The sequence below is a fragment of the Podarcis erhardii genome, assembly GCF_964252035.2.
Source record: "Podarcis erhardii genome assembly, chromosome: 14".
NCBI lineage: Eukaryota > Metazoa > Chordata > Lepidosauria > Squamata > Lacertidae > Podarcis > Podarcis erhardii.
The window spans coordinates 55,239,499-55,383,677 of NC_138503.1; the positions used below are offsets into that span (position 1 = coordinate 55,239,499).

Below are 144,179 nucleotides of genomic sequence, written 5' to 3' on the forward strand. Positions count from 1 at the left end.
GCCAACTCCAGGCACTGGCAAAGCAGCCGTAGAAAAAACAAGCCTCAGGCACTAAACTTTGCGCCTCCACCTGCCTTCCAAGGCTGACAAAGTAATGTAGTGAAAAATAAAGAACCAGATCACACATACACTCCTGTCCTCTCAGGAACCCACCAACCACAATCTGGGACAAACTCACACGACCATCAAGGGAACACACTCACCACCTCCAGGCAAACAGTGTGTGGACATCCAATGAGGAATCCAGTAGACGATGGCGGTTAAGAGAAGGATGGCGCACGCTAGACCCACAGCTCACCAGAAGATGCTCCACTGCCCAGCTGTAAAAAGCCGTCTCACACTGAACACCTTTTATTACAAAAAAGCGTTGTTGGGCTGTTGAGACAGCTGCAGGAGCCAGCAGCTCTTTCAGGGAATGGAGGCAGAAACAGTGCTGCCCAGCTGAGAAAAGCCACCCTAGAGCTGATTTTTCTTTTTTAAAGAAATATTGTAGAACTTTGCACCTGCTGAGCTCTGAAACGGAGGCTTTGCACAGGAGGAAGGTGAAGCGAAAGCCAAATCACTGTTTAAAGAGTAGAGCAACAAAAAAAGCAAGCTAGAAACCAAAAGAAAGGCCCTTCATAAGGTGGAGGGAACCCCCCGGCCATGCCATGGTTTAAAATACCCGGGGCCATGCCCCCAGCGGGCAGAGATTGAGCCGGGTGGAGGCAACATAGTCCCGTTAGGTGCAGAGGGGGCATCAATCTTCCACCCCCGAACTGGGTCACTTCAGGGGGCCGGATGCCTGCCTAAAACGCCACCCAACATGAACGGTGAGCAGTCTTTCTGAACACTTCAGGAAACCCTTCTTGCATGAACCAACAGCTTAATCTGACTAGTTATATGTAAAGATGTAGAGAAATGCATATGGAGAAATGAATTTTGACATCTAAAGTAGGAGAGCAACGTGAGGGACCCAGCAGGTGACAATGGTGGCCTAGATGCAGGGGTGCAACTTGAAACATGAAAAACATGTGGTTGTGGCAGGTGAGAATGGAAAAGCCAGTGAGATCCTGCAATTTAGAAGGTGAGTGTAATGGTTATAAGGGGTTACTTGTGCGTAAGTTGCCGTCACTTTTGGCTAGATTGCCTGGCTAACCATGCCTTGGCTGACAGCCCTCACTCTGTGGCTGTTCAGTCGCTTGCAGAATCCGTCAGTGGGCGTTTCTTGAACCGCTTCCAGCATAGAAGTTGTTTGACGCCAAGTCTCCGCCTACTCTCCCTGCACGGGACTCTTCTGCACAAGGAAGGAGTAGGCAGAGGCGTGCCCGTGCTCTCTCCACTAGTCTCGGGTGAAAAGTCTTGGAGACCTCTCTCCGAATCCTCCATCTCCCTCCCTTCTCTACTGGTGTTACGCTGAATTCCTTCCCCCCTGCTGGTCCCCTCTCCTGCATCGCATTGGAGCCTTGTCTCCACCTCTCGCTCGGATGTCAGTTCCCTGACATCCACCTCCCTCCCAGGACCCTCTCCACCCCCGGCCCGACCCTGTGACGTAACTTCGTCTCTCTCTTCGGCCGACGGTGCAGGGAATCCCCAGAAGGAGCTGCCGTCATCCTCCAAGGACTCAAACCCCGCTTCCCACCCGCTCCGATTTCTTTGCGCGGGACGGGCTTCCCAGTCCGATTCCTCCTCCTCTGACATTTCTCCTCCTTCCTCTTCGGAAGCAGGAAAACCCACAAAATCCTCTTCCTCGTCTGTGGTCCCAAATTGCTCCTCCCAGAATCTCTCTATTGGTTTGGGCTTACCCGGATACCTGTCGTGGAACTCCTCCACCAGATACCCATCATCTATCTCCCCCGCGGGAACCCACGTGTTTTCTGACTCTGGCTCCCCTTCCCAAGCTACCAGGTACTCCACCTGCCGCCCCCGCCACTGCCAATCTAGGATCTCCATCGCCTGGTTGCGGTGTTCCCTCTCCTCTACTTGCGGGTGTATGAAGCCTTCTCCCCCTTCCCCCCGGAACTCCCGTTCCCCCCGTACGGTGAGAGTAGGGACCTATGAAACACCGGGTGGATTTTCATGCTGTCTGGCAACTTGAGCCTGAATGCCACAGGGTTCACTTGCTGCGTTACCTCAAAGGGTCCTAGCCGTTTTGGCCGTAGCTTCTTGCACCCTCCCTTAAAGGGTAGCCCCTGGGTGGACAACCACACCTGGTCCCCCACCCTTATAATTTCCCCTTCCCAGCGACGCCTGTCTGCTTGCCTCTTGTAAACTTCCTTGGCCCTTTCCAAATTCATCTTAAGTTGCTGGTGCAGGGCCTCCATTTCTTCCACAAACTGTTCTGCTGCAGGCACGCTCAACCCTTCCTCCCCCCTCCCGGGAAAGGCCCTGGGGTGACACCCATAATTAGCTATGAATGGGCTCATCCCCGTGGACACATGCTCAGCATTATTGTACGCAAATCCGGCCAGCTCTAGTCTCTCTACCCAATCGTTCTGTCTCTCGTTGACGTAGCAGCGCAGGTATTGCTGTAAAATACTGTTCGCTCTCTCTGCTTGCCCGTTGGTCTCCGGGTGTCTCGCCGTCGAACCTCGAGGTAAATTGTTCTGACACCCGCGATCTGAGATGACCCTCGAAGGAGCTCCATGCAGCCTGAAGATGTGGTCAACAAGCAACTTGGCCGTTTCCTCTGCCATTACTGCATGTGAGCAAGCTATGAAGTGGCACATTTTGGTTAGCAGATCCACTACTAACATGACTGCTGTCTTCCCTCTAGACTTGGGCAAATCTGTCATAAAATTGATAGATACCACCTCCCAGGGTCTTCCCGGTGTGGGTAAGGGTTCCAGCAACCCTGCCGGGGCAGCCCTCTCCCCTTTAGCCTGTTGAAAGCAGTCACACCCATGTACATACTCTCGTACATCTTCCCTCACCCTTGGCCACCAGAACTCCCTGGTAACCGCAACATAGTTTTGTGTTGACCAAAGTGCCCCGCTGTTGGGTTGTCGTGAAGCTGTTTGAGCACCCTTTCCCTCAATGTCTCCCCTGGTACGTACATTGCCCCCTTGTAGTACAGCAGTCCTTCCCTTTCCTCAAAGCCTCCCTGGTCTCCCCTCGCTTCCCTGAGTTCCCTGATTCTGGTTTGAGTGAATTCGTCATGGCGAATCAGCTCAGTTAGTTCTCGTTTCCCAACCAACGCTCCCCCACACACCCATCGTGTCTCACTTCCGGCGGTCCCTCTCCTTCCGTGTACTCTGGCTTCCTGGACAGCGCGTCTGCCCTCACGTTCTCTTCTCCCGGCACGTACCGGATCTCGAAGAAGAACTTGGAGAACTCCTGTGCCCATCGAATCTGTCTCTGGTTGAGAACTCGAGCCGTTCTCCAGTATTCCAAGTTCTTGTGGTCCGTGCACACCTGGATCTTGTGCTGGGCTCCTACTAGCAGATGTCTCCACTGCCGAAAGGCTGCGTAAATTGCAAGCAGTTTGCAATCATACACCATGTAGTTTTGTTCCGACTTGCTCAGCTTCCGCGAGAAAAAGGCGCACGGTCTCCAGGCGTGCTGCCCCCCCCTGGCTGCAACAACACCGCTCCGATGGCCTGATCCGATGCGTCTGTCTCCAGCCTCATTGGCTTCTGCAGATCCACGTGCAGGAGTTGTTCCTCCGAAGCGAACGCCTTCTTTAGTCTTTCGAAGGATTGTTGGGCACTTTCGGTCCAGACGAACTTCCTCTTGCTGCTGAGACAATCCATGATGGGCGCGGTCAAGTGGGTGAAGTTTTTGATGAACTTCCGGTAGAAGTTGCTGAACCCGAGGAACCTCTGCACATCCTTTTGTGTTTTGGGGGTCTTCCAATCCAGCACCGCCTGCACCTTGCTGGGGTCCATAGCTAGGCCCCTGTCCGACAACTTGTACCCCAGAAATTCCACTTCCCTGGCATGAAATTGGCACTTCTCCAGCTTGACCCACAACTGGTGCTTCTGCAGTCTCTTTAGCACTTCCCTGACGTCCTGGACATGCTGTTTCTCATTGTCCAAATAGATTAGGATGTCGTCCAGAAATGCTACGCAGTTCTTGTACAGCAGGGAGCCCAACACGTGGTGCATGAAGGCTTGAAAACAGGCTGAGCCTGACTGTAATCCAAATGGCATAACTAGGTACTCAAAGGCCCCTAGGGGGGTGAACATGGTGGTTTTCCATTCGTCCCCCTCCCTCATCCTAATCAAATTGCATGCTCCCCTGAGGTCCAGCTTGGTGAAGATCTTTCTCTTCCTCACCCGTGTTAGAATGTCATCAATTCTGGGCATTGGGAAGGTCACAGGTTCTGATACAAGGTTTAACTTTCTATAGTCTATGACCAATCTGGGCTGATTCATGTTTTTTTTGTCCACAAAGAACACAGGGCTGCCCCCCACTGCCTTAGATTCTCTTATGAAACCCCTTTTCAGGTTCTTGTCAATAAACTTCCGCAACTCCTGCATCTCCCGGTCCGACATGGCATACAGCTTACCCACTGGCAGCTGCGCCCCTGGGAGTAAGTTGATTTGGCAGTCAAAGGGCCTATGTGGTGGCAGCCTGTCCGCCTCCCTCTTGCTGAAGACCTCCTGCAGGTCAGCGTACTGTGGCGGCACCTCTCCTCTCGGCTTCAGTGCCGTTCCCGCCACTCTGGCCACCCTCAACCTTGGCTCCCCCCCCCAATAGACAGTGTTCCAAACAGTGAGCTGACCCAAAGGTGACTGTCCGTTGATGCCAAGCCACCACTGGATCATGTAGCACTAGCCAGCTCATGCCTAATATTATTGGGGGTCCCGCCAGTGTGGCCACGTGAAAGGCAATGGTTTCCGTGTGCCTGGAAACCCTCATTCTCATTGGTGGGGTTTGATGCGTCACCTCCCCTCCCAGCAGCTCCCTGCCATCTATCGTGGTGACTTGGAGGGGGAAATTCAGGGGCAGTAGGTGGAGTTGGTGCCCTAGTGCGAAGTCCTTGCTGAAGAAATTGCAGGAGCTGCCTGAATCCAGCAATCCCTTCACCTTGACTGGGTGTCCATTTGGGAGTTCTAGCACCACCTCTATGGCTATTGACGCCTTGGGGGGGTCTGGTTGGGGCACTTCCATTAGTTGCTCGCCTGGCTGCTGTGCCCCCCGATGGGCAGCCAAGCGCTGGCGTTTCCCTGCACCTTCTCCTCTGCCCCCTCCTCCTCACCACCAGTGGCTCCCACCATCCCTTGCCAAGCCTTTCTTTGTGGACAAGCCCTGGCAAAGTGTCCTGGCCGTTGGCAGAGGAAACACTTCTTGGTGCCTTTGCCATCCTTTCCCTCCCTCTTGCGTCCTTCGCTGGCGTTTGAAACCTCTCTCATGCGCGCTCCATCGATTTCCATTGGCTCAACGGACCAGGACGGTTGCCTTGGCATCTCAGGAATGCGGTAGTCAGGGCAACGCTCTCCTCTCCCTTCCCGCCTCTCCAAAGCGCGCGCTTTCTGTCTTGCTCCTATCGCAAGCACAGCTTTGGTCAATTCGCCCATAGATTGCGTGGGGGGCGTGTGGGAGAGCTCATCCTTCATGGCTGGGGACAACCCCTCCTCAAACAGCATTTGTATAGGTGGGGAATCTAGGTTCCACTCCAGCCAGTGTAGTAACATCACAAAACGGGACCAATAGTCTCTAACTGATAGGTCCCTCTGCTTGCACCTCATCAGTTCCCGCTGGGTCACACTCTGTTCTACTTGGCTTGAATACATCGCGTCCAAAGCCTGAAGGAACTTCCAAACGTCCCTCATGGTCGCATTCTGCGTGGCCATTAGGGGCCTGACCCATTCACGCGCCCCATCCTGCAGATGCCCCATGATATATGCCACCCTCTCTGCATCATCAGCAAAGTCATTGTGCTGCAGTTCCAAAGCATACTCTATTTCCGTTTGGAACGCCTTATAGTCCTGGGGCTTCCCCCCAAACTTGTGTACCAGTCCAGGCACCTTCCTTGCCACGGGGGTGGGTCTGACCTGTGCCTCCTGAGCTCGCCTTTCATCCAGCCACGCCGTCAGCAGAGCTACACGCTGTTCCAAATCCCGGTTCCTTTCCACCAGATCCTGCACGCTCGCAGCTTGCTCCGCGGTGCCGGCACCTCCAGTCTGACTCATGGTCTCCTGCCTGTGCACAAGTAACTTCAGGGACTGACGGATTGCTGTAATGGTTATAAGGGCTTACTTGTGCGTAAGTTGCCGTCACTTTTGGCTAGATTGCCTGGCTAACCATGCCTTGGCTGACAGCCCTCACTCCGTGGCCGTTCAGTCGCTTGCAGAATCCGTCAGTGGGCGTTTCTTGAACCGCTTCCAGCATAGAAGCTGTTTGACGCCAAGTCTCCGCCTACTCTCCCTGCGCGGGACTCTTCTGCACAAGGAAGGAGTAGGCAGAGGCGTGCCCATGCTCTCTCCACTGGTCTCGGGTGAAGAGTCTTGGAGACCTCTCTTCGAATCCTCCATCTCCCTCCCTTCTCTACTGGTGTTACGCTGAATTCCTTCCCCCCTGCTGGTCCCCTCTCCTGCATCGCTTTGGAGCCTTGCCTCCACCTCTCGCTCTGATGTCAGTTCCCTGACAGTGAGCGACAACCTGAAGGTTTAAGTTCTGATTATGACCTGTTCATGGGGCAAGGGGAAATAATATACCAGATCTTTCTTGGGCTTTCACTGTTACCCAGCAGTGTGAGGTTCAGATTCCATATGAGCATTCTTGGAGCAGTTCCATTCTTGCGTGGTCAAACACTAAACTCTAATAATAATTTATTATTTATACCCTGCCCATATGGCTGGGTTGCACCACCCACTCTGGGCGGCTTCCAGCAGAATATTAAAATACAATGATTCAGCAAATATTAAAAACTTCCTGTTATGTTTCCAAGGGGTTGCTCAGGAGCAAGCAGGCAAATATCTCCCTACTTGGCTGTGAAGTCTTGGCTTCGGTCCAAAAATAAACTTTATGTGTCCGGAGTGCCACTCTCCCGTGGCTGACTCAATCGCTGGCAGAATCTGTGAGTGGGCGGTTCCTAAACTTTCCCCAGCAAAGCAGCTTCTTGATGCCCAATCTGCGCCTCCCCTCTCTGCGCAAATGCTTTCGGCGCAAAGAGGGCGTGGGCAGCAGAGGACCCCTTCCCTCACTGCCTCTCCCAGGCAAGGAGTCCTGGGACTGCCTCGCCACTTCCAACTCCTGCACCTCCTCTCCACTGGAGCCGCGTTTACTCTCCTCCATTGAAGTGGAGCTACTTCCCACAATCCCTGGAGGCTCTCTATAATCCATTTGGCTTTGGCTCTCTCCCTCCTGCACTGATGGCAGTTCCCTGACATCCACCCCCTCCTCAAGACCCCCCACCCCACTGGTGAGGTCTTTTAATGTATCCTCCTCTCGCTCGTCAACTGGCAATGTGGGGAAACCCCTGAAAGAACCGTCATCATCTTCTGTGGATTCAAAACCAGCCTCCTATCCTCTCAGATCCCCTCCAGCTGGTTGAAGCTCCCAGTCTGATTCTTCTCCCGTGGTCACCTCCCCTCCCTCCTCTTCCGAGGCAGGGAAACCTACAAAGTCCCCTTCATCATCCGTGGGTCCAAACTTCTCCTCCCAGAACCTAGCTATTGGTTTGGGCTTATGCGGGAACAAACCATGAAATTCTTCCACCAGATACCCCTCTGTGATGGATTCAGCAGGGACCCACGTGTTTTCAGATCTGGGTTCTCCCTCCCAGGCCACCAAGTACTCTACCTGGTGACCCCGCCACCTCGAATCAAGTATTTCCGTTGCTTCATTACAGTGTTCCCTCTCCTCTACCCGCGGATGGGTGGTAACCCCTCGCTCCTTCCTGGGAGTTCCCGCCCCTCCCTGTGATGTGAAAGTAGGGACCTATGGAACACTGGATGTATCTTCATGCTGTCCAGCAACTTGAGTTTAAACACCACGGGGTTAACCTGCTGTATTACCTCAAAGGGCCCCAGTCGCCTAGGCTGCAACTTTTTGCACCCTCCCTTTAGGGGCAAACCCTGGGACGACAACCACACCCTGTCTCCCACCCGTATGACCTCCCCTTGTCGGCGGTGCCTGTCAGCCTGCCTTTTGTAAACTTCCTTGGCCCTTTCCAAGTTTAGCCTGAGTTGTTGGTGTAAAGCCTCCATTATTTCAGACTCCTGGGAGATCCAGACTCCTGGGAGATCTCGAAGAAAAACTTGGCAGACTCCTGGGAGATCCTGGTGTAAAGCCTCCTGGGCAGACTCCTGGGAGATCCACGTGCAGGAGCTGCTCTTCCGAAGCAAACGCCTTCTTCAGCCTTTCAAAGGATTGCTGCGCTTCCTCTGTCCACGCAAACTTCTTTTTGCTGCTAAGACAATCCATTATGGGTGCTGTCAAGTGAGCGAAGTTCTTTATGAACTTCCTGTAGAAGTTGCTGAAACTTAGGAACCTCTGCACATCCTTCCTTGTTTTGGGGCTTTTCCATTCCAGCACTTCTTTCACCTTGTCTGGGTCCATGGCCAGTACCTTGTCTGACAGCCGGTACCCCAGGAACATGACTTCCTGGGCGTGGAATTGGCATTTTTCCAGCTTGACCCACAACTGATGCCTCTTCAAACTCTGTAGCACCTCCCTGACGTCTCTGACGTGCTGTGCTTCATTCTCAGAGTAGATTAAAATGTCATCCAAAAAGGCCACGCAATTCTTGTACAGCAGGGGGCCCAACACATGATGCATAAAGGCTTGAAAGCAGGCGGATCCCGATTGCAATCCAAGTAGCATGACGAGATACTCAAAAGCCCCCCGGGGGGTGAACATGGTCGTTTTCCATTCGTCCCCCTCTCTTATTCTAATCAGATTGTATGCCCCCCTGAGGTCCAGCTTGGTAAAAAATTTCCCCTGCCTCACATGTGTCAAAATATCGTCAATTCTGGGCATTGGGAAGGCCACGGGTTCTGACACCAAGTTGACCCCCCTGTAATCCATGACTAGGCGGGGCTGATTGGTTGATTTTTTGTCCACAAAGAACACTGGACTTCCCCCCACCACCTTCGATTCCCTTATGAAACCTCTCTTCAAGTTCTTGTTGATAAACTGCCTCAACTCCTGCATCTCCCGATCAGACATGGCATACAGCTTACCCACCGGTAACTGGGCCCCCGGAAGCAGGTTGATTTGGCAGTCATATGGTCTGGGGGGCAGTCTGTCAGCCTCTCTCTTGCTGAAGACCTCCTTTAAATCTGCATATTGCGGTGGCACCCGCCCTTTCTCCTCCAGGGCCACCCCAGCCACCCTGGCCACAGTCATTCTTGGTTCCATTCCTCCCAGGCAGTGTTCTAAGCAGTAAGCTGACCCAAAGGTGAGCGACCGCTGATGCCATGACACCACCATATTCTGTAAATTTATTCCAGTCCTCAGTGAATCTTTAGTCCCGTCGGTTGCGAATCCTCCCTGTTAATCTGTCCAGTTCTGCATAATCCAGTAATTTCGTTCTCCATTCTTCAATCGTGGGCATTTCTTCTTGTTTCCATTTCTGGGCCACCAGAGTTCTAGCTATTGTTACTGCATACAAAAATACTTTCTGATCCTTCCTTTTTATCTCACCACCTAAAATTCCTAATAGGAATGCTTCTGGTTTTTTAAGAAATGTATATTTCAATATTTTCTTTATCTCATTATATATCATTTCCCAGAAGCACTTCATTTTTTTACATTCCCACCACATATGATAAAATGTCCCTTCTTTCTCCTTACATTTCCAACATTTATTACTCACCTTATACATCTTACTTAATTTGACTGGTGTTATATACCATCGATATATCATTTTCATAACATTTTCTTTAATTGTGGTGCATGCTGTAAATCTCATCCCTTCCTTCCATAATTTTATAATTTTATCCAATCATCAAATTGAATGTTCTGTCCAAAATCTTTGGCCCATTGAATCATAACTGATTTAACCTCTTCATCCTTCAAATGCCATTCTAATAATAATTTATACAGTTACAGATAGGTAGCCGTGTTGGTCTGCCATAGTCAAAACAAAAAAATTCCTTCCAGTAGCACCTTAAAGACCAACTAAGTTAGTTCTAGGTATGAGCTTTCGTGTGCATGCACACTTCTTCAGATACACTGAAACAGAAGTCACCAGACCCTTTTATATAGTGAGAAGGTGGGGAGGGGTATTACTCAGAAGGGTGGTGGGAATGGGTGATTGGCAGATAGCTGTGATGAGCCTGTTGACGACTCTTAACGACTGCAATAGGTCTTACAGGAAAAAGCAAGGGGTGAGAAGGTGAAAAATGGCTTTGTCATGTATATTCAGCAGCTTCTCTTTCCAGTCTATTTCTGAAATTCCTTTGTAATAGAACAGCTACTCCTACTGGTTTCTCTGTCTTGTGATTCCTGATGTCACCTTACGCCAAAGGATAAACGGACATAAATCTGACATCAGGAATCACAAGACAGAGAAACCAGTAGGAGAACACTTCAGTCTCCCAAGACATTCTATACAAGATCTCAAAGTAGCTGTTCTATTACAAAGGAATTTCAGAAATAGACTGGAAAGAGAAGCTGCTGAATTGCAACTTATTTTCAAACTTAAAACCATGGAGAGACCTGGTCTGAACAAAGACATTGGATTCTTATCTCATTATACATGACAAAGCCATTTTTCACCTTCTCACCCCTTGCTTTTTCCTGTAAGACCTATTGCAGTCGTTAAGAGTCGTCAACAGGCTCATCACAGCTATCTGCCAACCACCCATTCCCACCACCCTTCTGAGTAATACCCCTCCCCACCTTCTCACTATATAGAAGGGTCTGGAAACTTCTGTTTCAGTGTATCTGAAGAAGTGTGCATGCACACGAAAGCTCATACCAAGAACTAACTTAGTTGGTCTTTAAGGTGCTACTGGAAGGAATTTTTTGTTTTGAATAATTTATACATCATAGATAAATTTTTAACTTCATTATTCAATACTTCTCGTTGAAACCTAGATTCTTTTCCAAAATAGCCTCTTTCTGCAACCTCTTTTCTAAACATTTCATTAATCTGAAAGTAATGCAGCCAGTCATTTACATGTTCTTTCACTTCTTCATATGGTTTCATTTTCCACTTACTTCCTTCTTTCTCGATTAAACTCCCATATGTTATCCACCTCCTAGTCATATTGATCTTTTTAACACTCATCACCTCTAATGGTGATAGCCAATGTGGGATTTTTGGTTCCAGTAGGTTTTTATACCTACCCCATACCTCAATCAGAGATCCTCTAATAATATGATTTTCAAAACCTTTATGCACTCGTTTCTTTCTGTACCATAAATACGTGTGCCAACGGAATCTATTATCATATCCTTCCAAATCTAACAAATCTGTATTTTCTAATTTCATCCATTCTTTCAACCAACATATACATGATGCTTCATAATATAACCAAATCTGGCAGGGCAAAGCCTCCCCTCTCTTTTAAATCTGTTAACAGCTTAAATTTTATTCTCGGCTTTTTGCTCTGCCAGATACATCTTGAAATTACTTTTTGCCATTCTGTAAATATTGCTACTCCTTTAATTATTGGAATTGCTTGGAATAAAAACAACATTTTCTGTAACACACTCATCTTTATCGTTGCAATTCTTCCCCAAAATGATAATTTCATTCTACCCCACACCTCTAAATCTCGTTTAACTTTATTCCATACTGGTACATAGTTATTTTGAAACAAATCAATATTCCTGGAAGTCAATACAATCCCTAAATATTTCACTTTCTTTACTACCTCAATCTCTGTCTGTTGCTGTATTCTTTCACTAATTTCTTGGTCTATGTTTCTCACCATTATTTTGGTTTTTAAACCCTGCCACCTGTCCAAATTCTTCCATTTCTTTTAGTACTTCTTTAATACTCTTTAAAGGATCTTCTATCATTATAACCAAGTCATCAGCATACGCCTTTACTTTATATTGATTATGGCCAACTGATACCCCTTTTATCTGTTCATTGTTTCTTATTGAACTTAATAAGACTTCCAGGACCGATATGAATATCAGCGGTGATAGAGGACACCCTTGTCTTGTACCCTTGGTTACTGCAATATTTTCCGTTATTATGTTATTAACAATTAGTTTTGCTCTTTGTTCAATTAGCTTTGCTCTTTGTTACCATTTAGAAAAGATTGGCCCATATCCATCACTTCCAGGTTTTTAAACATAAATTCCCAAGAAATATTATCAAAGGCTTTCTCCGCATCCACAAAAATTAACATAGCTTGTTTATCCTTCCTGTTAGTCAGATATTCCATTATATCAATTATATTTCTTATATCAATTATATTTCTTATGTTCTTATGTTCTTATGTTGTCTTTATGTTGTCTTTAAAATTCTTTTCATCCTATTTGCCAAATTGTTTGCGTACATTTTGTAATCATTATTTAATAATGAGATCGGTCTGTAGTTCTTCACTTGGGTCAGATCTGAGTCCTGTTTGGTAATAAAAGTTATATAGGCTTCTTTCCAGGTTTCTGGTATTTCCTCCTTCTTTAAAATGTTATTCATCACTTCTTTTAATGGTACAGACAGGGTGTGTTTCATTTCTTTATAGTATCTTGCACTAAATCCATCCGGTCCCGGTGTCTTCCCACTTTTAAGTTCTCTTATTGCATTTATAATTTCATCCATTTCGATTGGCTCATTCAATTTATTTTTATTGCAACTCGATATTTTCTGCACCTCTTTCTTCTTTAAATAGTCCTCTATTTCTTTTGTATTACCTCTCTCCTTTCTTTTATACAATTCTCTATAAAAATCTACAAATCCTTTCCTAATTCCCTTCGGATTTTCAATATCTTGATCTTCCACTTTTATTTTGTTTATTGTATTTGCTCTTTCCTTTTTTTAATTTGCCAAGCCAGCCATTTTCCAGACTTATTTGCAAATTCAAAATTCCTCTGCTTCATTTTTTAAATATTCCATTCCACTTCCTTATTAATTATCATCGCAAATTGAGTTCAAAGCACTTTTATATTTTGTTTCACTTTTTCATCCTTGGGCCTAGTAGTTAATTTTTTCTCATTTTCCATAATTTGTTTTAGGATTTCCTTTTTCCCTTTTTCTCTCATTTTGTTTTTAATTGCATTTTCTGGGTAAAGAAACCCCTCATCACCACTTTACTAGCGTCCCACACCGTACACATTCTTGTGCCTTTATTCACATTATTTACAAAGTAGTCCGTTAGGCATTTCTGTGCCCTTTCCACTATCTTCTGATCGTCCAGCAGGTTTTCATTTATTCTCCATCTGAAAGATTTTTCTTCATATCCTTTTAGAATACATTTAATTGCATTATGATCTGAGAAGACTTTTGGTTGTATTTCAATCTTTAAGGTTCTCAGAGTTCATTGGATATCCATATCTGATCAATTCTTGACATTGATTGATTTGCTTCTGAAATAAATGTGAATTGTTTTTCTAATGGGTGTCTTTGTCTCCAAATATCCATCAGATTACAGGTCTCTGCCATTTCAAAAAATGATTTTGGAAGTTTCCCTTCTTTTGTTTTCCCAGATGCCCGTAGTCTATCCATTTCCATCAAAACTACACCATTCATATCACCCATTATTATGATCTTTTGATCCAAATATTCAAATAATCTTTCCTCCAAGTGCTTAAAGAATTCCATTTTATTTCCATTCGGTGCATAAACTTCAATGATTATCAGTTTTTCGCCTTGCCAATTGACTTGGACTGCTATAATTCTCCCTTCTTCATCCTTAAATATTTGTTGTGCCTCCAGTTTATTTTTTATGTACAATACCACTCCTCTCTTTTTACTTTTATCAGATGAAACAAACTCATTTCCTAAGCACTTTGAGTTTTGATTGGTTAAAGAGCCAATTCTAGTAGGTTCTCTAGTGGCTCTCCTGTGGTTGGTTAACTTGTCACATGAGAAGCACCAAGTCACAGACTCCCTCTGATGTGAGTGACTTCACTGTGATGAAACAAAACAAATTCCTTCCAGTAGCACCTTAAAGACCAACTAAGTCAGTTCTTGGTATGAGCTTTCGTGTGCATGCACACTTCTTCAGATACACTGAAACAGAAGTTTCCAGACCCTTCTATATAGTGAGAAGGTGGGGAGGGGTATTACTCAGAAGGGTGGTGGGAATGGGTGATTGGCAGATAGCTGTGATGAGCCTGTTGACTATGGCAGACCAACATGGCTACCTATCTGTAACTTCACTGTGATGACACAGCGCAGGAAGATGGCTGTGCAATGAACACAGCTGGGAGAGAAGTCTTGGGATCTTCTCTGGACACCATTGAGAAGAAACACTCTTGATGCTCCTTCTCCCAGTGAATAGAGAGAGAGCAGAGCAGCGGTGAGTGAGGTCTCTGAAGTGAAACAGAGAGAAGGACAGAAATTGAAAGTGGATTTCTTCAACTACCTGCATAGCCTCTATCCTAAAGTACAGGCTGAGAGCATATCTGGAAGAGGGAGAGACACACGGTTGGGTTTAAAGCAAGAAGCTGTGTTTTTCTAAGTGAAGCTGAGCCTATGCTTGGATAAACTTACATTTTGAGAATGTGTTTCAATATATTATTCCTTCATCATCCCTTCTGCAAGTAAAGATTCTGAATATTAAAGGAACGTATGAATAATTTTTAAAAGGGTGCCAGTTTTACATGGGATTCAGCTTCCAAGTGAAGTAAATTACCAAATACTCTGACCAATCACACGGTGTTCCCTTTGTCTAAGCTGTTGACCAATCACACGATGCCCTCTTTATTTAAGTTGATAATTAGTACGCCTGCTCTCCAGTGTAGTAACTTTAGAATTAAGTGCCTTATAAGGAAATGGGGTGAGCGGAACTAAGTTTCGATTGGATATGAAATTTAAACTTAATGGAATGTATAGAATGTATACTATCTATGTATAAAATGGTATGGAATTCTTTATCCTGCGTCCAGTTACTTTGGGAGTTATCCCTGCTGGACCTTTCTGCACAGAAATAAAATACAGAAGGACTCCTTTTCCACTCACTGTCTCATGTGGTTTTTAGTTTATCCATGAGAAAGGGAAGGGAATTTGTCTGCAACACAAGCAGCTCAATATCGCTACTCTACAGCAGTTAAGGCCTCCTTGCGCAAGGGGACGGCCTCTGCCTGCTTAGATGAGGCAGTGATAAGACCACTTCTCAAGAAACCCTCCCTTGAAAAACCTAAGGAATGACTGGCCAGTCACTAATCTCCTCTTCTTGGGCAGAGCCAGGAATGAATGAAAACCATTTCTTGCATGAAAACAATTTTCTAGAGCCCTTTAAGTCTAGGTTTAGGCCCAGTTTGGGCATGAAAACTGCTTTTGCAGCCTTCTATGATAACTTCTGTTAGGACAGAGATGGAGTGAATGTGTCCCTGTGTATTCTCTTTGATCTTTTCAGTGCTATCAGCTATGGGGTCCTTGTATAGCAGACTGAGTTAGGGGTGAGCAGCACTGCTTCCTACTAGTTCCAAGTCCTCTTTGCATGGTCATTTTCAGAGGGTGATGCTTGGGGAGTGTCACTTGGCCCCAGGGAGCCTTCCATGTGGGGCTCTGCAGAGTTCAATTTTATCCCCAATGTTGTTTAGCATCTACATGCGACTTCTGAGGAGGGTTATCTAGGGTTTTGGAGCATCTTGTCAGTAATATGCTGATCACACACAGCTCTACTTCTCCTTTTCACCTGAAAGAGTGGCAGTTTGTGTGCTGGATTGTTGTCTTGGTAATGGACAGGATGAGAGTCAATAAATCTGAAACTCAATCCAGACAAGAGTGAGGCACAGTTTGTGGGTGGTTCCTTAGACCTGATGGATGGGAGGTTGTCTGCTCTTGATGAGGCTTTAGCCCCTCTGAATGAGCAGGTTCACAGCTTCAGCTTGAGGCTCAGATGGCCTCCATGGTGCAGAACGTCTTCCATCAGCTTCAGCTCATGACCAGGCAAAGCCTAACTAATGTTGTCTTTGCTCTGGTAACCTCTAGGTTAGACTAGAAGGCAAAAACTTTCCTCTTCAAGCAGGCCTTTGGCTGGTTGACCTCCAGTGCCCTTTTAAATGGGAAGATTATTGGTTTGTTGTTGTTCTTAATGTTATTGTGTAGGTTGTGGTTTTAACATTGGAAGTCCATGTGGTGAAGAACCCTGAGATCTATGGGCGTATACTTGAAGGGGCCTCCATCGTTCAGCCTGGACACTGAGGTCTAGCTCTGAGAGCCTCCTGGCGGTTCCCTCACTGCATGTCAGGCAGCTGTCGGCAACTCTGGGCTGGTTGCCCAAGAATGTACAAAGGCAAGGGAATGTTTCCCACCACCCTCTTTTTACCACCCTCTGTGGCCTCCCTCAAACCCCTCTTGTAACTCTAAATGGTCATCCTCTTCCCCCTTCCTGGAAGGGTCAGGCTCCTCTGGCCAGTCCCTAACACTGCAAGAAGTGAGGTTACAGGGAAGCAGGCAGAGGGCCTTCTCGATAGTGGCTCCTTCGCTGTGGAATGCCCTCCTTTCAGATGTCAAGGAGATGAATAACTATATAACCTTTGGAAGACATCTGAAGGCAGCCCAGTATTGGGAAGCCTTCTAGTATGTGATGTTTTATTATGTTTTTATATATACTGGAAGCTACCAAGAGTAGCTGGGGCAACCCAATCAGATGGGCGGGGAATACTACTACTACTACTACAACTGCTACTAAATGAAGGGTGGTATACAAATTGTTAAATAATAATAATATTAAAGATAATCTGGTTGGTCCCTGTGAGAACAGGATGCTGGACTAAATGCTCCATGGGTTGGATCCAGCGAGTTCTCCCTATGTTCTTAAGTATTACTGTGTTTAGGCTTAGATTTTTGTGTGAACCACTTTGAGAACAGATTGTGCACAATGCCGTAAAGAAATGCACAGTGACAAGAGAGGAGTGAAAACACCGAGTATGAAAAAGATAAGAATACACAAGGGATTTCCTTGGCCTGTTTACTTTCAATAAATATAATGATAATATATAATAATATTTTATTTATATCCTGCCCATTTGGCTGGGTTGCGGCTTCCAACACATAACATCAAACATTAATAGTAACAATCTGATACAATATAAAAAAATCACAACTTTTTTAAAAAAAATTATATTGAACAAAGCAACATTCAACAATCCACCAGAATCTAATAGTAAACAATAAGATTAAACATCAGCAAATAATAATTAAGCAGTTCACATGTTCCACATTAAAGAATTACCAATCTATAATCAATAAAAATAACAGCAAATCACAATCCATAGAATACCACAAAACATACAAAACCATGTAAAAGGATCAAATTGGGAAACAAAGACACACAACATCTAAAACTATTCTTGAAACATATCCCTGAATTCCCCTCTTCCCAGCTGCTGCTGCTGCTGCTGCTGCTGCTGCTGCTGCTGTTCTCAAAGTCACAGTCTGGGAAAGGCTGGGTGGTGCAGATGGAAACACCATTGCCTGATGAGGAACAGAAAGTCTCTCTCTCCTCACATTTGTCAGGGATTGTTAGTGACTCCTGCACTGCAGGGGGTTTGAGTAGATGACGTTGGGTGTCAGGAACGTGGCCCCCCAGGGAGCAGCAGAAGGGTCAGCCTTGGAAACTGAACAAGAGGCAGACTCTGCAGATGAGAGAGAACAGTTAGAGTCCAGGCAAGGCAGCCCACGGGGAGAAGCTGTTAGCTCCCAAAGAGAGGAAGAGTTGGAAGCCGGCCAAAGCATGGCCAGGGAACCATCAGATAAGCCGGAGTCTGAGACAGTGTATTCTGGGGAAGAGACCGGTCAATCTTTCAGTCCCCATAGCAGGAGATGGGAGAAGATCTGAGGACTGTGGAAGGGGAGGAGAAGAAAGGCAGGGTTCCAGTGTCATTCCTGTTGGAATGATTCAGATTAAGCAAATAACGTTAAATAAACCTACATAAAACTGATAGAGTCTCATTATGTTCGGTATAGGGGGTTATTAGGTTCGGTATAGGGGAATAATGTTCGGTATAGGGGTTTCATATGCTAAGATAGGAATTTTCAAATATCTATTGCTGTGTGGTTACAGAAAGCACTTTGAGTTTTGATTGGTTAAACAGCTAATTCTAGTACATTCTCTAGTGGCTCTCGTGTGGTTGGTTAATAGGCCACATGAGATCTTTCTTGGGCTTTCACGGTTACCCAGCAGTGTGAGGTTCGGGTTCCATGTCAGCATTCTTGGAGCAGTTCCATTCTTGCGTGGTCCAACATCCTTGGGCTTGCAGACAGTAAGATGTCCCTGGTGATGGGAGCAGCCAAGGGAAAGGCTCTACTGGGGGACAAAAGGTTGGCAAGGTGTTAGAAGTTCTCTCCAGCTCTTCTCAGTGTGTTTCCTAAGCAAGAGTTCCTAACCTGGGTTCTTATGAACCTTCCCAGCTCTATGAAGAACAGAAAGCGGCTCCCAGAGGAATGGTGGGTTTTGTGCTCCATTTGTATTTGACCCTTGCCCCTACTGGGTGATAAAAAGAGCAAGAAGAGGACTGCCAGTACAGGTTGAGTGCAAATCTGGAAGAGTGTTAGAAGTGGTTCTGAAACCCTCAAAATAAAAATAAAAACTGAACAAAATTGGTAAAGCAGCAAAGAGTTTATTGATCACAAAATGCTCTTGCAAAGTAGGAACACTGAAAATTAACAAAGCATAAACTTATATTCCCTGTTACTCAAAGCACAGGTTCCCTCCCTTGTCTCCCCTTTGGCTGAGGTACCACAAGGTTTACAGCATATTGTTGTTGTTGTTTAGTCGTTTAGTCGTGTCGGCCTCTTCGTGACCCCCTGGACCAGAGCACGCCACGCCAGGCACTTCTGTCTTCCACTGCCTCCCGCAGTTTGGTCAAACTCATGCTGGTGGCTTTGAGAACACTGTCCCACCATCTCATCCTCTGTCATCCCCTTCTCCTTGTGCCCTCCATCTTTCCCAACATCAGGGTCTTTTCCAGGGAGTCTTCTCTTCTCATGAGGTGGCCAAAGTATTGAAGCCTCAGCTTCACGATCTGTCCTTCCAGTGAGCACTCAGGGCTGACCTCCCTAAGAATGGACAGGTTTGATCTTCTTGCAGTCCATGGGACTCTCAAGAGTCTCCTCCAGCACCATAATTCAAAAGCATCAATTCTTCGGCATATTACGGCCTTCTAATTACCTGTCAACTACATTCCTTTGCTGACAGGGAATGAGAACCCTGGCATGGAGAAAAAGCAGATTAGAATAGAATGCAGAGGGGAGGGAGAAGTGGCAGGGAGCAGCCGTAATTTGATCTCTGGGCACAGGGATAATGGAAGGGATAGTCAGAGTGAAAGAATGCAGCTTGTCAAACCAGGCAGTGATTCAGACCCAGCAATACCGGCAGTGCCCTCTCCAAAATCTCGTAGGGTCACAAGACCTTACTAGAGGCACAAAAATGAAAGCAGGAGAAGGTGGGGGTTTTCCCGGGGGGGGGGGGCTGAGCTTAGTTTCGACAACTGTGCTATCTGAGGATGACGAAGATTAGCTGAGCTCCGACCTGGGGCTTGTTATTTGGCTAATAAATCTGAAATAATTAACTGCCGGCATCATCTTGTGTGTGTGGGAGAGACCCAAGCCATTACATTAACCTACCTTAATTTAGTCTATATCCCTATGCTATTAACTGCTAAGCCAAGCATAAATACCTGGAGATAAGGGTGACTTAATCTCTATACTTACTGACGCCTAATAATCTGAATTGTCTAAAGTTATCTAGCGCTTTGACCTTGTGAAAATCAACATTTATGTCTGAGGCTGCCTAGTGCAACTGCAGCCTTGTGTCTTTATGTGAATGAAAGCACATTTTGTCTGAGGTTGTTATTAGTAGCTGTAGCCTTGAATGAAAAAGCAACGTTATCAGTTCTCACAAAAAGGGAGAGACACAGAGTTGAGTTTAAAGCAAAAAGCTATGTTTTTCTAAGTGAAACTGAGCTTATGCTTGGATAAGCTTACATTTTGGGAATGTGGTGAAGAACCCTGAGATCTATGGACGTATACCTGAAGGAGCCCCCATTGTTCAGCCTGGACACTGAGGTCCAGCGCTGATGTTCTTCTGGTGGTTTTCTCAGTGCGAGAAGTGAGGTTACAGAGAACAAGGCAGAGGGCCCTCTCAGTAGCGCAGCCCGCCCTGTGGAACGCCCTCCCGTCAGATGTCAAGGAGATTTATAACGATATAACCTTTAGAAGACATCTGAAGGCAGCCCTGTATTGGAAAGCTTTCTAGTGTGTAATGTTTTTATATATGTTGGAAGCCACCAAGAGTGGCTGGAGCAACCCAGTCAAATGGGTGGGGAATAATGATGATGATGATGATGATGATGATGATGATGATAATAATAATAATAATGGGGTGGTATTCAAAATGAATAAATAATAATATTAATGATAATCTGGTTGCCCCTTGTGAGAACAGGATGCTGGACTAAATGAATTAAGGACAAGATCCTCCAAGTTCTCCCTATGTTCTTATGTATTACTGTCTTTAGACGTGGATTACTGTCTTTAGACGTGGATTTTGTGAAACCACTTTGAGCAATAATTGTGAAAAATGTTGTAAATAAATAGATAAAGACAAGAGAGGGGTGAAAACACTGAGTATGAAAAAGATAAGATTTGGTACACACAAGGGATTTCCTTCACCAGTTTTATTCCAACAAATGTCTGCATTTACTAATAATGCAACAATTAAAGGCATCAACACAAGTTGACTCTTATTTGCTCCTCAGAATCAAGTGGTCTTTGCTGTTCAAGTCTGGCCTCAGAATGATTATGTACAATTTGGGGAAGAAGATGCAAGCAAGCAGGCCTGCACTGGAGGCCAAGATGCAGAAGATCTCCACAGCCACCATCTGCTTTCCTTTGGTGCTCAGATAAGAGGGAACAAAGGACAGCCAAACGCTGCAGAACACCAACATGCTGAAAGTGATGAACTTGGCTTCGTTGAAACTGTCTGGCAACTTCCTGGCCAGGAAAGCCACCGTGAAGCTGACACTGGCCAGGAATCCCAGGTATCCCAGGACACAATAAAACATGGGGGCAGAGCCTTCGTTGCATTCCAGGATGATTTCCTCCGCCAGAGAGTTCATGTCCACATCTGGGAAGGGAGGAGCCGTACAGAGCCAAACAGCAGAAATACTGGCTTGAAGTGAGCTGCAAGCCAGAAGAACAGAGTTGGCCAGAGATTTCCCCACCCATTTCCTCACCCTGGATCCTGGTTTGGTGGCCATGAAGGCCAGAACCACCGTGATGGTTTTGGCCAAGACACAAGACACCGCAGTGGAGAAGATGATGCCAAAGGCCGTTTGTCGTAAAGAGCAGCTCACTGGGTGAGGCTGGCCAATGAAGAGCAAGGAGCAGAGGAAGCAGAGCAAGAGGGCAAGGAGCAGAGTGTAGGTGAGGTCCCGGTTGTTGGCTTTGACAATGGGAGTGTCCCTGTTCTTACAGAAGACGCCAAGGACCAAGGCTGTGACCAGAGTGAAGAGCAGAGCTAAGGCAGCTAATGTGAATCCTAAAGGCTCTGCGAAGGAAAGAAAATTGTGGTTCTTGGGAATACAATGATCTCTGTTCTGGTTTGGAAATTGACCTTCTTGGCATTTGAAACAATAATCTGTATCTAAAAAAGAAATCAAATGAATGATATATGAGTTCACACAAACAAGGCAACCTTTTTCTTCAGGCATGTTTCATTCTTTGTAATGAAATGGATTCCTCCATCTCCAATGGCAGTTCAAATTTCCTTTGAAAGAAAAAACAAAAAATTCCTTCCAGTAGCACCTTAAATACCAACTAAGTTAGTTCTAGGTATGAGCTTTCGTGTGCATGCACACTTCTTCAGAAACCGAGAACTAACTTAGTTGGTCTTTAAGGTGCTACTGGAAGGAATCTTTTGTTTTGACTATGGCAGACCAACACGGCTACCTATCTGTAACTGAACCTTTGAAAGAAATATTGCTTCTGCTCTAAAACACAATTTTGACCCACGAATTAGTTGGAAACTAGTATCAGAGACAAGTAGAAATCAATAAAATGCATCGGGTATTATTTCTTCATAAACCATATCAATCAAGTCACCAGGAATTTAGGAAGCAAAGTATTCACAACTGTTAATATGGGGCCATTGAAAAAGCCAAAATATGGGGATGGAGGGTTAGGCAAGTCTTCACTGACTCTGTAAGCTGTGGCAGGTGGGGAGCAGGCAGAGAACACTGGACATGATCCATACCTATTTTCACAGATCTACTTTGGAAAGGTTAAGATGTGGCTTTAGTTTGCCCAACTCTCTGTGTCTGTCTTCTTTCTTCCAGATCTGAGTGCAACTGCTGTCCTGTTCAGGAGCACTGAACTGTTAATAAGGGGAAAGTGTTGAAATAGACTAGGAAGCATTTTATAAAAGAGCAGCTGATGTCTTCTACCTGTTTGATTTGAAATCATCCCATCTGGACATGAAGCACAGTCATAGCAACAAAATGGCCGCCCCTCCTTCTTTTTCCGGCTGTAGCCTGGCTGGCACCGATCATTACACAAACCAAGGGGCAGCACCTAGCCAGAAAAAGAGGAGAAGAGGAAGCCCCCTTTTGCGTGGTAAAGAACACAATTTGAACCAAAGAGATGAGATCACAAAAAGATGAGTCATGTTACTCCAGAAAGGTGGTTTATGTGTGAATAAATTGTAATATAAATATTGGGAGTGAAGCAGAAGGGAAATTGAATATTTTCACCTGTATTGAATATTTTCATCTGTATAAAATGGTGGCTGGAAAGAGGACAGGGAAAGACAACCAACTCTGAAGTTGGCAGAGAAGGCAAAATAGGAAGCATATACATTAGGCTCCAATTGGCTCCAATACCATCAATTGTATGAGACATTTAAAGTAGATAAAAGAAATAGATTTGCAATAGAAGCATCTAGATTAGAGGATGATCAGATCATTTCAAAATGTACGGAGTCCTCCTTGACTGGGAAATCAAGGAGGAGGAGGTAAAATCTGCTATGATAAAATGGGCACAGGAGTTTGGCAATAGTATCTTAATGAAGGCTGGGGAAACCTCTGGAAAACCAATATGAAATTCCCTGCTTGCTACACACTGAGAGACAACTTTTTGAAAATGTAGTATCGTTGGTACATCACTCCTTTAAAACTATCAAAAATGTATCAAAATGTATCAAATAAATGTTGGAGATGTGGAGCAGCAGTGAGATCGATGCTGCATATGTGGTGGACATGCAGGAAAATTTAGGAATTCTGGGACGAAATATATATGGAACTCAAAAAAATGCTGAAGATTGTGTTACTCACCAAATAAGTTTAAGAAAGCACAATATCTTGGATAAGTAATTATTTTTTAAAAAAGATAAACTGCCCGAGGTCCCAGCTCACAAAGGACCAACGCCTGTTCTTGTTATATACAAAAGTCTTTATTGAAGTTCAGTTTCTATTTCAAAACCATGGCGTGCAGCTCTACGTCTTAAACTCTAGACCGCCGAAGCTCCGTCTGAGTCTCCTCCCCCCAGACACCAGTTTAAGTCTCTAGCCTTGCTCCACCTCTTCCTCTGCTCTTTCCTCCTCTGGGTCCTCCTGTCCCCTGGGGTCTTGCCCTTTCTGGACTCTTCTGACGCTGAGTCCCCTGACTCTTCCCCCTGCCTCCGGCGGGCTTTAGGACCCGGTTCCCAATCCGGGTTCTCTGCTGTCCCGCGCGCCTGTACATTTGAACTTGGTGCTTGCGCCCAGCCAGTGACCTTCCTCCTGACCGTTACACTGCTCCTGTCACTGCTTCCCTCTTCGGGAAGGCTAGCTGGACCTGACTTCCCCTCCGTTCCCTCACTCTCTGATGGAGGCGTGATCAGTCCTGCCTCATCTGCTCTCCCTGCTGGGGGAGACGCTGGCCCTGATACATGAGACTCTTCCCCCTCACTCCGCTCTGGTGGGGAAGCTGGCCCTGATCTCCAACTGCTGCTTTGGGAGTCCCCGCTGGCCCCTTGTTTCTGGTGTGTCCCCCCTGGGACCCCCCTCGCCCTGGCCATCGGTGCCCCCCTTTGGGAATCCTCTGAATCACTGGAGAAGCTCATGGAATCTCTCGGGCCACTGTCATACTCCCCCACGCTGCCCTCAGATTCCTCCCCTTCGCTCTCCGTTCCCTCTCTCCCCTGTGTCTCTGCTCCTGAGCCTCTGACAAGTGTGCTAGATAAATATATTTTTAAAATTAGATGAACTAAAAGAAGACTGTGATAAAATGTAATGGATACTGAATTTTTGTTGTTTATTTATTATGGAGAACTTGTATTATTATTATTATTTTAAGTACAATAAAGCATTTTTTTAAAAAAAAGAGAAGGCAAAATAGGAAACATATACATTAAGTTCAGAGAAATACTATAAGACAAGTACTCTTCTTTCAACACAAGTGGATAACTTATCCTCCCCTTGTCTTCTGAGAAATAAGTCTTGCTTGGTTCCATAGGATTTACTCCTACAGTAGGAACTCAGGCGGTGCTGTGGGCTAAACCCCTGAGTCTCTTGGGCTTGTGGATCAGAAGGTTGATGGTTTGGATCCCTGTGAAGGGGTGAGCTCCCTTTGCTCTGTCCCAGACCCTGCCAACCTAGCAGTTGGAAAGCAAAGGATTGCAAGTCGATAAATAGGTAGTGCTGTAGAGGGCAGGGAAATGGCATTTCCATGCGCTCTGATATTTGTCATGGCATTTGACTGGACCCTTTCCCTTTACTCCGCCATCAATAAGACCTAGCTAAGCCAGGCAGGAGACACTCTATGGTAGAAACCCCTTCATGCAATAACTGGACTTAAGAATGTTATTAACACCAGACCTTATTCTTGCATTTGTATTCTTAATATTAATAAAAATGCACACTTTTTAGAAAAGACCAAGAGTCCACTCCCACCTGATTGAATGCTTTGTGCCATGTGATGGCTTCTTCATCCACGCTGAAGTCGATATAATGCGATTCCTGTGGTTCTGTCTTTCCTACTTTCACTCGCAGGAAGGTTTGGTTGGGGAAAGTAACCCAGTTCAGAACATCAAATCCAGCTGCCAATTCCCCATTCTCATCAAAAGACACAAAGTCCCCAGCACTGTTGTTGAAGGAGATGCTCCTCAGGAAAGACAGAAGCTAGACAGAATAAAACAAGGCAAAGGAAATAGTATCAATCAATACATGTCACACAATGGAAAGGAGCCAACAATGGTGTGGTCCACCTTTGGAGCACATATGGATTTCGAGGAAGTACAGTTGGCCTGACATTTAAACATTTGAGGTTTCAGCTCTGGGGGTCCATGAGCAAAGGCAAAATTGTGCAAAGTCAGGAGCCCCTGGAACTGCCCTCCACAAGGCAGAGGGGGGCTTTCTAGGCTCTGGGAATATTGCAGGAGGACCCTGGAATGCTCCCAGAGCCCTTCAGGACATCCCAACAGCCTTGGAAGCATGGGGGCACCTTCTTTGCTGGTCACTGAGATGCACCCAGTGGCCTTGTGTCTCCTTCCCCGAGGCTGGTATGGAATGCACTGCCTTGCTCACCTGGCTTTCGGAAGGAAGCGCCTTCATGCCTCCTTCCCAGAGCCCAGCAAACAACGTGGATGGCTGCACTCCCAGGGCCCTCCCTGGACCTTCTGAGAGCATGGTAAGAAAGGAAGACCTTCTGGGAGGGCAAGGGGAAGGGGATGAGATGCTGCTGAAGGAATGTTCTGGAGAGGTTCTTCCTGGATAAAAACATACCATCTTTCTGATATTAACACATCATGAGTGCCAGTTTAAGATGCCTCCTTCTTCACTACTCCTGACATACCAGCATCACAAACACATAGGACAGAAGAACATGCAGCTCCTTCCACAACATTGTTGAGTTCTACAAAGAGGAGGCATTTCTGTGTGAGGAAGTGCAGGAGGAGATACTTCCACCTCTGCAACTTGAAGGGGAAGTACAGGGAAAATATTGATTCTGGCTCCAACTTGAAGGCAATGGAAAACAGGGAAGCACTGAAAAGAACATTTGTTATGTCTGGGAGAGGTAAAAGCTGTAAGAGGCGTTTTTCTTCCATGTGTATGCATTCTGTGGACTCTGTGTCTTCACCCATTATATTAGCCCCAAGCAAAGATTTATTCCGAATATGAAATCTTACCTGCCAAGGTTGCAGTTTGGGAGGATCGAGTCCACCTCTGCCTGCTATCCTTCTGTGTTTTGGTCTGGATGAGAGAACCTTGTGCAAAGTATATGCAATGGCATAAACCGCATTATAGGTACTGTAACTTTGACCAGTCATGGTCATTTCAAAAATATGCCCAGGAAGGCTCTCCAGACTCTCTTTGCCAGTGCAGGTGTCTCTGCTTTCATTGGGCTCATTGGAAACAGAAAATAAGCAGTTGAATGCTTGTTCCCAAAAAATCTGGAGGAACCAATCTCCACTTGGAGAGTTGGGATTTAGTGTCTGAAGGAATTCTTTAAATCCCTGGACTTTTTCTGTGTGAATTGCAAAAGACAGGGCACCATCAAAGACTTGAATATTGTAATACCTTTGAATTATATCTGATGTGAAGGCCCATTGGGCTGTCAAAATCCACACTCTGCCTTTAGAATTCTCTGCAATATCTTCAGATAATGAAAAAAAAAAATCATCAATTTCACAACTGCAGTGGTCTGAGATTCTGCACATAGAACTAATATATTGACTTCTGAGTCCATCAGGAAAGAGGACTTAGCCCGAATGGGATCCAGTGACACGAAATTATTCATCCCTTGAGATATGGCTGGTATTTTTTCTTTGAAGGCTATGCAGACTCCATGCTGGGAAAGCATTGGCACTACGGTTTCCATAAACTTCTCTCCATTTTCATCATCTGAAGCAACAAGTCCCACCCATGTCCATTGGAAATGAAGAAGTAGCTTGACAATCCCTGCATATTGATATTTCTCATTGGGCACCGTCCGGAAGAAGGTTTGGAACTGCAACTTGGTCCTCCTCACTGGGGCTAATACACAGTAAGCAATCTAAGGAAGAAATCAATCTCACAATAATGGGAGAGTTATAGCAACTGGTGAGGATCTATCCCACATAACTGCCTGAAGTGGAACCCATGAGGTAAAAATAGATTCTTTAGTTTTGTATATTTGAGGAATTAGAATGAATGTAAGCACAAGTTCCTTGTTTTTGAGGTGTTATAACATAAAACACTGAATCCATTATTCATCAATGACAACATCTTGGCCAGGTTTATCATTTACAATGAGGTATGTAGAATGTGAAATATTTCTTAAGTGATATTAGATCTATGAGGATGAAATGCTCAAATCTTTTGTTCCCTAATGCCAACAACAATGTCATTTTCCTCCCAGAATCACCCTTTTGATTAACTACTTCAGTTTTGCAATGTTAATCCTTTTTATTAACTTCATCAGTTTTATAGATAATGTCAACAATTTCATGGAAAGCATCAGACATTTGAGGAATATGAGTTTTGTTGTTTTTCTTTTTCAGTGGCTGATTACTTTGCAACCCTCCCAATAGATCAATCAATCAATCAATATTTATTGTGGTCAAAGACTAGACAGCAAAGTTAAGAACATCTACATATGCCACATCCACATGAAGAAGCTGATGTAATAAAAAATTCCCAATAAACTTATTACATTAGGTAACATTCCTTTAGATTAAATCTGTATTCTGGAGATTAAAATCCATACTTGTTCGCCAGCCAGCACCGCAGCCTGTCTTATCCTTGTTGCCATAAAACAGAGTTTTGCAACAGGGCTGATGATATCCAGATTATTTTGCATCCTCCCCTCTCCATGGGGTATTTTGCTTATCTTGACTGCAACTACTTGAGAAGGTGAAGAACACCACTAAAGGAGCACAAGATCTTGACATCTTCCTACAGGTTCTGCAACCTTGGAAGGACACCTCAAGGGAACTATGCATGGATTGTCTGTCAATAAACTATTTTGCACTTGGACATCATGTTTTATTTCATGAGTGAGGAACCTATGGTCCCCCAGAAATTCCTGAACTCCAAGTCCAAGTGCTCATCTTTGACCATTGAGCTATAGTGACTGAGGCTAGTGGGCAACATATGGACAAGCAACAGCCAGTTCTGATGAGAAAATTCCAGGAACAGGAGAGAAATTTACTTCAAATTGTTGTACAAATTTTCCTGTTTTATTTTGTTGGGAATAATAATATTATTATTCCTAGTTCACAATTTCTGACAGTATTTCTGCAGCTTACTGGGAGGAGGAGATCTCCTACTGGTGCATTGGCACTGTACTAATATCCCTCCCGCTGCCTAATTCCCCTCTACTTCCAGACAAGCTGCAGGGACACAAGTGACAGGAGGTCAGGCAGTCATCCAAGCCCTTCCCCTACAGCCACGACTGCAGAGCTCCCTGCCCAACATGGACACCATGAATATCAGAGAGAACTTTCCAGGTATGTCATTCTACCAAAAAAAGGACCTAAGTCAGATGCTTTTCTATAAGTGATAGATTTTTCCTCTCTTACTTCTTTTTCAGAAAAGGGAACCAAAATAAAAGAAAGTCTGGAGAACCCAGTAGAGAATTATTGTACCAGAGGCAGAAAAGCTCCACTGCCCACACACTCACTTACCTGTGGGATCTTGTAGATTCCTAAGATCGTCTTCATGTGAAGGGAGACGTCAGAGTCAATTGCCCCAATGACAGCTATCATATTTCTTTTCTTGTCACATTTGAAGTTAGGGACAATCTTTTCTGTGATGGACAGAAGTTTCAAGGTGTTCTGATAAGACATCCTTGCATTTATGAAGCTATCATAGAGGTGTAACCCAAAGCTCATATTTGGAACGATGTTTGGGTTCTCATTGATTTCTTTCACAGCAAACACCAGGGAGAGGGTATTCTGGTAGTACTTTGGTGCTCCACTAATAAAAGAGGTATACTATGTGTCAGAGATATTCTCCTACTACTTTTTAAGCATGTAGGTTACTTTCTGGTTTTTTCAGGCAATTTCCAAAAACAAAAAAATAAAACAAATAAGCAAACAACAGATATGCATTGTGTCTCCTAACAGTTGATTATTGAAACCCATGGATAGTATTCAGTCAGATTTAGGAATAGAGCATCTACCAGGTGTTTAATTTTGAGCAGAACATTCACATCCTGCAAGATACACATGTACATAAGTTATTCTCTTATCTGGAGGTGGACCACTGGAGCTTCAATTCATGGCCCCTCACAGGTTGCTAAAGCAAACAGCACTTGCTTCTTGTGTGCTGCTGGGCAGGAGGATGGTTGTATCAATTTCAGTGGGCCTACTCTGCATATAACCCTTTATTTTGCAAAGAAGAAGAAGAAGAAGATTGCAACACTGCTGTTTTAATTGCACAATATTGTTTACATTGTATAGCAAGGAATATAATCCAAAATCTATGATCTCACAGCATTTGTGACTGTCAGATTAAATGATGCTGATTGTGAATGTGGTGACCATGCATTGCTGCAAAATAAAACCGTCCCTGCATGGTGTGAAAGGAAACACAGAGGGAGGATGAGGATCAAGCATGAGATCAGGTGAGGAGAAAGCAGAAGAGGCAGAAGACAGAAACCTCCAGATGAGGAATAAAGCAACATAGGAAAAGATGCTATTATCACAATATAAAGAGAAGAAAATGTATTTTTAACCTTCATTCATGGAAAAAAGTCAAATGTTTTATGAGCACGCAATGGTTTGTGTAGCTGTAGTTGTAGCATAGAGAAATGTACACTATGAAGGCGAGAGTGATTTCCTTACTAAAGTTCATCTGTGAACTTTGTGTTTGGGTGGTCCTGGAAATCTATTTCTTCAGATAAATAGCCAAAAGTATTAACAATTCCTCCAATGATCAGATCCCCTCTCTGATAATACTGGTATGGAAGCTGGAAAGGATACGTCATGGCGCATCTCTCAGAGTCTTCCTTGCACTCAGTTGGAGGCATCTGGAGCCACAGGAAGAGAAGAATCAGCAGCAGAAATGTTCCTCTCATCTTGACCAACAGTTATGCAGAAAGGCAGATTTCTCTCTCATCCACCATGAATTGCATTAGGTTTAATGGCACTGGATTATTTTGATAAAGGGGATGTGCCAAAGATATGATCCATGAAAACCTGTGTGTTCAGAATTTCTCACTGGGAGTCTGATTGACATAGGGTTTATTTTATATACACCTTGTGTTTATGGCCTGATAGAATGGATGTGGGATTTGGCAAGATGATGAAACCTGCATTTCGAAATAATTACTTGTTCCAAAGTGCTTTCCTTAGAGTATTGTGCTCTGTAAGGGAAAACAGTAAGAGCAAAATAATCATATGTGTCAGGGCTGCCCAAGGTCCCAGCTCACAAAGGACCAACGCCAGGTGGTTGTTATATGCAAAAGTCTTTATTGAAGTTCAGTTTCTATTTCAAAGCCGTGGCGCGCAGCTCTACGTCTTAAACTCTAGACCACCGAAGCTCCATCTGAGTCTCCTCCCCCTCGACACCAGTTTAAGACTCTAGCCCTGCTCCACCTCTTCCTTTGCTCCTTCCTCCTCTGGGTCCTCCTGTCCACTGGGGTTTCACCTTTTCTGGACTCCTCTGACGCTGAATCCCCTGATTCATCCCCCACCCTCCGGCGGGCTTTAGGACCTGGTTCCCTATCCGGGCTACCTGCTGTGCCGCTCGCCTGTACATTTGAACTTGGCGCGCGCGCCCAGCCGGCAATCTTCCTCCTGACCGTTCCCTCGCTCTCCGATGGAGGCGTGGTCAGCCCTAACTCCTCTTCTCCCCCTCCTGGAGGAGACGCTGGCCCTGACGCCTGTGATTCTTCCCCCCCACTACGCTCTGGTGGGGAAGCTGGCCCTGATCTCCAACTGCTGCTTTGGGAGTCCCCGCTGGCCCCTTGTTCCTGGTGTGTCCCCCCTGGGACCCCCCTTGCTCTGGCTATCGGCGCCCCCCTTTGGGAATCCTCTGAATCACTGGAGAAACTCACGGAATCTCTCGGGCCACTGTCATACTCTCCCACGCTGCCCTCAGATTCCTCCCCCTCGCTCTCCGTTTCCTCTCTCCCCTGTGTCTCTGCTCCTGAGCCCCTGACAATATGTATTTGTTATTGAATGGTGACCTGGTAATTGTGAGCTACCAGCATGAGTTTGACCAAACTGCGGGAGGCAGTGGAAGACAGAAGTGCCTGGCGTGGCGTGCTCTGGTCCATGGGGTCACGAAGAGTCGAACACGACTAAACAACAACAATTGTGAGTGTGAGAGGAAGTCAATGAAACAAGGGAATGAAAGATAAGGCATTGAAATGGTATGATGTATGTTTTTAAATTGTTTTTGTTCTGTTTTGTTTAGTTTAATGCGTTAATGTTGTGTGGTGTATTGTTTATATATTGTATTGTATTGTTTTTGTTTCTCTTGTTTTTTCTTCTTTTTTTCCCTCCTTTTCTTTTTCTTCTTGTTTGTAAGGTTTAAAGGTAATAAATATTATTTTAAAAAACAACAACAACAACAACAACAATTGTGAGTGTCACAGGCAAGCATGCTGTCCCCAGCTGAGTGCTCTTTGGCTGGATCTAGAAGCGTCAAAGAAGCAATTCAGTTAAATGTGCTGGAAACTCATACAGTGGTATCTCGGGTTAAGAACTTAATTCGTTCTGGAGGTCCGTCCTTAACCTGAAACTGTTCTTAATCTGAGGTACCACTTTAGCTAATGGGGTCTCCCGCTGCTGCCGTGCGATTTCTGTTCTCATCCTGAAGCAAAGTTCTTTACCCGAGGTAATATTTCTGGGTTAGCAGAGTCTGCAACCTGAAGTGTCTGCAACCCGAGGTACCACAGTACAGGGAAATCTGATAGGGACAGGTGGTTCTCCACATGCTTTTTGTTTGGCTTTCAGCCTTTTAATTATCATTTTTTCTTAAATCAGAAGTTGGGTTGCAACTGGCCGATATATAACCTAGGGTTGCCACATTTCAAGAAGTAAAAATCTGGACATTTGTTGAGCCCCAAAATTGTTGAGCTTCTTTTCAGTGGTCACCCACTCACCCCCGCCCCCACCAAACCCGAAGCACCCACAGCTGTGCCAGACCCCCGAGCCCAAACCTGAACCCAAGTCACGCCTTCCCCACTGCCCAAAAGAGAGCATGTTTGGGAGGAGAGGTGCACAGCCAGGCAGCACAAATACTGGTTTGAACTGAGCAGCAACCAGGAAGAACAGAGCTTGCGAGATATTTCCGCACTGTCTGGATGCTGTCAGCAGCTCCTGGCTGGTTATGCAGGAAAGTATAAAGACAAGGGAAAGTTTCTTACAGTCTTTTTATTATTATTATTTCAAACTTTACAGAGAGAGACTATAGAACCCAGCCTCTTGGATAATGGCATTGTCCCGAGTGAATCTCCACCCCCCCCCGTCTCTCCCACTGCCTCATTGGTCACCTCCTCTAGGGCTGCTGCTACGTGCCCTCTGTCTTTGAGCTCCTTGATTTCCTACTTTCAAGGTTTGCCAGGTTCTGGGAGGGGTGAGGTTTGGTGGGGTCAGCTGTTTCCCCCCTGTTGCTTTCTCCCCCTCCTCTCCCATTATTTCCAAACTCATTATTTCCCAACTTTCCCCCTCATCTGCCTCTGAGCTGTGACCTATCTCAAACCCCTGTTGTAAATCTAAATGGTCTTCGTCTTCTTCCTCCCTGGAGGGGTCAGGCTGGGGAGGCAGTCTTCACCATTCCTCCTCTGCCCGGTCCCTGTGGCACCTTCCCTGGGGAAGGCCCTCTCTATGTTCTTATGTTTTACTGTGTTTAGACTTAGATCTTTGTGCCCTGAGGCCCCTAAGCCCTTCCCCAGAAAATAACTACACACTAACACATAATTTTGGTTTAAGTTAATGGGTAAAATATAGGCTACAACTTTATTGATTACAGCAAAATGAATGTTATTGGCTTAGGCATTGGCAACAGACTATAACTGACTCCTGCCTCTCTGGCTGGTAGTCTGAAAGGGTAAACACCAAACGGGGGAGCAACATCGATGAAGATCAACTGAAGCTCACCCCAGGGTTCCTGTGGTCCTGGCATGGCCCTAGCCCCACAAGCAGACTTTGGACAAGATCTAGGACCCCCAGATTCCTTTACCGGAATACCCTATTCCTGGAGGGGCAGGTGATGGCTGCACCTCCCCTCCCCCACACTTCAATAAGCCAATGCCTAACCTCCACATGAGCCTAGTGCTCGCCCCCAATACCCTCACTCCGCAGTCAGTCCTTCAAGCCATCATGGACTTTAGCCAACCACACATCATTACCTTCGTCAGAAAAATGCACTCCATCTGCCCTAAACAGGGCTGCAATACAGAAGGTAATACCTAGGTGGGGGATCACCCTGCCACCCAAGGACAACACTTTCCACACCACCTTGCAGTCAACCCGCTTCCGGGTATTATCAGTTGCAGCTGGGTTAACGCTGTTGCGACATGTGCGCCTCACCAGGAAATGTGACCAGAAAATCATTGTGTTGGGGCAAGATGCGGCTAGCTCCTGCAAATCCCTTTTAATACAGGACCTTTAATGCAGGACCGTAAGTCCATGCCTCTCAAAGATGGCAAGTCATTTTCACCCAGCTGCATGATCATAGTGGACAGCGCCCCCAAACTGGCTACTTGAGCCATCACCAATGGCAACAGTTCTCTCCACAGCATCCCACGCCTGGCAAACCATGAGACTTTAACTTGAGCAGGTAAAGCAAGGTCACTCCCCATGCTGGTCTCTACTGCTCACACGCCGGCCCAGTGCACGATACTATGGCCAAGGATCCAAATGTGCAACGCCAGCAGCACTAAAAGAAAAGAAATGACAAGCAGGTAAGTAAACTGATAAATTGCCAAGGGATATTTCCTAACTTAGCCCTTGTATGCACCCGACTTCCAGCGACCTAGATTCTTAATCTTTTTGGCCGACAGACCCCAATGAGCTACAGTCGTGGCAGCACCAGTTCGAAAAGAATGTGCTGCTGTCAGGGGCTCAAGAGCAGAAGCACAGGGAAGGGAGGAGATGGAGAGCGAAGGGGAAGAATCCGAGGGGAGCGTAGAAGAAGATGACAGTGGCCCGAGAGATTCCATGAGCCTCTTAGGTCCGTCTTAGACCTGCAAATGAAAACCAACAATTCCGTCTCCCCGAAGGCAACATCTTCCAAATGGAGACCCTGAGGAGGCTCACCTGGGCCCATTTCAAACACCACTTCACCTACTCTAAGCGCACCTGTCAGGGGTTCAGGAGCAGAGGCACAGGGGAGAGAGGAAGTGGAGAGCGAAGGGGAACAATCCGAGGGCAGCGTAGGGGAGTATGACAGTGGGCCGAGAGATTCCATGAGCTTCTCCAGTGATTCGGAAGATTCCCAGAAGGGGGCACCGATGGCCAGGGCAAGGGGGGTCCCGGGAAGGACGCACCAGAAGCAAGGGGCCAGCGGCGACTCCCAAAGCAGCAGCTGGAGATCAGGACCAGCTTCCCCAGCAGGGCGTAGCAGGGGGGAAGAGTCCCATGTGTCAGGGCCGGTTTCCCCTCCAGTGGGGAGAGAAGATGAGTCAGGACTGACCACGCCCCTATCGCTGAGTGAGGGAACGGAGGGGAAGTCAGACCCAGCCAACCCCCCCGAAGGGGGAAGCAGCGACAGGAGTAGTGTAACGGTCCGGAGGAAGGTTGCCAGCTGGGCGCGCGCGCCAAGTTCAAATGTACAGGAGCGCGGGACAGCAGGGAGGTCGGATTGGGAGCCAGGTCCTAAAGCACGCCGGAAGCAGGGGGAAGAATCCGGGGAGTCAGCATCAGAAGAGTCCAGAAAGGGCGACACCCCAGCGGGCAGAAGGACCCAGAGGAGAAAGGAGCAGAGGAGGAGGTGGAGCAAGGCTAGGGTCTTGAACTGGTGTCGAGGGGGAGGAGATTCAGATGGAGCTTCAGCGGTCTAGGGTTGAGACGTAGAGCTGCACGCCGCGGCTTTGAAATGGAAACTGAACCTTAATAAAGACTTTTGTATACAGCAAGAACTGGCGTTGGTCCTTTGTGAGCTGGGATCTTGGGCAGCTCTGACAGCACCAAAAAATGATATTGAGTATGCGGCTGAAAATAATTGCACCTCATAACGAGACCAGCACACCAATCTTAACTTCTTATGGATTCTGCACAGAAGATCAAAAATCATTGGCCTCCTGGCAATGCCCTTTGAAGACTGCAGGTGACATCAACCTTCCAACGCCTTACGCAGTAGAAAATCTGCACACGGGACATAAGCAAAAAGGGACTTGCTAAAAAATGAAATCGCTGCCGATTGAGTGTCTTAGGCACGCGACCCCGCTAAAAGAGGCGCGCCAGGTACTGTGGCACCTGAGAGGTAGAGGGGGGCTGATCTGGAGCACTGGCCAGAGAACGCGCCCTAAAAACCAGGAAGTCCTGCCAAACTTTCTAATAGGATTTAAGTGTAGAGGGGGCAAAGGCAGCTACTACTTTCCGCATCACTATATGCTTCAATGTCTCCAAAGTGCATCCGGAAAAAGTTCTGGCAACGTCTGTGCCCCCGGTGCCAGGGATCTGAAGTGGTCCATCTGAAAGCGAGACAATGCATCAGCATTGTCATTCGACATGCCAGGGATAAATTTAGCAGAAAAAAGATGTTATACCTCAAACACTGTAAAACAAACACATGCAAAAGGGATGACACCTGTGGAGAGCGTGCTGATTGTTTAGCTAACACACTAACAACCAACTGGTTGTCAGTCCAGAAACAAACCCTGTGGTCCCTAAACTCAGCTGAGCAAATATGGACGGCCATTACAATAGGAAAAAACTCAAGGAAGGTTAGATCACACGTGATGGACTTGCCCCACCAAGCCTTGGACCAATGCTGAGCACACCAACAACCTCTGAAATAAAGTCCAACGCCCAAAGATCCTGCAGCATCAGTGTTATGTAGTGAAGTTTCACCCTGGGCCAGCAGGGGGATACTGTATATAGTTTTCACTCAGGTCTGTCGATAGTTTTCCCTCAGGTCCGCGTCAGTTATTTTAGGCGGGAACTCTGGGCTGTTGTTGTTACAATGTTGACAGCCGGCTGCCTATAAAAGCAGGCCGGCTGAGCTGTTTGCAGTCAGTTCTATTCCAGCTTATGAAATAAAGAGCTACTTGGAGAAATCGCTGTGTCGTCTGCTATGTCAACCCACAACTTAACAATCAGAATGGACCTGAAAATCGGCTTGGAAGTTTAAAGTGTCCTGCCAAAGAGAAACACCATTATATTCATCCATAAATTGGAGCCAAACGCAGTGGCGGAGCTTCAAGTACAGGCAGGGTGGCAGAGAGCAAACGGGGGGATGGCTGGTGCACGTCCCGGGTGTGTGGCGCGCATCCTGGGGGCGTGGTGCGCCGCCTGCAGGGGTGTGGTGCACAACATGGGGGGCAGCTGTGATGGCACCCCACTGGGATTGTGCCACTGGGGGCGGTGCACTCCCCCTGCACCCCTGTTCCTCTGCCAGTGGCCAAACACCCAGGTCAGACTTGACTTCCTTAGACAGGCAGACATGGTGATGTGGGAGTTTTAAACCGGCGGATAACCTAGCTAAATGTGAGCAAAAGGGACGACCTGGTGCACCTACTCGACAAGCAAAATTCAAATGCCCTAATAAAGATTGAATTTGCTTAAGTGTCAGCTTCCTAAGGGGTAGCAGCTGAGTAATAAGGGTCTTAAGGGCCAGCAATTTGGCGTCTGGCAACCTAGATGGCTGTAGGATCGTGTCAAGCTCTATTCCTAGATAAATAAATTTGGTAGAAGGTCCTTCAGTCTTTTTGTCTGCTAGCGGGAGTCCCAACTCCAGTGCCAATGCAGTGAACACCACAAGTAAAGTTGCATAGTCAGTAGTACTAGCGGATCTGGCCAATTAAAAAAATCATCTAAGTAATGGGTCACCCCGTTAGACCAGATCTAAAATGAAGGGTCGAATGTACTAAATGCCTCCAAGGCAGCACAGGCAACTGAGCATCCACATTGATTTATCGATATAGTAAGGTAAAGGTAAAGGGACCCCTGACCATTAGGTCCAGTCGTGACCGACTCTGGGGTTGCGGCGCTCATCTCGCTTTATTGGCCGAGGGAGCCAGTGTATAGCTTCCGGGTCATGTGGCCAGCATGACTAAGCCGCTTCTGGCGAACCAGAGCAACGCACGGAAATGCCGTTTACCTTCCCGCCGGAGCGGTACCTATTTATCTACTTGCACTTTGCCATGCTTTCGAACTGCTAAGTTGGCAGGAGCTGGGACCGAACAATGGGAGCTCACCCTGTCGCAGGGATCTGAACCGCCGACCTTCTGATCGGCAAGTCCTAGGCTCTGTGGTTTAACCCACAGCGCCACCCGTGTCCCATTATCGACATAGTAGGCCCCTTCAAATTTGAATCCCAGCCAGTGAAAATCTGAAGGATGAACTGGGAGCAAGCGAAAGGCAGGTTCCACATCACACTTTGCCAACAATGCTCCCTTGCCGGAACACATAATAAGTTTAACTGCCTGATCAAATGTTGCATACTTAATGGAACAGAGCTCCCCTGGAGTGGCATCATTCAATGACGTTCCTCTAGGATAAGACAAATTGTGAATGAGGCCATATCGCCTGAGACGTTTTTAGGAATAATCCCTAAAGGGGATAAATACAAATTGGGAATAGGAGGAGCATCAAAGGGGTTGGCCATCCACCCCAAAGAAAACTCCTTTGCCACTTTCCTCCTGGCCACCTCAGGCATTTCCTTAACTAACTTCTGATTGACCAGATTATTAGAGAAAGGAAACCGGAATTCTAAAAACTGCACGATCACACCACTTGCTACGATTGGGTCAAAGGCCTGGTGTGATTGAGGGGGCCAAAGTACAAGGGCTGCAACACCCCCAGGAACCCTAACCTGGTGGGGGTGTCTCAGGTGCTCATACACAACCAGGACCCTCCCTAAAGAGGATCCCATTTGTGTAAACTACTTTGAGCACAGTTTTTGAAAAATGCTGTAAATAAATAGACAATCACAAGAGAGGGGAGAAAACACTGAGTATTAAAAAGATAAGATTTTTAAAATAATTTTATTTATACTTTTCAGATATATACATTTCACTGATTTTACAGTCATTTTGACATTTTAAAACTTGACTTCCCCCTCTTTCTGCTGTTTCTTAATTTATTTTTAATATCTTCTGCATATACAAATTAACTTAACTTATTTATTTATCTTCTTTATATACATATACTCTTATGTAACTGCAGGTTATTACAATAATCCTGCCAGTGTTTTTAACCATTTACAATTTATCTGTAAATATTCATTAAACAATTTCCATTATTTTATAAAAAGTTTGTTATCTTGATTTCTTCTGGTAAGTTTTGCCATTTCTACACAGTACATAACTTCTTTGCATCCATTCTTCTTTTGTTGGGACTTTTTCTTTCCATTTTTGGGCAAGTAATATTCTTGCCACTGCAGTCACATACATGAATAAATTTCTATACAATTTAGGTAGATCTATCCCTATAAGACAAAGGCTTTTGTTTTTTTCTTACAAATGTTATTTTTCCCAACCAGATGGGTGGAGTATAAATAAATTATTATTATTATTATTATTATTATTATTATTATTATTATTATTATTATTGTATTTTAATTTATTTACTGGTTTTCACATATTACATTACAATACATGAATAAATTTCTATACAATGTAGGTAGTTCTGTCCCTATAATTACCAAGAGAAAGGCTTCTGGTTTTTTTCTTACACATCTTATTTTAAACATAGTTTTCAATTCATTATATATCATTTCCCAGTAAGCCTTAACCTTATGCAATAAGATCACCACATATGACAAAAAGAAACTATCTCTTTACATTTCCAACACTTATTTGATATAGTTTTAACCATTTTTGAAATTTTACTTGGTGTTAGATATATGATTTTCATATACTTTACTCTTAAAGCATAGCATGGAAAAAGATAAGAATTGGGACACACAAGGGATTTTCTTGGCTGGTTTTATTCCAACAAATGTCTGCATTTGTAATAATGCAACAATTAAAGGGATCAACGCAAGTTGACTCCTATTTGCTCCTCAGAATCAAGTGGTCTTTGCTGTTCAAGTCAGGCCTCAGAAGGATTATGTACAATTTGGGGAAGAAGATGCAAGCGAGCAAGCCTGCACTGGAGGCCAAAATGCAGAAGATCTCCACAGCCACCATCTGCTTTCCTTTGGTGCTCAGATAAGAGGGAACAAAGGACAGCCAAACGCTGCAGAACACCAACATGCTGAAAGTGATGAACTTGGCTTCGTTGAAACTGTCTGGCAACTTCCTGGCCAGGAAAGCCACTGTGAAGCTGACCATGGCCAGGAATCCCAGGTAGCCCAGGACACAATAAAACATGGCGGCAGAGCCTTCATTGCATTCCACAATGATTTCCTCTGCCAGAGAGTTCATGTCCACATCTGGGAAGGGAGGAGCCGTACAGAGCCAAACAGCACAAATACTGGCCTGAAGTGAGCAGCAAGCCAGAAGAACAGAGTTGGCCAGAGATTTCCCCACCCATTTCCTCCCCCTGGATCCTGGTTTGGTGGCCATGAAGGCCAGAACCACCGTGATGGTTTTGGCCAAGACACAAGACACCGCAATGGAGAAGATGATGCCAAAGGCCGTTTGTCGTAAAGAGCAGCTCACTGGGTGAGGCTGGCCAATGAAGAGCAAGGAGCAGAGGAAGCAGAGCAAGAGGGCAAGAAGCAGAGTGTAGGTGAGGTCCCGGTTGTTGGCTTTGACAATGGGAGTGTCCCCGTTCTTAGAGAAGACGCCAAGGACCAAGGCTGTGACCAGAGCGAGGAGCAGAGCCAAGGCAGCTAATGTGAATCCCAAAGGCTCTGCGTAGGAAAGAAAATGTTGGCTCTTGGGAATGCATTGATCTCTGTTCTGGTTTGGAAATTGTCCTTCTTGGCATTTGAAACAATAATCTGTATCTTAAAAATCAAATGAATGATATATGAGTTTGAATAAACAAGGCAACCTTTTTTTGGTAATGAAATGGAGTCCTCCATTTCCAATAGCATTTCAATTTTCCTTTGAAAGAACTATTGCTTCTGCTCCCAAAACATAATACTGAGCCATTAATTAGTTGGAAACAAGTATCAGATATAAGTGGAAACCAGTAAATTGCAACAGGTATTTTTTCTTCATAAACCATATAGGTGGTATCATTCAAATCACCAGGAATTTAGGAAGCAAAGTATTGACAACTGTTAATATGGGGCCATTGGAAGAGCCAAACTATGGGGATGGAAGATTAGGCAAGTCTTCACTGACTCCGCAAGCTGTGGCAGGTGGGGAGCAGGCAGAGAACACTGGACATGATCCACACCTATTTCCACAGATCTACTTTGAAAAGATTAAAGATGTGGCTTTAATTTGGCCTACTCTCTGTATCTGTCTTCTTTCTTCCAGATCTGAGTGCAACTGCTGTTCTGTTTAGGAGTGAGTACTGAACTGTTATTAAGGGGTGTCAGGGGTTCAGGGAGAGAGACGCAGATGAGGGAGGAGACAGAGAGTGAGGGGGAAGGATTCCAGAGTGACGAGGAAGAGGATGACAATGACCCAAGATTGTCCATGAGTCCGTCCAGTGAATCGGAGGACTCCCAAAAGGGAGCCCCTCTGGTCAAGCCAAGGGGAGCTAGAGGGGGAAGCAGTCAGGAGCAGGGAAACGAAGGGGGAACCCCCAGTGGGAGTTGGAGAGCGAGACCGGCTGCTCCGCTGGAACGGAGTGAGGGGGGAGGAGTGACCAGTGTGTCAGAAGGAGCAGAACAGGAAGCAGAGAGGGGAAGGAGATCAGGGCAAAACGTCCTGCCGGAAGGGGAGGAAAGTAGTATCGAGGGCAGTGTAACTGTCGAAGGGAAGGTCAGGAGCAACGTACGCGCGCCAAGTTCAAAATGGGAGGCGCGCGGAAGTGAAGAGAGTCCTGGGGAGGAGCCTGGTCCCAAAGCCCGAAGGAGGGGGGAGGAGGCGGCAGAGGATTCAGCCTCTGGAGAGTCCCGAAGGGAGAGAACACAGGGGGGCAGAAAGACCCTGCGGAAAAGGAAAGAGAGAAAGAGGTGGACCAGTACAAGCCTCTTAAACTGGTGTAGAGGCGGTACTGACTCAGAGGGGACTTCAGCGGTCTAAGCGTAACAGACGTAGAGTCACGGAGCTCGGATGTAAAGCTAATAATGTTCTTCAAAAAAAGCTTTTGTACATAAGCTGGAGTGGACTTTGGTCTCTTGTGAGCTGGGACCACGGGTGACTCTGACAAGGGGAAACTGTTGAAATAGACTAGGAAGCATTTTATAAAAGAGCAGCTGATGTCTCCTACCTGTTTGATTTGAAATCATCCCATCTGGACATGAAGCACAGTCATAGCAACAAAATGGCAGCCCCTCCTTCTTTTTCCGGCTGTAGCCTGGCTGGCACCGATCATTGCACAAACCAAGGGGCAGAACCTAGCCAGAAAAAGAGGAGAAGGGGAAGCTCCCTTTTGCATGGTAAAGAACACAGTTTGAACCAAAGAGATGAGATCATTCGGCAGATTCATGTTATTCCAGAAAGGTGGTTTGTGTGTGAATAAATTGTAATATAATTATTGGGAGTGAAGCAGAAGGGAAATTGAATATTTCATCTGTATAAGATGGTGGATGTAAAGAGGACAGGGAAAGACCACTGACAGAGAAGGCAAAGCAGGAAGCATATACATTAGGCTCCAATTGACTCCAATACCATCAATTGTATGAGACATTTAAAGTAGATAAAAGAAAAGAATTTGCAATAGAACCATCTAGATTAGAGAATGATCTCATTAATTCAAAAGCTAAAATACTTTCCAAAATGTACATCTCCTCATTGACTGGGAAGTCTAGGAGGAGGAGGTAAATGACAAAATGGGCTCAGGAGTTTGGCTATAATATCTTAATGAAGGATTGTGAAAAGCTCTGGAAAACCAATATGAAATTCACTGCTTGCTGTACACTAAGGGAAAAACTTTTGAAATGCAATATTGTTAGATAAATAGGTAGCACTGCATCGGGGAGGTAAATGGTATTCCATTGCGCCAGAAACAATTTAGTCATGCTGCCTGCATGACCTGCAAAGCTGTTGACTGCACGTGACCATCCAGAGCTCTTTCCCTTTACTTTCCCTCTTACATTAATGTGACCTAGCTAAGCCTGGCAGAAGACCTTACTCTCTTGTAATAATCCCTTCATGCAGTAACTGAACTTAAGAATGTTATTAATATGAGACCTTATTCTTGAATTTGTATTCTTAATATTAATAAAAATGCTCTCTTTTTACAAAACCAAGAGTCCACTCCCACCTGACTGAATGCTTTGTGCCATGTGATGGCTTCTTCATCCATGCTGAAGTAGGCATAGTGCAATTCCTGTGGTTCTATCTTTCCTACTTTCACTCGTGAGAAGGTTTGGTTGGGGAAAGTAACCCAGTTAATAACGTCAAATCCAGCTGCCAATTCCCCATTCTCATCAAAAGACACAAAGTCCCCAGCACTGTTGTTGAAGGAGATGCTCCTCAGGAAAGAGGGAAGCTAGGCAGAATAAAACAAGGCATATGAAAAGTATCAATCAATATGTAACACAATGGAAAGCAGTAAAAAATGGGGTGGTCCACCTTTGGAGCACATACAGATTTCTGGGAAGTACAGTTGACCTGGAACTTGAGTATTTAAACATTCAGCTCAGAGGATCCATGTGCAGAGGCAAAATTGTGCAAGGTCAGCAACCCCTGCAGTTGCTGTCCACAAGGTGGAGAGGGGCCTCCTGGGCTCTGGGAAGGTTGCAGGAGGACCCTGGGATGCTCCCAGAGCCCTGTCAGGACCTCCCCACAGCCTGGGAAGCAAGGGGGCACCTTCTTCCCTGGCCCCTTGGAGGCACCCTTTGGCCTTGTGTCTCCTTCCCTGAGGCTGGTATGGAATGCACTGCCTTGCTCACCTGGCCTTGGGAGGGAAGCGCCCTCATGCCTCCTTTCCAGAGCCCAGCAAGCAAGGGGGAGGGCTGGACACCCAGGGCACTCCATGGACCTACTGAGAGCCTGGTAACAAAGGAAGACCTTCGGAGGGGGGGAGGGGATGAGATGTTGCAGAAGGAATGTTCTGGAGAGGTTCTTCCTGGATAAAAACATACCATCTTTCTGATATTAACACATCATGAGTGCCAGTTTAAGATGCCTCCTTCTTCACTACTCATGACATATCAGCATCACAAACACACAGGACAGCAGAACATGCAGCTCCTTCCACAACACTGTTGAGTTCTACAAAGAGGTGGCATTTCTGTGTGAGGAAGTGCAGGAGGAGATACTTCCACCTCTGCAACTTGAAGGGGAAATACAGAGAATATATTGATTCTGGCTCCAACTTGAAGGCAATGGAAAAAAGGGAAGCACCAAAAAGAACATTTGTTTTGTGTGGGAGAGGAAAATGCTGTAACAGATGTTTTTCTTCCATGTGTATTCAGTCTATGGACTGTGTGTTGACACTCATTAGTTTAGCCCGAAGTAAAGATTTATTCTGAATATGAAATCTTACCTGCCAAGGTTGCAGATTTGAAGGATTGAGTCCACCTCTGCCTGACGTCATTCTGTGTTTTGGTCTGGATGAGAGAACCTTGTGCAAAGTATATGCAATGGCATAAACCGCATTATAGATACTGTAACTTTGACCAGTCATGGTCATTTCAAAAATATTCCCAGGAAGGCTCTCCAGACTCTCTTTGCCAGTGCATGTGTCTCTGCTTTCATTGGGCTCATTGGAAACAGAAAAGAAGCAGTTGAATGCCTGTTCCCAAAAAGCCTGGAGGAACCCATCTCCATTTGGAGAGTTGGGGTTTAGTGTCTGAAGGAATTCTTTAAATCCCTGGACTTTTTCTGTGTGAATTGCAAAAGACAGGGCACCATCAAAGATTTGAATATCATAATACCTTTGCAATGTATCTGATGAGAAGGCCCATTGGGCTGTCAAAATCCACACTGTGCCTGCTGAATTCTCTGCAATATCTTCAGCTAATGAAAAGAAATATTTCAACCACTTCACAGCTATGATGGTCTGAGATTCTGCACATACAACCAATATATTGACTTCTGAGACCACCAGGGAAGAGGACTTAGCCCGAATGGGATCCAGTGAAATGAAATGATCCATCCCTTGTGATATGGCTGGTATTTTTTCCTTGAAGGCTGTGCAGACTCCGTGCTGGGAAAGCATTGGCCCTAAGTTTTGCATAAACTTCTCTCCATTTTCATCATCTGAAGCAACAAGTCCAACCCACGTCCATTGGAAATGAAGAAGTAGCTTGACAATCCCTGCATATTGATATTTCTCATTGGGCACCGTCCGGAAGAAGGTTTGGAGCTGCAACTCGGTCCTCCTCACTGGAGCTAATGCACAATAAGCAATCTAAGGAAGAAATCAACCTCACAATAATGGGAGAGTTATAGCAAAGGGTTAGGATTCATCCCACATAACTGCCTGAAGTGGAACCGAAGTGAATTCATTGAAGGTAAAAACATATTCTTTAGTTTCTGCATATCGGAGAAATTTGAATGAATGTCAGAAGAGTTTGGATTTGATATCCCAAATCACTACCCGAAGGAGTCTCAAAGCGGCTAACATTCTCCTTTCCCTTCCTTCCCCACAACAAACGCTCTGTGAGGTGAGTGGGGCTGAGAGAGTTCAAAGAAGAGTGACTAGCCCAAGGTACCCAGCAGCTGCATGTGGAGGAGCGGAGACGCGAACCCGGATCACCAGCTTACAAGTCTACCGCTCTTAACAGCGGCGTAGCGTGGGTTGTCAGCACCCGGGGCAAGGCAAGTAATTTGTGCCCCCTAACCCGGGGCAAGGCAGGTAATTTGCGCCCCCTAACCCGGGGCAAGGCAAGTAATTTGCGCCCCTAACCCCTAACCTGCCCCCGCTGCCAGCTTCTTCTTGCTGCTGCCTGGGCTGCTGCCATGGGGCTCTGCTACAGCCTGCGCCCGAGGCTCTTTGGCAACTCCGGAGGCGGCGAGCGTGCCCCCCCCAGATGTTGCACCCGGTGCGGACGGCCCCCCTGCACCCCCACGCTACGCCACTGGCTCTTAACCACTACACCACACTGGCTGTAAAAACAAGTTCCTTGTTTTGGAGGTGTTATAACATAAAACACTGAATCCATTATGCATCAATGACATCTTGGTCAGTTTTATCATTTACAATGAATTATGTAGAAAGTGAAATATTTCTTAAGTGATATTAGATCTATGAGGATGAAATGCTCAAATCTTTTGTTCCCTAATGCCAACAATAATCAAAACAAAACAAATTCCTTCCAGTAGCACCTTAAAGACCAACTAAGTCAGTTCTTGGTATGAGCTTTCGTGTGCATGCACACTTCTTCAGATACGTGCATGCACACGAAAGCTCATACCAAGAACTGACTTAGTTGGTCTTTAAGGTGCTACTGGAAGGAATTTGTTTTGTTTTGACTATGGCAGACCAACACGGCTACCTATCTGTAATGCCAACAATAATGACAATTTTCTCCCAAAATCATCCTTTCGATTAACTATTTCGGTTTCATAGATAATGTCAACTAATTTCAGGGAAAGCAGCAGACATTTGAGGAATATTCATTTTCTTCTTCAGTGGTTGTTTATTTTGCAACCCCCCCCCCCATAGATCGATCGATCAATCAATCAATCTTTATTGTGGTTGAAGACTAGACAGCAAAGTTAACAACAGCAACATATAACACATCCACATGAAGAAGCTGATGTAATAAAAAAAATCCCTATAAATTTATTTAAATTAGGTAACATTCCTTTGGATTTAATCTGTATTCTGGAGGTTAAAATCCGTACTCATTCACCAGCCAGCATTGCAACCTTGCCTGGTTCTGCAACCTTGGAAGGAAGGACACCTCAAGGGAACTGCGGATGGATTGTCTGTCTAGAAACCCTTTTGCACTTGGACATCATGTTTTATTTCATGAGTGAGGAACCTATGGCCCCCCAGAACTTCCTGAACTTCAAGTCCAAGTGCTCATCTTTGACTATTGAGCTATAGTGGCTGAGGCTAGTGGGCAACATATGGACAAGCAACAGCCAGTTCTGATGAGACAATTCCGGGAACAGGAGAGAAATTCGCTTCAAATTGTTGTACAAATTTACCTGTTTTATTTTGTTGGGAGCTGACCAGAGTGGCTGGGGAAACTCAGTCAGATGGGCAGGATTTGTGAAACAAAATGCAGCTTGCTGGGAAAAGGGGAACTCCTACTGGTGCACTGGCACTGTACTAACCTCCCTCCCGCTTCCCAATCCCCCTCTACTTCCAGACAAGCTTCAGGGACACATGTGCCAGAAGGTCAGGCAGTCATCCAAGCCCTTCTCCTACAGTCACGACTGCATATGGACACCATGAGTAACAGTGAGAACCCTTTAGCTTTCCAGGTAGGATGTTTTACCGGGAAAGAATGAGCAAATCAGATGCTGTTCTATCAGTAATACAGCTCCACTGTCCACACACTCACTTACCTGTGGGATCTTGTAGATGCCTAAGATCGTAGTCATGTGAAGGGAGATGTCAGAGTCAAGTGCTCCAATAACAGCTATCATATTTCTTTTCTTGTCACATTTGAAGTTGGGGACAATCCTTTCTGTGGTGGACAGAAGTTTCAGGGTGTTCTGATAAGTCATCCTTGCATTTAAATAGCTATCATAGAGGTGGAACCCAAAGCTCATATTTGGTACGATGTTTGGGTTCTCATTGATTTCTTTCACAGCAAACACCAGGGAGAGGGTATTCTGGTGGTACTTTGGTGCTCCACTAATAAAAGAGGTATACTATGTGTCAGAGATATTTTCCTCCTCTACTTTTTAAGCATGTAGCTTACTTTCTGGCTTTTTCAGGCAAATTCCAAAAGATTAAATAAAACAAATAAGCAAACAACACATATGCACTGTGTCTCCTAACACTTGATAATTGAAACCCATGGACAGTGAGGCAGGGTTTCTTACAAGTAGACAAATGAAGAACAATATCAGAAATATTATAAATGTTATAGAATACCTGGAAGTAAGAAATAAAAACCGGGCAGCATTGATGTTTTTAGATGCTGAGAAAGTGTTTGATAATGTCTCATGAAAATTCATGAAAAAAGTTCTAGAGAAAATGAACTTTGATGAAAATTTTAGGAAAGGGATTCAAGCAATATATTCGGATCAAAAAGCCAATTTAATTGTATATCATATGCATTGTGCCTCCTAACAGTTGATAACTGAAACCCATGGATAGTATTCAGTCAGCTTTAGAAATAGAGCATCTAACAGGTGTTTAATTTTGAGCAGAACATTCACATCCTGCAAGATACACATTCACATAAGTTATTCTTTTATCTGGAGGTGGACCACTGGAATTCTAAATCATGGCTCCTCACAGGTTACTAAAGCAAACAGCAATTGTATTAATTTCAGTGGGCCTACTCTGCATACAACCCTTTATTTTGCAAAGAAAAAGAAGAAGATTGCAACACTGCTGTTTTAATTGCACAGTATCGTTTACATTGTATAGCAAGGAATATAATCCAAAATCTATGATATCAGAGCATCTATGACTGTCAGATTAAATGATGGTGGGAAAGGAAACACAGAGGGAGGATGAGGATCAAGCATGAGATCAGCTGAGAAACATGAGATCAAGTGATGAGAAAGCAGAAGAGGCAGAAGACAGAAACTTCTAGGTGAGGAATAAAGCAACATAGAAGAAGATGCCATGATCACAATAGGAGAAAATGTATTTTTAACCTTTATACTTGGAAAAAGTCATATGCAAATATTTTCTGAGCATGCCATGGTTTGTGTAGCTGTAGTTGTAGCATAGAGAAATGTACACTATGAAGGCGAGAGTGATTTCCTTACTAAAGTTCATCTGTAAACTTTGTGTTTGGGTGGTCCTGGAAATCTATATCTTCAGAAAAATAGCCAAAAGTATTAACAATTCCTCCAACGATTAGGTCCCCTCTCTGATAATACTGGAATGGAAGCTGGAATGGATCCGCCATGGCGCATCTCTCAGAGTCTTCCTTGCACTCAGTTGGAGGCACCTGCAGCCACAGGAAGAGAAGGAGCAGCAGCAGAAATGTTCCTCTCATCTTGACCAACAGTTATGCAGAAAGGCAGATTTCTCTCTCATCCACCATGAATTGCATTAGGTTTAATGGCACTAGATTATTTTGATAAAGGGGATGTGCCAAAGATTTGATCCATGAAAACCTATGTGTTCAGAATTTCTCACTGGGGCTCTGAATAACACAGTGTTTATTTTATATACACCTTGTGTTTATGGCCTGATAGAATGTATGTGGGATTTTGCAATATGATGAAACCCGCATTTTGAAATAATTACTTGTTCCAAAGTGATCTCCTTAGAGCATTGTGCTCTGTATGGGAAAACAATAACAGCAAAATAGTCATATGTATTTGTTATTGAATGGTGACCTGGTAATTGTGAGTGTCACATGCAAGCATGCTGCCGCCAACTGAGTGATCTCAGGCTGGATCTAGAAGTGTCAAAGAATCAATTCAGTTAAATGCGCTGTAAACTCATACAGGGAAATCCAATAGGGGAAGATGTGGGCCTCCACATGCTTTTTGTTTGGCTTTCAGCCTTTTAATTATCATTTTTTCTTAAATTAGAAGTTGGGTTGCAACTGGCATATATATAACCTAGGGTTGCCGCATTTCAAGAAGTAAAAATCTAGACATTTGTTGAGCCCCCAAATTGTTGAGCTTCTTTTCAGTGGTCACCCACTCACCCCCGCCCCCACCAAACCCGAAGCACCCACAGCTGTGCCAGACCCCCGAGCCCAAACCTGAACCCAAGTCACGCCTTCCCCACTGCCCAAAAGAGAGCATGTTTGGGAGGAGAGGTGCACAGCCAGGCAGCACAAATACTGGTTTGAACTGAGCAGCAACCAGGAAGAACAGAGCTTGCGAGATATTTCCGCACTGTCTGGATGCTGTCAGCAGCTCCTGGCTGGTTGCCCAGGAAAGTATAAAGACAAGGAAAAGTTTCTTACAGTCTTTTTTATTTCAAACTTAACAGAGAGAGGCTATGGAACCCATCCTCTTGGATAATGGTATTGTCCTGTGTGAATCTCCACCACCCCCATCTCTCCCACTTCCTCATTGGTCATCATCATCACCTCCTCTACGGGTGCTGCTACGTGCCCTCTGTCTTTGAGCTCTGTGCTCCCCTACTTTTAAAGATCATCGGGTTCTGGGAGATGGAGGGTCTGGGATGCTTTCTAGTGACAACATGTCAGCCAGCTGCTGCTCTGGCTCTCCCATTTTTCCCAACTTTTTCCCTCATCTGCCTGTGAGCTGTGACCTCCCACAAACCCCTGTTGTAAATCTATACTGTTTCCTCTTCCTTTCACCCTGGAATGGTCAGGATGGGCAGGCTGTCTCCACCGCCCCTCCTGTTTTGCCCAGTCCCCGACACCCACCCATTTCCTCATCCTGGATCCTGCTGTTTTGGCCATGAAGGCCAGAACCACCGAGATGGTTTTGGCCAAGACACAAGACACCGCAATGGAGAAGATGATGCCAAAGGCGGTTTGTCGTAAAGAGCAGCTCACTGGGTGAGGCTGGCCAATGAAGAGCAAGGAGCAGAGGAAGCAGAGCAAGAGGGCAAGGAGCAGAGTGTAGGTGAGGTCCCGGTTTTTGGCTTTGACAATGGGAGTGTCCCCATTCTTAGAGAAGACGCCAAGGACCAAGGCTGTGACCAGAGTGAAGAGCAGAGCTTCATTAAAACTGCCTGACAACTCCTTATTATTATCATTAGTTTTTAATGTTTAATGTTTTACTGTGGTTTTATAATATGTTGGGGCTAAATATTCCTGGTAAGGAAAGCCTCAATAGATCTGGCAATGGTCAGAAGTCCCAAGCCCCCTAGACCCAATAAATCATTATAAGACACCATTCATTGCATTCCACTATTATTTCTTCTGCTCAAGTGCGCATGGCAAAGCTTGGAAGTGGAGGAGCAATAAAGAGCCATATAGCACAAAGAATGACTGAGCAACCAAGAAAAATAGAGTTAGTCAGTCTTTCCCCCACCCATTTCCTCATCCTGGATCCTGGTTTGGTGGCCATGAAAGCCACAACCACCATTATCGTTATTGCTCGTATCCATGAAACCACCACCAAGAGGGTTATTCCAAATGCAGTTTGTCCTGTTTAGTAGGTTACTATGTAAGGCCAGCCAAGGAACAGCAAGGAGCAGAGAAAGCAGAGCATCAGGGAGGAAGAGCAGAATGTAGGTGAGGTCCCAATTCTGGCTTTGACAATGGGAGCATTCCAGTGCTTAGGGAGGACTCCAGCACCAAAGCCAAACTCGGAAAAAAGGCAGAGCCAAAAAATATCAAGTGATCCCCATAGGTTCTGAGAATGAGAGAAAATTGGGTTCTTGGGAATGCATTGAACTCAATCCTTGTTTGAAAATTGATCTGGGCATTTGAAGCAATGGTCCATGTCTGAAAAAATGAAATAATACATTAACTTCCAGATTTCTTTGAATATTTATTATCCTGGGCATAATGAGGTGAATGTATTAATATTATGTCATTGAAATATTCATTTTGTTCAGATGCATAAATCTGATCCATTAGATGAGGAGAAACTAATAGAAATATATAGTGAAATACCACAGATGAGACCCATGAGAGCAGCAAAATAACCATACTGTACAACTGTGATGGGATAGAATCAGGCCAAATCTTGATTGACAGTAGCAGGCAGGTTAAGGGTTGGCATGGCATTGAGTCCTAGGATCAGTCCCTCATTCCACAAACGTCATGTTGATGGAATGGATCCGCCGGGTTTGGACCACCCCAAACCTGTTCCATGGGAGTCAGCCAGTGTTGAACCTTCCCACGGTTCAAGCCAAGCAAACAAGGTCTCACTGGGCAACCAGGGTGCAGATTCCAACCAGGCGGATACCCCAACCCAAGTTTGGGAGTGCTGTGGTCAACCCCCCAAGCACCTTATAGATCACCCTATACTATATTGATCCCCCATACTATGTTGATCCATTGCCAATTCTGCCACAAGGGAGGACCTACTGTGGTCCGACTCTCGCCAACCTGCCCCCACAACCAATCCAAAAGGCCTGAACAAAAATCTTCCAACAAACGTCACTTTCTAACAGGTGAACTCCAGCCAGGTGAAACAAGTCTGCAAGCCCAACTTGATCAGGGGGTGACAGATTACCAGGCTCCCTGTGCCATTACAACGCATGCCACTGCCTTGGTGAGTCCCCATTGTCCCATATCCACCTTCTGCGAGGTCCAAGGTCCCCTCCAAAGGCATTGTTGCAACCACTATGACCATGTGACGCTCACTTTCATGTGGCTGTCAGACAATCGAACAACGTCTTTATAAATGGCCAACTCTAAGTCAGTAGTCTTCCATGTACACAGATAGAACTTGCTAAGCTGAGTGACCAGCAGCTTAGCCCAAAGAGCTGGATGCAGAGCTGGTGAGACCACAGCTTCAACCCTGTGTGTCGTTCTGCCCAGTACACTACACTGTGCCTAATGATCCACACCTGTTTATAGCCTGAAAAAGAAGTGGAATTACTGGCAGCATGGTGCCCCAGGGAGGGTAGGACCTAGCTTTGGAATGCACCCAATTGCCAATGGACCATGGCCACTATCTGCTCATCAATAAGCCCCCAGGAAGCAGCAGAAGTAGCAGCGCCAGTTCAAAAAGAGTGAGTCCCATACTCCTTAGGGGGCTGCCCCAAGGCCCCAGGGCTACTCCAAGTACCCCAGCCACCTGAAACCTGGTTAACCCTGATCCATTCTGGTGATTGAACAGCTGGCTGCCAGCAGTGGGCTGCAAGTTCAAAAACCCACGCATGTCCCAGAGAGGACATGGGCCACAACAGGACAGAGTCAGAGCAAGATGCTACTGGCCCTGCCCCACTGATCAGTCTTTGAACATTTAGGAACCCTGATAACTCTGCGTCATATTCCGGCATTGCAGGGGGTTGGACCAGATGGCCAATGAGGCCCCTTCCAACTCTTAATTATATGATTCGGTGAATCTGTACAGCTGGCATCACGGAGGCATAAGGCTGCATCGGAAGCATCAGTTTTGAAGTGGCAGCGTAGTCACTCTCCCTCAGGGTGCCAAACAAAGGCCAGTATGAATGCCAGGGCCGAGGTAAGCTCCAAACTCCTATGCCAAGCATTCCCTGATAATCTTGGGATAGTGGCCTTTGTGTGCCAAAAGCTCAAATTCTTCTTCATGGCCTCCTCCTCTTAGGAACTTGAACTTCCATCAGTGCCAGAGTCTGATGGCACAGCAGCAGCATCTGGTGGCAGGGGCATAGGAAGGAGGGTGTAGTGGGGGCAGGCCACCCTGGGTGTCATCCCCCTGGCGGATCATTGCCACACCACAATTGGCCCCATGGATGGTGCATGGTATGTGCACTGCTCCGCTGCTGCCGGGTGGAGGATGAAGACATGATCCCACTTTCCCCACCCCTTTCCAAGGGCTCATGGGACAGCTTTTATCCCATCAGCCCATCACATGGACAAGATATTGGGCAAAGCCTTGCCCAGCATTTTACTGCAATCTATGGTCACAGCACTGCCAGGCAAAGGCGTCCCACACTTACTGGGTGTGGAATAAGGTTTATGGGCAGTTTTGTTTTTGCAGTTCCAGTTTAGTAACAAAGTTTGGGATGCTTCCAGGCAGATTCCTACAGAGGTGCTTCCATTTTGATGATATATTTGACATGACCACCACCAGCAGTAGTTGTTGTTTATTAAAAAAGAAGTTTTTCACTAACTTTGAGTGGCACAGTTTCATTATATATAAATATTTTCCTGACCGTATTATTAATTGTGTTTATGACCTGGAAAAAAAATCCACTTGGGATTTGGCAATATTGATTATGAAACCTAGGAATTTGTGGTGATTACAGGGCTCCGAGTGAACTCAGAGGGTTATGCTATGCAAGTAATCACTTGCAGCAGTTCAGCAAAACAACAGTCCACGTTGTGAGCCATATCTCAGAATTAGTCGCTGTCCTGATCTAAGTCCCAATCCAGCACTTGAGAGTGGCCCCTACCCTACCCAACCCAAGACCAACCTGCATCTGGGCCCCAAACTAAGTCAGGGGACTTGCTTAGTCTTTAATTAGTTAAACCTGCAGTCGGGAGGGGGAAAGAAACCAGGGTCAGGCTGCCCGCCTGTGTCTTCACTCCCTCCTTGCCACCCACCTGCCAACCTCAGGGCAGCCCTAGATCTCTCTGGGTGGGCACAATACAGGGCTGCCTCAACACACTCAGGCCAAATCCCGGCTCAACACATTGGCCCCATTTTGTCTGGAATATGAGATTTGACCAGAATCCATGCACAGACCTAGATTATACATCCCACAATTAACCCAGGAGAGTACTAACATGCTCCTGTGACATTCAGAGTTGTGTGCTCTGTATAAATCAGCAGGTGATGTTTTTCACAAACATTGTCACCTGCAATATTTGAAGATTCTTGAAAAGCAGAGAACATGGCACACAGGTAAAAAGATGGCAATCCTACTTGGTGATGCTGTGTAAATCTGTACTTTATGCTGAAGAGCTGTCTTGCAAGGAACACAGATGTTCAGTGATGATGTCATAGCTAAAAGAGTGAGATTTTATGTGTACTCAAGATCACCTAATACGGAAGATTAACCTTTTAAAACCACCTTGTAATCATGGTAGTAAAAGGGGGATGGGTGATTGTGCAACTAGGTTGATTTAGGAGGAGATGGTCTTTCCAAAATCCTGGTCCTATGCTGCTTAGAACATTAAGTATCATTATGGGTACTTTGAATTGTGTCTGCAAATGTACTGGCAGCCAATGAGATAGTTTGAGCAGTGGAGTCCCCTTCTCCAGGAAACTGGCCCTGGTCCACAGCCCAACCACAGCATCCCAGGCTGGATGCGGTTTCCAAATACTTGCCAGAGACAGTCCCACATTAATGGACAAGTCCAAATTTAGTGTTCAAATTTTAAGCATTTCAGTGTGGTGGAATACACATAGGATATTTGCCTGGCTGAGTGAGAAACTTTTTGTGTTGTTGATCAGCTCTGCCTGGGTGCTTCTGGCCCCAGTGAGATGTTGATATGACATGTCAGAGACAGCAGATGCATCCCAGAGAGAGAAGAACAGGTTTCTTTCTCTGCAGGAACTTGATTATCAGCTGCTTGCTGAAGTTTATTTCATAATTAGAAAGCTGGCTGCCAGCTTTAATTGTGCTTTCTGCTGGCTCCCTGACAATCACAGCCTTGCCTTGCCTTGTGCTTTGGGGAGTTGCCCTTTGGGATTTGGCACAAGGTGGAAAGTACCGTGTCCAGATAAACACAGGTTGCCATTAATACCATGTAAAATCTAAACGCTGTTTACAATGCAGGACAGAAAATTGCACAGCAAAGTTTAAAATAAACTAACTAGTTGCAATACTGAATGTCAAGTACAATTATGATTGCTGGATCTGTGACAATCGCTCCTAATTGCAACTGCACACGGCATATGTGATGACAATGAGGGCTCTCCATCAATTATCTCTAATTACAGGGTCTTGACGTGGCTTTTGCTCTGGGGAGATGCCCCTAGGAGAGAGTGCTCCAGGTGGCAAGAGCAGCATTCAGTTAGACAGTTTGACACTAGGGCACTTGCCAAGGCAGAAAGGAACTTTGATTTAATGTAGATCAGAAAATCCTTTTATGAAGGATTGCCAACCTAGATCATGGTCTCTTCTAATCCAGCTAGGCCATTCCTACAATGACAAAAGTGCTTTATGTATGTGCAAAAAAATCATCTTCCATAAAATGTGGGGTTCTGTTGCTTTAATGCATTAGGCCAAGGCTGGGGAAGTAGCCCCAGGGACTGAACTGGACTCTCTCTGGTCCTTGAAACTCTCCCCAGGCCACAACCTCATTCACATGCTGTATCCAGTGCTAGTTATACTCAGAGTAGACCCAGTCCCAAAAATGAGCATTCTTTTCAGTGGGTCTAAGCAGACCTACTAACATACAATCCTGAGTGTTTCTGGCTGGACAGTTTCAGAACTGTCAGGGTTCATCTTGGACTGGCAGGCTCAGTTGGAGCAGACAGGGGGTGAATTGTCATAAACTGGATTAGAGGTGGAGGGGGGACCACTCCTTAACACCCCAACATTGACTGACTTGCAGGGAGCTCAATTGTACTTGGTTATGTCATGCCCGCTATTCCTGCTAAGAACTGGCTGGCATGGCCAAATCCTGCAGAAAGCAAGATGAAATTTTCAATCCTGCTTGGTTTGGGTGTGCCAGCGAGTCCCACCTGGGAACTGGCTGGCTCTTCCAAATCCTGCAGAAAGTGGGACACACACACACACACACACACACACACACACACACACCGTGCCACAGCTGATGTGAAGGAGTTCAATCCCTCCTTATTCTGAGTACGTGGAGGGCTGAGTTTTCCCTTTGGGTTGCAGACTCTTGCATTGGATAGAGTGGCTGGGAATGGAAAGGGGCGGGGTTGAAAAGCTGCAGTGAGGATGCAGAACACACCCTGTCGCCCTTTTATCCCTGTTCCAAATAATGATGAAGTTGATGGTGCTTCTCATTTGGGTGGTGAAGTGACGGCCAAGTTGCTCATGTGCCCTAAGTTCAGAGTATGAGAAAGTGCTGTTCTTGGGGAAATTTCAGCACTTAACCCTGGACAGCTCCCTTAGCCTTGAGGTGCCAGTGAGTCCCCGTGGAAAATTGGCTGATGTACCCCAACCCCACAGAATGGAGGATGGAAGTGCACATTGGCCAATGTGTGGGGGGGGGGGAGTTTAATCCTGCTTTGGCAATATGTTCCCCCACCATCCTGGGCCAGCATTAATCGGTGGGCTGGAGAGCCCATTTGGCAACCATGTGGCATCTTTAAGATGTCAGATGATTGGCAGGTGGGTGGGACCTCCCCTGGACTGCTGTTGAATGCGGGGGGGGATGAACAGCTGCCAACCAGATGTGGCAAAGAGGCTGAATTTGAGAAAAGAGTTTGTTTTAACTGTGTGCTGAGGAAGAACTCCAGAGCAGAATTTTAATGGCGTTTGCATATGCATTCTGTGAGTTATTTATGGCTGCAGCTCGTACGCTGGTTGGTAAACATTATACCACCCATATAAACACTGCAAATATTTGAATAGTGGAAGATAGTCATTAACTCTCCCCGCACACAAGGTCTGGAACCACAATGTATATGAAGGACTAGACATACGTGAAAGGGATTGCTTTTTTATAAGATGTAATGGAGGTGCTGTTTGCAAGGTGAAAAAAAGCGGCCAGCTGGAAGAATGGTTTAACAGCAAGTGAAGGGTGTCAACTGGACCTAAGTAAGAAATGATGTGGCAATGTGAGGAAATGATGATGATCATACGTTTGGAACAGGAGTGGGAAACCTGATTTTAAGAAATTGTATTAAATTAATTTGATTTTATTTGATTTGTAATAATTAATAAAAATAATTCGGAGGGAAACAAATTATAACAGACCATGACATGGTTAGCAGGCCAAAGTGGTAAAATGAAGTTTTGGTTTATAACATTTCAAACTCCATATAGACTGTTTTATGCTCATCACCCACTGGATGGGGGATAAAGCCACTTCCGAGCTGGGGAGGAGGTGGGGTTGGGGGCCCACCCCTCCCACGCACGTGGGGCTACGCAGGGGAATCCTCAGGCGCGCCTCCAACCCGGCCAGCCAATCGGCGGGTCGGGGAGGTGTGGCCTTAGCACATTTAAGGCCAGCGCGCCCGGGGACCGCCCTCTTTTCCCCGTCCAGCTGCTACGGTTTTCCCAACCCACCCACCCTTAGGTTTAGCTAGCCTTGACCTTACTATGGACTTCGGTTGGTCGCTGCAAGGGGCCTGGTAGGAATTTTTCCATTTTGGCAAATTTCCAGCCATTTGGTTTTTTCGCCTACCTCGTAGCAAATGTCACAACTTTCGCGGTATTGGTGGTTAGGCATTGGCAGGGGTAATTGTTATGCAAATGAAGGGGGAGGAAGCGCCATCACCTCCGCCCAAGAAAAAGCGTAGTCCGGAAAGGACTCCGGGGGGCGTTGCCCTTTCCAAAACCTAGGGAGGTGAGGACCTAAGGCACGCCCCCAAGCGGTGACACCGGGGGGATCCTAGTTGGCGTACTTCAGCAGGACTCCCCCGGCTGTGGTTAACCCTTCTCGGCCACCATGCCAGGTAGTCGATAGGAGCCAATGCCTTTCAATTCCTGTAATCAATAAAGTTGTGGCCTTTTATGCCCATTAACCTTAAATAAAGTGTTCAGTGTCTTCATTTCACTAGGGGGGAGGGGAGTTGCCATGCAATCCATAGATAAATTCACAAATCAAGGGCACAATTCTAGACTAACTTTCCACTGGCATGGATTTTATTTTGTATGGCCACCTGGAAATTGGAGTATGCTCTATGTAATGCAATCTAACCTCCCAAGGGATAGTAGTGAATGTGGAGTACAAGGAGATCATCCGTTTTAATGCTGGTTTCACCATACTAGATGGAAGAAGCTCACATTGATGTATCAGTCTGCTTGAAGACTGACCACACTCAATATTAAGTAGTTTTAGTGATTCTAAACCACTTCCCAAGTTAGGGAAACTGTTGCAAAGACTGAGTCACCTAACCTCAATTTCTGGTTCTATTCAACATTCTAGCCTCTGTAATATCATCATACCAGTTGACTTTCCAAACATAATTAACTGGCAGCCCACACAGCCTGTATTGCAACAGATCAGTTCTGATGTAACCAAGTCATGTCTCACCAGGACCATATTTGTATATGAAATATACAGTGGTAACTCGGGTTAAGAACTTAATTCATTCTGGAGGTCCATTCTTAAGCAGAAACTGTTCTAAACCTGAGGTAACACAGGGGGGCACCAGGTGGCGCATTGGAAGATGGCCGACCCACACGAGGTAATTAAGAGGCTGCTATGGGAAGTATGCAGTCTTCCCGACCCCCCCCCCCAAGGAGATGGGGGGGACTGCCTTGCCAGCGGTGTCCATAATGAACCCCCGGATTCGAAAGAAGGGGGTGCCGGTCACTTGGCACTAGCCCTCGGTGAAGTCGGCTCTTCCTGACGCTGTCTCCAATTAGCGCGTGCTGGTTCGCTTTAGCTCGAAAATATAATTGGAAATATATAATTGGAAAGAAGCTAAAGCACATACAACAAGCAAGGTTCGGAAAATAAGACTGCTGATTAATGGATCTCTGTGACCGGAGCGACGGACGGGACAAATAAATCAAGTGATGAATCACCATTAAGAGACTGGTACATTTGAAGTGAAACAAAGGGGGGTGGAGGAAAACCTTTTATTATTTTTGCCTTATGTGAGTATAAATAACCCTCCACCCCAAAGAAAGAAGAATCGTTGCATTTTATTAATCACAAGCAGGAATTTAAGAGCTGTGTGGAGTGAATTGTTGATCAAAGAGAGGATTGATAAACACCGGAGAACGGAGGAGAGTTTTATGACGCAGTTTTAAAATGGCGTCTCGCTAAGACAGGCTTGTCTAAGAAAGATGGGGGGGGGAGGACCAGGATCATCGGAATTTGAATGACGAATGGAATGTGATCTAAATCTGGTAGAGCCCTCGGATATACTTGGCAAGCCTGGGAAAATAAATGGACAGACCGAGGATAAATTTTTTACGGAGGTGTGGAATGGTGTCTGTCCCTATGTGATATGATTCTTGGAGAGTGTAAAAACCCACACAGAGGATGTTTGTTTCCAACCCGCTTGTGAAGATTATCAGAGATCACAAAGAAAGGAATATATGATAACAACAAGAAGATGAAGAAAGTAATAAAGAGACTATCTGGACAGAACTGGATAGAACTGTCTAATTAAAGCAGCAATATAAGTGATGTTTGTTTGTTTTTTTATTTTTGTTTTTTAAATAATTTTTATTAATTTTCATAAACAAAAACACACAAAAAGACATACACAAACAACACATGACTTCCCCATACCTCCCCTTCACTACACCCTTGTTTCCAATTTTTTAGCAATCCTTCATTCCATTTTTATATTTAACTTCCCTCAGGTTTTCTTAACTTAAACATTTACAGCTGTAATTCTCTGTTTCTTACCCCTTGACATTTTATCAATCTGAAATTTTACAGCAGTTCTTAAGATATATTTTGAATTTTTTCCAGTCCTCTTCCACTGTCTCTCTCCTCTGATCACGGATTCTGCCGGTCATCTCTGCCAGTCCCATAAATTCAGTCACCTTCGTCTGCCATTCTTCCAGAGTAGGTAATTCTTGCATCTTCCAATACTTTGCCAAAAGAATTCTTGCTGCTGTAGTTGCATACATAAAAAATGTCCTATCTTTCTTTGGTACCAATTGGCCGACCATGCCCAAGAGAAAAGCCTCCGGTTTCTTTGCAAATGTCCACTTAAGGATTTTCTTGATTTCATTATAGATCATTTCCCAGTAGGCCTTAATCTTTGGGCAGGTCCACCAAAGGTGGTAGAAAGTTCCTTCACATTCGTTGCATTTCCAGCATTTATTATTGGGCAAATGGTATATCTTTGCAAGCTTGACTGGGGTCATGTACCACCTATAGATCATTTTCATTATGTTTTCTTTCAAGGCACTACATGCCGTAAATTTAAGGCCTGTGGTCCATAACTGTTCCCAGTCAGCAAACATAATATCATGACCTAAGTCTTGTGCCCATTTGATCATAGCTGATTTAACCGTTTCATCCTGTGTATTCCATTTCAGCAACAAGTTATACATTTTAGACAGATTCTTAGTATTGGTCTCTAACAATTCTGTTTCCAATTTTTACCTCTCCTTCTGAAATCCTAGTTTCCTATATAAGTGATGTTTGGACCCCCGTTCGGAGCTTGGAGTATGGGCACTCCCAACAAAATTTAAAAATCTGGCTGTATAATTTGGAACTAATGTGATTTGGAAATAATGTGATTTGATTGGCCTGTTAATAAAAATTATATTAAAAAAATAAATAAACCTGAGGTACCACTTTAGCTAATGGGGCCTCCTGCTGCCACCGCACAATTTCTGTTCTCATCCTCACACAAAGTTCTTAACCCCAGGTACTATTTCTGGGTTAGCGGAGTCTGTAACCTCAAGCATCTGTAACCCGAGGTACCACTGTACATGATTTTGTCTGTGACTGATTCCTCTCTTTTCTTGGCCAGAGGTAGCCTGCATCTACCAGGGCATGTCTCTTCCTCTTCAAAGGAGAAAATAACACTTGTAGGGTTGTTGTTTTTGTTAATGGGCATATAAACTGTTTTGTTGCATTATTTGTTGTTGTTTAGTTGTGTCGGCCTCTTTGTGACCCCATGGAGCAGAGCACACCAGGCCCTCCTGTCTTCCACTGCCTCCCGCAGTTTGGTCAAACTCATGTTGGTAGCTTCGAGAACACTGTCCAACCATCTCGTCCTCTGTCGTCCCCTTCTCCTTGCACCCTCCATCTTTCCCAACATCAGGGTCTTTTCCAGGGAGTCTTCTCTTCTCATGAGGTGGCCAAAGTATTGGAGCCTCAGCTTCACGAACTGTCCTTCCAGTGAGTACTCAGGGCTGATTTCCCTCAGAATGGAAAAGTTTGATCTTCTTGCAGTCCATGGGACTCTCAAGAATCTCCTCCAGCACCAGAATTCAAAAGCATCAATTCTTCAGCGATCAGCCTTCTTTATGGTCCAGTTCTCACTTCCATACATCACTACTGGGAAAACCAGAGCTTTAACTATATAGACCTTTGTCGGCCAGGTGATGTCTCTCCTTTTTAAGATGTTGTCTAGGTTTGTCATTGCTTTTCTCCCAAGAAACAGGCATCTTTTAATTTTGAGACTACTGTCACCATCTGCAGTGATCATGTAGCCCAAGAAAGTAAAATCTCTCACTGCCTCCATTTCTTCCCCTTCTATTTTCCAGGAGGTGATGGGACCAGTGGCCATGATCTTCGGGGGTTTTTTATGTTGAGCTTCAGACCATATTTTGCCCTCTCCTCTTTCACTCTCATTAAAAGGTTCTTTAATTCCTCATCACTTTCTGCCATCAAGGTTGAGTCTTTTGCATATCTGAGGTTGTTGATATTTCTTCCAGCAATCTTAATTCCGGTTTGGGATTCATCCAGCTCAGCTTTTTGCATGCTGAATTCTGCCTATAAGTTAAATAAACAGGGAGACAATATACAGCCTTGTTGTAGGCCTATCCCAATTTTGAACCAATCAGTTGTTCCATATCCAGTTCTAACTGTAGCTTCTTGTCCCACATAGAGATTTCTCAGGAGACAGATGAGGTGATCAGGCACTCCCATTTCTTTAAGAACTTGCCATAGTTTGCTGTGGTTGACACAGTCAAAGGCTTTTGCATAGTCAATGAAGCAGAAGTAGATGTCTTTCTGGAACTCTTTAGCTTTCTCCATAATCCAGCGCATGTTTGCAATTTGGTCTCTGGTCCCTCTGTCGCCTTATTGTGACATCTCAAAAGTTACCAGTCCACTGAGGATGTGATTATCCCACAAATCATTGTCAAAATTACTGCTTTCCTTCCTGAATCTCAGTAGATTTCCAGAGTCCAGTAACAAGATCAACAATAACAGCATGTGGATATATTATAAACTCCGCATGTTGTTCATAAATGGTGCTGGGGTTACAAAGTGTTCTGTCTTTTGCCTCCTTGTATGTTAGGGTGTGCTTTGGCCAGCTGATTCTGCTATGACCTAAAACAAAAAGACTGCACAGTGAGTATTATGTGTCCCATTCCTTCTTTTTCTGCAGTTAACCATCCAGTTCGGAGTTTCTTAGTCTTAAATAACGCATCTCCAATCCAGGCACGTACACCTTAGTGCCCCCCATGTAATTTTGGACTAGTGCTTTGTAATACTTTTCATACTGGTCATTCTTCTGCAACTTCCATATTTTGCAAGTCGGGGATTGGAACATTTTTGCCCATTTGAAAGGGTCCTAGGTGTGGAGACCAGACTTTCAATCTGTACATGCTGAGTCCTCCGCCATTCATGAAAGCCTGCAACGAAACTCATGCTTCCAGAGAATGCATCAAGGGGAGAATGCAAAGTGTGGTCGTCTCCGTCCTGAGGACTCATTTGCTCTCCAGGATCACAGCAGCAATAGTGCTGCTTCTTGTGATGCTTCCTTATAACGTGGGCAAGGTGCATTCTATTAATTGCAGCATATATGACGATCCTCTGCCTATACCTCACAAATATTATCAGCCGGGTGACTTTATCATCAGAGAGATTGTTTCTCAGGTCTTCCTCTTTCAAGACAGTCCCTCATTCACAGAAGTGCCCACACAGATGTCCATTGGTGAACCTGTGTAAGGAACCCTTTATTTCCCCCATGTCTTCTGTTACCTTAGACTATGATGTGGTTTGATGCTTCATTAGTAAGATTCACTTTTCAGTGTGAGGAAAGTTCTATTCCAGCAGTTACGAGTGCTGAACAATTATTCTGCCTACCTCTTATTTACGTTATGAGAATATTTCGTGCCCAAGGCCGATGGACGTGGATGGAACTTATGGGACATCTCTAGAACAAGACAACAGTGAATCGTGACCTTAGTGAGTCTTTGAGGCACCAGTCAACCATTAGTTGACTCTTGCCTTTAGCTTCAGCTATCTCTTCCATTCAAATCAGCCCATATGGGTGTTTTTTAAAAAAGAAATGATTCATTTCATAAGATTATATTGTACAATACTGTAATGTATGAGAATCATAGAATCTTACAGCTGGAAGGGGCCCAATGGTCATCTAGCCCAACCTCCCTGCAAGGCAGGAATCTCAGCTACTCTCAGCTATTATTTTATAGTTTTCACCCCAGAAATGTTCCCTGACTGAGTGCAGGTCCAGTCACACAGAATGGAGGCAGAAACCCTGGCCTGATATGGAAAACAAATTCTATGTTGCAGAGCATATTCTCTACCATGGAGCTACAACCATTTTGAGACACTTATTTCCATATTTCGTTAACCCTTCCCCTATTTAACCCTTATCTTCATGTCTTCATAATGTTTTAAACTTCAGCTCAATCATGAAAGTAGTTGGTGGTGTGATACTGAAATCAAGATATGCCTTTGCAATTTCAGACAACATTCCACAGTATGCTGGGCTAGATCCTGGCACCATGATGCAGGTTAGCCACCCCTGGTCTAGATATACTGTACTAGTTCCCCGTAATGTAGCAGGCAATGGCTCTTTACTCAGAATCTTTTCATACAGAGGAAAAAGTGATTTAAGAAATCTTCCTTATATATTTCATCTAAAAGGACCTGCTAATAGATTATATCCTGCAATAACTGTATTCTATATCCCAGCATTTTCAGACTTTTTAAAATTCCAGCTCACCAATGAGAGTAGCCAGAGGTGTAACGATGAAAGCAAGAAATGCCCTTTCCTTCGCCTCATGAAACAGACAGTAACTCTCATTCCAGGTCTGTTCCTAAGAACTACCAGCACATCCTGGCTTTGCTGCTTGCTGTCAAAGAGATCAATGAGAATCCCCAAATCCTACCCAACATCTCTTTGGGCTTCCACATCCTCAACAGCTACTATGTGGCAAGGAAGACATACAAAGCCAGCCTGAGCCTCCTTTCCACACAACACAGGTTTGTTCCCAACTACAAGTGTGATACTCAGAGTAAACTGATAGCTGTCATTGGTGGACTTGCTACTGAAACCTCTGCCAACATGGCTAGCATTTTTGCCACCTACAAGATCCCACAGGTGAGACATATTCATTGATGCATGAGCATTTTCCAAGAATGGCTCATATCTTTACATTCTTTTAATCCATACAACACACCCTCCTTCCTTTCAGCTCACATATGGATCATTTATCCCAGTGCAGGATGACAAAACATTGTTTTCTTCCTTGTATCAGATGGTCCCAAAGGAAGCCCACCAGTACATTGGGGTAGTCAGGCTCCTTCACCATTTCAGATGGACATGGATTGGGCTCTTTGCTGTAGATGATGACAATGGGGACAGGTTTTTGCACACAGTGGTTCCATTGCTTGATCAGAATGGCATCTGCTATGCCTTCATACTAAGAGCAGCAAAGAGGACATTTATGGAAGAGCTGATGAACATTATATTTGCACAACTGGAAAAATACCCACTTCTTCAAGATAGAAAAGTCAGTGCATGTTTTGTATATGGAGAAGATCCAGCCATGCCAGTTTTGAGAATGTTGTTGTTTTTTGCAGTAATAAAATCATTGCCACCTGTGGGTAAAGTCTGGATTGTTACATCCCAATGGGATTTCTGTGCCTTCTCCCTTCAAAAGCTTTGGGAAATGGAAACCTTCCATGGTGCCCTATCCATCACGGTTCGCTCAAGGGAGCCACTTGGATTGCAAATTCTTCTTGAGATCATTGAACCTTCTTGGGCAAAAGGAGATGGTTTCATTCAGAATTTCTGGGAGCAGTCATTCAGCTGCTCATTAAAAAAATCTGATGGGAATGTGGAGGGAAAGAAAACCTGCACTGGCCACAAGAAGTTGGAGAGTCTTCCTAGTACTCTTTTTGAAATGGGCTGACTGGCCACAGCTACAATGTCTGCAATGCTGCTTATGCTGTGGCACATGCTTTGCATGTCCTATGTGAATCCAGATGGAAACATAGCAGACTGCTAGAGGGAGTGAGACCAACAGACTGTAATGTGCAGTCTTGGCAGGTAGTTACACCTTTAATACAATACATACAGAGAGAAATATATTTAAAGCAGGAAGGTATGCCCTAAAAGATGCTTAAATATGTCTTTCCCCCCACAGTTCCTCATTAGAACAACTTGTGACTTGTAACCTGAAACTAATTTTGCTTATTCCCTTCTCCTTTCCTATCCACTTTCATGATGTTCCATGTCTTTTTTTAATTGGAAGTCTGACGGCCATGATTTTCTGCTCTGGGTCCTTTTTGTTTGGCCGAGTATCACATTTTAAACTTAACAGATAAATAATATAACAAACTCATCAATAGCTGTATCAAATCCATGGTTCCTTAACCAACTGCCTTCTTTCTGTGGTTCCCCTGTGGGGCTCTGAAGCCCACTTGGGTCACCCCTTGCCTCCAGAGCTGGCAGCCTCTCACCCTTTTTTGAACACCTTCCCTTGTGGAGTGTTTCCTCAACCCCCTCTCCCCTCTCCTTGGGAGTCCTCTGGGCAGCTGGTACTGGCATCCCTGGTCTCTGATCTGCCCCCCCCCACCCGAAAGAGAGGTGCGTCCCAGAGGGAACATTCACCTGCGGAGCTTGTAGCTGGGGCTGCTGCAATAAACAGCTGTGCAAGCCTTTGGGAGGCAGAGACATGAGAGGGCATCAGAGGAGGGAAGGAAGGAAGGAAGGAAGGAAGGAAGGAAGGAAGGAAGGAAGGAAGGAAGGAAGGAAGGAAGGGGAACAGAGGCCAGTGTTGCCCGTGGCACCCCTGACCATCATTCAACGCACCCCAAGGTGCCACGGCACATGGGTTGAAAACCACTGAGATAAACTATTTAGCTTTAGCTACAATATAGGGGGATATCCACATTCCTTTTGCTGCTGGCATGCGTGTGTCTTGAGAGAGAATGAAGTGTGTCTCCCGAGGTGAATTCAAACTCCTTCATTATTACTATGATGCCACAATGTGCTGATCTATGCAACTCTATTACTAAACCCGAACCACTACAAAAAATGAATTTTATGTCTGGATTTCATTAACTTTTATATAATGCCTTCCAAAGCCTCAAAGATGCTTTATTGAAAAGTGGAGCAAAACTTTACATAGTGTTGCATGCCATTTGGTGTTGGTGTGTATCAGATATTAAAAGTACAATCCTCTGTATATCTGATCAGAAGTCAACCCCATGGAGTTCAATCAGATTTAATTCCAAGCAAATATGCTGAATCAGTGAAATTAGTCACGGATTCAAATACATTCTTGAGCCAGAACAATCCAGTCCTGGAAACAAAGACCTTTTAAAAGGATGACTGTAGAGGTTTCAATATAGCTGCAAAAGCTGCGTGTCTGCCCCTCTCTCTGCCAATCGGTTGCAAGAACCCATGGGGTCTGTGTCCCTTTGGAGAATAGAAGACACAGCAGAGACTGTCAGGCTTTGAGAAATATGCTTTATTCACCTCTTTACACCTTAAGTCTGCCTAGAGGGAGTCCAGATCTTAAGGCATAGTCATTCCAAGAGGGAGCAGCAAACCTGCCTGCAGTCAGCACCCTCCAAAGATGGATCTCAGCCCATCTCCCTCCTTCTTCCTCCCAGAAACCTCTGTCTCTCTTCACACCCCAGGGCAGTGGAGAAGTCTTCTTGCACTGGCAATGACCATCAGTGGGCCCTCAATGGCTCTCTATTGTTCCCTTGGCCAGGCTGGTTTGCAGAAGCCAGCCTAGGAATTCCCAGTCTGGCACAGCTCTGCAGTTGGTGTCTTAATCCATATCCCAATTAATCAAAATCCTAGCATTTATTCATTCCTAGGGTTTAGGGGGAACCCCCTCCCCTGATCTATAACACCATTTTATCCTTACTAGGCTTCATTTTCTCTTTCACTCAAGCTCCATCGTTTTATAAGGAAGATCATGTTCAACAACAGTGTTGGAGAGAGCGTGCATTTTGATAAGCATAGAGAGCTACTTGCAGATTTTGATGTCACAAACTAGGTCACCTTCTCCAACGGTTCTTTTGTTAGGCTCAAAGTTGGAAGACTGGACCCGCTGGATCCACAGGGGAAAGAGTTAACCATTAATGAGGACCAAATATTGTGTCATAGAAGCTTTAATCAGGTGAGATGAAGCTGCAGATGCTGGAACATGTGCGAGAATGGAAAACAGTTGCATATTTGTGAGTTCAGTTTTCTACCTGCCCTCAAGTAGTTAATTCTGCTGAGAAAGATCATGTTTTCAAGCTACATTTCCCCCCATTCTTGGCAAAACAAACTGGGGAAAATGTTGCTCTGCATTTTCACTTGAAGTACACCACATTTCCTAGGTAGATCTGAGTAAACAACCTCCACAACACATTTTAAAAGTCCTGACCTCGCCAACAATTCAGTGTCTTTTTCATGAATTCATTTCTGGAAACAATTAAGTCAGGGTTTCCTCTCTGAAGCAAATTTTCACCGAAGAAAAATATTCCCACGTTTAGGGTAGGGCAGGAGGATAAATGTAAGCTTCTTGATGCTAATCTCGTTTGCTGCATTTCTGGACAGGTTGTGCCTCTTTCTGTGTGCAATGACAACTGCTATCCTGGTTACAGCAGGAAAAAGAAGGAGGGAGAGAAATTCTGCTGCTATGATTGTGCTCCATGTCCAGAAGGGATGGTCTCCATGCAGATGGGTAGGAAATGCAATAGATGCCAACTTGTTGGGGGTGAGGATTAGGCCTTGTTGAGTCTCTGTCTTATGAAGTTGCTTGATATGCAGAATGAACAGCTGAAGCTTTTTACGGAATGGGGAGAAGAAGTCATCACCTACCCATTTCTGCAAAAAAAAAAAAAAATGTAGTTAGTGCCATAGCTAGACAGAGCACTGGACATGCCATGATACCTTCCTTTTCTACACTGGTTTGAGGGAATTCCCAGTTCTGCCACTTACTTCAATAGACCAGGTCCTGCAGTGCAGAATTGGCATCCAACACAAAATAACATTACCCAAGGAGACTGGGCATTGAATCTGAAGTCCTAGTAAGACAAATCAGACTCATTCTTCAGTTCTGAGCATGCCCAGATATGTTTCTTTGGAAAGCCACCTACTCAGCTGCCAAGAAGGCCACATTCTGCTGAGAGCTAGACAGGGGGTTTGCCAGCTAGCTTCCTTTTTTAACTGCCCCCCGCCTTGTTGTTACTCATTTGACCAGTGAGGGATCTTTGGAGCAAGGATACAATGGATTGGCGGACAAAGAAAGTGAGAGTCAGTTTTATTTAGTTCTGTTACAATTGCTTTGTATTTGGGGAATGGAGCTTTGCTGGAAGGGGAAATAAATGGCAGATGAAGTACCTATGTCTTCTTGTTGGAAAAGCTTTCTGTGCTTTCTTGTGTCCTCCCACCCAGTGGTCAAATCCTGTCCATGGGGGGTTGGGTTGATCACTATAGAATACAGTAGTACCTCCGGTTATGTAACCCTCTGTCCTCAGGTTGCAGAAACCTCTGGATCTGATCGGACCTCCGGAACGGATCCCATCCGCAACCAGAGGTACCACTGTACATGAATCAAAGTCTTGAAATATTTAAGCACCTGTCAGAGCCACCCTGGGTCCCAGCTCACAAGAGACCAAAGTCCAGTCCAAGCTATATACAAAAGGTTTTATTGAAGATCATTGTCGTCATTACATCCAAACTCCGTGGCTCCGCATCTGTTACCCTTAGATGTTAGAAGTCCCCTCTGAGTCCGTCCCTCCCCTGCACCAATTTAAGAGGCTTGTGCTGCTCCACCTTTTCCTCTCTTTCCTTTTCCGCAGGGTCTTCCTGCCCCCCTGTGTTCCCTCCTTCCGGGACTCCCCAGAGGCTGAGTCTTCTCCTGCCTGCTCCCCCCTCCTTCGTGCTTTGGCACCAGGCTCCTCCCCAGAGCTCTCCCCACTTCCGCGCGCCTCCACATTTGAACTTGGCGCGCGTACGTTGCTCCTGACCTTCCTTTCAACAGCCACACTGCTCCCGGTACTGCTTTCCGCCCCTTCCGGCAGGACGTCTTGCCCCGATCTCCTTCCCCCCTCTGCTCCTTGTTCTGTTCCTCCCGACACACTGGTAACTCCACCCTCTTCACTCCGTTCCGGTGGAGAAGCCGGTCCCGATCTCCAACTCCCACTGGCGGTTCCCCCTACGTTCCCCTGCTCCTGACTGCTTCCCCCTTGGGCTCCCCTTGGCTTGACCAGGGGGGCTCCCTTTTGGGAATCCTCCGATTCACTGGACGGACTCATGGACCATCTCGGGTCATTGTCGTCCTCTTCCTCGTCAGCCTGGAATCCTTCTCCCTCACTCTCGGTCTCCTCCCTCCTCTGCGCCTCTCTCCCTGAACCCCTGACATCCATCCCCCCCTCGAAGCCCCCCCTTCCCCCCTCCCCCCCATCGGGTGCGGGTTGCGGGAACTGCAGCTCCTCGGAGGTAGATGCAGGATACAGTTCGGCTACGTCCATGTCCTCTGCTGGCAGCTCGGTGTACGTGTGTTCGAATTCGGGTTCTTCACCCAAAATGTTCGCAGTTCCCTCTTCCATTGCTACTTCGTCTGGTGCTGCCGGCCAAGGCCCCTTCAGCCATTTCTTGCGCCAGGCTTCCTCTGGTTGCTCATCCCACCAATAAGAGGGCTCTGTGTCCACCCCCGAACACGATCCCCTGGGCGAGTTTGAGTCCGGCGTTCTTTCCTCGGCTGAAGAAAAGCCGTGGAAAGTGCTGCCTGAACATGTGGGGGTAAAGAGCCAGTCATCGAAGTACTCGGCTGGCATGGGTCTATGTGGGAAAAGGGCATGGAACTCGTCCTTTAAAAGAGGTTCGTCTAAAGCGTAGTCCGGCACCCACCCACTGGCACTGACTGGTGCACCCTCTCTGACTAGAAAGTATTCTATTCCCTCTTCCCCCCATCTCGAGTCCAGGATCTCTGTGACCTCGTTGAGTGGTTCGACCCTAGGCGATCCCTCCCTCCTAGGTGACTCTGTGCGTGGCTGCGGTACTGTTTCAGACTCCTGAAACCTGTGCGGGGCCTTGTAGGGAGTGAGCACCGACCTATGAAAAACCGGGTGGACTCTGGAACCTTCGGGGAGGGCCAGTCGAAAAGCCACGGGGTTGATCTTAGCCTCCACCTGGTATGGTCCTAGCTGCCTGTGCCCTAGCTTCTTCTTGGCCAACGACTTGGCTGGCATCGCCTGGGCTGCTAACCACACCCAGTCCCCCACCTGGATGTCCTCTCCCACTCTTCTGCCTTTGTCTGCCTGCACCTTATATGCTTGTTTGGCTAGCTCCAAATGTCTCCGCAGCTCCTCGTGCATCTCTTGTAGTTCTGCAGCAAACTGGTCGGCCTCTTGCGGCTCTCCCTCTCTTGGTGCTACGAACCCCGGGAAGGTCCTGGGATGACGTCCATTGTTCGCGAAGAACGGCGTCACCCCCGTCGACGCATGCTTCGTGTTGTTGTAGGCAAACTCCGCCATCGGTAGGTAGTCCACCCAAGCTGCGGGTCGCTGATTTGCGTAACATCTCAGGTACTGCTGCATGATCGCGTTGACCCTCTCGGCTTGGCCGTTGGTTTGTGGATGTCTTGCCGACGCTAGGTTGATCTTGACGTGCAGGATACCTAGGAGCTTCTGCCAAAAATTGGAAATAAACTGGCGCCCCCTGTCGGACAGGATGGCCCGCGGCAGCCCATGCGCCCGGAACACGTGGTCGATGAAGAGCTTGGCGGTCTGTTCCGCCGTCGCCACCTTCGCGCAGGGAATGAAGTGCGCCATCTTGGTGAACAAGTCCACCACCACCAGTACCGCCGTCTTGCCTCTGGAACTGGGCAGGTCAGTGACGAAGTCCAGCGCCACCCTCTCCCACGGTTGCTGTGGTGTTTCCAGTGGTTCCAGTAAGCCCGCCGGCTTCTGGTGTACTGGCTTGGACCTCTGACAAGTGTCACATCTGGCGACGTACTCCGCTACTTCTCCTCGCATCTGGGGCCACCAAAAGTCCCTGGCCACCAGTTCCATTGTCTTCTCCCTGCCGAAATGGCCCGCACTGGGAGCGTCATGCAACTGCTGCAGAACCTTTGCTCGGAGCTCGTCGCTCGGCACGTAGAGGGCACCCTTGTGAGTTAACAGTCCGTCGCGTAACTGGAACTCATCGTCTCTCAGCGAACCCCTACGCAGCTCCTCTATTTTGGATTGTGCAAACTGATCTACCTGCAACGCGCGTCGTACCGCGTCCAGGTCGACAGCGATGGCAGTGCACGCCCACGCCTGCGGTGCAAAAATGTGCCTGGCTGCTATTGGCGCCGCTTCCTCAAGATATTGCGGTTTCCTGGAGAGCGCATCGGCTATGACGTTGGAGTCCCCTGGGACGTACTCTATCCTGAAGTCGAAATCCGCGAAGAACTCTGCCCAGCGCATGTGTCTTTGGCTCTGGAGTTTCGCCGTGCGCCAATACTCTAAGTTCTTGTGATCCGTGCGGACCTGCACTGTGTGCTTGGCTCCAATGAGGAAATGTCGCCACGCTTTGAACGCTGCGTGAATGGCTAACAGCTCCCTGTCCCATATGGTGTAGTTTTGCTCCGCTTTGCTGAGCTTTCTGGAGTAAAAGGCACCGGGTCTCCAGTTTCCATGTGGATCTTCTTGCAGGAGTACGGCTCCAACCGCTCTGTCTGACGCGTCGGTCTCTACTCGTATGGGCTTGCCTGGATTCACGTGCAGCAGCTGCTCCTCGGAGGCGAAAAGGCTTTTAAGCTTCTGAAAAGAGCGCTCCGCCTGTTCCATCCACACGAACCTCTTCTTCTTGGAACTGAGAGTGTCCGTGATCGCTGCCGTCTCCTTTGCAAAACCTCTGATGAATTTGCGGTAGAAGTTGGCGAAGCCGATGAATCTTTGGACTTCCTTCCGATTGCGAGGGCTCTTCCAGTCCAACACCGCGCGGACCTTGGCGCTGTCCATGGCCAGCCCCTTGTCGGACAGCTTGTAGCCTAGGAAATCCACGTCCGTCACATCAAACTGGCACTTCTCTAACTTGGCGTAGAGCTTGTTCTCCCGTAGTCTCTGCAGGACTTCCTTTACGTCCTTCTCATGGGCCTCCTCCGTTTCCGAAAAGATCAGGATGTCGTCGAGGAAACACACGCATTTCTTGTAGAGAAGTCCCGCTAGCACGTGATGCATAAATGCTTGGAAGACGTGAGATCCATTTTGGAGACCAAATGGCATAACTCTGTATTCGTACGTGCCCAGAGGCGTGAACATGGCCGTCTTCCACTCATCGCCCTCCCGGATGCGTATGAGGTTATACGCTCCACGCAGATCCAATTTGGTGAAGATCTTCCCCTTCCTTACGGTTGCCAGGAGATCATCTATCTTGGGCATGGGGAAGGCCTTGGGTTTGGTCTTACTGTTTATGAATCGATAGTCCACAATGAGTCTTTTTTGGGGCGTGTCCTTTTTCTTTACAAAGAAAACAGGACTGCCCCCCACCGCTTTCGATTCTCGGATGAATCCGCGCTTCAAATTGTGCTCTATGAACTCCCTGAGTTCTTGCATCTCGTCCTCAGACATGGAATACAGCTTTGCAGTCGGCAACTGCGCCCCTGGCACCAGGTCGATGGCACAATCATAAGGCCTGTGGGGCGGCAACTGGTCAGCTTCCTTCTCGCAGAAAACCTCCAGGAACCCCTCGTACTTGCGGGGTACTGCCTGCACCATGCCAAGTTGCAACTGCTGCTCAGCTCCCTCCTCCTGGCTGGACTGGATGCAATGTTGAGCACAGTACGATGAGCAAAAGGTGATCTGCCGTTGGTACCACGCTACAGCAGGACTGTGTCTCTCCAGCCAACTCATGCCTAATACTATAGGCGTGTCTGAAAGGCGGGTGACATTGAAGCTGATGACTTCTCGATGATTTCCAATCCTCATCACCATGGGAGGCGTCTGTTGCACAACTTGTCCTCCTAGCAATTTCCTGCCATCCACCGTGACTACGTTCAGAGGTGTTGTCGCTGGCAGAAGCGCTATGCGATGCTGCTTGACAAAGTGCGTCCCCACAAAATCTGCGTTGCTCCCAGAATCAATCGTGATGGGGACTTCCAGGGTGGTTCCATTCGGCAACTGAAGTGTTGCAGTGAGCTGCACCGCTGGCTTGGGTGGTAAAGGGTCTGTGCGTTGCAAAAGCGCTGGGGACTGCTCTACAGATTCGCCTGGCTGAGCCCCAGCAGCTCTGCTTCCAGCCAGGCACTGTCGTTTCCCTGAGGTTGCTCTGCTTGCATCATTTCTGCTGCAACAGTTGCTAAAGCTGCAGTGTGTTTCTGCAGCCTCTGGGGACACTCTTTCGCCATGTGCTGTGCACTGTCGCAAATGTAACACTTCCTGGTCCCTCTAGGAGGCTTTGCCTTTACTGCACCGGAAGCTGGGGCTCTGGCTGTTGCTTGAGCCTTAGCACCACCAAGTTCCATGGGCTCCTCCCCCTGCCTTCCCAGTGGCGAAGGATGTGACTGACTGAACTCCCTGGGGATGAAAGAAGACGTCCTCGCTGGTGGACGCACCTGACGTTCTTCCTCAGTGTGCCAAGGACGTCCCTCGTGCCGTATCCCAATCGCCAAAGCCCTCTGCACAAGCTCCTCCAGGGTCTGGGGTCTGTCTCCCCTGGCAAGTTCATCCTTAATGGGACCACTGAGCCCCTCCCAGAACAAATCCCTCACAGGTGCACAATCCTTCTCCCAGCTTAGCGCAGTCAGTAAAGCAAAAAATCTGGAATGGTACTGACGCACAGTGGCTTTGCCTTGCCGCAATCCAAAAATTTCCCTGCGTGCAAGATCCACATCTACAGTTGACTAGAAGCAGGCATCCATCGCTTTAATGAATTCATCTGCATCGCGGCGGGCAGGGCCATCTTCACGCCACAAATTGCGCAACCAGTCTCTGGCCGGCCCATGCAAGTGAGAAACAATAAACCCCACTTTCTCCTCCTCATCTTTAAAGTCATGACGAAGCAAGTGCAATGCATACAAAACGTCTGCTCTGAAACTGGGGTAGTGCTTCAGGTTCCCATCGAAGTGGGTGACTAGGCTGCCCCCCCTCCGTCCAAGTCCAATCCCCTCTGATCTGGACCCTGGGAACCCTTCCCTGCTTGCACGTTCCCACCTTGTTTGCAGGTCCTGGCAGCGCTTCTCCATTTCGTCATGCTTCTTCTGAGACGCAAGGACTGCAGCAGTGAGTTCGGAAACTGTAGTTCGCAGCGCTGTCAACTGCTCCTCTGCACTCATGGCTGTCACCGTTCGTGAGCTTTGCAAAAAAAAAAAAAAAATTTGCGTTCTTTGGAGGGGACTTGCTGTCAGAGCCACCCTGGGTCCCAGCTCACAAGAGACCAAAGTCCAGTCCAAGCTATATACAAAAGGTTTTATTGAAGATCATTGTCGTCATTACATCCAAACTCCGTGGCTCCGCATCTGTTACCCTTAGATGTTAGAAGTCCCCTCTGAGTCCGTCCCTCCCCTGCACCAATTTAAGAGGCTTGTGCTGCTCCACCTTTTCCTCTCTTTCCTTTTCCGCAGGGTCTTCCTGCCCCCCTGTGTTCCCTCTTTCCGGGACTCCCCAGAGGCTGAGTCTTCTCCTGCCTGCTCCCCCCTCCTTCGTGCTTTGGCACCAGGCTCCTCCCCAGAGCTCTCCCCACTTCCGCGCGCCTCCACATTTGAACTTGGCGCGCGTACGTTGCTCCTGACCTTCCTTTCAACAGCCACACTGCTCCCGGTACTGCTTTCCGCCCCTTCCGGCAGGACGTCTTGCCCCGATCTCCTTCCCCCCTCTGCTCCTTGTTCTGTTCCTCCCGACACACTGGTAACTCCACCCTCTTCACTCCGTTCCGGTGGAGAAGCCGGTCCCGATCTCCAACTCCCACTGGCGGTTCCCCCTACGTTCCCCTGCTCCTGACTGCTTCCCCCTTGGGCTCCCCTTGGCTTGACCAGGGGGGCTCCCTTTTGGGAATCCTCCGATTCACTGGACGGACTCATGGACCATCTCGGGTCATTGTCGTCCTCTTCCTCGTCAGCCTGGAATCCTTCTCCCTCACTCTCGGTCTCCTCCCTCCTCTGCGCCTCTCTCCCTGAACCCCTGACAGCACCTTTCCTTTATTTTTCAGACATGGATACCTGTATCAAATGTAAAGAAGATCAGTATCCAAACTGCAACCAAAATCATTGCATTCCCAAGTTTTACACGTACCTCTCCTACAAAGAACCTTTAGGAATCACCCTGACTCTGCTGGCTTTTTCTTTCTCTTCGATCACAACTTTAGTACTTGGGATTTTCATGAAGCACAAGGACACGCCGATAGTCAAAGCCAACAACTGGACCCTCACCTACGTTCTCCTCATCTCCCTCCTTCTTTGCTTCCTCTGCTCCTTCCTCTTCATTGGGCAGCCTGGAAAGGCAACCTGCCTTCTCCGACAAATGGCTTTTGGCATCATCTTCTCTCTTTCCCTTTCCTCTGCTTTGGCCAAAACCATCACGGTGGTTCTGGCATTCATGGCCACAAAACCAGGATCCAGAATGAGACAGTGGCTGGGGAAAGGACTGGCCAATTCCATTCTGGCTCATTTATTCAAGCGGCCATTTGCATGGTTTGGCTGATTACTTCTCCCCCGTTCCCAGATAAGGACATGAACTCCCTGAAAAAGGAAATCATCGTGCAATGTAATGAGGGGTCAGCTTCCATGTTTTACTGCGTCTTGGGATACATGGGCTTCCTGGCTATTGCCAGCTTAACTGTAGCTTACTTTGCCAGGAAGTTGCCTGGCACTTTCAATGAAGCCAAGTTCATCACTTTCAGCATATTGGTGTTTTGCAGTGTTTGGTTGTCCTTTATTCCATCCTACCTGAGTACTAAAGGGAAATACATGGTGGCTGTGGAGATCTTCTCCATCTTATGCTCCAGTGCTGGATTGCTGGGTTGCATTTCCCCCCCTAATTGCGACATCATTATCCTTAGGCCCGAGCTGAACAACAAGGAACATTTAATAAAGAAAGAAAAGTAAACAGTAGAAGCTGGTCCCTGTATTCTGCTGTAATAAAATTCAATTGATCAGGGACATAATTACATCCTTAAAAAGTAAAGGTAAAAGGACCCCTGACCATTAGGTCCAGTCGTGGCCGACTCTGGGGTTGCGGCGCTCATCTCGCTTTATTGGCCGAGGGAGCCGACGTACAGCTTCCGGGTCATGTGGCCAGCATGACTAAACTGCTTCTGATGAACCAGAGCAGCGCACGGAAACGCCGTTTACCTTCCCACCGGAGCGGTACCTATTTATTTACTTGCGCTGGTGTGCTTTCAAACTACTAGGTTGGCAGGAGCTAGGACTGAGCAACGGGAGCTCGCCCCGTCGCGAGGATTCGAACCGCCGACCTTCTGATCGGCAAGTCCTAGGCTCTGTGGTTTAACCCACAATGCCACCCGCGTCCCAATTACATCCTTAGACAAGTCAAATTTCTAAAGTTCTTCTTTGAAAGCATTTTGGCTTAAGCGATCCAGAATTAATTCAGATGTTGTTATGAGTGTTTTGTTCATATATTTTTTAACACAAATTTAGATATTTGCCACACAATGTTCAACAGAAGGAGATAAATGTGCTTTAGCAGTCAATCAGAGCAAACAGCAATCTGGGTTTTTTCTGGATTGACGTTTGCTCTGATTTAGCACTAAAGAGTGGGTTTTTCCTGGGGAAGGAGTGGAGAAAGCAGAAAGACACTTGAACCTGTGTCTAGAACGTGTGGGTCAAGCAGAAAACATGGGGCAATGGCAACACACTGCTACCATCTAAAACCTATAGCAGTGGAGTTGACTTTACTTAATGTATTACATTGCACGTATTAAATGTCTCTCTCTCTTGGTCTCTTGGTCTCTCTTTTCTCTCTCCACGTTTCTTTTCTTTTCTTTTATCATTTTATTCCTTTATAAATGAAAATATTTCAATTAAATATCAATTAGATGATTAGAGCATGGTGCTGATAAAGGAAAGGTTGTAGGTTTAATCCCCATATGAGGTTTTGTTGTTTTATCACTTGTTCTTTGCCCCCTTGGGCTCCCTTGGGAGGAAGGGTGGTATATTTATAATAACATAACATAACATAACATAACATAACATAACATAACATAACATAACATAAAACATAACATAAAACATAACATAAAACATAACATAACACAATTCCAGTGGATTAAAAATAGACAACTGTCAGGGGCTCAGGAGCAGAGGCACAGGGAAGAGGGGAAATGGAGAGCGAAGGGGAAGAATCCGAGGGGAGCGTAGGAGAAGAGGACAGTGGTCCGAGGGATTCCATGAGCCTCTCCAGCGAATCGGAAGATTCACAGAAGGGGGCGCCAGTGGCCAGGGGCAGGGGGTTCCCAGGGGGAACGCCCCAGGAGCAAGGGGGCAGCAGGGACTCCCAGAGCAGTAGTTGGAAATCAGGACCAGCTTCCCCACCAGAGCAGAGTGGGGGGGAAGAGTCCCAAGCATCGGGGCCAGTGCATTCCCCACCAGGGAGAGAAGACGAGGCAGAGCTGACCACGCCTCCGTCGGAGAGTCGGGCGACGGAGGGGAGGTCAAATCCGGCTAGTGTCCCGGAAGAGGGAAGCAGCGACAGAAGTAGTGTAACGGTTAGGAGAAAGGTCACTGGGTTGGCGCGAGAGGCAAGTTCAAATGTACAGGAGCGCGGGACAGCAGAGAATGAGGATTGGGAACCGGGTCCTAAAGCCCGACGGAGGCAGGGGGAGGAGCTAAGCAACTCAGCGTCGGAAGAGTCCAGAAAGGGCAATGCCCCAGCGGGCAGGAGGACCCAGAGGAGGAGAGAGCAGCGGAAAAGGTGGAGCAGGGCTAGGATCTTAAACTGGTGTCAGAGGGGAGGAGAGTCAGACGGGACTTTGCCGATCTAGGGGTTAAGATGTAGGGCTGCACGCTGTGGCTTTGAAATGGAAACTGAACTTCAATAAAGACTTTTATACATTACCACAGCCTAGCGTTGGTCCTCTGTGAGCTGGGACCTAGAGGCAGCTCTGACAACAACATTTAAAATTATGCTTGCAATGTGGTTGATGTGTTGTGAGTTATGCTGTTTTATGTGTGATGTTGTCAGAGCTGCCTCTAGGTCCCAGCTCACAGAGGACCAACGCCCAGTTGATGTAATGTACAAAAGTCTTTATTGAAGTTTAGTTTCCATTTCAAACCCCAGAGCGTGCAGCCCTACGTCTTGACCCTAGACCGGCGAAGTCCCCTCTGAGTCACTACCCCTTCCGCACCAGTTTAAGATCCTAGCCCGGCTCCACCTCCTGCGCTGTTCCTTCCTCCTCTGGGTCCTTCTGCCCCCTGGGGTTTCCTCCCTCCTGGACTCTTCTGACGCTGACCCCCCTGAGTCTTGCCCTTCCTTCCGGCGGGCTTTAGGACCTGGCTCCCTATCCGGGCTACCTGCTGTGCCGCTCGCCTGTACATTTGAACTTGGCGTGCGCGCCCAGCCGGTGACTTTCCTCTTGACCGTTTCCCCGCTCTCCGATGGAGGCGTGGCCAATCCTGACTCATCTCCTCCCTCTGGTGGTGAGAAGACTGGTCCCGATGCCTGGGACTCCTCCCCCCCACTACGCTCTGGTGGGGACGCTGGTCCTGATTTCCAACTGCTGCTCAGGGAGTCCCCGCTGGCCCCTTCCTTCTGGGGTTTCCCCCTTGGCACCCCCCTTGCCCTGGCCATCGGCGCTCCTCTCTGTGAATCTTCCGATTCGCTAGAGAGACTCGTGGAATCTCTCTGACCACTGTCACTGCCTACACCCCCCTCAGATTCCTCCTCCTCACTCTCCATTTGCTCCTTCTCCTGTGTCTCTGCTCCTGAACCCCTGACAGATGTGAAAAATGAAAATTATTCAAAACATTTTTTTTTTAAATCAAATTATGTGTCATGAAGTTTTTGTATACTCTTGATAATGACCTTTTTCGTAGAAAAAAGCTCAACAATTTTGGGATGTTCTGGTTTTTACTTGGAAGTTGGATAACCTTACCTATGCACAGCAACCTAGGTCATGTAGATGGGAAGCAGGGGTTGCAGTGATGTTTAATACGTCATTAGTTTTCACCAGGCATCCTATTAGCGAGACCCAGTTTTCTTAGTGCATGTTATGGAAGCTGGATAATAGGGGCAGTACTGGATTGCTACTTGTGTACCACCCTCACCACTGCACCAAGGATACACTGTGCAAGTGCTTCAGGTTGTGTCAGATGTTCTCTTAGAGACACCTACCCTGGTGGTCCTAGGGGATTTTAACGCCCATTCTGACACAGCCTTACAAGGGGCCGCTCAGGTCTTCAATGAAAGCATGGCCTCCATGGGGCTGTCCCTGAATCAGTCTGGCCCTACTCATAGCCATGGACATGCCTTAGATCTGGCATTTGCCTTTGTGGACATAGGTGATCTGATATCAAGTTCTAGTAGAACAAAAGAAGTGTCATGGAGACACAGGTGGATTCTCTGCCCAGGGTGGCTGTCTACCTAACTCCATCTGGTACACCGGCTGAGACCCTATCATCTGTGCACTGTCTCACCAGAGTGGTACATGCTTTGTTTAACTGCCTCTTGGACTAATGCAATGCTCTCTACCAGTGGCTTCCTGTAGCATTCATGCGCACTCCCCCCCTCCCCCCCCAAGTCCGGCAAGACCCAGCTGAGAGAGAGGGGTGCGACGAAGCTCTTTTTCAGAACAGGAAACAAACAAAAACAGTAGTTGCTGCCACCACTTCCTTATCTTAGAACAGCCCAGAAAAGTAAACTAAGGAAGGAGATTACTCTTCAGCGTTACCAGGCTGCCCCACCCTGTGTCACTTTACCATGACACAGACAGAATTCCAACAAGTCTGGTAGGCAACTAAGTGGTCAGGTGGTGGTTTAGCTTCCCTAGCAGAAGGCACAAAAGACAGAAGCAGGGAAAAGTCCTTTTTCCAGAATTTATTAAAAAACAAGATTATTTAAACATAAAAGTTGACACATCTCTTACAAGTTTCAAACAGAAAATAAAAACATTGTATAATATCACTTGTCACAAAACATACTCACAACGAGAACAAAAGAAGACTTAGAGCAGTTCGTAAGGCTCTCGACTGATTCCACGTCCCTGGGCATCAGGAGAGGCCTGACATAACAAAGACATAACAAGACATAACAAAGGTCTTGCATAGTAATGTAGAATAGGTGAGGCAGGCTGCTGCGAAGTGCAAATCGGTTCCCTAAGGTTTCATCCCCTGGGAACCCACGTGTATCCCAACTCAAAGACCAATCAGTTCTTTAGTTTAATTAGGAAATCTCCAATGGTTACACAGACAGGCGATAACTAAGCTTATTAGAGAAATTGGCAGCTGAATCCTGTTTATCCCAAGACCTTGAAGATGAAAGGGCATCCTCCCTTATTCTCAGACACACACCAGATCCGCCTTCTTGTTGTAATAAGGCTTGATGACCCTGTTCACACAGAAACTGTATCTTAGACAGCCAGGTGTCAAAACTACAAATCAACTATGAGCCTCCTTCCGGCAGATGGAGAAGATAACTTATTCACACTTCCAGAGACAAGAAGTCTGCATTTAAAGAAACAGATACACATTCCCCAGAATTCTCTAGTGTTTGGTTCCCCCACAATGCTCTTCTTTAACTTGAACCAAAGTTTTCCTTGCTCAGATTTCCTAGCATCACTACACTACCTTTGAAGGTGACTAAGAAACTGCAACTAATCCAGAAAGTGGTAGCCAGACTGGTGACTGGGACCATATAACATTGGTCCTGAAAGATCAAGCACAATTCAAAGTGTTGGTGCTGACCTTTAAAGCCCTAAATGGCCTCAGCCCTGGATACCTGAAGGAGTGTCCCCTTCATTCAGCCTGGACACTGAGGTCCAGCTCTGTGAGCCTTCTGGCGGTTCCCTCACTGCAAGAAATGAAGTTAGGGAACCCGGCGCGGGGCCTTATGCATAGTGGTGCCCTCCCATCAGATGTCAAAGAAATAAACATTTATATGACCTTCCATAAACATCTGAAGGCAACCCTGAATCAGGAAGCTTTTAATGTTTGATGTATTGTGTATTCTCTTATATTCTGTTGGAAGCCACCCAGAGTGGCTTGGGGAACCCAGTCAAATGGGCTGGGTACAAGTAATAAATTACTGTTATTATTATTGATAAGGGACTACAAACCAGAATTTGCAAAGGGTCATGATGAGCCAAGATCCTTGTGATCCCCTCTTTGGCATACTTTCAGAACCAAACCCGTTTGTTTGCATGAAGTATGTGGGAATGCTCTGAATTAAAAAGGAAATTACAAGGGGAAAACTATAAACAGTAATGAGGAGAAGACAGGAGTCTTTTTCACAGATGACTCATAAAACCAGGAAATTTGGGAACAGGTTTCAGCACAGTATGAGGTATTTAAACCAGCCAAGGCTATTTCTCTCCCAAGCCAGTAAAGGAGAAGCAGCCTTCAACTTGTGAATTTCATGGGATACCATGGCACATTCAGATAGGCATTGATATGCACAATTTACCGTATTTTTCACTCTATAACACGCACCTGACCATAACACCCACGTAGTTTTTAGAGGAGGAAAACAAGAAAAAAATATTCTAAACGAAACAGTGGATGTATGATTTTTGTGGTTCATGCTGTGGCCACAGACGTGATCTGACGGTGAGTTTGGGGTAGCCCAATGCAAAAATCCTGAGGATCCACGTGGATCCATGCTTTGTAACCATGTTTTTGTGCCATTGCAGCCCCATGAAACAGTGGGTGCGTGTGTGTTTTTTGGTGCAGGCTGTAGCCATGGATATGCTATGTGATCTGATGGTGAACTTGGGGTGACCCAGTGCAAAAATCCTGAGGATCCGTGTGGATCCGTGCTTTGTAACCACGTTTTAAGTGGGGAGGGAAGGAAAAGCATTCAGGGGACAAGGAACACGCGTGGGGTGTGTGGAGAAGGATGCTGCTAATAATGCAGAAGAGGGGTTTAAGGGAAGAAGGAATGCGCGTGGGGTGGGTGGAGAAGGATGCTGCTAATGATGCAGAAGAGGGGTTTAAGGGGAGAAGGAGCTTGCGTGGGGTGTGTGGGAAAGGAGCTTTTCGGCGAGCTGAGCGGGGAGGGGGGAGGGAAAGAGCACTGTTGCTTTAAAGGAGCCAACCGGACAGCAGCCACTTACAGCAGTGTAAGCAGCTCCTTTCCTCTCCCGCTTTGCTCCTTCTCTCCCTCTTTGCTGCTTTACGCAGCTAATGGCGAATCCCCTGCAACCCAAGTTCTGCTCAGCGGATCAGCTGAGACACTGGGAGAATCGTAATTTCCCCCTCTCCCTCATCCCGTGCCCTCCTGTCCCCAGCAGCCTTTTAAAAAACTTTTTTACTGGTTTTCACTGCGCTCGTGGCTCAGAGCCCTCCTGTGCCCTGCCGTCGCTCTGCAGCCTCATTGCTCCGTTTAGAGAGCACACGGACCTATGCCAGCTGAGGCTGCAGCAGCTGTTGCTGGCTACGTGGCGATTTTCCGGCTCGTTATGGCTCCCGTCTGTCCCTCCTCGCGTGTAAGCGGCTGCTGCCTGCTTTGCTGCCATGGCTCTCCTTCCCTCCCTCCTCCTTGGCTCCTCCCCCTCCTCCTGGCTGTAAAGCAAGCAAAGCTAGAGCCGTGCAAAGCCCTGCAAGCGGCTCCCGCTTTGTTTGACTGACGGCAGCCATGGCTCCGGTCGAGTGCATTCACTCTGTAACACGCACAGGCATTTCCCCTTACTTTCTAGGAGCAAAAAAGTGCGTGTTTTGGAGCAAAAATTACGGTAGTCCTCATTGCTGGTTCAAATGAAACTCAAGTTAAGCTCTTAAGTCTGAGATATCAGCTCTGTCCTCATCTGATATGGATGCCTGTCCCTCATTGGACCAAATTTTGCCCATGTCTGCAACTGGCTCAGAAACTGTCTTAGATTCTGTGAACAAATGTCTTAACTCTAGAATGTGCTTTTGAGAAATATTATTTTGCAAAGGTTAATGTGTTAAAGCTTTATTTTACAGATGAAAGAAACTCTCATACAAATTTGAACCATTTCTACATTAATAAAATAACAATATTATTATTTTTTAAGTGCTTGAAGAACTGGTGTCAATCAAAGATGTAATGATCTCCATGGCCAATTTGCTATGTCTGGTGAACTATGTATTAATGAAGAATACAGTGGTACCTCGGGTTACAGATGCTTCAGGTTACAGACGCTTCGGGTTACAGACTCCGCTAACCCAGAAATAGTACCTCAGGTTAAGAACTTTGCTTCAGGATGAGAACAGAAATTGTGTTCTGGCAGCACGGTGGCAGCAAGAGGCCCCATTAGCTAAAATGGTACCTCAGGTTAAGAACAGTTTCAGGTTAAGAACAGACCTCCGGAATGAATTAAGTTCTTAACCCGAGGTACCTATGTACAGATACATGCCACTTAAACAACAGCAACTATGATCTCCTTATTAAATGTTCTTTGCTGTTCAGCTCAGGCCTCAGAATAATGATATAGCATTTGGGGAAGAAAATAGAACCCAGCAACCCAGCACTGGAGGACAAGATGGAGAAGATCTCCACAGCTACCATGTATTTTCCTTTCGAGCTCAGGTATGCTGGAACAAAGGACAGCCACACACTGCAAAACACCAACATGCTGAAGGTGATGAATTTGGCTTCATTGAAACTGTCAGGTAACTTCCTGGCAAAGAAAGCCACGGTGAAACTGGCAATGCCCAGGAAGCCCATGTATCCCAGGACAGAGTAGAACATGGAAGCGGAGCCCTCATTGCATTCCATGATGATCTCCCCAATCACAGAGTGCATGTCTGCATCGGGGAATGGAGGAAAATGAGCCAGCCAAACCATGCAAATGGCCACTTCAGTCAATGAGCCAGAAAGAACAATACCATACGCCAGTCTTTTCCCCACCCATTTCCTCATCCTGGATCCTGGTTTGGTTGCTATGAATGCTAGAACCACAGTGATGGTTTTTGCCAAAACAGTGGAAACGGACAAGGAGAAAACAATGCCAAAAGCCATTTGTCGGAGAAGACAGGTTGCCTTTCCAGGCTGCCCAATGAAGAGCAAAGAGCAGAGGAAGCAAAGAAGGAGGGAGATGAGGAGAACGTAGCTGAGGGTCCGATTGTTGGCTTTGACCATGGGAGTGTCTTGGTGCTTCATAAAGACTGCAAGTATTAAAACTGTGATCACAGAGAACGAAACGGCCAACACGGTGAGGAAGATTCCTAAAGGTTCTTTGTAAGAGAGGTAGCTTAGAATCCGGGGAATGCATTGGTTTTTATCCTGGTTGGGATATTGGTCTTCTGGACATATGAAACAAACATCCATGTCTGAAAAAAGGATGGCACATAGAAATGTTTCAGCTGATTCAGGGAGTAACTGAATTTGAGCAGATTAGAAGCACCTATAAGCCAGGAAATATTTGATTCAGAACTGACAACTCTCATTTATTTTCTATGTGTGTTTTGGCAAAATTTTCACCCAGCTTTAGGATTCTCCCTCCCTCCCAAAAGAGTGCTATGGGAAGATGGTATTTCACCACATAATGGTCACATTTTTCATGCTGATTTTTCTTTACAAAAAAGGGGGGTGCGACAATTGCGTGAGGAAGAACCTGAGGCACGACCATTATGCGAGGAAACATTTTTTATTCATGAACAGACTTCTGCCCATGTTGCTCATGGCAGCTTCACCCCCCCCCCCCGCCCACTCCCCTTGTGTCTTTGGCTGGCACAGAGAAAGCGCGCTGAGGATGTCCTGCCACTATTATGGGGTGAATTCTCTGGAACTGATTTTAGGGAGCAAAGAAAGGGGGTGCGACTATTATGCGGTGGCGACCATTATGTGGTGAAATACGGTAATAATATTAAAAGGAGAAAGAGCACCGTGTGTTTGTCCATTACAATTGCCTGGTATGCAAAATTAGAAAATTCAGCCTCTAGAGTTTTATATTCATGCTAACCAGTCTCTTCAGTAGAAAGTTTTTGTCCATCAGCCCCCTATTTCTGCCCCTCCACCAGCTTTGACTTTTCCTCCTCTCCACTTATTCCTGTCTTCTCTCTTTTCAGACTCCACCCAGCCGCCTGAACTTAGGCTACTGGCCACTTGTATTAAAGTTCTAGAATAATGTGCATGCTGCAATGAAAAACCAAAAGCTTTTCTATACATGATAGGTATTCTTATTTTGTTTTATTATTATTTTGTTTTATTATTTTCGCATCTTAAAAAGTAATGACATCACCTTGCCAACAAAGGTCCATATAGTAAAAGCTATGGTTTTCCCAGTAGTGATGTATGGAAGTGAGAGCTGGACCATCAAGAAGGCTGATCGCCAAAGAATTGATGCTTTTGAATTCTGGTGCTGGAGGAGACTCTTGAGAGACCCATGGACTGCAAGAAGATCAAACGTATCCATTCTTAAGGAAATCAGCCCTGAGTGCTCACTGGAAGGTCAGATCATGAAGTTGAGGCTCCAATACTTTGGCCACCTCATGAGAAGAGAAGACTCCCTGGAAAAGACCCTGATGTTGGGAAAGATGGAGGGCACAAGGAGAAGGGGACGACAGAGGACAAGATGGTTGGACAGTGTTCTCGAAGCTACAAACATGAGCCTGACCAAACTGCGGGAGGCGGTGGAAGACAGGAGTGCCTGGTGTGCTCTGGTCCAGGGGGTCACGAAGAGTCGGACACGACTAAACGACTAAGCAACAACAACAACATTTTTATTTTGTATGTTATGAAAATACTAGATGGGGACTAGGAACATAGGAACCCATGTGTCAGGGGCTCAGGAGCAGAGGCACAGGGAAGAGGGGAAATGGAGAGCGAAGGGGAAGAATCCGAGGGGAGCGTAGGAGAAGAGGACAGTGGTCCGAGGGATTCCATGAGCCTCTCCAGCGAATCGGAAGATTCACAGAAGGGGGCGCCAGTGGCCAGGGGCAGGGGGTTCCCAGGGGGAACGCCCCAGGAGCAAGGGGGCAGCAGGGACTCCCAGAGCAGTAGTTGGAAATCAGGACCAGCTTCCCCACCAGAGCAGAGTGGGGGGGAAGAGTCCCAAGCATCGGGGCCAGTGCATTCCCCACCAGGGAGAGAAGACGAGGCAGAGCTGACCACGCCTCCGTCGGAGAGTCGGGCGACGGAGGGGAGGTCAGATCCGGCTAGTGTCCCGGAAGAGGGAAGCAGTGACAGAAGCAGTGTAACGGTTAGGAGAAAGGTCACTGGGTTGGCGCGAGAGGCAAGTTCAAATGTACAGGAGCGCGGGACAGCAGAGAATGAGGATTGGGAACCGGGTCCTAAAGCCCGACGGAGGCAGGGGGAGGAGCTAAGCAACTCAGCGTCGGAAGAGTCCAGAAAGGGCAATGCCCCAGCGGGCAGGAGGACCCAGAGGAGGAGAGAGCAGCGGAAAAGGTGGAGCAGGGCTAGGATCTTAAACTGGTGTCAGAGGGGAGGAGAGTCAGACGGGACTTCGCCGATCTAGGGGTTAAGACGTAGGGCTACACGCTGTGGCTTTGAAATGGAAACTGAACTTCAATAAAGACTTTTATACATTACCACAGCCTAGCGTTGGTCCTCTGTGAGCTGGGACCTAGAGGCAGCTCTGACACCATGCTATACCGAGTCACATCCTTAGCATTGCTTACTGTATCTAAAGTCGAAGATTACATTTGTTCCTACTGAAATTCATTTTGTTACTTTTTGCCCAGTTTTGCAGTCTCTCTCTCTTTAAACCCTTTAGCAACCACTTACTCTGCAGAAAATGTCTACACCATGATGTCAGCCTCCAGATGGTGCAAAAGCTCTCACCTGCTCATTCTGCCAATCAGAAAACTCCCCAAGACAGGTGCGGAGACCAGAGCTAGTTGTTGACTGACTGCGGCTCCTACCTTTCTGGTTAGAGATCATCCCTTCTGGACATGGAGCACAATTATAGCAGCAAAATTTCTCTCCCTCCTTCTTTTTCCTGCTGGAACCAGGATAGCAGTTGTCATTGCACACAGAAAGAGGCACAACCTGTCCAGAAATGTGACCAGTAAGATAAGCATAATTTCCCTCACTCATGCCCTGAGCTTGGAAACATTTTCTTAGGGGACAAAGTGGGTTCAGGAAGGAGTCCTGACTCGGTTTCCCAAATCAGTTCATGAAATAATTGGCACATTGTGGCATTTAATCCAGCTTATTTCAGAAGTGATCTCTTAAGAGTTTAAAAAGATGGCATTTTTCAAGGATGAATGTATGAAATCAAATTTCTGCAAACGTAATGCTACCCAGAAGAATTGAACAGGCAGAACTCTGCACTGGCAAAATAGGAACTATTTCCATTCATTTTATTCATTCCTGCAGCTGGAGTTCTGTCTCACCTGGTTGAAGCTTCTATGCCACACAAGTTGGTCATCATTAATAGTTAACTCTTTGCCTGCCGGAGCCTGAGGATCCAGTCTTCCAACTTTGACTCTGTCAAATGATCCATTAGGGAGAGTCACCCAATTGGTAACATCAAAATCTACAATTAGTTCTTGATTTGTATCAAAATATACACTCTCTCCAACACTGTTGTTGAACATGGTGTTCTTTAGAAAGCCATGGAGCTTTGGTGAAAGAGACAATGAAACACGGTGAGAATGTGAGTTACTGAGTTCTATGCTTCTCTAAGGATGGAGCGGACTTGTGTCAGATGGTGTCAGATGAAGCTATTCTCCCCAGTACCAGGTATTCCCCCGCAGTCTGTAATATTGTCTCTTTCCCCCTCAATATTTAATTTAAAGCTCTCCTCATCAAGTTCATGAGACTCTTAGCAAACACATTCTGGCCAACTGCTGTGAGGTGCAATCAATCTCTTGCCAGATGTCCTTCCTCAAGGAAGTGGAGGCCAGGTCCAAGAAGCCAAATCTTTCCTGATAACCCAACCTGTCCAGCCAGTGGTTTATTTCCAGTATTTCCCTCTCTTTTCCTGGGCCACAACCTTCAACAGGAAGGAGTGGTGAAAAAACCACCTGTGCCTCTAAGCCCTTCAACTTCTTACCCTGAGTCCCCTAGTTCCTTGCTATATATTGAAGGCTGTCTCTGGCAGTACTGCTTGTACCATAGGGGCCAACTCCTAGGGGCCGAGGTCCCTTCAGTCCCCGCAATAAAATATTTGAGGGCGTCAGACCTCTCAAAGTTGATGGGCATTGCTAGTTAAATGGTGCCACATCTTGTGATCAGTGATGTGGGGCTGGGCTTACCTGCCCCCCTAATATTGTATTCAAGTTGCACCCCTGGTTTTTACCCCCGTGAATCAGAAGGAAGGGGAGTGTGGTCTGTCTTTGTAAGGTGTGGCAACTTCTCTGTCACGTCATGCATCTTTGCACCTACGAGACAGCACACTTTGTGGGACTTCCTGTTATCTCTCTATACTGCTGCTTTTGTCCCCGTCAGTAGGGGGTCCCCTGCTACCCCCATATGTCTCTTTCTCCTCTGTACACCATAGGAGCCAACTCTAATGCAAGAGGCAGGACACCCTACAAGTGGGGAACCTTCTGCTTCCCCTTCATTGGAGAACCCGGCTTTTCCTGAGTAGAGCTATTGGCAACCTCCCATGGCTGCTGGGATGTTACCTTTGTCACACTGACATGACCTCACATTCTTCCAGGGATTCGCCTCCTGCACTGGGTGATCTTTCTCCTCCCGAGGGGCACCCCCTGTGTCACTGTCCCAGGACAGTCCACTCTGTTTTATCAATGAATTCCTCATTTTGCCTGATGACTTGAAGTGTGGATATGTGAGCCTCAAGCTATCGTACCTTCCCTTACAGGAAGGAAAGCAGCCTGCACTTGCTTCAGGTGTAGTTTTGCACATTTTCAGGCAGGAAGGCAGACATGGCACAGGGACTGCAGGTCATTGCAACCTCCATGTCTCTTGGTTCTAAGCACATGGTGAGACAAGCCTCCCCTCAAACTCTCTTGCTAAATGCCCTCACAAATGCCCCTGGTTACAAATTCACAAACTCCCAGAGTCTGCAAGCAGCTAAGGAGAACTGCTGCTGGCAGAGAACTCCTTGCCCACTTCTTCATGCAGCCCGGCTTCCTCTCAGATCATGTGCTTTAGCAGAGCATGCAGCCAAGCACACCAAGAGCCACAAACCAGTTCACAATAGAGCCTCCAAACAGCTCAGACAAGAAACCAGCCTGAATCCTAAAGAAACAGGCTCACCCTCCTCTTTACAAGCTCCTGGTCAAGTTTATATGGCAGTAAGTCTCATTCCATGAACTTCTGATGAGACGCACATAGGACTCCCCTCAAAAAGCAAAATAAAACACTGGGATGGTGCCCTTAAATCTTTGCATCTACTTTAAAATTAAGCACATTTGGGTTTGGGTTGTTGTTGTTGTTTGATAAGGTATTATTATTTTTACCTTAGATGTTTAGCTCACTGTTCCCTTATAGGAGGATTATTTGACTGTATTGCATCCTTCCTAACCTGCTAAAGGAATGATCTGCCAACTCTGTACATGTGAAATATTTTCTGTAGATACTCAACTGTTGCCTAATATAATGGTGGCCCCCAGTCAGGAGGAGGAATCCATCTTTTTAATGGGCACATAGATTCAGAAAACCCCAGGTACCTGGGAACTGGGGGAAATCGGTTGTTGTTCATTCCAATTATTTTCTGCAAATATAGTCATTTCCCCACCCCCACTCCAACCACCAAAAGGAAACACCCAGATTCCATTTGGGTAAAATACATGAGAAATTGCATTCATCAGTTCAGTACAGCCTGAGTGCAATATGTTTTGTTTTATGACACAGTCACTAGATCTCAGCAAAGAGGTGGAATTACCTGCCATGGCTGTATATTGTGAAATGCCGCCCTCTCTCCTTTTACTAATAGTTCATATTTGGATGCAAACATATACGTGGCATGTAAAGCATGAGCCACAGCATAAGCAGCATTGTAGATATTGTAGCTGTGGCCGGTCATACGCATTTCAAAGAAAGTCTGAAGAAGGCTCTCCAACTTCTCTTGGCCTGTGCAGGTCTCCATGCTTTCCACATTCCCAGTGGAATCTCTTAATGAGCAGCTGAATGCCTGCTCCCAGAAATTCTGAATGAAACCATCTCCTTTTGCCCAAAAGGGTTTTATGCTCCCAACAAATGTTTGGAATCCAGGGGGCTCCTTTGAATGAACTGTGAAGGATAGGGCACCATGAAAGCTTTCTATATCCCAAAGTCTTTGAATTGATATTGAAGGGAAATCCCATTGGGATGTAACAATCCAGACTTTACCCACAGGTGGCAATCCATGCATTGTTGCAAAAAACAGTAACATTCTTAAAACTTGGAGGGAGGGATTTTCTCCATATACAACACATGCATTGGTTTTTCCATCCGTTAAAACTTGATATTTGTCCAGCTGTCTTAAAACCATGTCTATCAGCTCTTCCATATAAGTCCTCTTTGCTGTTCTAAATATGAAGGCACAACAGATGCCGTTTTGGGATAACATTGATTCCATTGTTTGCAAAAACTGATCCCCATTGTCATCATCCACAGCAACAAGCCCAATCCATGTCCATCTGAAATGGCGAAGTAATCGGACAACCCCCTTGTACTGATGGGCTTCATGTGGAACCATCTTGTACAAGGAAGAGAACAGGACTTTGTCATCCTGCACTGGGGAAATTGACCCATAGGTAAGCTGAAAAGAAATATATAACAATTCATCGCATGCACTATAGAGCATTACAACATCAGCCATCCTTCTAAAATGCCCATATCTCCATGCTTGGGTCTCACCTGTGGCATCTTGTAGATGGCGGAAATGGTGGCCACATTGGCAGAAGTTTCAGAAGCCAGCGCCCCAATGAGAGCAATGAGGTTGCTCCAGGCATCACACTGGAAGTTGGGAACAAGCCTATACTGTCTGGTAAGCAGGTTCAAGGTGGCCTTATAAGTCATTCTTGCCACATAGTAGCTGTTGAGAATGTGGAATCCCAAGGATATATTTGGAAGGATTTGGGGGTTCTCATTAATCTCTCTGATGGCAAAAACCAAGGCGAGAATATGCTGGTAGTTCTTTGGCACAGAACTGCAATGGGAATGGTTGACTATTAACCAAAGAAAATAGTGCTGGCATTTATTTCTCAGGTAATTGTAAAGAGAGTTACTAGCTATTTAATCAAACAAGCAAAAAAGGATTTCTCCTTTCATGGTCACACTTCTGTCTACTTTGACGGTTATGGCAGAACTTAATGCAAAAACAGAATAAGAAACGGGTGCATGTGCTCCTTTTGGAGACTACGAGGGCACTAGCAGGAGCAAATGTGTTGGCTCCACTTCCCTCCATGCCCTCACCTGCACCTTGAGTTAGAACCATCTGTATTCATGAATGCTTTCCCTGTTAGCAACCCCCTTCACTGCTTTTCCTGAGCAGAGCTATGAGCAAGCTCCCATGACTGCTGGAATTCCACCTTCCTCTGCTGTTGCTCTGCTGAATGATCTGAACTTGTCATAATACTGAAAGGAAAGGGAAAGAGTCTTCCTTACACTGGTTTGCCAATCAATGTCTGGGTGGGCCGTTCCATGAAAGAGGGACTGCGGTGAAAGACAAAGACCTGGGAAGCAATCTCTCCGATTACAAAGTCTCCTGGCTGATAAAATTGATGAGGTATAGGAAGAAGATCGTCAGATATACTGCAATTAATGGAATGGGTTTGGCATACAGAGTAAGGCAGCAGCAGAAGGGAGAGGAGGACTGGCAGCATGATCCTGTGGACCTCAGCCTGTTCTTTCCACAGCATCTTCTGTCTGAATCCTCACTTTCTCTTCTCGCGGAGAAAGGGAAGAAGTTGAACCCAAGGTGGTTTTCTTTTAAAAAGACTCAGAGGCAGCTGTACAGCTTGAGGGTGAAAATAAATGAAACCGTAAAGTTTATAAATAGACAATTTCACATATGGGGGGGGGGGAGAATCCTATGGTACTAAATCAGACAGAATCATTGACAACAGGACATGCGCTGTAAAATCTTTACCCTGAAAGCTCACAAACAGATATTGCAGTGAAGCAGATTTATTTCCTTCTGCCCATGTTATGGAGTCCAGTTTTTCACACTTTGAAATATGGAAGTGGAGGACTATATTATAATAGGTGTTCTTTGAAGGTATCCTGAAATATGCCCAGCCTGTCCTGAGATCCCCAGCAATGACCTACATGTTTGTGTTTTTAAGCATCTGGTTTTTCTTATGGTTGATCTTGCAAGGCTATCCATTGAATGACAAGAAGATAACATATTATTTAAAAATGGTTGGGAAGATAATCACCTCCCTGGTGTCTTGGCCTGTGAGATGGCATCACACATGAGAATATGATGAGTGGAATTGTTTTCTTTTATCAAATGTTTATTCATTCTAATCCTCTCTTTTGAAGGGGATCAGGATGAAAGTAATTCGCTGGCTATTAAATGATCAGGATGAAAGTAATGCTATTCATCATAGCAAAAGCCAAAATTTACCACTAGCTGTCATATCACAAGATGTGTGTAAAGCCTTTGATAGAATCAACTGGCAGTTCCTAGAAGGGTTGTTGTCAAAAATGAATATGGGACAACATTTTATGAATTCTATTGTGAAACTATACAAAAACTCATATGCTCAGGTTAGGGTAAATGGTATAGATTCTAAAACTTTCTCTGTTGCAAGAGGGGTGTGAAAGAGATGCCCTCTGTCACCCCTCTTGTTTGCTCTTTCAATTGCACCACTAGCCATCTCCACTGGAAACAATTTGGAGATAAAAGGAGCAGAAATAAAAAAAGAAATGCATAAAATAAGTTTTTCAGATCCTGTACATAGAGCATATCCCTTTCTACCCTCCTCACTCACTAAAACCCATACAAAAAAAGTGAACCATTTTCCCTCACCACTCTAAATGTGTGGAAATCAAAGTTTTAAAAACTAGTTCCCCCAATATTTCCCCTTATCCCTCTTCGCTTTCACCCATCTATTAAAGAAGCATGGCAATACTTAGAATGGAATGGTTGGGAAAGTGCGTCTTTATAGATTAAAAGATTTCTATGTAAGCAGTGTTGTTTAGTCGTTTAGTCGTGTCTGACTCTTCTTGACTCCATGGACCAGAGCATGCCAGGCACTCCTGTCTTCATGCAAACTGTATCCCCCTACAAAAAGAAGAATTCATAACTGCCATACAAAACCTTAAATGGTCATGGTACCATTTCAACCAGCTGTTAAGATTCCTGTTAAACCCAGACATTTCCACTCAAGCAAACAAGAAACTAACTGCAATAGAGCACATCTTTGTTAACTCCTCTCCACTCTCCAAGGGCGTAGCTTCCTCAGTTTATAAAGCTTTAAGAACACTAGAATGTTGTACACAGAAATGCCAAGGAAATGGACCTAGATTTGTAAAAATAAGGGAAGCCTCATTAAAACTTCTGCATAGATGGCATTATACATTGGTGAGGCTATCCTGAATATGGAAGGATGTCAATCCCAATTATTGGAGGGGAAGAGTAGTCAAGGGTTCATATTTCCATATGTGGTGGTGTTGTGACATCATCAAACCCTTCTGGAATGCTGTTGTCAAAGAAATAAGCTTGATATACAACAAAATAATTGAAATATCCCTTGCACTCGCACTACTTGGGCTTCAGATCCTGTCTGCTGATGATTTTCCTAAAGATGACCTCTTAGCCTTTCTATTGACTCCTGCTCGTATGGAGATAGCCACATGTTGGAAAACCAGTGATGGGCCAAACATTGATTCTTGGTATAACAGAGTATGGTCAACAGCATTGGCTGAGAAACTAACATGCCTGGTGAGAGCAGCAAAAGGCAAACACAATCCATATTTGTTCTCTTAATTTGAATTTATTGAAAGCAGGACATTTATCAATTATTTACACTTTGACCAAAGTGGGTCATATTATAGAACAGTGTCACTCATTTATATCTCAGTGGCTCCTCAGCCTGCAGATGTTAAGAGGTTGCAGGGAAGCATACTGGAGATGGAAAAGTTGGAGATCTCAGCCCCTCATATTTCATTTTGAGAGCAAGAGGGAATGTCACCTTCCTTTCTTGTTCCTTGATCAGTTCAGTGCAGAGGTAGCAGCTGAGCTGCAACCTTGGGAAGAGGAGGCAGAGAAGGAGATGACTTCTGCAAAGGATTGGCTTCCAGAAACATTTCTTCAAACCATGAACATTTTCTTCAAGGGTTCCTTCTGAACTAGGCTAGAATCCCCCAAGTTCTGCACCTTTTTCATGCTTAGGACTAGGCAAGCATATTTCAGGTGCTCATTCTTCACACAACTGGAGTGATCTAACTGGGGGAGCTGGTGGCTCCATCCTCTGCATTTTGATCTTTTGGGCCACCTGAGTCTCCCTCCAGATTTTGGGGTCTGAATGAAGTGCTCTAAGCTGTACTGAAATGTGACAGAAGTAGAGAAGGCTCCCTCTTACAAGTATCCAACCCAGAATATGTGGAGGAAACCTGGAACAAGTGACTCAGGTGTGACAAATGCCCATGGACCCAACTGGCCCTTGCATACTCTCCTCAACACATAATTCTAACCATTTGACAGTTTTATGTTCTTACGTCATGACATTCATGTTGATAATACTGCATAAGCAAATACTTTTGATAATAACACAATACACAAATAACAATGAATGGGGCAAACAATTTAAAGAAATGAACCCATAGTCACAATGCATCTGAACCTTGAATTTCCCTAGGCTGTGTTTGTACCTTTAGCTCTAGGCCTTCACATTTTGGGGGGGAATGAAGGCTTGCTGGGTTATGGCCAATATCAGGGATGTGTAGATGAATTTCCTCTAGTTCTGGGCAGGTGAAGTTTGGACCTACTGAGCTAAGTGCCACCTCCTCCTAATTACTCTTCAAAAGAAATAATAAGATTTGTAGGATTCCAAGCTGGGAGGATGACTCCTCACAGGTTCATCATGCATGATGCAACTTCCAAAGCAAGGAACACCCTGGGGAACAGATAATCCTCCCCATCATTAGTAGAATTGCTAGTTTCCATCCTGAAAAACACAAAGTGCTTCCAGAGCTCTTCAGCTACATCAACAATCACCATCTGAAGTTATAAAGATCTCACATTGTTTAGAACTAGATTTGGGTCTAGGCAGGACTCTGTATCACATTATGATCATTTCCCCTCTGTTTCTTAGGACATTCGTCTTTGGCCACTGGAAAATTGGACCTCATAATGAATAAACATACTGATCCATGAGAAATAAGATTAAAACTAAACAAAATATTTTATGTACCTTGTGAAAACATGTAAAGAAAATCTTACTTTTATACTCAATTGATTGGCAAAGGGAATGACTCAACTGAGGTTCAAACTGCAAGTCAATCTTGGAAACAAGCAGATGAGAGAAGAAGAGTATGAATGTCCTTTGGTTGCTTCTGTTACTGTTGTTTGTCAACAGCTATAACAGCTGTAATTTCCATGACAGTTCGGTGCCAAAGAACTTTGGGGATATTGAATATAAATTCACCGTCCAGTCACACTTCCTCTGAGCCTTCTCTGCTAGGAAGCTCTGACCTGGTAGGATAGCAGAGTAATGCAGCGGTCCTGAGTCCATGTGAGAAAGGGATAAATCAAGTCCAAAAGACAGATCGGTTCTTATCTTTAGAAGAGTTTATTTACAAGCCATAAATCAGTCTTTTTCCCGTCAGAAGCCTCCGGCATTCTGGCATTCTTTCCGTGCTTCCCAAAAGCACACAGACACAGCCTGTCTGTTGAGCTGTGTCTCTCAGCGTCTCTCGGTAGAACTGAAAGTAACTCTCACAGACAAAGCCTGTGACGTAAGGCCCTGCTTCCGGCCCCTCCCAGATGCAGGGCACCACGGAGTTTTAACCCTGTCTGTTCCAAACTCCACACCCCCTCTTGTCCTGCATCTGGGGACAATAGCCAACAATACTTTCCCCATACACAAACCCTCACAGAACTCCTCGTGCTTCTGGAAGGTTAATGGTTTTGTGAAACCATCAGCGAGGTTCTTGGTTGAGGGACAGTATTTCAGAGCAACTAGCCCCTCACGAACGCTCTGACACACATTTTGAAAACGTATGTCCAAATGTTTGGTCCTCGCCTTGAACTGCCCTGTCTCAGCCAATTTTAGACATGGTTGATTGTCTTCATGCACCACAACGGGCAGACAATTTTCCCCACAGATTTCCTCGACCAAACACACATAGAACTCCAACTCTCTGCAAGCATCCGATAGCGCACTGAACTCAGCTTCAGTAGATGAAAGCGCTATGAGACTTTGCTTCCGGGACCTCCACCCAACTACTGAGTCCCCAAACTTCACCACTAGACCTGACACTGATTTGCGATCCTCAAGGTTAGCCCAATCCGAGTCCACCCAAGCAGTCAGCTTGACATCTCCTTGAGCTGACAACTTAAGACAAAAGTCTTTGGTATCTTGCAGGTAACGCAGCACCCGCTTTATACCATTCCAGGCCTGCACACTAGGACTTGAGGCCTCTCTACTGAGCAGATTGACAGCAAACGCTATATCTGGTCTGCTCCACTGTGACAGATACAACAGACTACCCAGAGCTGACTGAAAGAGCTCAGTGTTTTCGAACACCACACGTTCTACTTGCTGACACTCCTTTACAAAACCAGCCTCCATGGGTGATCTGGCCCCTGCACACTCAGACATCCTGAACTTCTCAAGCAACTGTTCAATCTTACCTTTCTGGCAAAGCAAGAAGCTTCCATCACTTGCTTTTGTGATCTGCACGCCTAAATAGGATTTGACATTTCCAAGCTGCTTCAGCTTGAACCGCTTTCCAAGCTCTCTAGCAAACGTTTCCACCTGTTTACCGGTGTGTGCCATGATCAAAAGGTCGTCAACAAACACCTGGATCACTTCCTGTTTTAAGCCTGACTCTTTAATGTAAAGACAACTGTCTGCAAGAGATCTCTTAAAACCTAGCTCTTCTAAGGCTTCATGTAGGCACATATTCCAATTCCTGGCAGATTGACGTAATCCATAGATGGATTTGTGCAATCGCCACACAACGCCTGGCTCACTGACTTCAAACCCTGGAGGAGGAAGCATGTACAACTCCTCCTTGAGATCTGAGTTCAGGTAGGCGACATCTACATCAAAATGGTTCACCTTCCAACCTCTCTGTGCTGCTATCGCCAAAAGCGTTCTCAGAGTTTCCGTTCTCGAGGTTGGCGAATATACCTCTATGAAGTGGACACCCTTTTTCTGTGTGAATCCTCGGGCCACTAATCTCGCTTTATACTGTGGTTCTCCTGCTTCTGTGGGTTTCAAACGGTAAACCCATCTGCAGCTAACAGCTTTTTCGCCCATTGGCAACTTCGTGAGTGAGAACACACCTAGAGACTCCATTGAGTTCATCTCCTTCTGCATCGCCTCATACCATTTGCTAGCTTCTTCCTGAGGCAACTTCTGAACATCCTCAAAGGATTCAGGCTCACATCTAGCCACACCAACCCAGACACTAGTGGCTTCATACCTTTCAGGTGGCTTTCCCTTCGTTGATCTTGCTGACCTCCTCAGCGTGAATTCTGGAACTGCGCCTGATTCACCTGGATCAACTCTACTATCCTCTGTGTCAGACACATCCCCCTCTGACCTGCTGCGCTGTTTCGGGCGTACAGCTGGTTCCGCTGGTGAGGAAGGTGCACTCCTTAGCTCAGACTTGACAGGGACCTGTGGAGGGGTCCTAGGACTCCCTTTTGGAGAAACTGGCGCTGGACCCTGTTGCTGTGGACCGCGCGCATCAGCAACAGGTTCAGCTTCGCCTTCCTCCTCTTCCTCATCTGAGTCTGACAGAACATCTGGGTTCCCGTGAAGACGCTTCCACCCACTTTGCTCGCAAAACTCAGCACTGCCGCTAATCAGCAGCTTAGACTGGTTGCCAGTAGGGTATGCGAAACGCCACGCCTTTGAACCCGGCTCATAGCCCACAAAGATCATCTTCCTAGACCTTGGCTCACCCTTTCTGCGCATGGCTTTTGGAATGAGAACCCAAGCCTGAGAACCAAAAACATGGAGAAACCCCACCTTCGGCTTCTTCTGATGCAACAAAAAATACGGTGTGTTGCCTACACTGGAATTGTACACTCGATTTTGCACAAAACATGCTGTCTTATAACTCTCAGCCCAAAAGCGCTGTGGCAAACCTGAGTCTGCCAGCATAGCATTCGCAGATTCCTGTAATGTGCGAAGCTTTCTCTCTGCAACTCCGTTCTGTTGCGGAGAGTAGGGGGCCATCAATCGATGATTGATACCCTTCTGCCTGAAAAACGATTGCAGCGCAGAACCTGTAAACTCCCCCCCGCGATCAGATTGAAAGGAAATCACCCTGGTAGAGAACTGTAGTTCTATCGCTGTGATCCAATTCCTGATCAATGCAGCCGCTTCTGACTTGCATTTAAGCGCAAAAACCCAACTAAATTTCGAAAAATCGTCAATCAGAACCAGAACCCACTTAGACCCAGCTAAAGAAGGTGTCGGCATGGGACCTGACAAATCTGCATGGACAAGTTCAAAGGGTTTGCTGGTTCTCCTCTCTGATCTGGGATATGGGCAAGTTGTGACTTTCGACTGCTTACAGGCTTGACAATCTAGGTATTTGCCACAAGCCTTGAACCTACAACCAATGGTGTTCTCTGCGGCTTTTCTCACAAGTGACCACCCAGCGTGCCCGAATTTTCGGTGCCACAAGTGAATACAACCATCGTGTGGTGGGACATTTGCACACTGCACATGGGCATCTTCAATGGACTCTCCACTAGCCCCATTTTCCACCAGCCCCATTTTTCCACCAGTCCCATTTTCCACTAGTCCCATTTTTCCACCAACCCCATTTTCAACAGCCATCTGCACCAGAAAGAGCCTGTCTGTTCTCTCAACACTGTAGATCTTCTTTCCATCCCTGTAGAAGGAACAACAAGTGTTAGAAAAATGAACATTGAACCCAGCATCATTTAAGGCTGTTACACTTAAAAGAGAGTGCGCAAGCTCTGAGACAACATAAGCTTGCACCCAACAATCCAAGAAAGAACAATATAAAGACCCAGATTCAGTCAGTGGTCTCTTAGATCCATCTGCCATTTTGACATAACGTCCAGTTTTAACTGTCTTGCAGTTCCTCAGGAGCCCACCAGATGGCACAAGACAGTGAGTGGCTCCCATATCGATAATGAGTGATAAAGTGTCTCTCTGGCTGTCTTCCAAAGCTGCCATGGCAACGCTCGCACCCCCACCGGGGTCTGTGTCAATGCCAGTGTCCATCCTGGTTGCCATGGTTACTGCACGGCTGCTACTGCTGTTCCCAGGCTCTGTTGCCTGCGAAACGCTGCTTATCTGCCTTCCTTGCAGGTGGCTGACCTTGCATTCCAGAGCCTCATCAGAACAATGCCCTTTGCTGTTGGACTTCGCCTCAAAGCACAAACAACTCTTGGAGACTTTGGCTTTCTCAGAGCTCTTGGATCGGCCTGCACCCCCACTCCTGGGTGCCACGTCGCCTAAGGAACAGCTTGCCACTGCTTTCCTCTTTCCAGCTCCCAGCCTTTCCCCAGGACACAGTCCATCACTCAGATGTGTTGAAGCATAAAAACAGCTCCCCAAAACAGCCCCAGCTTCATCTGGGCTTCTCTCAGCCCCCTCTGGGCTTTCTGGGCGTTGCTCAGCCCCTCCTGGGCTTGCTGCTCCCTTTGGGCATCCTCTAGCCCCCTCTGGTGTGGCTCCCACTGCTTTCTGACATGCAGTCTTCAGTGCCTGCCACGCGACCCAGGGCTTGCTCCCTTGGAGCTCTGGCAACAGCCATGCATGAACGCTGCCTTTTAAAATGGCTAGCACCCTCTGCTCTCTCTCTAGAGCATCAGCCATGTCTGCTTTGGGCTGGGCCTGGCCTGGATCGGCTTGCGTGCATTCCCATAGCTCCTTTCCCTTCAGCCAGTGGTACATGTGCTCACTCCAGGCCTCCCAGTTGGTGCCATTGAGCCTTTCACCGGGGTAGCTGACTTGGCCCTGCTGTGCCTGAGCAGCAGCCATTCTCCTCCCCCCGGGGCTTTCAGCGTACTCACACGTCTGCCAGCAAGCTGGACGTCCGAAGCAGCTGTCTCTCTTGGCTCTTGGCTCCGCTCCCCAGCGTCTCCCACTGCCCTTCCTGGCAGGAGATCACAGCAACTCAAAGCTGGCGTTCTCCTCCCTTCTCACACTTGTCAGGAAACACGTAACGATCCATAACCTTTGGGGATATTGAATATAAATTCACCGTCCAGTCACGCTTCCTCTGAGCCTTCTCTGCTAGGAAGCTCTGACCTGGTAGGATAGCAGAGTAATGCAGCGGTCCTGAGTCCATGTGAGAAAGGGATAAATCAAGTCCAAAAGACAGATCGGTTCTTATCTTTAGAAGAGTTTATTTACAAGCCATAAATCAGTCTTTTTCCCGTCAGAAGCCTCCGGCATTCTGGCATTCTTTCCGTGCTTCCCAAAAGCACACAGACACAGCCTGTCTGTTGAGCTGTGTCTCTCAGCGTCTCTCGGTAGAACTGAAAGTAACTCTCACAGACAAAGCCTGTGACGTAAGGCCCTGCTTCCGGCCCCTCCCAGATGCAGGGCACCACGGAGTTTTAACCCTGTCTGTTCCAAACTCCACAAGAACTACCAGCACATCCTGGCCTTGGCATTTGCTGTCCAAGAGATCAATGAAAACCCTGACATTTTATCCAACGTCTCTCTGGGATTTCACATCCTCAACAGCTACTACACTGCCAGGATGACCTATAAGGCCAGCCTCAGCCTCTTTTCTGCACAACGGAGGTTTGTCCCCAACTTCCAGGGTCACAACCAGAACAAAGTGATAGCTCTGATCGGAGGATCTAGTAGACCAGTTCAGCATCATCCAAACTTTCTCACTGAAATCACGAGTGTCCTATGTTGTTCAGTTGGTCAAAGATGGCTGCTACTCTTGCCAGAGGCAGGCCTTGTGTACTCCCTGTGAACGGCGGGGGGCATGGCAAAGCTGCCAGCATCACTGGGAGTCCCAGCTGTGTCACGCCCCCCAGCCGACCAATCCAGATGACATTGGGGTATGGCTTACCCTATTTGAACCGCCATATGGCCAGGGAGCTCCCTCTCCTTACCTCCTCCTTTGTCGGATCTCCCACCCTCCCGCCCTATTTTCATTCGTTCACCATTTGGTCGCCTGTTGAGGGTGCCAGATAGGAATTTTTCCACTTGGCGAATTGGCACCTGCCATGTGGTTTTTGCCTGCCTCGTAGCAACTGTCACAACTTTGTAAGGTTTGGCAGTTGTTGTTGTTGTTTAGTCGTTTAGTCGTGTCCGACTCTTCGTGACCCCCTGCATCAGAGCAGGCCAGGCACTCCTGTCTTTCACCGCCTCCCGCAGTTTGGTCAGGCTCATGTTTGTAGCTTCGAGAACACTGTCCAACCATCTCGTCCTCTGTCGTCCCCTTCTCCTTGTGCCTTCCATCTTTCCCAACATCAGGGTCTTTTCCAGGGAGTCTTCTCTTCTCATGAGGTGGCTAAAGTATTGGAGCCTCAGCTTCACAATCTGTCCTTCCAGTGAGTACTCAGGGCTGATTTCCTTAAGAATGGATAGGTTTGATCTTCTTGCAGTCCATGGGACTCTCAAGAGTCTCCTCCAGCACCATAATTCAAAAGCATCAATTCTTTGGCGATCAGCCTTCTTTATGGTCCACCTCTCACTTCCATACATTACTACTGGGAAAACCATAGCTTTAACTATACGGACCTTTGTTGGCAAGGTGACGTCTCTGCTTTTTAATATGCTGTCTAGGTTTGCCATCGCCTTTCTCCCAAGGAGCAGGCGTCTTTTAATTTCGTGACTGCTGTCACCATCTGCAGTGATCATGGAGCCCAAAAAAGTAAAATCTCTCACTGCCTCCATTTCTTCCCATTTGGCAGTTAGGCATTGGTAAAACCTGGTTTATGGAGGGGAGGTTGTGGCCTTCACCTGCTCCTCCTCTTTAAGGGTATTCCGTATGGATCTTATCCAAAGCCCAGGTAGTGGCTAGGGCCTTGCCACGACCCCAACGGGAACGCTGGGGGAGGTCATAGCTGATGTACATCAACAGGGCTCCCCCTACTGGTGGTTGACCCTTGGGAGACTGACTACCTGTATGGTGGGCAGGAGTTAGATATAGTCAGTTCTGTTCCAATGCCTTCCAATACTGCTCACATCTGTAACCAATAAAGTTGTGGCCTTAATTATCCCATCAACCCAAAATATTGGTGTCCGTGTACTTTATTATACAAGAAATGGGGGAGGGCATGGAGCTGTGACATGCAACTGCATGGACACAAAAAGCACTTTCATTTCTTTTTAAAATAAGATTTTATCAAAGCTTTTTCACAATACAATAATACAAAAGAAGCCGCTCTACATAAAAATGGAGAGCTAGAGATAGAATGCAGAGTCCTCCCTCCAAAGCTGCTCTTGACTCTGGTCTCACTCAGGAAGTGGGGGCCCTTCTAGCTCTCACCTGGGAGCTTTCGTTTTACCAGACCCTTATCCTGGGAGGTTTTCCCTTCCCTGCCTCTCACTCAGGGTCCTCCCACCAGCCATCTGCCCCCCATGTGTGCACAATCCCCCAACAACAGCCCAGAGCAAAGGAAACAAAAAGGAAAGGAAAGGGGGAAAGGAGATGAAGGAGAGGAATTTCACTGCCTGCCGTAACTGATTCTTTCAGGAGATGTACATAGGTCATCATCTTGACATTTTTAATTGTTCCTCCGTCCTCCAGATATGGATGCCTGTGTCAAGTGTGCAGAAGAAAACTACCCAAACCAGGACCAAACAGGGTGTATTCCAAGGGGGCTGAGCTACCTCTCCTACCAAGAAAAGTTAGGGCTCAGCTTAGCTGTCTCCGCTCTGGCTTTCTCCCTGATCACTACCTTCGTGCTGGCGACTTTTGTGAAGCACAAGGACACTCCCATTGTCAAAGCCAACAACCGCAGCCTCACCTACCTCCTCCTCCTCTCCCTCCTTCTCTGCTTCCTCTGCTCCTTGCTCTTCATTGGTCAGCCTGGAAAAGGGACCTGCCTCTTCCGACAAATGACTTTCAGCATCGTCTTCTCGGTGGCCCTTTCCAGTATTCTGGCCAAAACCATCACCATGGTTCTAGCATTCATGGCAACCAAGCCAGGATCCAGAATGAGGAGATGGGTGGGGAAGGGTCTGGCCAATTGTGTGGTCTTTTCCTGCTCTTTCCTTCAAGCTGGCATTTGCACCCTTTGGCTAAGTGCTTCCCCTCCATTCCCAGATACAGACATGCAGTCACTGAAGAGTGAGATCATCCTGGAATGCAATGAGGGTTCAGCTGTCATGTTTTATTGTGCTTTGGTTTATATGGGTTTTCTGGCCGTTGTGAGTCTCCTTGTGGCTTTCCTGGCCAGAAAGTTACCTGACAGTTTTAACGAGGCCAAATTCATCACGTTTAGCATGTTGGTTTTCTGCAATGTTTGGCTGACCTTTGTTCCAACCTACCTGAGCACCAAAGGGAAATACATGGTAGCCGTGGAGGTCTTCTCCATCTTGTCCTCCAGTGCTGGGTTAGCATAGAATCATAGAATCATAGAATCATAGAGTTGGAAGAGACCACAAGGGCCATCGAGTCCAACCCCCTGCCAAGCAGGAAACACCATCAGAGCACTCCTGACATATGGTTGTCAAGCCTCTGCTTAAAGACCTCCAAAGAAGGAGACTCCACCATACTCCTTGGCAGCAAATTCCACTGTCGAACAGCTCTTACTGTCAGGAAGTTCTTCCTAATGTTTAGGTGGAATCTTCTTTCTTGTAGTTTGGAGCCATTGCTCCGTGTCTGCTTCTCTGGAGCAGCAGAAAACAACCTTTCTCCCTCCTCTATGTGACATCCTTTTATATATTTGACCATGGCTATCATATCACCCCTTAACCTCCTCTTCTCCAGGCTAAACATGCCCAGCTCCCTTAGCCGTTCCTCATAAGGCATCTTTTCCAGGCCTTTGACCATTTTGGTTGCCCTCCTCTGGACACGTTCCAGTTTGTCAGTGTCCTTCTTGAACTGTGGTGCCCAGAACTGGACACAGTACTCCAGGTGAGGTCTGACCAGAGCAGAATACAGTGGCACCATTACTTCCCTTGATCTAGATGCTATACTCCTATTGATGCAGCCCAGAATTGCATTGGCTTTTTTAGCTGCCGCGTCACACTGTTGGCTCATGTCAAGTTTGTTGTCAACCAAGACTCCTAGATCCTTTTCACATGTACTACTCTCAAGCCAGGTGTCACCCATCTTGTATTTGTGCCTCTCATTTTTTTTGCCCAAGTGCAATACTTTACATTTCTCCCTGTTAAAATTCATCTTGTTTGTTTTGGCCCAGTTCTCTAATATGTCAAGGTCATTTTGAAGTGTGATCCTGTCCTCTGGGGTGTTAGCCACTCCTCCCAGTTTGGTGTCATCTGCAAATTTGATCAGGATGCCCTTGGGTCCATCATCCAAGTTGTTGATAAAGATGTTGAATAAGACCGGGCCCAAGACAGAACCCTGTGGCACCCCACTAGTCACTCTTCTCCAGGATGAAGAGGAACCATTGATGAGCACCCTTTGGGTTCGGTCAGACAGCCAGTTACAAATCCACTGAGTGGTAGCATAGTCAAGACCGCATTTTACCAGCTTCTTTACAAGAATATCATGGGCACCTTGTCAAATGCCTTGCTGAAATCAAAGTAGGCTACATCCACTGCGTTCCCTTCATCTACCAGGCTTGTAATTCTGTCAAAAAACGAGATCAGGTTAGTCTGACATGACTTATTTTTCAGAAATCCATGCTGACTATTGGTGATCACAGCATTCCTTTCTAGGTGCTCACAGACTGTTTGCTTAATGATCTGCTCCAGAATCTGATTATCACTTGGACTGACTGGGCAGTAATTATTTGGGTCCTCTCTTTTCCCCTTTTTGAAAATAGGGACAACATTTGCCCTCCTCCAGTCTGCTGGGACTTCGCCTGTTCCCCAGGAATTCTCAAAGATGACTGCCAGTGGTTCTGAGATCACATCTGCCAGTTCTTTTAATACTCTTGGATGCAGTTCATCTGGCCTTGGAGACTTGAATACATCTAAACTAGCCAAGTATTCTTGTACTATCTCCTTAGTTATTCTGGGCTGTGTTTCCTCTGCTGAATCATTTGCTCCAAATTATTCAGGTCGGGCATTGTTTTCTTTATTGGAGAAGACTGAGGCAAAGAAGGCATTGAGGAGTTCAGCCCTTTCTGTGTCCCCTGTTTGCATTTCACCATCTTCTCCTCTGAGTGACCCCACTGTTTCTTTGTTCTTCCTTTTGCTAGGAACATACCCATAAAAGCATTTTTTGTTGCTTTTAACCTCTCTAGCAAGCCTGAGTTCATTCTGTGCTTTAGCTTTTCTGACTTCGTGTCTACATGTGCTGGCTATTTGTTTGAATTCCTCTTTGGTGGTTTCCCCCCTTTTCCATTTTTTGTACACAACCTTTTTAAATCTTAACTCAGTTAAAAGTTCTTTAGATAGCCACCCTGGCTTCTTTAGGCACCTTCCATGCTTCCGTCGGGTTACTGGGTTGCATCTTTTTCCCTAAATGCTACATCATTGTGCTGAGGTCTGACCTGAACAACAAGGAAAGCCTAATAAGGGGATGAAAATAAATAATGGGCATATCCTTCTTAAATTGAGAAGTATCTTGATCTTTGATAAATTTGTGTTTCATCTGTGTCAGGAATGTTCCTTCCCAGAGTGACAGCAAGGGCTCCGACGACTATGGGGAGTTGCAGGCAAAAAGAGACAGAGGCTTGCTTGCTTTACATGCGAAGAGTGAAATGAGCCCCTCCTGTCCTGGAATACAGGTCATAAATTTTCAGGACAGCGTAAGGCAGGCAGAGGGGTCGCGTTTCTCAGACACGCTCTCAGGGGAGGAGGGGCAAGCTGCTCCTGAGTCTCCTTGTACTAGGAAGCTGGACAGAGTCCAGGCTTGGCGTCAAGTCTACAGAAGGAGGGGCAGCCGATGGCGTAAATCCTGTTAGAAAAGAGCCCACCCTCCAGTGGGCTCAACTGACCCATCTATTGAGGAATATTGAGCTGTGTGCTCAGACTGAACTCCAGTGTTTAAAAACAAATAAATCTGTACATTATAAAACTGCCAGCCTGCCTTCTCTTGGTGTGAGAGGGAGATTGTAAATCCTGACAATGTTTCCTCTCTATTGTATTCATATTTATAGGCCCCCTCTCAACATCTTGATCATGTTCATGAACATGTTCAACATGTTCATCATGTCCACAAAATCTTTCAGGTGGTCATAGTTTCACTTCCAGTCACATAACACATAATTTTCTGCAACTTATTATACCATAAATGCTTTGGTATATTTGTGTCCTGCATTGCTTGCACTACTGCAATAATGTAGTTGAACAGGCAAAGTATCACAGACCACACTGAAGCAGAATAAAAATGCAAATAATGCACCATTACATTAAGAACATGTCACAAAATACCCCTACAATGAAACACCAGTCTGAATGGCTTCCTTGTTTCATCATCATCATCATCATCAAAACAAAATAAAAGAAAAAAAAATCCTTCCAGTAGCACCTTAAAGACCAACTAAGTTAGTTCTAGGTATGAGCTTTCGTGTGCATGCACACTTCTTCAGATACTTTCGTGTGCATGCACACTTCTTCAGATGGATGCACACGAAAGCTCATACCTAGAACTAACTTAGTTGGTCTTTAAGGTGCTACTGGAAGGAATTTTTTTTCTTTTATTTTGTTTTGACTATGGCAGACCAACACGGCTACCTATCTGTAACTGGAATCATCATCATCATCATCATCAATGCCCTCCATCTAAATGAGTTGCCTCAGCCATACTGGGCAGCTCCCAAGAAATACAATGAAACATCAACCTTAAAAAACATCCCTTAACAGGGCTGATTTCAGTTGCCTTCTAAAAGTCAGGTACTTGTTATCTCCTTGACATCTGATGGGAGGGTGTTTCACAGGGCGGGCGCCACTGCCCAGAAGGCCCTCTGCCTGCTTCTCTGTAACCTCACTTCTCACAGTCAGGGACCCATCAGAAGGTCTTGATAGGTAGACTTCAGTCTCAGAGAAAGAGTTTTCTAGGGAAGTCATTCTTGTTCCCCCAGCATATGCATGCTCTCCTATGACCTCCCAGAGGATTTGGAGTAGCAAAGTTGAGAAATAATGTAGACTGAAAAACTAATAGAGCCATCACTTGTCACTATATTGAGTTTTGTAGGTCCTGAAGATATTTTTTAATGGGTTTTGAAAATCCAGCTGATGAACCTCTTTCCAGATATCTGAATATGGTCAAAATATAGATTCTAAAATGTTTGGGCCCCAGACCTTTTTTTTTTTTTTTTTTTGTAAAATATTTTTTTATTAGTTTTCAATAACAAAAATCCAATATATGCCACATTGTATCAATACCAAATTACCCCACACATTTCCCATTAACATTTTAAAAAATAACCAAAAAGAAAGCATTATTACCACCACCACCCCATCCCTGGACCTCCCTCCACCCCCTCTTCTCGTTCTTTAAATAAACCAAATCATCTTACATTCCAGATCCCCTTACCCAATTTTCCAACTACTAAACAATTAAACTTGTGATATACTGCACAGAGATTTTAGACACCCAACCGCTTTATACATTACACAACCAAGCTTACAGACTATTTCCCCTTTTAAAATTATCCTTTTTGTTGCTCTTTGCAAGTGTTTAATCCATGTCTACTGATGTCCCGATTTATTTACAACCGCTAGCTTCTAAATAAAAACCATTTCCCAGATTGTGATTCTACGTTAAAATTTGGACTTTCACATTATAGCAAAAATGAAAAAATTCAGGGCAATACCCAATATCAGGAATATGTAGATAAATTTACTCTAACTTGAACAGAGGCAGCTTGGACCTACTGAGCTAAGTGTCACATTGTCAGAGCTACTACGGTACTCTTCAAAAGAGAAAATATGAGTTGTAGGACTCCAGGGAGGTGAAGTGGGTGGAGTCCTCACAGTTTCAATAAAAATGCAACTTCAAAAACAAAGGGCACCCTGGGGAATAGTGACCCCTATCATTACCAGAATTGCTGGTTTCCATCCGACTGACAACAAAAAGTGCTTCCAGGGATCTTTAGCACATCAACCATCAGTTTCTGAAAGAAGTTACAAAAGCCTCATATTATTTTAGAACAAGAGATAGGCAAGATTCTGTATCATTTGTTAATCATCATTCCTGCTTCACATGTTAATGCATTTCTCTTTGTCTGCTGTATCTTCCACTTCCCAGATTTTATTTGAAATCCTATTTTGGCATTATTTCTGTTCCTTTGCACAAACTGATTTGCAAAGTTTGACCCTTTCTGCCTGCTTTCACATCAGGGCATTGATAACTTTAGCTGTATATGAGGTATTTTTATACTACTCACCCCTAAAGAATAAAGTCAACAGGAAAATGATTTGATCCAGATTATTTTCATGAAAGCTAGCTCCTGCTGAAATCAGTCCTGATCAAAGCCACATACAATTCTGCAGTGGGAAACATGCAAAGCTGCTTTTCGTGGGAAGACCCTTTCCACAGAAGGATCCTGCTGGTTGTGATATTGCTGCTTGTGCTGTTGTGTCATAGTGTTTGCCAGGCATATTCCATGAATTGCAGCATACGTGACGATCCCCTCCCTATTCCTCATGAGTTTTACCTGCCAGGAGACCTGGTCATCAGTGAAATTGTTTCTCAGGTCTTCTTGCTCTACAATCTCCTCTCTTTCATGGAACAGCCGACACAGATTGTGATTGATGAGCCAATGTAAGTCTCTCTCTCTCTCTCTCTCTCTCTCTCATAAACACACACACACACACACACACACACACTTGTTGCAAAGTATGTTCAGAATATAATTACTGGGAATATGTCTTTAAGGAAAAGGGTTCATTTTTGGAGTGAGAAAAGTGTTGTGTCAGAAGCTTGTTCATATCTATTTAGCCTTCCGCATTATACTGTTAACACAAAGCATTAGTGAGTTTTCTCACACAAGTGCCATTGAAGTGTAAGGATCTTCAGTACTTCCACTGGGCTATTTGTGACTCTAGTTGGAGGAATTTGCATGCATTTGTTTTTCTCCACACTACTTCTTCTTACTCTTTGTTCCCTACATCCTTGGCCTTCATCTGTATCCCATCCCATTGTCTTTCAGTCACCTGGTCTTTTAAACTTTCATTTCATATTATTTTGGTCCAAGCATACCACCCTATTCCATCCTTCCTCTTGATTTCTTCCTGCCCTTCCTTCAGCCTACTCCAGATTTCACATGACCAGTTCCACTCAATTGCTGCAACTGTAAATACATTGGACCCACAATCAAATCTGATGAGAGTATGTGTATGAGAGGAGCATTTGGAAATATTCTCTGGATGCCTCTGCTGGTGCATTTAAATATGTAGAGTTAATATATTATGGGGGGGGTGTGCATGTAATTTTTAAATTGGTCATAAGACATATTGTATTACACTGTTTGCAAATATATAGACTTCCAGTTGTACCTCTCACTTGCTGTCTTCTCTGATTTCATCACTAAGTGGGAGACGCTCTTCAGTTACCTTGCTATATCCAGCTAATAAATAATCCCTTCTTACTTACTTGATGCAATTTTATCTTATTTATTGTTTGTAATAACTGAAAGATGAGCTGAGAGATGAAGAGGACACACATATTTTTCTTGCTTCTCTCAGTATTTGTGTCATCTACTACTTTTATTACAGTTCAGTGCCAAAGAACTACCAGCACATCCTGGCCTTAGCATTTGCTGTCAAAGAGATCAATGAAAATCCCAACATTTTATCAAATCTCTCTCTGGGATTTCACACCCTCAATAGCTACTACACTGCAAAGACGACCTATAAGGCCACCCTCAGCCTCTTTTCTGCACAGCATCACTTTGTCCCCAACTTCAAGTGTCACAACCACAACAACCTGATAGTTCTCATTGGAGGATGCATCTCTGAAATCTCTGCCAACGTGGCCGTCATTTCAGCCATCTACAAGACTCCACAGGTAAGCTGTGTGCAAGCAAGTACAGATAGTTCAGAGTTGTGGCACAATATCATGATTTCAAAAACATGGCCTGTGATATTTTGGATAGCCAACTGGTTAAATGCAGTCCAAGTGATAATCCTATCAGGTTTATTCACAGCTCTTTGGAAACTGGGCTGATCATAGAGGTAAATCAGACTTCAGATAAATTTGCAGTGAAGTGACTCAGGGCTTTGTCACTCTCCAGATGTGGTTCAACATTTTTATCCATGCGTTACTTCAGAGCTGGGAACTCTCAGGATGCTGTGGGACACAGAGGCTGGGGAGAACTCTTCTGAGGGAAAGATGTGGGGCCCTGTAGAGAAACCCAGGACAACCAAATATCTGGAGGAATCAGCAATAGTCCTCAAGCCACTTCAAGTCCCTCTTCACATCAATGACTCACTTGGCCCACTAATTGCATCCTTCCCAATATTAAAGCCTTGTCTTATTCCCCTATTTCCCCCTTTGTCTCATGGACCTAAAGTTGGATAGTGGCAGCTAGAGATGGAAAATTTCTTAAAATCAATCAGAAGAGGGAGGTTTGAGGAAGTTGCACATTTTTTTTTGCAGAAGCCGATCTCATGACTCACAGGCAAGAGCTTGTGAACAGTCTTCAATACTGATCTTTCTATAAACTTCTCACTCCAGAGTTCTCTTCAGGTTTTTCAATCTTTGACGTGAACCTCATAGCTCTGTTCAGCTCACTCTCACCGTGTTTGCAGTTCCCATCCTATCCAAGATGATTGTTGTATATTGGAACTATCTGCGCCATTTCTAGCATATTTAAGTGATGGGTTTTTTATTATTATTCTGTTCCCTGCACTGGCATTAAAAAACAAAGTTAGAGAAGAAATTTTAATACTTTTTTTAAAAAAAAATATCTTATTTATTTAAGAATTATTATCAATAATCAACAAAACTACCCTCAAAATAACTTTGTATCACAATGTTACATAAGTAAATGTAAGTATAATATTTATTCAGAAAAAAATTTAAAATGTACTTGAAGTTGGTTTTGCACGAGATAATTCTTTCCATGGCAATATTGTATAAAGGACCTCCAGTTTTCCCAGCATCTATTTCTATATTAATTGCCACTTTTGAGTTTAAATAAAATGTATTTTTTGGCCATTCTTATCAAATACCAAAACTTCATCAAACCCTTCTTTCCAGGAAATGAGAAAAGTAACTTTCCATTTTAAAGCCCATACCATCGTTGCAGCTATGATAGGTGACATATAGCTCAACAACGTCCATGGCCATTGTACCCACTAAGGGCCAAGCTGAAGTAGCTACATGAACCAAACCAGCATAATGAAAACCGTGGGCACTAAATGAGCAGAGACATAGCAGGGAGCCCTATTCCTACTGTAGCCAAATCTGTGGGAAGCCAAATCTCCTTGCTACCAGAAGGCAGTATCAAGCGAGGAAGGCAGGGAAGCGTCTACCCCGGAGCATGACAAAAATCCAGATGCAAAAAAAGTGTTTCAGGAGATGGTGGGTGGGGACTTTGCCCTTATTGTAGATGTAATCTTCTCTGTCTGCTCTGGACACTACCTAAGTTAACAGCTCTGTACTGAGATCTTTCCTTTCCAACCCTCTGGCTCAGCTCACCAATTCCCTGTTTCAGCTCCGACTGCCAGAGATGGGTCTGGTCATGCTCTGGAACATTTGTTCTATTGTATATAAACTTCTGGGGGCGACGTGATAGTGGCTAAATGGTTTGGTGGCAAAACAGAGAAGACCACGTGAATAATACTTGTGCATTTTATTTCAGCTCACTTATGGATCATTTTTGCCAATACAACATGCCAACACTTTATACCCCTTTTTGTACCAGATGGTCCCAAATGAAGCCCAACAGCACATAGGGGTTGTGCAGTTACTCAAACATTTTGGATGGACATGGATTGGACTATTGGCTGTGGATGATGACAAAGGGGACAGGTTTTTGCTGACAATGGTCCCAATGCTTGATGAAAACAGCATCTGTTATGCCTTCATCATGAGAATACCAAAATGGAATTATGTGGATGAGATGATAGAATATGTTTCACAACGCATAGAACACTATGTAACTGTCTTCAAGGAGAAAGCCAATGTATTTTTTGTATATGGAGAACCGCCATCCTTTCAGGTTTTGAGAATGTTGTTCTTTGTAGCACCATTCATGGAATTGCCACCTCTTGGAAAAGTCTGGATTGTTACATCTCACTGGGATTTTGCATCACACTCTATTCAAAAGATTTGGGATTTACAAACCTTCCATGGGTCCATATCTTTCACAGTTCACTCAAATCAGCCTGAGGGTTTCCAAAAGTTCCTTCAGATGGTAAGACCTTCGTGGTTCAAAAGAGATGGCTTTATTCAAGACTTCTGGGAACAGGCTTTTGACTGTTTGCTAACAACATCCAAGGAGTGGGAAGGAGAGGAGAATAAAACCTGCACTGGGGAAGAGAATCTGGAGAGTCTTCCTGGAGGTTTGTTTGAAATGAAAATGACTGGCCACAGCTACAATGTCTACAATGCTATCTATGCTGTGGCACATGCTCTGAATGCTATATTCAAATTCAAATCCATGCATAGAAGATTGAAAGTAGGACGAAAATCGGCATTTCAGAATGTGGAACCATGGCAGGTAATTAAACCAGATTTTTTTTAGGTAACCATGTTCCCACCCCATGGCTGCCTCACTACAGTCAGGATAAGAGAAGACTGAGAGGAGATGTAATAGCCATTTTCAGGTATCTTAAGAGCTGTCTAATGGAAGAAGAAGAAGAAGAAGAAGAAGAAGAAGAAGAAGAAGAAGAAGAAGAGTAGTAGTAGTAGTAGTAGTTTGGATTTGATATTCCACTTTATCACTAGCCGAAGGAGTCTCAAAGTGGCTAACATTCTCCTTTCCCTTCCTCCCCCACAACAAACACTCTGTGAGGCGAGTGAGGCTGAGAGACTTCAGAGAAGTGTGACTAGCCCAAGGTCACCCAGCAGCTGCATGTGGAGGAGCGGAGACGTGAACCGGGTTCCCCAGATTACAAATCTATTGCTCTTAACCACTACACCACACTGGCTCCCACTACACCACACAGGCTCCACACTGGAAGATGGAGCAAGCTTGTGTTCTCCTGCTCTGGAGGGTAGGATCCAAACCAAAGGGGTCAAGTTACAAGAAAGCATATTTTTGTAAGAAAGGAGGAGAGGAGAGAGGTGCAGTGGTGGAGAGGAGGAATGGAGGGAAGAGAGCTGGCTTTTTGAAATTCCTGCCAGCAGATGGTGCAATGCGTGCAGAGGAGGTATACCAAGCCATATGAGGAACACTTAGGAGAGATGGGAGAGACTGAGAGGGAATGAGATAACTATCTTCAAGTATCCATAGACTGTCCCATGGAAGATGGTGCAAGATATCATGAATGAGCCAGCCCCCCAGGGAAAGTTTGCAACCAGCTAAAGGAAACAGCCAGGAACAGAGAGGGTCACGAGCCGGAACCCTGCCAATGCTCTTGGGAAGTACAAAAAGAAGGAAGCAGTTTAGCAAGTGGTAAAGAATTAAAAGACAGCCTCTCAGAGATTGGAGAAGAGGCGGGAGCTGACCCTATCTCTCCACAGTCTCGGCAAATGGGAGGGCTACAAGACAAGAACCAAAACAAGATGAAACTCAAGATCTACCCACACTGGAAGAGTGGCAGATGCAGCTGATGGACTATATGCAACTGGCCGAGATGACCGGCAGAATCCGTGATCTGGGAGAAGAGAAGATTGAGGAAGACTGGAAGAAATTTAAGATGTATCTACAAAAACATTGTAATTTGGTTGAATGTTAAGAAGGATGCTAGATTATAAAAAATTGGCCACCACTAAATTAGATTTAAATTTGATGATAAGTGAGACTAAAGAAAATATAAAATTTTTTGGAAGAATTGCTAGATTATATTTAAATGAGTGGACACGAGATTGTAAACAAGTTGATAATTTGTTTGGAAAAATCTTTTAACGATGTAAATGGGAGCGGGAGATGCGAGGGAGTCCAAAGAAGTGATGAAACTATGTTTGTGACAGAAGTAAGATTGTTTATTATTTGTGCATTCATATTCAAAAACTTTAATAAATATTTATTAAAAAAAAAAAGAACCAAAACAAGATGTCATAAGTGAAAGTTCAGCTGCTTCTGGTCTCGCAGGAGGCAGTCAGAAGGGTCATCATGATTGATTAGGCTGGCGGCATGTTAGAGACGTCTGGAGAACTCTGTTTTTGCAATAAATCTTACCTTTTAATTAACCACGCTTGCTGTGTTATCAAGTGGGAAACTGGGACTCCTGACACAACCTTGCTTTCCCCTGCTCTAGAGGGTAGGACCCAAAGCAAGGAATTCAAGTTACAAGAAAGGAGATTCTGAATGAACATCAGGAAGAACTTTCATTATTATTTTCAGTAGTAGTAGTAGTATTTATTAGGTTTTTCAAGAACGTTAAATCAATTTATTTCACATACTCATATATATATATTTACTTCCCAACCCTCCCATGTTGTTGTTTTTATTCTTATCCTTAATCACTGTATTATACTTGTCAGGAAGAACTTTCCGACATGAACAGCTGTCATGGATGCTTGAACTGAGATTCTTGCATTGCAGGGGGAACTCTCTTGCCATCTATCTAGAGGACAAAACAGAAACAAAGGGAATAAGATTTTAAGGAATAATGATGTGGGCTTTGGGGTCCGCTAGGCTGCTTATCATTACCAACTGTTGCAGTTTTTCTATTTCCTTTGCCTTTTTTGTACTAGATAGACAATAGATAGATAGATAATAGATGATAGATAGATGATGATAGATAGATAGATAGATGATAGATAGATAGATAGATAGATAGATGATAGATAGATGATAGATAGATGATAGATAGATGATAGATGATAGATAGATAGATAGATAGATAGATAGATAGATAGATAGAGATATAGATAGATAGATAGATAGATAGATAGATAGATAGATAGATAGATAGATAGATGAGAGATAGATAGATATAGAAGATAGAAGATGATAGATAGAAAGAAGATAGATAGATATAGATATGATAGAGAGATAGATACATAGATAGAGGAAAGACAGACAGACAGACAGACAGACAGACAGACAGACAAATTGAATTCATAATTTTCTTCGAATATGTTTAAGTTTTTTTGCTGTTAACCATACCCCTAAATATTTAACCTTCTTTTCTATCATTCTGTGATCTGTTGTAATGATTCTTTAGATTGTTCTGTAATATTTTTCACCAATGTTTTAGTTTTTGTTTTATATAGCTTAATACCGGCTACTTGCCCAAATTCCTGAATCTTATCTAACAGCCTTAGTATGCTGACCAGGGGTTCTTCAACTGTTATCACAAGGTTGTCTGAAAAAGCTTTCAGTTTATATGCTTTACTCCCCACCGTAACTCCTTTTATTCCTTCATCTGCTCTTATATTTCTCGCCAAGATCTTTTAGACTAGTATAAGCAGTAATGGTGACATGGGACAACTCTGTCTTGTTCCCTTTGTAATTCCACATTATTCAGTTACTACATTATTCACAATCAGCATGGCTTTCTGCTCAGAATAGAGTCAATTCCTCTAAGGAATGGCTCTCCAAATTCCATCATTTCTATTGTCTTTTTTCATAAAAGTCCAAGAAACATTATCAAAGACCTTCTCTGCATCAATAAACATCAAAGCCACTTGCTTTTCATTCCTGGCCTCCAGATACTCTTTTATGTCTATTATATTCCTTATATTATCTTTCATCTAGCGGCCAGGTAGAAAGCCAGCTTGATCTTGGTGGATTGTTTCTTTTAACACTGTTTTCAAACAGTTTGCCAAAATATTGGCAAATAATTTGCAGTCATTATTCAATAGTGAGATCGGCCTGTATTTTTAACTAAAAGTAAATCTGAATCCTGTTTCGGAATTAATGTAATAGAAGCAAGAATCTGGCAATTGACTCAAATTCATTATCCTATTCATTACATCTTTCAATGGTTGTGCCAACTGATCTTGCAGATTTTTTGAAATATTTAGCTGAAAGTCCATCTGGTCATGGCAATTTCTCTAATTTAGCTTGTCCTCTTGCTTGTTGCAGTTCCATCATCATTACTGGTGCATTTAAAAGATTTATCTTTTCTTTTGGAATCTTTTGTAGGTCATTCTGCTTTAAATATGGATCAATTTTATCTTCATTTCCCATCTAACATCCTTGCTTTTTTTAAAAAAAGCTACCATGCTAGCAATTTTCCTGGTTTGTTTGCAAACTCAAAATTTATCTGTTTTATCAATTTTATTTTCCATTCAATTTCCATTCAATTTCTTGATTTACCAACATTGAAAATTAGGTTTGTAACATCTTTATATTCTGTTTTGTTGATTCATTTCCTGGTTTTTTAATTATTTGTTTTTCGTGTTTAATCAGTTCATCTAGTAACTCTTTCTTTTTCTTCCCTCTTCTCTCTCTTTTTTTTGCAGAGTATTTTTTTGTATAAAAAACCCTCTCATTACTGCTTTAATTGTGCCCCAAACCACATTTATATCCATACATTGCTTCAAATCTAGTTCAAAATAATCTCTCAGGGGTTTTCCCTGCTTTCTGCAAGGTAATTTTTATTGTCGAATAAGCCTTCATTTAGTCTCCACCTGAAGGTGAATTTTCTTCTCTTCTTAGTTCCAACAGTAATGAATTATGGTCCAAGAGTGTCCTAGGTTGTGTTTCCACTTTTTTAGTTCTTAATGTTAGTTCATTAGATACCCATACTGATTAGATATCCATACCGAGTTGATTCTTCCTGCAGATTAATTTGGCTCTGAGAAAAAAGTAAATTCTCTGTCCAATGGGTGTTTGAATCTCCAGTTAATTTAAGATTTTCTGCCATAGACTACTTTTTTCTTCAATCCAGGTCCATCAATTTCTACAGAGCATTGTATTCAACAACAGTGCTGGAGATATTGTACACTTTAATGAAAATGCAGAATTAGTTGTTGGTTTCGATGTTACAAACTGGAGGATTTACCCCAATGGTTCGGTGGTTAGAGCCAAAGTTGGAAAACTGAACCCTCAGGCTCCTTTCGGCAAGGAGTTAACCATTTATGATGATCAGATTGTGTGGCATAAAAGCTTTAATCAGGTGAGATGTAGCAGTCTGAGACCAGAGCTGGATGTACACTGACCTTTTTAATGTCATTAGAATGATTTTAACTAAATCATTCTAAAACATAATTGCTTAAAAAAGCATTCATTACTTACAAAACAGCTGTTCCCCTCATTGCCTGGTTCCTGGTTGCTCTGCAGCAGCCTCTGGTGTCCCATTTTAATAATGCATTGTCAATGTTCTAAGCTAAACGTAATGTGGCTCTTACATTTTGAAAATCTTTCATTAACCCTTTCTTAATCTTATAAAGCATGAGTGTAGATCCATCCCCCCCAAAAATCAAAATCAACGCTGGGTCCCCTAATGTTGTTGGACTACGATTCCCATCACCATCAGGCAGGATAGCCAATGATCAAGGATGATGGGAGGTGTAGTATAATCTGCAAACATCTGGAGAATGGAGACTGAATGACGGAGAGGCAAACAAGTTTCAGCACTTTTGAAAGTTTCTTCCTTTTTCCAGAATTTGTTTTGGTCAAATCCTGCATTATCTCTTTTCTTGTATAATTACTTTATCTCTGCTTGATATTTCCATATTCTGGGCATGATGACAGTAATCCACTCCACGTTAGGCAGAGTAAATAATTCACACGACTGAAACCTGGCCCCCTAGTCTCTTGTCATGGACCCCTATTTATGCGGTTTTCACCTGTGGCCCCTTTGGAATATCCTGGGGGCCTCCAGGGGGCTATATGGCCCCTGGTTGAGAAATAATGATTTAGGGTCCACAGACCCAGCTGGCCCATGCACACTCTCTTCATCATGAGGGTTCATATATTCCTACTAAGCTCCTGTTCGTGTTTCTGTGCAGGGGCTGCCAGTTTCTGTGTGCAATGACAACTGCTATCCCGGCTACAGCAGGAAAAAGAAGGAGGGAGAGAAATTCTGCTGCTATGATTGTTTTCCATGTCCAGAAGGGACAATCTCTAATCAGAAGGGTAAGAGGCAACATGGACAGAGATATCAAGACACTCACTTAGCATAAGATGCTCGCTCCTCCTTTCTTTGGAAAATGTATGTTCCCTTGAATGCATCCTGCAATACATACGTTAAAGAAAACTAAACAAGCAGCTTTATTTTAAAAATTATGTTTCAAACTAACAAGGACATTTTAACCTTATGCCAGTCACTATCTTACCAAACAGGAGGGGCGGGAAATGTCCAGTAGCACCTCTGAGACCAACTAAGTTTGTTCTTGATATGAGCTTTTGTGTGCATGCAAACTTCTTCAGATACACTGAAACAGAAGTCACCATACCTTTATATTGTGAAGATCTAATGAGGGGAGTGATATATGCTGCACTGAGATAATTGGAAGAAAGATAGGATTAAATAACAATATATTTTCCATTAAACAATATATTTTCCAATATATTTTCCATTAAATAACAATATATTTTCCATTAAAACACAGACTATTAAGGGGTCATTAAATCACACACATCAGCAATGCGATCAATAAGATGAATATTTTAAAATTGTGAAAGCGGGATTCATTCTCAGGGAAGCGAGACACATTACGCATCATAATTTAGAGTTTAAGGGCTAATGGCAGTAGCCCAAATCCTGAAATGTTCTGTGATTGGATATCATGTATTGAATCAGAACACAGGGGCTCAGAAGCCTTAGTCCAGACTTGGAGGAGGAGGAGAAATTGGTTATGGTATGGTGGGCCCAAGATATTGGACACAATATATATACGAACGAATGGGAAAGGCTGCGGAAGGACATCAGGTTCAATGCATGTTATAATCTTAGAGAAACTGTGATGAAGATGTTATACAGATGGTACATAACCCCAGCCCAATTGGCCAAGATGTATAAGAATAGTTCAAATGCTTGTTGGAGGTGTAAAAATGGGGTAGGTACCTTTATGCACATGTGGTAGGAGTGTAATAGGATAAGAGAATTTTGGGATGTTATATATAATGAACTCAAAAAGATTTTCAAATTCTCAATTTCAAAAAAACCTGAACCTTCCGGTTAGGTATCATGTCCATGGAGACTAAGAAAAATCTTAGACCTCTTTTTATGTATGCAACCACAGCGGCTGGAAATTGGATAACAAGGAACTGGAAAAGTGATAACATTCCCACAAAAACGGATTGGCAAGAGAAAATGATAGAATATTTACAACTTGCCCAAATGACAGGGAGAATAAGAGGAAACTCAATAGAGAAAGTTAATAAAGATTGGATAATATTTAAAGAATATCTTAAAAACTACTGTGACAATGTTAATCTCCTGACAGACTTAGAATGAATCTTGAATTATAGAGAAAGTACATAGTAAATTTTTCTTGATAATAAATGGGAAAGAAAACAATAACAATGAAATGTGTATAGACTAACAAAATGTAAAATAGCACAATGAGAGGAATCAGAAATTAGTGTCTATGGTGTGTCTATGTTGTGGTGTGTATTGTATGTATTGTCTAAGTTATATGTAAATTTACATATAATAAAGGTTATTTAGAATCCAGATTCAAGCTCTGGCAAACCAGACCACTTTCACTGCCTGCCATAACTGATTCTTTCAGGTAGATGTAGGTCATTATCTTGACATTTTTAATTGTTCCAACTTCTCCCCCTCCACCCTCCAGATATGGATGCCTGTGTCAAGTGTGCAGAAGAAAACTACCCAAACCAGGACCAAACAGGGTGTATTCCAAGGGGCCTGAGCTACCTCTCCTACCAAGAAAAGTTAGGGCTCAGCTTAGCTGTCTCCGCTCTGGCTTTCTCCCTGATCACCACCTTTGTGCTGGCGACTTTTGTGAAGCACAAGGATACTCCCATTGTCAAAGCCAACAACCGCAGCCTCACCTACCTCCTCCTCCTCTCCCTCCTCCTCTGCTTCCTCTGCTCCTTGCTCTTCATTGGTCAGCCTGGAAAAGGGACCTGCCTCTTCCGACAAATGACTTTCAGCATCGTCTTCTCGGTGGCCCTTTCCAGTATTCTGGCCAAAACCATCACCGTGGTTCTAGCATTCATGGCAACCAAGCCAGGATCCAGAATGAGGAGATGGGTGGGGAAGGGTCTGGCCAATTGTGTGGTCTTTTCCTGCTCTTTCCTTCAAACTGGCATTTGCACCCTTTGGCTAAGTGCTTCCCCTCCATTCCCAGATACAGACATGCAGTCACTGAAGAGTGAGATCATCCTGGAATGCAATGAGGGTTCAGCTGCCATGTTTTATTGTGCTTTGGGCTATATGGGTTTTCTGGCCGTTGTGAGTTTCCTTGTGGCTTTCCTGGCCAGAAAGTTACCTGACAGTTTTAATGAGGCCAAATTTATCACGTTTAGCATGTTGGTTTTCTGCAGTGTTTGGCTGACCTTTGTTCCAACCTACCTGAGCACCAAAGGGAAATACATGGTAGCCGTGGAGGTCTTCTCCATCTTGTCCTCCAGTGCTGGGTTACTGGGTTGCATCTTTTTCCCTAAATGCTACATCATTGTGCTGAGGTCTGACCTGAACAACAAGGAAAGCCTAATAAGGGGAAGAAAATAGTGTGTTTGTGTGTGTGTCCATATCTTAGAGCTTGAGTAGTCCTGGGATATCATTCACTCTGACCTCTGATCTTGATCTTTGAATAAATTTGTGTCTCATCAGTTTCCTCTGTGTTGGTTTCTTATTCTTGACCAGCTCCAGACTGGGGAACTCTATTTTCTGGACCATGATCATGATCTGGATGTGGATGCAGGGCAGCGCAAATCAGGTTTGGGTTAGTTTGGACCCTATAGAATCTGATCCAGATTTATAAATCAGGGCCAGAAACTGTGCATAACTGCCAAAAACATAGATTGATCAACAAATATTTGAGGGGTCCAGGCCCCCTCAGGTCAATGGGCACTGCCATTCAAATGCTGTGAGTGCGCCACTTCTTGTGACCAAGTATGTGGGGTGGGGCTTACCTGCCCCCCCCCATATTTTATTCAAATTGGCACCCCTGGAATTTAGGGTGTGATGCAGGGAACAAATTTACCAATAACTACAACCTCTCCTAGGGGACGCTGGCGGCGCTGTGGGTAAAACCACAGTGCCTAGGACTTGCCGATCGTATGGTCGGCGGTTCGAATCCCCGCGGCGGGGTGAGCTCCCGTCTTTCGGTCCCAGCTCCTGCCCACCTAGCAGTTCGAAAGCACCCTTAAAGTGCAAGTAGATAAATAGGTACCGCTTTATAGAAGGAAGGTAACCGGCGTTCCGTGTGCTGCTCTGGTGCAGGCTCGCCAGAGCAGCGATGTCACACTAGCCACATGACCCGGAAGTGTCTGCGGACGGCGCCAGCTCCCGGCCTCTAGAGTGAGATGAGTGCACAACCCTAGAGTCTGACAAGACTGGCCTATACGGGCAGGGGTACCTTTACCTTTACCTTACAACCTCTCCTTAGGACAGAAGCGGCCTTCAACCTCCTCATCAAGTGCCACTGACTAAATATATCTCAAAGAAGAAAATAATTGTTGTAGAGTTCAAAAAAGAAAAGAAAGGAAAAATTTTGCCATTCATTATGCAACTTCAAATGTCATCAGCACACAAGGGAAATTATAATAACACCTATCCATGCCAAAATTGCTAGTTTAGATATTCTTGTGCATTATGCAAACAAATGTCATAAACCATCAGAATTGGAAAAATAATATCCCTTATGGGCTCCATGGGAGGCACTGATGACACCTTGGGTGTCTGCAGCCACCACTTGGGTGCCCATTGCTTTAAGCCCAGATTTTTGACAGTGTGTGTGTACAACTCACCTGGGAACTTTATGGAGAAGGCTGGGTAAAGATGATGATGATGTTGGTGTATGCCAAGTATGTGTGAGCCACGTGTGATAATTTATCTCTAGTCAGGGACAAAGCAGCCTTCCTAGCTAAGTGCAACCAACTGCATTTCACTCAAGGAAGAAAAAAATAGTTGTAGAGTTCAGATAGAAAAAAACCCTACTACTTCAATCTCTCATGATGCAATTTCAAGGAACATCAACACTCAGGGGAAATTATCATCACACCTCTCATTGTCAAAATTACTGGTTTCCATCCTCGTACACAATGTGTGTCATTGGCAAGACCATCAGTCAGAATCTGAACAAGAAAGAAAGATATAAAACCCTCGTGTTGTTGACCAGTTGATCTGGACACAGGTAGGGCTCTGTCATTCACCTGCATCATCATTTCCCCTGTGCAGGTTAGGCTATGCTTCCCACCAGATGATTCTGCCGTGATTTTAACCTCCAAAATATACACTGTTCTTCACCATTTTTTACATACCTGGCACTCAGCAGGTTTTTTGGGGGGAGGGGGAGTGAAGGGAGAAATAGAACACCCTCTTCAGGAACATTGATGATCACAGAGCCATTACTAAATACAAAGACCAGGCTCATGCAGTTCATGCAGTCCCTCAAATGCCAAGCTCTGGTGCAAATCAGTGTAGCACCACCATTTGCTATCATTCAATGGAGTTCGTAGCAAAACAGATAAGAAGGTCGAGGCAAAACATGGCAGTCTATGTTGGGAGGCAAAGTTTTTTCCACAGGATTGTGTTGGTTATGGTGTTTCTGCTTTTACTGCTTTGTCATACTGTGTGCAAGACACATTCTATTAACTGCAGCATCTTTGATGATCCTCTTCCTATTCCTCATAATTTTTACCAGCCGGGCGACCTGGTCATTGGGGGAATTGTTTCTCAGGTCTTTTTCCTCTACAATAACCTCTCTTTCATAGAACAGCCTACACAGATAATGATTGATGAACCCATGTAAGGCATTATTTCATTTATTTTATTCTTCTCCTATAAAATGTTCAGGCCATAGTAATGGAGCACACATTATAAAGCAACACTGTGCTTCAGTAAGAATTTATTTATTGTCTGTTCTGGGCACTTAGAAAAGGATGCTGTGATTATTAAGAGCCAACATGGGTTTCTCAAAACTAAGACCTTCCAGGCGAATCTTATTTACTTTTTAAATTAACATTACAAGCTTGGTGCATCAGCAGGAATGCTGTGGATGTAGCATATCTTGATTTCAATAAGGCTTTTGACAATGTCTTCCATGACATTCTTGCAGAGAAGCTGGTGAAATGTGGGCTAGACAACGTTAGGTAGATTCCTAGCTGGTTGCTTATCATTCCCAAAGAGTGCTAACTGGTGGTTCCTCATCCTTCTGGAAAAAATGACCAGTGTGATGTTGCAGGGTGGTTTCCTGGGCCCAGTGTTGCTTAACATCTTTATGAATGACTTGGATGAAGGAATAGAGGGGATGCTAATCAAATTTGCAGATGACACCAAACTAGGGGGTAGCTAGTATGTCAGCAGAAAAAATTGCTACTCAGGGTTACATTAACAGTTTGCAGAACTGTACCAAAACTAACAAAATGAATTTCAGTAAGGACAAATGTAAGGTTCTACACTTAGGCAGGAATAAACAGCAACACAAATATAGGATGGGGGACACCTGGTTTGACTGAAGGGGTCTGCTCTGTCCCGCAGGTCCAAATACAGACCAGGGAGAAACATTGACTGATGCTCCGAAGGAGCCACTTGCAGGGATTGCAAAGAAAAATGCAAAAAATTCCAGAGCGATCAGTTCTAGTGCTTTATTACAGAGATATATCAGGAAACTTATATACAGCAATACATTGCAGGATTTCATGCCGCTACACCTCAGGATGGACATGGAAGTGGCAAGCAGCCTGACTTTGTTCATCAGCACGATATGGCCTGGGATACAGGAGTCATCCTAATCCAATGCACACCCACCCACCCCAAGCTGCATCCATTGTTAGACTTGTTGAAATTAATAAACCTAATTAATCATGGCTGTTGTTCTGAAAGCATTTAATCTGAGTATGTTAATGTTTGATATAACCCTAACACACATTTTCCAATATACCATGGACTGATCATTGGTGTTGGATGTATGAATGACAAAAACAATTTCAGGGAGGAATCTTTGAGCATGAGAATGATCCCAATTTATTTAGACCATTTCGTTCTTAATGGGAAGAATGTCTATTTCAATTTTCATTTTTTATTTATGTCATTATCTTTTAGGGTTTAAGGTAAACCTCAGTCTTGAAAACACTCAGGTGAACAATGACAATGAGTACAATGCATTTTTTTGTTGTTGTTGGTACAAATATTGCTTTTTTATTAAGTAGTTGTAATCCTTTCCTAGTTCAGTGCCTAAGAACTACCAGCACATCCTGGCCTTAACATTTGCTGTCAAAGAGATCAATAAAAATCCTGCAATCTTGTCAAATATCTCTCTGGGTTTCCGCATCCTGGACAGCTACTATACTGCACAAACGACTTATAAGGCCACACTTAGTCTGCTTTCCACACAACGGATGTTTGTCCCCAACTACAGATGTCACAACCAGAACATCTTGATAACTCTCATTGGAGGATGCATTTCTGAGATCTCTGCCAATGTGGCCATCATTTCAGCAAGCAAGAAAACTCCACAGGCAAGCTGTGTGCATGATGTACAGTGGTACCTCGGGTTAAGAACTGAATTCATTCTGGAGGTCTGTTCTTAACCTGAAACTGTTCTTAACCTGAAGCACCACTTTAGCTAATGGGGCCTCCCGCTGCCGCCACACAATTTCTGTTCTCATCCTGAAGCAAAGTACTTAACCTGAGGTATTATTTCTGGGTTAACAGAGTCTGTAACCTGAAGCGTCTGTAACCTGAGGTACCACTGTATAAATTTTTCACACTTTAGGCATAACTTCTTGATTTTAGAAGTGCTTTTGACCAAGTTCCTCCTGCTATGTTGATATGCAAATTGGATAAGTGCAGGCTTAATGGTGGGTTGGGAAATTTTGAATTTCTAGCATCAAACACAGTGTTTCTAGCATCAAACACATGAGTTGCCGAGCCCATTGCAATTCCGTAATTCCAAAATAAAATATCTTAATCAGCAAAATGATTACCATTTTCATTTCAGCTCACTTATGGGTCATTTTTACCATCACATGATGATAGAACACATTTCCCTTTTGGACTTCCGGGACGCCGCGGAAAGGAGCGCAAGATAACCCTCCGGGGGGGTCTCGAACAACATGGAGATTTAGAGGGGTCACGAAGGCTCCGTGAACCCCGAAACCGCAGGAGGAATATCCTGGGGGACAAAGTACTCAGCGACGCTGCCTGTGCTCGCCTGTGTTGCCGGCGTTTAACAAGGCTGGAGCTGCAGCGTGAAGGGGAAGCAACAGACTCCATGTTGTGAAGCCTCAGGCTCCAAGGGAAAGCGGCGGACCTCCAACAACAGCGGAAAAGCTGGGAAATAGCTATTAAACACTGCGGAGAAAGCAGTGGGGACAAACAAAATATTGGAAATTTTTTAGCTAAGATTAAAGGAACTTTACGATAAGAACCCAGCGGAGACGAAATAACAACTGACAGCGGCGAAAGGAGGAGGAGTCCACCACTGGTGGTAAGGTGAAAAAGGAGTATAGCGAGACACTGGGAGAGAGGAAACAAGAGTAAGAAACTAGCCGCTAAGTGAGTGTGGTGGAAAGACCTCGGACACAAAGTATAAAGAGTCGGAGGCAATGTAACAGCAATGTAATAGCGAAACCCTTTAATGGACTAGAGAGAAGGGAAAGGGACTTTTCTGCTTCATCGGAACGGAGAACGTTATAGCCAGCGTGGGCTTTTGTGGAGGACTTTCGTCTCTAAACGCTCGTCTCAAAACTCTATGATCGTCTTTAAACTCTATGATCGTGGCATTGGGGAGTGGTGTGATTTAAACGGTTTGTGGAGTATATGCCTTCTTCTAGTACTCCCTGTTTAAAGACAGAGACTGGGAGAGACTGCCATATTCAACAAGGTAAAGGGGACTCTACTTTGTCATTCCAATCTGGTACATTTCCGACCTTCCTAGACAGCTGCGACTCTCTTCGGAACTTAAAGAGACATACACTTCGGAACTTAAAGAGACATACACTAATGCTGGATTAAGGGGAGATCGTGTCCAATTTCTAATTTAAAAGAATACGCCCTTGCAGGACCCTGCACCTGCGTTCGGAAGTGTTTTTTTGGTGGTTGAGCATGTTTACCACACTCACCTCCAAGACCTCCAAGACCTTAAAGATTTAATTACATGTCTTGATTTAGGTACACTTAAAACTGTGTTATTATCTGATGCCCTATTAAGGGTTAGCTTTTGCATTGTAATAACCCAGTTAATTTTGGATCCTTGTTGCAACATTTGAGAGACGTTAGCTTTATTATTTTTATATTTTACCTTTCCGGTATTATAGGAGGAACCAACCCTTAATACACAAATGCCGAACGGCTCTAAAAAGGGGGTGGCAACACCAGCAGAAAGGAGGCCTTCAAGACAAGAAGCGGGGAAGGAGGCAAAAGAAATTAGAGACTATGATAGCTTGATGGCCGAAATAAGAAAAGAATTTAAAAATAATGAACAGTATATTGAGAGAAAATTAATAGAGGTACAAAATACCTTAGATAAGAAACTGGAGGGAATGGTGGGTGAATTGACAGGAAAAGTTAAGGATCTCTCGGTAAGAACTAAGGTTTTGGAGGATTCAATGAAAAGGGTGCAAAAAGATATGAAAGACAGTAAGAAAGAGGTGGACAGGATTAGACTAGAAGTCAAAGAGATAGGAGAGATACAGGAAGAGCTGTTGGATAACATGGCTATGACGCAGATGCGACAAAATCAATCTAATCTGAAATTCAGAGGAATATCAGAGAATATAAATGAGAATATTAGAGCTAAAGTGGTGAAAGACCTGGCAATTTGGCTAGATAGAAAAGAAGAAGAGATAAATCATTGCTTAGTAAATATTTTTCGAATAAGAGTAAAATCGGCCAAAGCCAAAGGGAAAAAATTGCCAGGAGATGTAATAGCCATGTTTAATTCGTTGGAGATAAGAAATGAAATTTTGAAACAGAATTATGTCAAAAGGCTATATATTGAAGGAAACCCAATTATTATTTTTAAAGAAATTCCTTCGAGATTTCTTCGAAGGAGAGACCCATATAAAAAACTAACAAATCATTTGAAGAGAAATGGGATCTTGTATAGATGGGAGTTCCCGGAAGGTATTTCATTCTATTTCAAAGAAAAAAGGTTCAAACTATCTACCATTTCAGAACTCCAAAAATTTGCAAGGAGATACGAGAAGGACCTGGAAAAAATGATGGGGGAGGAGGTGGTGGGGAACCAGCAGGGGGAGGAAGGCGGGGGGAGTGAAGGAGAAGAAAGAGAGGAGAGCTTAATAGGAGAAAGGGAAGAACCAGAGAAAGAAGACAAAGAACAGTAGATTGTATACAGTTTTGATAAATTAATCAATACTACATAACAGATGGCGTTAAAAATACTAAACTGGAACGTGAATGGGCTGAACAATAAAAATAAAAGGAACCAGACTGTACATATACTATTGAAAAAGAACTGTGACTTAATTTGCCTCCAAGAGGCTCATGTAATAAATAAGCATAAGAGAGTACTAAGTAATAAGAGACTGGGATTAGACTTTGTGACATCGGATTAGCTGAAGAAAAGGGGGGTGGTAATATATATAAAGGAAAAATACGACCCACAACTACTGTATAAAGACGATCAAGGGAGACTAGTCATAGTTCAGATGGTGTTTCAGGGAGAAAAAATAATTGTTGTTGGAATATATGCTCCAAACGATAAAAAACCAGCCTTTTACTCTGACCTAGGTGATAAATTGACGGAATGGATGGACCAAAAAATGATACTGATGGGTGATTTTAATGGGGTGGTGTCCCCAAACATAGACAAGTTAACAAAAAAACAAGAGAAGAAGGAAGGTAAACTACCTCGATCTTTCTTTGATATGGTAAATAATTTGGGATTAATTGATGCATGGAGACTTAAAAACCCCACTATAAAACAATATACTTTTTTCTCAAACCCAAACCAGAGCTGGGGGAGAATAGATAGCATTTGGATATCAAAGGAACTGACACAGAACTTAAGCAAATCGGAAATTCTTCCACGAACCATATCTGATCACAATGCGGTATCCATCGAGTTAAAAGGAAAGGACACCAAAACAGGTAGATGGAGAATGAATGAATTCTTATTTAACGACCAGAAAATTGTAAATAAGGCCATAGAAACAATAGAAGACTAATGTAAGGAACTTGATAGATATTATTGAATATTTGGATATGAGAATAGATAGACAAGCGGCCTTGGTGTTTATAGACGCCGAAAAGGCGTTTGATAATATCTCGTGGGACTTCTTAAAGAAAAGTCTGGAAATGATGGTGTCAGGGGTTCAGGAGCAGAGGCAAAGCAGAGTGAGCAAATCGAAAGTGAGGAGGAGGAGTACGAAGGGGGAGCAGGCAGTGACAGTGGGCAGAGTCAATCCACAAGCCTCTCTAGCGAATCGGAGGACTCACAGAAGGGAGCACCGATGGCCAGAGCGAGGGGGGTTCCAGGGGGGAAGCCCCAGGAGGGAGGGGCCAGCGGGGAGTCCCTGAGCAGCAGTTGGAAATCAGGACCAGCTTCTCCACCAGAGCGCAGTGGGGAGGGGGAGTCCCAGGAGTCGGGACCAGTGTTCTCATCTCCAGCGGGAGGAGAGGAGTCAGGCTTGGCAACGCCCACATCAGGGAGCGGGGAAACGGTCAGAAGGAAAGTTACCGGCTGGGCGCGCGCGCCAAGTTCAAATGTACAGGAGAGCGGCACAGCAGGGAGTCCTGACAGGGAGCCAGGTCCTAAAGCCCGCCGAAAGGAAGGGCGAGACTCAGGGGGGTCAGCGTCAGAGGAATCCAGGAAGGAGGTAAGATCAGAGGGCAGAAGGACCCAGAGGAGGAAAGAACAGCGTAGGAGGTGGAGCAAGGCTAGAATCTTAAACTGGTGTGGGTTTAGCAGCGAGTCAGAGGGAACTTAGCCGGTCTAGCGTCAAGACGTGGGTCTGCGCGCCCAGAGCTTGGAAATGGAAACTAAACTTCAATAAAGACTTTTGTATATGACATCCACTGGGCGCTGGTCCTCTGTGAGCTGGGACCTAGCGGCAGGCCTGACAGATGGGAATGGGAGAGAAATTTAGAAAAGGCATAGAAGCAATATATAAGGAACAGAAGGCAAAACTGGTAATAAATAACACCACAACAGAATATTTTAGTATATATAAAGGAACTAGACAGGGTTGCCCCCTGTCTCCTTTACTATTTATAACAGTATTAGAAATACTTAATGAGAGACTGAGGGGGGCAACAGAAGTCAAAGGAGTCAAGGTAGGAAAGAGGGAATATAAAATCAAAGCTTTCGCAGATGACATCGTATTAAACTTAGAAGACCCAAAATATAGTGTAAAAGAAGCTCTACAAAAAATCGATGAATTTGGAGCTGTGGAGGACTCAAAGTAAATAAAAACAAAACCAAAATGTTGGTTAAAAATTTAACAAAGGAAGAAACGATAGATTTAGAACGAAGGACGGAAATTGCGGTAGCTAAGAAAGTGAAATATCTTGGAATATGAGTCACGGCCAAAAATTTAAATCTATACAAGGATAATTATGAGGTCACCTGGAGGAGTATTAAGAAAGATATGGAAATTTGGGGGAGGATGAAACTCTCTTTTTTGGGAAGGATAGCTGTTGTTAAAATGAATATTCTGCCTAGAATGCTGTTCTTATTCCAAACTATCCCCATACTTAAAGGCCTAAAGCAATGCAAAGAGTGGCAGAGAGCCTTGGCGAAATTCATTTGGCAGGGGAAAAGGCCACGGATAAAAATGAAAATTTTGATAGATAAAAAAGAAAGAGGGGGTTTTTCCTTTCCGGATCTAAGTCTGTATTACGAAGCGGCATGCATACTTTGGTTAAAAGATTGGATAAAATTGGAGAACGGAGATTTATTGGACCTGGAAGGTTTTAACAGCTGGTATGGGTGGCATTCGTACCTTTGGTATGGGAAAGTGAAGGTCCACAAGAGTTTCCTAAATCATATTTTTAGGGGACCAATATACCAGGTATGGGAAAGGAATAAAAATCTCCTTGAAAGAAAGACCCCCTGGTGGATCTCACAAATAGAGGTTTTAACGATTAAGAAAACTAATATGGAGGAGAAAAACGCCACCTATGAAGAACTGCTAAGAAAAACAGATCAAGGGCCTAAACTTAGACCTTATGAAGAGATAAAGTTTATTCACTGGCTGGTTGCAATATCACCAGGTGAATGATTTGCTAAAAGAGGATAAGAAGAATTTAGGTTTTGAAGATAAAAAATCAAAATTTAACGTAGAGGTAGTAGAAGGCAAGAATAAAACATTGTCCAGAATCTATGATATACTATTAGAGTGGCATACAAAAGACGAGGAGGTGAAGGAGGCAATGATTAAATGGGCAATCGACTTTGGCTATAATATTGATTTCGAAAGGTGGTTGGAATTGTGGAATAGTAATATAAAGTTCACAGCCTGTATGGCATTGAGAGAAAATGTCTGGAAGATGCTATATAGATGGTACCACACGCCTGTGAAATTGGCCAAAATGTACAGATTAAAGGATAAGAAATGCTGAAAGTGTGGTGAGGTGGAGGGTGACCTATACCATATGTGGTGGACATGTAAAAAGGTGAAAGGCTTTTGGGAATCAATCTACAATGAGCTTAAAAAAATACTTAAATACACCTTCCCCAAAAGACCTGAAGCCTTTTTGCTGGGAATGACGGGTAAAGAAATCCAAAAAGAAGATAAGACGATATTCCTCTACGCCACCACAGCAGCAAGAATTATGTTGGCACAATACTGGAAAGTGGAAACTATTCCCAGCATGAAGGATTGGCAGATTAAAATGGTAAATTATGCTGAGCTTGATAGACTAACAGGTAGAATAAGAGATCAAGATGAACAGAAATTTCTGAAAAATTGGAGTAAATATTGGAACTATATTGGAACAAATGTTTAAAGTGAACTGGCGGGGTTAGAACAATTCTATCAGCGAGTGAATCTAAGATCTCAGATGAAAAATCAAATACGTAACAGAAGAAGATATTTGATACTTACTGTCAGGGGCTCAGGAGCAGAGGCACAGGGGAGAGAGGAAATGGAGAGCGAAGGGGAAAAATCGGAGGGCAGCGTAGGGGAGTATGACAGTGGCACGAGAGATTCCATGAGCTTCTCCAGCGAATCAGAAGATTCCCAGAGGGGGGCGCTGAGGGCCAGGGCAAGGGGGGTCCCAGGGGGGATGCACCAGAAGCAAGGGGCCAGCGGGGACTCCCAAAGCAGCAGTGGGAGATCAGGACCAGCTCCCCCCCCAGAGCGTAGTGGGGGGGAAGAGTCCCATGTATCAGGGCCAGCGTCTCCTCCAGCAGGGAGAGAAGATGAGCCAGGGCTGACCACGCCTCTATCGGAGAGTGAGGGAACGGAGGGGAAGTCAGGTCCAGCTAGCCTCCCCGAAGGGGGAAGCAGTGACAGGAGCAGTGTAACGGTCAGAAGGAAGGTTTCCGGCTGGGCGCGCGCGCCAAGTTCGAATGTACAGGCGCGCGGCACAGCAGGAAACCCGGATTGGGAACCAGGTCCTAAAGCCCGCCGAAGGGAGGAGGAAGACTCAGGGGACTCAGCGTCAGAAGAGTCTAGAAAGGGCAAGACCCCAGCGGACAGGCGGACCCAGAGGAGGAAAGAGCAAAGGAAGAGGTGGAGCAAGGCTAGAGTCTTAAACTGGTGTCTGGGGGGAGGAGACTCAGACGGAGCTTCAGTGGTCTAGAGTTTAAGACGTAGAGCTGCACGCCACGGCTTTGAAATAAAAACTGAACTTCAATAAAGATGTTTGTAAATAACAACGAACTGGCGTTGGTCCTTTGTGAGCTGGGACCTCGGGCAGCCCTGACAGTAAGCTCCGTCTCCAAAAAATAGAACCCTCGCAGCGTGAGAGGGCGCAGCGAGGCAGCAAAACTTGGTGTTTTGTGAGCTCACGAAGATAGGCAAAGATGACCACAGAGGACAAGGTGAAAGAGCTGCAAGAAGCAGTCACAAGGCTTCACGCAGACATAGCAGCATCCAGAAAGAGAGAGGAAGAAGCAGTAGCGCTCTGCCGGGATCTGCAAACCAGGTGGGAACGTGTGGGCAAGGAGGGACTGCCGGGACCCAAGCCGGAGGGAGTTGGCCTCGGGAAGAGGGGGGGCAGCATCGTAGCCCACTTCGACAGGAACCTGCAGCAGTATCCTAACTTCAGAGCAGACATAGTTTTCGTGCTCAATTTGCTTCGGAAAGACTTTAGAGATGAGGAAGAGAAAGTAGGATTCATAATAACTCATCTGCATGGGGAGGCTAAATTGTGGCTGCGCAATTTGTGGCGCGAAAATGACCCCGCCCTCCAAGATTCAAAAGCCTTTATCAAGGCTATGGACGATTGCTTTAAATCAACGGTAGATGTGGATGTGGTCAGGAGGGAAATGCATGGGCTGAAGCAGGGCAAAGCCACTGTGAGACAATATCACTCCCGCTTTTTTGCGTTAGTAAATGTGCTGGGCTGGGACAAGGACTCTGCTGCCGTCAGGGATCTGTTCTGGGAGGGGCTGAATGGAGCCGTGAAAGATGAGCTGGCGAGGGGGGGAGAGACCCACCAGCACTACAGAGGTCATCCAAAGAGCGCTGGCGATAGGGGTGCACCTGGAAGAATGTCCTTGGAGCAGGGAAGAGGGGCGTATGGGGCGCACAACTGCCAGAACAACTCCCTTCCTACCCAGAGAGACAGCGCACGCACAGTCCACGCCTCCACTGGGGGGGGAAGAAGAGCCGATGGAGATAGGTGGTGCCAGGGCTCAGACAGCAAACAGAGCCCAAACACCAGGAGCAGTCAAGGCGAAGGTTCCTAGAGGGAACAGGAAGTGTTATATCTGCGACAGTGCACAGCACATGGCCAAAGAGTGTCCCCAGAGGCTCCAGAAGCAAACTGCAGCCTCAGCAACAGTAAAGGGAGCAGTTCAGCAGGGGGAACAGCTGCAGGGAAACGACGAAGCCTGGTTGGAGGCAGAGGCACTGGGGCCCAGCCAGGCGAGTCAGTGAAACAGCCCCCAGAGATTTTACAGCCCACAGGCCCCCTCCCACCCAAACCAGTGGTGCAACTCACCGCATCGCTCCAGCTGCCCAATGGACGCACCCTGGAAGTCCCTATTACCATTGACTCTGGTAGTAATGCAGACTTTATAGGAGTGGATTTCATCAAACAACATCGCATACCGCTTCTACCAGCCACGATGCCCCTAAACGTCGTCACGGTCGATGGCAGGGAGCTACTGGGAGGACAGGTGGTACAGCAAACACAGCCAATGGTACTGCAAATTGGAAATCACCGCGAAGTCATCAGCTTCAACGTCACCCACCTGTCAGACATGCCCATAGTCTTGGGCATGAGTTGGCTGGATAGGCACAGCCCGGCATTAGCATGGTACCAGCATCAATTGACCTTCTGCTCCTCCTACTGCGCAGAACACTGCATCCTGACCAGCCAGGAAGATGAGGGGCGAGAGGATGAACCACAGCTACACTTGGGCATGCTGCAAGCGGTACCCAACAAGTACAAAGCGTTTTTGGAGGTCTTCTGCGAGAAGGAAGCGGACAAGCTGCCCCCCCACAGGCCCTACGACTGCAAGATTGACCTCCTGCCGGGGGCGACGCTGCCGACTGGGAAACTGTATTCCATGTCTGAAGACGAAATGCAAGAAGTCAGGGAGTTCATAGATCACAACTTGAAGCAAGGATTCATCCAAGAGTCCAAAGCAGTGGGGGGCAGTCCCGTGTTTTTCGTGAAGAAGAAAGACACGCCCCAACGGAGGTTGGTAGTTGATTACAGAATCCTAAATTCCAGGACAAAGCCCACAACATTTCACATGCCCAAGATCGACGACCTGCTCGCGACGGTGAGAAAGGGACGTATCTTCACCAAGTTGGATCTACGAGGGGCGTACAATCTTATACGCATGCGGGAGGGCAATGAGTGGAAGACGGCCATGTTTACGCCTTTAGGCACCTATGAATATCGAGTTATGCCGTTTGGTTTGCAAAATGGCTCCCATTGTTTCCAAGCTTTCATGCATCACATGTTAGCGGGACTCCTCTACAAGAAGTGCGTCTGCTTCCTGGACGACATCCTGATCTTCTCAGAATCGCAGGAGGCTCACGAGAGAGACGTCAAGGAGGTCCTGCAGAGACTACGGGAGCACAGACTTTACGCCAAACTGGAGAAGTGCCAGTTCGACATGACGGAGGTGGATTTCCTGGGCTACAAGCTGTCCGACAAGGGACTCGCCATGGACAGCACCAAGGTCCGCTCGGTGTTGGACTGGAAGAGCCCGCGCAATCGGAAGGAGGTCCAGAAGTTCGTCGGCTTCGCCAACTTTTATCGCAAGTTCATCAAGGGGTTCGCGATGGAGACGGCGGCCATCACGGATACCCTCAGCTCCAAGAAGAAGAAGTTCACCTGGACGGACCAGGCGGAGCAGTCCTTTCAGAGACTCAAGCGTCTTTTCGCATCCGAAGAACAGCTGCTACACGTAAACCCCAGCAAACCAATGAGGGTTGAAACGGACGCCTCAGACAGAGCGGTGGGAGCGGTCCTGTTGCAGCAAGATCCGCAAGGGAACTGGAGGCCATGCGCATTCTACTCCAGGAAACTCAGCAAGTCGGAGCAGAACTACACCATCTGGGACAGGGAGTTGCTGGCCATTCATGCAGCCTTCAAGGCGTGGCGGCACTTCCTCATCGGAGCCAAACACACAGTGCAGGTCCGCACGGACCATAAGAACCTGGAGTACTGGCGCACGGCGTGGTTCCTGAACCAGAGACACATCCGCTGGGCGGAGTTCTTTGCGGATTTCAACTTCCGGATAGAATACATCCCGGGAGACAACAACGTCATGGCAGATGCACTGTCCAGGAAGCCGCAGTATCTCGAGGAAGCGGCACCGGTGGCGGCCAAACACATTTTCGCACCGAAAGCGTGGACGTGCGCGGCAGCCACTGTGGACCTGGACGCGGTACGTCGAGCGCTGCAGACGGATTCGTTCGCACAGTCCAAGATGGAGAAGGTGTGAAGAGGCACAGCGAAGGGCGACGAGTTCCAGATACGGGACGGACTGCTCGTCCACAAAGGGGCCCTCTACGTGCCAGGAGACGACCTCCGCGCAAAAGTACTGCAGCAGTTACACGACGCGCCCAGTGCCGGGCACTTCGGCAAGGACAAGACAGCGGAATTAGTCGCCAGAGACTTTTGGTAGCCCAAGATGAGGGGAGAAGTCGCGGATTACGTCACTAGGTGTGACACATGCCAAAGGGCCAAACCAGTACACAGGCCGCCAGCGGGACTGCTGGAACCGCTACAAACGCTGCTCGAGCCGTGGGAGAAAGTGGCCCTGGACTTTGTCACAGATCTGCCCAGCTCGCGGGGCAAAACAGCGGTACTCGTGGTCGTAGACCTGTTCACCAAGATGGCGCACTTCATTCCTTGCGCGAAGGTGGGCACAGCGGAACAGACAGCCAAGATGTTAATAGACCACGTGTTCAAGGTTCACGGCTTACCGCGGTCTATCCTGTCCGACCGGGGGTGCCAATTCATCTCGAGCTTCTGGCAGAAGCTGCTGGGCATCCTGAATGTCAAGATCAACTTAGCATCGGCATGACACCCGCAGACCAATGGACAAGCGGAGAGGGTCAACGCCATCATGCAGCAGTACCTGAGATGCTACGCGAATCAACAGCCCTCGACCTGGGTGGACTACCTACCACTGGCCGAGTTTGCCTACAACAACACGAAGCACGTGTCCACGGGGGTGACACCGTTCTTCGCCAACAATGGGCGGTGTCAGGGGCTCAGGAGCAGAGGCACAGGAGATGGAGGAAATGGAGAGCGAGGGGGAGGAATCCGAGGGAAGCACAGGAGATGAAAGTGGTCCGAGGGATTCCATGAGCCTCTCCAGCGAATCGGAAGATTCACAGAAGGGAGCGCCGATGGCCAGGGCAAGGGGGGTGCCAAGGGGGAAAACCCCAGAAGGGAGGGGCCAGCGGGGACTCCCAGAGCAGCAGTTGGAAATCAGGACCAGCTGCTCTGGGAGTCCCCGCTGGCCCCTTGCTTCAGGGGTGTCCCCCTTGGGGCCCCCCTTGCCCTGGCCACCGGCGCTTCCTTCTGTGAATCTTCCGATTCGCTGGAGAGGCTCATGGAATCTCTCGGGCTACTGTCATCTTCTCCTACACTGCCCTCGGATTGCTCCCCCTCGCTCTCCATCTCCTCCCCTCCCTGCGCTCCCGCTGCGTCCCTGACAGGTATTTTTGCCAATTCAGTGGAAATCAGTCTGGACGCCATTTTGCTGCCCAATTCCCAGACAAGTTTTGGAAAACCCATATGTATGGCAGCCCTAAGTAGTGGCCATTGCTTCAGTACACAGTGCAGGGTTCTAAATAAGTCAAATTGAGGTTGTAACTGTGGTTGGCTAAATCGGACAGTGGATCATGATGTCAGAGAGACATTTCCAGGATCTGGATTTCTTACACTTTTTATATACGGAGCAAGAGTCCCTCTGATTGATCAAGGTAAAATGAAGTCAGCTGGTATAGAATACAACTTCCCTGGTCTCCAGATTTATCACTGTCTATGCTTTCCTGGACAAAATGGAGATTTAGAATCAAGGTATTTGGGCAGCCTCAAAAGAAAAGCACACACCCAAAAATGAATGTTAGAAAGGGACAAGATTAGATGCGGATGAACAAGGCATTTTTGTTATTAAAAAAAATCAAGACTCCTTGTGCTCCCCTCTGCTCTCCTTCCCCTTTCTCCCAACCCAGGGGAGTCCTGCCTTCTACTTGCCCCTCAAAGTCAGTGTGTCTTGTTGTGGTTGGCCTGGGCAGTGACAGCCTCTCTTCCCCACCTGCTCCCCAGGAGCTGCTATGAGCTGCCCAAGGGAGGAGGCCAGCAGCGGCAGCCATGGAGAGGCAAGAGGAGGCTTCCTGGCCACCTCCACTGTTGCCACCACTCAGGACAAGCCCTGGCTCATCTTCCTCCCTGCATTGGTGCTGGCAGAACTGGCTTGGGAAATAGGGACAATCCAGGATCAAATCAGAAGCCATGATGGGTTTTGGAATTAGGGAACTGTCCCTGGAAAATCAGGAGACTTGGAGGATATACTATTACTCTTTTAACCTTCTTGCCAGATACTGCCCTTTCGTTGCTTTCGAGGGTGATGGGAACTGATGTGCTAATGGAGCTTGGATTCACATCATGTGAACCACAGAAACAATTCAGTGCTCAGGAGAAACGAGACTGTTTGAAGATATAATAAAAATCCAAAAAGCAGGAAAAAGGTGGAAAAAAAGTTTGGGTGTGCAGTCACTAAACAGTAAAATAAGTATACTGCAGGTTCAGCTGCTTAATTTAGTGCATACTGGGCAACGAAGCCTTTCTCTTCATCATCTTCATAATCATCTGTCAGGGACTCAAGAGCGGGAGCACAGGGAAGGGAGGAGATGGAGAGCGAGGGGGAGCAATCCGAGGGCAGCGTAGGAGAAGATGACAGTAGCCCGAGAGATTCCATGAGCCTCTCCAGCGAATCAGAAAATTCCCAGAGGGAGGCGCCGATGGCCAGGGCAAGGGGGGGTCCCAGGGGGGACGCGCCAGAAGCAAGGGGCCAGCGGGGACTCCCAGAGCAGTGGCTGGAGATCAGGACCAGCTTCCCCACCAGAGCGCAGTGGGGGGGGAGAATCCCAGGTATCAGGGACAGCGTCTCCTCCAGGAGGGAGAGAAGATGAGTTAGGGTTGACCACGCCTCCATCGGAGAGCGAGGGAACGGTCAAGAGGAAGGTTGCCGGCTGGGCGCGCGCGCCAATTTCAAATGTACAGGCGAGCGGCACAGCAGGTAGCCCGGATAGGGAACCAGGTCCTAAAGCCCGCCGGAGGGAGGGGCAAGAATCAGGGGAGTCAGCGTCAGAAGAGTCCAGAAAAGGTGAAACCCCAGCGGGCAGGAGGGCCCAGAGGAGGAAGGAGCTAAGGAAGAGGTGGAGCAAGGCTAGAGTCTTAAACTGGTGTGGAAGGGGAGGAGATTCAGACAGAGCTTCGCCGGTCTAGGGTTTAAGACGTAGAGCTACGCGCTGCGGCTTTGAAATGGAAACTGAACTTCAATAAAGACTTTTGTACATAACGACAGCCTGGCATTGGTCCTCTGTGAGCTGGGACCTAGGGGCAGCTCTGACATCATATTTCCTAGCCAGGAAGTTATCCTGCTATTTCAATGAAATCAAATTTATTACAATAGCAGCTGTCAGAGCTGCCCGAGGTCCCAGCTCACAAAGGACCAACGCCAGTTCTTGTTATATACAAAAGTCTTTATTAAAGTTCAGTTTCGATTTCAAAGCCGCGGCGCGCAGCTCTACGTCTTAAACGCTAGACTGCTGAAGCTCCGTCTGAATCTCCTCCCCCCAGACACCAGTTTAAGACTCTAGCCTTGCTCCACCTCTTCCTTTGCTCTTTCCTCCTCTGGGTCCGCCTGTCCGCTGGGGTCTTGCCCTTTCTAGACTCTTCTGACGCTGAGTCCCCTGAGTCTTCCCACTCCCTCTGGCGGGCTTTAGGACCTGGTTCCCAATCCAGGCTACCTGCTGTCCCGCGCGCCTGTACATTTGAACTTGGCGCGCGCGCCCAGCCGGCAACCTTTCTCCTGACCGTTACACTGCTCCTGTCACTGCTTCCCCCTTCGGGGGGGCTAGCTGGACCTGACTTCCCCTCCATTCCCTCACTCTGCGATGGAGGCGTGGCCAGCCCTGACTCATCTTCTCTCCCTACTGGAGGAGACGCTGGCCCTGATACATGGGACTCTTCCCCCCCACTCCGCTCTGGTGGGGGAACTGGTCCTGATCTCCCGCTGCTGCTTTGTGAGTCCCCGCTGGCCCCTTGCTTCTGGTGTGTTCCCCCTGGGACCCCCCTTGCCCTGGCCATCGGCGCCCCCCTCTGGGAATCTTCTGAATCGCTGGAGAAGCTCATGGAATCTCTCGGGCCACTGTCATACTCCCCTACGCTGCCCTCAGATTCTTCCCCTTCGCTCTCCGTTTCCTCTCTTCCCTGTGTCTCTGCTCCTGAGCCCCTGACAGCAGCACAGGGTTTTGATTTTGTTTCCTTTTTGGAAACAGTTATTCTTTGCTCCAACCTACTTGAGCACCATTGGATAAAGTTGCTAAGTATAAAATGTATAGGATAGATCAAGTGTTAACTGGCCCTTCATTTGAAACCTACAATCCCCAGAGTTACTCACAAAGAGAGATTGATTGCTAAACCATCCTGGGAACTGACGCTCTAGCAGAGGAACAGGGATCTCCTAACAATTCTGTTATGATTTGTGGGTGAACATAACTTCACTTCTTGGCAGAGCTAACCTGGACTTACTGGGATATATCCTCTAGCTATTTTATTATCCCTCAGAATTGTAGGAATTACATGTGTGTGTTGACTCTTAACAGTTTTTTCATGTGTGAGGAAAATTCAGAAGTCAAAAACACACTAGGAAAATTACAACCCCTATCAATATTGTCAGAGCTGCCCCTAGGTCCCAGCTCACAGAGGAACAACGCCAGGCTGTCATTATGTACAAACGTCTTTATTGAAGTTCAGTTTCCATTTCAAAGCCGCAGCGCGTAGCTCTACGTCTTAAGCCCTAGACCGGCGAAGCTCTGTCTGAGTCTCCTCCCCTTCTACACCAGTTTAAGACTCTAGCCGTGCTCCACCTCTTCCTTAGCTCCTTCCTCCTCTGGGCCCTCCTGCCCGCTGGGGTTTCACCTTTTCTGGATTCTTCTGACGCTGACTCCCCTGATTCTTGCCCCTCCCTCCGGCGGGCTTTAGGACCTGGTTCCCTATCCGGGCTACCTGGTGTGCCACTCGCCTGTACATTTGAACTTGGCGCGCGCGCCCAGCCGGCAACCTTCCTCTTGACCGTTCCCTCGCTCTCCGATGGAGGCGTGGTCAACCCTAACTCATCTTCTCCCCCTCCTGGATGGGACGCTGTCCCTGATACCTGGGATTCTTCCCCCCCACTGCGCTCTGGTGGGGAAGCTGGTCCTGATCTCCAGCCGCTGCTCTGGGAGTCCCCGCTGGCCCCTTGCTTCTGGCGCGTCCCCCCTGGGACCCCCCCTTGCCCTGGCCATCGGCGCCTCCCTCTGGGAATTTTCTGATTCGCTGGAGAGGCTCATGGAATCTCTCGGGCTACTGTCATCTTCTCCTACGCTGCCCTCGGATTGCTCCCCCTCACTCTCCATCTCCTCCCTTCCCGGTGCTCCCGCTCTTGAGTCCCTGACATCCATCCCCCCCCTCAAAGCCCCCCCTTCCCCCCTCTCCCTCTTCTGGCGTGGGTTCCGGGTGCTCCAATGCTGTGAGGGTGAGTGCAGGATACAGTTCTTCCCCCCTGGCATGCTGCCAGTTCGTGACGGGCACGTCGACGTCGATCTCCTCCGCTTCCATTTCTTTGCAGTTGTGCTCGAACCCAGGGTCCTCCCCCAACCCGTCCATGCCCCTCTGTCCCCCCGTCTTCTCGGGTGAGGCTGCGTGCCAGGGCCCTCTTAGCAGCTCCCTGTGCCACTCCTCCTCGGGTTGAGTGTCCCACCAATAAGAGCGGTCCGTACTAAAGCCTGAGATCGATCCCTCCGGAGAAGTAGTCTCTGGCACCGTCTCCTCAGCTGATGAGAACCCCTGAAACGTGCTGGCTGAGAGTGTGGGTGTGAAAAGATATTCATCAAAATAATCTGCCGGCATGGGTCTGTGTGGGAAAAGTGCATGGAACTCGTCTTTGAGGAATTGCTCCTCCACGGCATATTCCGGCACCCACCTGTTGGCGCTGGCCGGGGTGTCTTCTTTGGCGAGCAGATATTCAATCCCTTCCTCCCCCCATCTCGAGTCTAAAATCTCTGTGGCCTCGTTGAGTGGTTCCGCCCCCGGCGACCCCCCTTTCGTGGGCGCTACTCTGAGGGGGTCGGGAGCTGTCTCTGGCACCTGAAACCTGTGAGGAGTTTTGTAGGGCGTGAGCACTGATCTATGAAAGACCGGGTGCATTCTGGATCCCTCCGGGAGTGTCAACCGGAAGGCCACTGGATTGATCTGTCCCGTGACTAGGTAAGGCCCTAGCTGCTTGTGCCCGAGCTTCTTCTTAGCTAACGATCTGGCCGGCACTGCCTGGGCCGCTAACCAGACCCAGTCCCCCACTTGGATGTCCTCCCCAACCCTTCTGTGTCTGTCTGCCTGCATCTTGTAGGCGTGTTTCGCTAGTTCTAACTGCCTCCGGAGTTGCTCGTGGACCTCCTGCAACTCCGCTGCCAAGGCCTCTGCTCCCCGTGGCTCCCCCTCCTCCCCTTTCTCTAATCCCGGGAAGGTTCTGGGATGCCGCCCATTGTTGGCGAAGAACGGTGTCACCCCCGTGGACACGTGCTTCGTGTTGTTGTAGGCAAACTCGGCCAGCGGTAGGTAGTCCACCCAGGTCGAGGGCTGTTGGTTCGCGTAGCATCTCAGATACTGCTGCATGATGGCGTTGACCCTCTCCGCTTGTCCGTTGGTCTGCGGGTGTCTTGCCGACGCTAGGTTGATCTTGACGTTCAGGATGCCCATCAGCTTCTGCCAGAAGCTCGGGATGAACTGGCACCCCCGGTCGGACAGGATAGACCGCGTTAGGCCGTGAACCTTGAACACGTGGTCTATGAACAGCTTGGCGGTCTGTTCCGCTGTGGCCACCTTCGCACAAGGAATGAAGTGCGCCATCTTGGTGAACATGTCTACTACCACGAGTACTGCTGTTTTGCCCCGCGAGCTGGGCAGATCTGTGACAAAGTCCAGGGCCACCCTCTCCCACAGTTCGAGCGGGGTCTGTAGCGGTTCCAGCAGTCCCGCCGGCTGTCTGTGTACTGGCTTGGCCCTTTGGCATGTGTCGCACCTAGTGACGTAATCCGCGACTTCTCCCCTCATCTTGGGCCACCAAAAGTCTCTGGCTACTAATTCCACCGTCTTGTCTTTGCCGAAGTGCCCGGCGCTGGGCGCGTCGTGTAACTGTTGCAGTACTTTCCCACGGAGGTCGTCTCCCGGCACGTAGAGGGCCCCTTTGCGGATGAGCAGTCCGTCGCTGTCAGGGACGCAGCGGGAGCGCAGGGAGGGGAGGAGATGGAGAGCGAGGGGGAGCAATCCGAGGGCAGCGTAGGAGAAGAAGACAGTAGCCCGAGAGATTCCATGAGCCTCTCCAGCGAATCGGAAGATTCACAGAAGGGGGTGCCGGTGACCAGGGCAAGGGGGGCCACAAGGGGGACACCCCAGAAGCACGGGGCCAGCGGGGACTCCCAGAGCAGCAGTTGGAAATCAGGACCAGCTTCCCCACCAAATCGCAGTGTGGGGGAGGAGTCCCAGGTATCGGGACCAGCGTATTCACCACCAGCGAGAGGAGATGAGTCAGGATTGACCACGCCTCCATCGGAGAGCGGGGGAACGGTCAAGAGGAAGGTTGCCGGCTGGGCGCGCGCGCCAAGTTCAAATGTACAGGCGAGCGGCACACCAGGTAGCCCGGATAGGGAACCAGGTCCTAAAGCCCGCCGGAAGGAGGGGGAAGAATCAGGGGAGTCAGCGTCAGAAGAGTCCAGAAAGGATGAAACCCCAGCGGGCAGGAGGGCCCAGAGGAGGAAGGAACTTAGGAAGAGGTGGAGCACGGCTAGAGTCTTAAACTGGTGTGGAAGGGGAGGAGACTCAGACAGAGCTTCGCCGGTCTAGGGGTTAAGACGTAGAGTTGCACGCTGCGGCTTTGAAATGGAAACCAAACTTCAATAAAGACTTTTGTACATAACGACAGCCTGGCGTTGGTCCTCTGTGAGCTGGGACCTAGGGGCAGCTCTGACAGTCGCGTATCTGGAACTCGTCGTCCTTCGCTGTGCCGCTTCGCACCTCCTCCATCTTGGAGCGTGCGAAAGAATCTGTCTGCAGCGCGCAATGTACCGCGTCCAGGTCCACGGTGGCTGAAGCGCATGCCCACGCTTTCGGTGCGAAAATGTGTTTGGCCGCCACCGGTGCCGCTTCCTCGAGATACTGCAGCTTCCTTTATAGCGCATCCGCCATGATGTTGTTGTCTCCCGGGATGTATTCTATCCTGAAGTCGAAATCCGCAAAGAACTCCGCCCAGCGGATGTGTCTCTGGTTCAGGAACCGCGCCATGCGTCAGTACTCCAGGTTCTTATGGTCCGTGCGAACCTGCACTGTGTGTTTGGCTCCGATGAGGAAGTGCCGCCACGCCTTGAAGGCTGCATGGATGGCCAGCAACTCCCTGTCCCAGATGGTGTAGTTCTGCTCTGACTTGCTGAGTTTCCTGGAGTAGAAGGCACACGGCCTCCAGTCCCCTTGCGGGTCCTGCTGCAACAGGACCGCCCCCACGGCTCTGTCCGAGGCGTCCGTTTCAACCCTCATAGGTCGGCTGGGGTTGACGTGTAGCAGCTGTTCTTCGGACGCGAAGAGACGCTTGAGTCTCTGAAAGGACTGCTCCGCCTGGTCCGTCCAGATGAACTTCTTTTTCTTGGAGCTGAGGGTGTCTGTGATGGCCGCCGTCTCCATCACGAATCCCTTGATGAACTTGCGATAGAAGTTGGCGAAACCAACGAACTTCTGGACCTCCTTCCTATTGCGTGGGCTCTTCCAGTCCAACACCGAGCGGACCTTGGCGCTGTCCATGGCGAGTCCCTTGTCGGACAGCTTGTAGCCCAGGAAATCCACCTCCATCATGTCAAACTGGCACTTCTCCAGCTTGGCATAAAGTCTTTGCTCCTGTAGTCTCTGCAGAACTTCCTTGACGTCCCTCTCGTGAGCCTCCTGCGATTCTGAGAAGATCAGGATGTCGTCCAGGAAGCAGACGCACTTCTTGTAGAGGAGTCCCGCTAACACGTGGTGCATGAAGGCTTGGAAACAGTGTGAGCCATTTTGTAAGCCAAATGGCATAACTCTATATTCATAGGTGCCCAGGGGCATAAACAT

The 144,179-nt window shown here is 46.1% G+C and overlaps 4 protein-coding genes across 4 annotated transcripts; 2 read left to right on the forward strand and 2 right to left on the reverse strand.

Moving 5' to 3' along the window:
* Positions 1-32,412: 32,412 nt before the first annotated feature.
* Positions 32,413-46,774, reverse strand: LOC309329684 (vomeronasal type-2 receptor 26-like; the record flags this gene model as incomplete). Its single annotated transcript, XM_081840699.1, has 5 exons — positions 32,413-33,849; positions 41,412-41,538; positions 42,408-42,635; positions 43,635-44,501; positions 46,613-46,774. 5 exons carry the CDS (start codon positions 46,772-46,774, stop codon positions 33,788-33,790), a joined length of 1,446 nt encoding a protein of 481 aa, XP_081696825.1. The 3' UTR covers positions 32,413-33,787.
* A 15,213-nt stretch (positions 46,775-61,987) lies between these two features.
* Positions 61,988-106,250, forward strand: LOC309329701 (vomeronasal type-2 receptor 26-like; the record flags this gene model as incomplete). Its single annotated transcript, XM_081840716.1, has 8 exons — positions 61,988-62,507; positions 63,622-63,795; positions 66,860-66,953; positions 67,379-67,505; positions 74,960-75,281; positions 103,004-103,482; positions 105,483-105,552; positions 106,169-106,250. Exons 1-8 carry the CDS (start codon positions 62,167-62,169, stop codon positions 106,248-106,250), a joined length of 1,689 nt encoding a protein of 562 aa, XP_081696842.1. The 5' UTR covers positions 61,988-62,166.
* LOC309329685 (vomeronasal type-2 receptor 26-like) lies at positions 83,314-90,816 on the reverse strand (the record flags this gene model as incomplete). The annotated part of the gene is made up of 3 exons (XM_081840700.1): positions 83,314-84,212; positions 86,766-86,892; positions 90,655-90,816. 3 exons carry the CDS (start codon positions 90,814-90,816, stop codon positions 83,314-83,316), a joined length of 1,188 nt encoding a protein of 395 aa, XP_081696826.1.
* Positions 106,251-111,298: 5,048 nt separating the features above from the next.
* LOC309329702 (vomeronasal type-2 receptor 26-like) lies at positions 111,299-120,828 on the forward strand (the record flags this gene model as incomplete). The annotated part of the gene is made up of 5 exons (XM_081840717.1): positions 111,299-111,331; positions 111,821-112,681; positions 116,967-117,194; positions 118,030-118,156; positions 119,821-120,828. The coding sequence occupies 5 exons, from the start codon at positions 111,299-111,301 to the stop codon at positions 120,720-120,722; spliced, it is 2,151 nt and encodes a 716-aa protein (XP_081696843.1). The 3' UTR covers positions 120,723-120,828.
* Between the last annotated feature and the right edge of the window lie 23,351 nt (positions 120,829-144,179).